This window comes from Galendromus occidentalis, unplaced genomic scaffold, assembly GCF_000255335.2.
Source record: "Galendromus occidentalis unplaced genomic scaffold, Mocc_1.1 scf7180000077083, whole genome shotgun sequence".
NCBI classification, from domain to species: domain Eukaryota; kingdom Metazoa; phylum Arthropoda; class Arachnida; order Mesostigmata; family Phytoseiidae; genus Galendromus; species Galendromus occidentalis.
In genome coordinates this window covers 119,061-223,541 of record NW_003805071.1, presented here as the reverse complement: position 1 = coordinate 223,541, position 104,481 = coordinate 119,061, and the positions used below count along the sequence as shown (strand labels likewise).

Sequence of the window (104,481 nt, the reverse complement as noted above, 5' to 3'; positions counted from 1 at the left end):
AGACAGACGCCCGAAATCTACCGCGATGATTCGAGGGAGTCAAAGTCCAACGCGACGACGGAGGGGTTATTATTCTCGATTGTCGCTCGATGTTTTTTCGCGCTCGTCATCGAGACGATAATAATTTTCTCTGTTGCTCGAAGTTCCTGAGCATAGATGACTGTATTTGTTTGGAGAGTCTGATGCTTTCGCTCTATACGTACCGGTTGCCACCTCGGTTTCGTTCAAGCTGTTTACGACAAGGACCTTGAGGGTCTATTTGTATCTGACATACATTACGTCGAGCTTCTCAAAAATACCTCCGCTCGTGACTTTCAGAACATCGACAAAAACAAGACCGCAACTCACTGATTTTACCCAGGAGTCGGAGAGAGTGTGACATGGCTTCGATTGAGTTTTATGCACGGACAGCGTCCTCACTGTCGGTCCTCCTAGTGGAAGTGGTGGTCCTTCGGAGAAATCAGGTGGTAGGTCTATGCGCGACCGAGAGCGGGAATCGCCGTTGTCTCGAAATCAGTCCCGATGTCCGAGCTTTTCGTCCCGCTGGGATTTCCCGCTTCCACTCACAGGGACAACGCTCCACTCAGTGGAACACAGCTACAGAATTTCACGCAGAGATATCGAAGAGCTCTTTTCGTATTTTTGTGACGACTGACAGCGATGATCTTTGCCAACAGCAAAGACAAACATCGGCCGTCAGACGAGAGCTCTGACCCACATGAGGGATATCTCGGAAGGGATTGCTCTGGCCCCAATTGAGTTGGAGAGGCTCTACGTCTCGTTGGAGCTCATGAGCGGTCCGGCTGGGTCATTTCGAGCTGGGAAAATCGTCAAAGCTGGCCGGGCTGGGAATGCGGTGTAGCGCGCTAATTCAAAACGAGCGGTATCCGCAAGAAATACAGGATTCCTAGGATTGACTCAAGATTCGAGAATATACCTACGATTCTGGATCTGCTTTGGAACAAGAGATCGGGAGGGGGTCTATATGCTCTCGCTCTCCGGAGCAAACTCAGAACTAGAACAGCAGGCGGAGCCCGATAAGGAGAATGTCTCGCGAGGGCCGAGCTGACGCGAGGAATGAGCGCGTGTTTCGGAGATTACTCTGACCCCTCACGGACCTCGGCTCAGGCACCATTGACCCCTTCCCACCGCTATCGGTGATTACGATCTGAGGATCGACATTAGCATCAATTATGGGGGGCTTCACGGGGGAGACGATTCCTCGGATCCTGTAACAAACGAAATCGAGCGACGAGGCTCAGGTTCTTGCCCCTCGATTCAGGCTTGCACAAGAGTGTTGGAAGTTTGGCGTTGAAATTTTCGACTCTGACTTCAGCGATTGCGGGAGATTTCGGAGCCGACCCTCTTGTACCGATTGGCCCGCCACTTGCTGGTGCAGTTTCTTTGATTCCTAATCACGAGGACGATTTATCCTTGCACGGATGCCAACTCGGCGCGCTGGTATACTTACTCTATCCTCGCTCCGCTGCATCGCTTCCGGGCATTCTGTGCTCTTTTTTTGGCAGACTTCATTCCCGGGATCATTGAAAATTGTGTCGTGTTCCGCCAAAAGGGTCCACGATACGGAAACAGACCGGGGAGGGATTGGAGCCCCATTCCGCCCGGTAACTCTTCGAAAATCACTCTCCAGAGTACAAGCTCGGACCATCGCCACACTTTCTCCTCATATTTTTATTAAGAGCCTGATACGTCTCTTCCCGAGAATGTGAGGATCAAGTCCAGGCTTGAAAGTGGAAAGCGTCTCGAGCCCTGACTGGACCGATCCGACCAAAATCGCGCGAGCTTTTCAAAGCAGATGACGCCGTGCGAAGGAACGACAACATTTCGTCGTGTGTCGTGTGTCGAACTGGCTCGTTTTTCGGTCACTCTAAGTGCCCTCTCCACTCTCCACTACTGCGGCCGAACGGCAACACTTGCTGCTCTTCTCTCTGTGTGACTGGTTCTCCTCATATCCTGTCGTGGGGACCTGTCAAATGGTGACGGCGTCGAGAACACTGGAACTCTCCTGTCTTCCAAGACGTGAATGTTGTCCGTGTCACGTGTCCGATCACTTGAGGAGCTAGGAGCCTGGGGGCTAGTTCTCGGTGACAGCTGCAGTGAGTTGCTAGGTCAACCGTATGCTCGTCGGGGAAGCTCCAAAGGAATAATTAACAAACGATAACCGGAGTTTCATGCCCTGACCACATAAGGAGCACTCTGAAACGGATAACTAGCAGTAGATCATCGGGAGGGAGATGAAACGTTACCACGATAAGACACCGGATGACAATCTTCGAAAAACATCGAAGACAGGAATCAAAGGCGACCCAGAGGCTCTCAGGACCGACAGAGAGATCACGGTGATGGTCTTGATTCAGCAGCATGTCTCTGGAGCTAATCTCATAGTGTAGTTTGACCCGGGTGGGAATTTGGAATCCTGACCGCTCTTGCGAGCTGCTGCCTGTCACCGCCGGCGACGGTGTACTTACCTCTCTGAATTGGGTTGCGGTGAGCAAGAACTGGCATTTGTGCAGAGGCCAGCGGTTCTTCCCGCGCGGATCCGACCGGCTCCTTATATGATTCATCGGTGAAGTGGTCGGAGATCAAGTTCATTGCTCTCGGGATTATTGAGTTATCCAATATCGGGGCAGTCAGTTTCGGATCCACCGAACTCCCGCAGGTGAAGGGTCGGGTAATTGTCTTGGCTCGGAACGCTGCGCTTAACAAGCGAGAACTTTCCCTTGCGGAATAAATGTTTGGTCTTGATCTAAGTAGGGTACCGCCTGCGCGCTCCAGAGAGGGCGATGAAAGCACTTTCTCCAGGATCGATTGCTAATCCTAATCCTTGCATCATTACAGGCTCTTGAGAAAGCTGCAGCCCACGCTAGACTCTTCCAGAGAGTCTATGGGGGAACCTCTCGAGTCGAGTTTAGCATCGGCAAATCTACCAAAGACAGTTGACGGAGGCAGAGGCTACGAAAGAGTTGCACTTCTCAGCGTGAGTACGAGTTAGAGCGGTTCGCATCGAAGTTTTCACTCTAATCCTCAGTTGGGGTTCCCCTCATCTCATCTGACGTCGATGCTTCCGATTGAAGGAGTCCGAGACACCGTCAGAAGACTATCAAGACATAGTTCGTAAAGAGCGACGTAGAAGAGAATTGGAGAAACTGCGGAAAAAAGTTCACGCGACGCGGGGGAGGTGGGAAATACAGGCAAACCCATTGGATATAGATTCAGATCAGGAGATCGACATGCTCGACATAGCACAGCACAGAACCCTTAATGGCGGTAAGTTCAGAAATCCCGTCCTTAACCCTACGACATCTCTACCACGAGCCAGTCCTGTGGTTATGACCTGGGTGATCTCGATTCATTCGCGGTACTCTTGTATCACCAGCAGCCGACCTCTCGAAGAGGCGGATCTTGTTGGGGTGTTTGGATCCTCGGTCTAGTCTATCACGACAGGATCTGCATTCGAAAGATCACAAAACTATTCCGATTCTCTTGGAATCGTGCAAATCTTTTTATTTCCCCTCCTGAGAACTCCTTCAATGCTTCAAAGTGGAAGATGGCAACTCTGAATTCTGAGCAGTGGTATTATTCATTAATGAGTGTTCCGAAATGCACGCTACCAGCTGGATCTTCGAATGCTGGAGGACTTTCCGAGGTGAACGGTCCCGAGGAGTCCTATCGCGGTAGGTCTACCTGACTAATTAGCTGGGGTGATACTGTAGACAGGTCTTCCGGAGCATCGGCAAGGTGGAACGTCGCTAAGACCCAGACCATTTAATTTGGAGATGGAGCGAACTGTCCTCTGGAGGGAGCTCGCTCGCTAGGAACATTCGGAGAGAGCCGTGTAGCCGAGTCCGCAGAACGTAATTACCTCGGCGGGACTGCGGAGCGTTCGTTTACCCTCGCCGGTCAGATCGAGACCTCTCTCTTTTGTAGCTCTTCGGGATCTCCATCGGAGATGTTCAGCTAGAAACGCCTCCTCGGTGACTCAGAGTTTTTTTCTATAGTAGGAATTCCGCAGATCTCGACCGAGGCATTCTTAACTGTTGTACCGCCGATAGAATTCATGCTTGACCATCGCGAAATAGAGTCACCGGCATGTTTCGGATCCTGGTGACGTCTCTGGGTAAACATGACGGGCGAATGGTCAAGACAGTGCTCCACCTGAGATATGGTCCTCTTGCGGGAATTCGAGCAGCTTGCTTTCGCAAGTCCCACAGATGTTTTTCCGGATTCATGAGTTGCTTCATATACCCGCAGCGTTCAATGGGGAAGACGAGCTTCCGCTCCAAGGCACTGGTCAGTATGATGATTTTCACACGATAGATTGGCAGCGCGATATAGCGAGGGACCGGAATCGTCATAGGTGAGTTTCTCCCCGGAGTCTTCCCGATCGAGAGCTCCCATAGGGGTTCTGTGTTCCCAACACATGAGCTTCTTGGAGATGGTCGTGAGCTCGAGGAATTTCGTTCAATAATTGATCGTTGTACTACAGAAATCTAACGAAGAAGAAAAGTGACTCAATATGGGCTTTCGTGTCGGGCATCCACGACGCATGGTCTGGATGGTTGTGTGTTCTCTGCGTCGGTGTCGCCGCCGGAACGATAGCCGCTGTCATCGATATAGGTTTGTTGACGACTCATTCACTTGATCACTTGATTACGTTAGACTGGAAAACTACGGAAAAATAGATCAACGATCGCAGGCGATCCGCGCGAGGCCTGCAGCTTGCGCTCGAGAGGAGTCGCTTGACAATGTCGCCCCAGCTTACGACTTGACAATGAACTTTAGAAGGCTAGTCGCGCTGAGCCTTCCTCTAGAGTCAGAGGACGTCACCGTTTAGGTCACTTGTCCTCTCAGCTGCGGCCGTCGTGTGAGTGGTCGGGAACGTCGAAACTCGCGGTGCGAGTTCGAGAGCCTCCTAGATTCCTTTTCGTCGAACTTTAACTTCAAGACCTCAAGCTATACATCATTTGTATCTCACATCAGTTTTGCTAACGGATATTTGCTGCCCGGCGGAATTACTACTTGCAAGCGACCTCGTAGAGCTCCATGCCTATGTGAAAGAGTCACCCGATACCTTGAAAGTATTTTCTTTCCCGTACGAGAGGTGCTTGTTTCGCCGTGAGATCTCTATGAAGTATCTAATCCAAGCCGGGGCAAGCCTGTGCCGAAATCCGAATCTGAATGGAATTTCGCTCCACAGGCGCGGCTTGGATGAAAGACCTCAGAGAAGGTATCTGTCCACAAGCTTTCTGGCTCAATCGAGAACATTGTTGTTGGGCCTCAAACGAAACGGCATTCGAAGGCGCGTCGTGTCGGCAGGTCAGTCTCATGTGGATATCTTGCTCTCCTGATCGAAGAAACATTCTGACCAACCCTTTAGATCAATAGTAGTCCGATGTAATCACGCTCTCATCTTTCATGCTGTCTTGCAGTGGTTCGAATGGCCGGAGGTTTTCAGCCCGAGTCCGAACTCGGAAGGCTGGGGCTTCTATGTGATCTCATATTTCTTCTACGTACTGTGGAGCCTCTTGTTCGCCTCGATCGCTGCGATGCTGGTACATACTTTCGCGCCCTACGCCTGTGGGTCCGGTATTCCAGAAATCAAAACAATCCTATCGGGTTTCATAATCCGAGGCTACCTCGGAAAATGGACTCTCATAGTGAAATCGGTATGTCCTCGATGCGCTCCCTCCCGGGCTAGTGTCGATCCATAGACGGCCGCAATAGTTTCCGAGAAATCCCGCAATAATTTGGGAGAAATCGATAAGCGAGGTGACCTTCGCCACAGGTCGGCTTGGTGCTCGCCGTATCGGCCGGGTTGTCTCTCGGCAAGGAGGGACCATTGGTCCATGTCGCCTGCTGCATTGGAAATATTCTGGCGTACGTCTTCCCCAAATACGGACGAAATGAGGCAAAAAAGAGAGAAATACTATCCGCCGCTGCCGCTGCGGGGGTATCTGTGGCCTTCGGAGCTCCGATCGGGGGAGTGCTGTTCTCGTTAGAAGAGGTGCGTGTTTTACTTCGCTTCGCTGCATTTGTAACGTAGAATGCGATTGATCCCGGGGACCCCTTTATTGAAAATAACATACACTTCCTTATGAGCAAGGGAAGGCTAGAATTCTTCAGACAAGAACTCTCTCTTACCCGAGCAGGTATCCTACTACTTCCCCCTGAAAACTCTTTGGAGATCTTTCTTCTGCGCCCTCGTTGCCGCTTCAGTTCTGCGGAGCATCAATCCCTTCGGGAACGATCATCTTGTCATGTTCTACGTTAAGGTTAGCGTTCTCCAGGCTCTGTAGGTTTACGGATAGCGACGGGAATGTGCTTATGAACCGACCGCTCCATGGTCATGCTACAAGTCGAGATTTCCAGCTCAAGAATCGAATTACAGTATACAACGCCGTGGTCCTTCTTCGAGTTGGTGCCATTTTTGTTCCTGGGTGTCATGGGAGGGGTGTTGGCGACGATTTTCGTCAAGTGCAATCTTCGTTGGTGCCGCTTCCGTAAGACTTCCCAGCTAGGAAAGTATCCTATTGTCGAGGTGAGTTCAGGGAGAATAATCGATGGAAGATCCTAACGGGACAGAGAGCTCGAAACGCAACCTAACCAACGCTGAGGAAAAATTTTCTGGCAATTTCAGGTTGTATGCGTCTCCCTCATAACGGCCGTGCTGAGCTTTCCGAACGAGTTCACTCGCATGAATACATCGGATCTGATTAAGATCCTCTTCTCTCAGTGCGGTATCGGAGACGTTACGAATCTATGGTAGATATTTCTGATAATCGCTTGCAAGCGGTCTACATATGGAATTTATTAGTTCGAATCAGGGTTGTCCGCGCTCACCGAGTGACGAGCTCCTTCCGACAAGCGCTCTGAAGATATACTCTATTTTCAGCGATTACAAGCGAAACTTCACGAATGTTAATCTGCCGATCAAGAATGCAGAGGCTGGTCCTGGAGTGTTCAAGTCGATGTGGAATCTCGGATTCACGCTGATTTTCAAGATGTTGATCACAATTTTCACCTTCGGCATCAAAGTCCCTGCGGGTATTTTCATACCAAGTTTGGCCCTAGGCAAGTACAGTCTCGTGGTCAATGGGTCTTCATGAATCGGTTTTTTCGTCATGAACCGGGGGCGAGTTTCCTGGTCATTTTTCTGTGGAGCACGATGCACTTTTCGTCATCGGATCGTACCATTGTGATTTTTTCCAGGCGCAATTACTGGCCGAATCGTTGGCGTTGGGATGGAACAACTCGTCTACCACAATCCTCACTGGTGGATTTTCGAAGGAATGTGTTCTACCGGACAGCAGTGCATTACACCAGGACTCTACGCCATGGTTGGGGCTGCTGCCTGTCTCGGAGGAGTCACAAGAATGACAGGTTTGGTCATCTCAGTGAACCTGTAGCGTTTCGATAGCGGCTTGAGGTGCCATTTCCCGGGTCCTTCAGCCAATTCTCAAGTAACCGAGGCGAACTCTTGCAGTCTCCCTGGTTGTGATCATGTTTGAGCTGACCGGTTCAGTGAATTATATCGTTCCCTTGATGACGTCCATCATGGCAGCTAAGTGGGTAGCGGACGCAATCGGTAAAGAAGGCATTTACGACGCTCATATCAATTTGAACGGATATCCTTTCCTCGACGCCAAAGAGGAGTTCGAGCATACAACGATCGCCCATGACGTCATGCGGCCTCGAAGAGGCGAGGGAAGATTGATCTGTCTCACGCTGGAAGGGCAAACAGTGGGCGAAGTCGGTGAGAATAATTTCTTAGAAAGCTCCGATTCCCCTAAATACACAGGGGCGTAACAGTATACAGAAGCGCCTGTCGCCTTCGCGGCGAAAATTTGAATGAGATAGAATCCTAAGAAATTAATGTCTCTCGCAGAGGATATGCTCCGTACTACGAGCCATAACGGCTATCCGCTCATCGCATCCGACGATAACCCGTGTCTGGTCGGCTTTGTTCTGCGCCGTGATCTCAACATCGCGCTATGTGGGTATTTTTGACGTCAAGAGAAAACTTCCCGAGATATTTTGCGGGACGCATTCCCGCCGAGGAATGGCAGGCTAGCGGAGGAGGCGAAATACATTATTCCTCTTTCCAGCCTCGTTGGCGGGCCAGGAGGTGAGCTCATCCTCGAGAGTATTGTTCGCGAGTACTTCCACGGTGGCTTGGAACGAAGGCCCGCCGCTGAAACTCTCGAGAATCGTCGACTTGGCTCCTATTACTGTAACCGACCACACTCCGATGGAAACAGTTATAGACATGTTCCGAAAACTGGGTCTCCGACAGACGCTGGTCACCAAAAACGGGTAAATCTCCCCATGCTGCTTTTCTCGACCAGATTCGGGAAGCGGCTCGAGGCTGCTCGTCCTGGAAATTCGGTGCGAAATATCCCTGAGAGATGCCTGTCGGTTTTCAGGAAAATTTTGGGCATTATCACCAAGAAAGATGTTCTTCGTCACATCAAACTCTTGGCCAACCAAGATCCGGAATCGGTTCTCTTCAATTAAGGGCCCGAGGAACTTGCGAAGCGAGATCGAGCAAGCGACAGCGTTGGCTACGCGCAAAGTGCGTCTGTGATAACCGAAAACACGGAGAACTTCCTCTGATCCTTGGCGCTCTACTTCCCCTTCCATGACGAGGCCTTGATCGGAGCGTGTTTCTGTCCGATCAGGAGTCGTTGTCTAGATCTTGAGCTATCTTGAGCTCCTGTTAATCTCCGCCTCGGAGGATCTTCGATCATTGTCACGCGATCAAGTTCTGGCTGAGCACCGGAATTCTGCCCGAAGTTCCGACCTCATACTAAACTGTTGACTCCGGAAATCATCTTCAGTTCATCGAGTTTCGATGGAAGGGATATATACGAGAGGAGACTTTCGAATCCCTCCTGAATCAAGAGCTCGTTGCCTGTAGAGGGTGTTACCCTGAAAATCAAAATGTCACTGGAAAACTCCGGTAGGATAATTGTAGGTGGCGTTGTTGATCGTTGAATTCTGCTTTTCTTGATCGAGTTTCCCTGTACATGTGTGTATAACAAATAGACGAAGTTATTAGCAACACGAGTTTTAAAGAAGGTTACTTAATAAACATGATCGAATTTATGCGTACGCTCCCTGTGAAGCGGTAAGGCAATGTGTAGTCTAGGTCTCAAATACACGAATTGTCTCCCTCGAAAGCTCGAATCTTCCCGCTTCCTGCGTGTAAGCCTGATCAAGGATTATGGTGGCATTCCAATGTCTCAGAGAATTGAAATTCAGGTCGAAAATCTCCATCAGCAAGTGGCGCTTATGAGATGAGTTCCTGGAAAGTTCTGACCAGAAATTCAGATGTCTTCCGGACAACTCGAGGCACCCATTCGAAACATTTGTTTTGTCTGTCTTCTGTCCCCAGAAGCCTGGTGACAATAACTCACCGGGGTCCTTCAGACCCACCGACCCGGGGAACGTTCATGAAACTCGCTACTAGCTCGAGCGATGCAGGAGTTATTCCAGATGGATCTGAAGGATCTGTGAGTAAAAAACGGAGCGATATTCGTTCGGGATCAGCGATATTCGTGGATTGTAGCGCAGTTCTCCGAGAGCGAACCATGTGCCGGGCAAGGGACGAAATGAAAACTCGAGTTCTATGCCATACCGATACCTATCGCGTGAGATTACGGGTGAATAATCCCCGCGGACTCAAAGCTACATTCACGCCCGCGTGTCGAAACCGAGATCGCTAGGAGATTTCCTGGGAGCTCACAAGCATTGGGCACGTAGTTACAGCGCCGATTTCGAGAAAAACTGCGGCATCACAGCTTGAACAACAGAACGAAGGTGATGTTATCGAAGATAACTCCCTTCACACGTACGAGTTTTGCCGCGCTGTTTTGCGGGTGAAGGCCCGCGTCTACCGCTGTTATTGGTCAGTGTCTTCTGCGTGAGACACACGTTACGTGTTCCTGGTCACGTAGGCAAGCTCCGTCTCTAAAGGGGTTGAAGATGTCCCGGAGGCGTTTCCTAGATTAAAGAGCGCTCCGTCGATTAGCATGAATGGGGAATTCGATCAGAGGGGAGAAAAGCGAGAATATCTCAACTAACATTAGAACTTTCTTTGTGCTGTCTGACTCCTTTATGCATGACCAATGTTGATCGCCGCCGCTCTGCTGCGGATATCACGCTCTATGGCCGTCTCACAAAGCTTCTCTATAAGAGAGAACCCAACTACAATATTTGTTGTACGGTGATTGCCCAGCGAGAGTTGCAGCGCCGCGGCTACACTTCTTGACCACTAAAATTGTGCGATCGCAACGCCTGGCACTGTTTGCGAAGGTTTCAACCGTACAGGACGGGCTACAGAGAACCAGTCCCTCGGGAAAAACGCGAAATTCCTCCCCACCAGCAATTCCTCGCCTTGCTCTACTCGCTGTTTGCCCGTCATTCGTGGATCTGTCAGAGATGTCATATGATGGCCATGATTGGGAAAATAGCGGAATCGGCATCACAGCTCGCAGAGAATGACTTGGACATTCTCTGCGGCGGCCACCATCCGCCTCAGATGGTGGCGGATGTGAGAGGCCGACAAGGGGTTTCAGTTATAGATTGAATTCGATCTTCGAAATTAATCGCCAAAAAACCCGTAGGAAAGCAATGGTGTGCGTCTCTCTGATCCTGACCCAATACCTCTCTCGGTGCGCCTCTCGAGTGATAGGAAGCACGCGATATGAAGGAAACGACCGACTCTAGATCAGCGGCTGCATAAGAGCCTAAGGGTCCCTCCAATTCTTCCATTTCTCCGACTCATAGGAGCAAGGCCTTTAGGAGCTCCAGCATCTGAGTCGGAAAAAGTTCATCCGAGGAAAATCTATGGAGTTCCGAGCGGCCCGGGTAATATGTACCGTGGGAAAATTCTAGTTCCATGCGACCTCAGCCGGACGATGGTGGTCAGTTCTCGGGTGAAGACCGGTCTGTAACTTGCCCAATTCCTATAGGCACGCACTTACGCACACAAAGCACAAATAGCGCGCTTGATCAACGACTAGAGAAGAAACGGTTGAAGCGTCATTCCTTTTTGTGACGAGTCCCGTGTTTGAGTAGCTGTCACTTTTAAGCGCTGCAACAAACAGTCGTAACCCGTCAATTCGACGTTCCATACAAAACATATCCGATCGGTTCGGGAAAGTTTTCAAGATTTCGGTGAGCCTGTGATCTTTTCCATTGGGGCATAGGGAGTTGGGCAAAATGCGGCCGGACTCAGAAATCCACCTACCGGTTCTGATTTCCGCACTAAGAATATTCAGACTTTTTCTCTGTATTATTCCTCTGCATTCGAATTTAACAGAAACGAGCCGTCTCTTTTCTTGTATCCATTACGATTTTCGACGTGGCTAGATTCGAACCGAAAACTGCGACCCTCAAGCCACCAGAATTGATCGGTCTCATCTGCCCTAATGAAAACGGCGGCGTGAGAACTGACGTGGGTTTTTCGACGATCGCTCCCAGATCTTATAATCGGTGTTTGCGGATGAGCATCGCCGACTGACAGAAGCGTGCATCGACGAGTTCGCGTCGTGTTGATGTCGAACGCGTTGAGCATCGCTTGAAATCAATTTTTTGGGAAGGGACCTTGAACTGGTTGGCGGTGACCTTCGCCTCGCGACGCGAGCTTAATTACCGATGTTCACTGCGATGACTCAACGAAACGACCTTCAGATCTTCCGCATTTCACTTTTTATTGAGCCTCATCCAGCGGCGCGTGTCTTAAGTCAAAAAAGAAAGTTCCACAACGGAGCGGAAAGAATGAATCCCATCAGCTGGGGTCTTCCTGCAGGGGGCGAAAGTTCTCCCAACCGCTGAGGGAAGCTCTGGGTTCAGAAACGAGAACGACAGCGGGAGAATTCCGGTTCGCATCGGACTTGAAGTCTAAGAATTCCGGTGGGGTTCGGAACCGGCACTGGAGGGGGATTCCGAACGATTCCCTCAGCTTCGTGTCTGGGAACTTCGCTGAAATCTATCTCTGGAAGAGATAATAGATTCGGGTTCCCTATCGTTGAGATCAACTCCACGAGCATTCCCACGAGCGAGCGATTCCATTTCGACCGAAACTAACGGTAAAGACCCAAGAGCTGCGAACGCGCTCAAGGCACCGCACTGCGCCGCCCGCAGGTCGGATTCTGATGTTGTGAAGATGAAAAATGATGAAGCATAAGCTTCAAAAAATGTGGAGGCGCGCCCGATGCTAATGGAAGGGGCTTCGAGCGTCATTGGGTCGGCGCCGACCGAATTCCGGAATAGTTTTGACGACAGCCCGACACTAGTTCGGGACAGAGTCATGTAATGCTAAACGGGGCCAAATTCTGTGCGAGGCCACATCGAGCTACGACGATGGCAACGGCGGCGGCAGCGGCTATAGCAGCACACATTACCAGCGATAATTCGACCGCGGTTTCTTGGGAGCCGGCCTTCCTTCATTTGCTACCTTTCAAGAACACCAAGGTCATAAGCACGACAACTGCGACTCACGTAGTCGCCAACTCTGGTTGACGTATTTCGATGCTTGACATGCAGTTGGAATTATTGGTTCGCAGCCGCGCCTTCTCAATGTACCCCGATAGTCACACATCGCATATCATCATCATAGGAGGGAAGAAAAAAAGAAGAGAAAAATCAACAGCTGACTGAGAACTCTTCGGAATAGACTGTAGCGGCGGCGGCAGCAGCGTGTCGACACATCACACGTTAACCCTCAGCGGCGGCGGCAGCCGCACGCTGTCATCCCTGCGAGAGGTAGAGACATCACCTGTTGAAATGGAACTTCCACAAGAATGTTCGCAGCGACTTCTGACGGAACAGGGCTTCTTTTGAAAATTTGACCTTGTGCGGTGCGATAAGCTACTTTTCTGATCGAAAACTCTCCCGAACATCGTGTCCTTTTTCTGAAAATATTGATCACCTTCCAATATTAGACTTTGAGTCCACACACAAGGATGCTGTCCGGAATTCTGTCCTCTCCCCCTCCTGCAGTGTCATGAAATCGTTGAGTGGAATTCATCCCTCGCGGACCCCGGAGGAACAGCGGGGAAATATTCGGATCGCAGTCGATCATCACGCGAAAGGAAACCCCATGCAATTCTCGATTATTCATACCGCGCGTAATGATACCGTCCAATGTTCCAGCTCATTCAAATCATAAATATGCTGAGAACTATACTTGACCCGATTGTGAGCTGAGTGATAAGCAACCAGAATTTCACAACAGACACACTTGGAATGTTACACAAGTCTCGGAAAACACTTCAAAGACGAACCGATACCGATCTCAAAAAAAATAGATACCACCACATGTGACAATGGCCTATCTCCATCGATACTGATGCGTATCGAGAATGCCGCTTATTCTGTCGAAGCGGACAAGAGGTCCGGACACATTGTAGAGAGCCGACGCGAGGGTGCATTCTCAGACTGGGACATTAAATTCGTTCTGTCAGAATGGAATTCAGCCGAAGTTTCCAGCGGTTGCGTCCTTGAGGGAATTTTTCTTCAATTTACTGAAGAAAATCCGTCGTCCATTCAAACAGAATTCTCAATACTCAATTCGATCTGTCAGGTTCTGCGAACGGCCTTCCGATTCACCGGTCCTGATCATCGGATGTCGCTGAGCGTTCTGTCCGGGAGATTCAGCGATCGACATACGCAACGCTCTTCAGCACTCCCCAGAGCGAGCGGTCGCGCCTGCAACGAGCGTGGTTCAGCAAGCCCAAGTTCCAAGTGCAGAACCAATCGAGACGCGTACATATCATAGCTCGTGACCCGACCTAGGGTCAATGCGATCAACGGTCAAACCGCGTCGTTCTGAGTGATCGTTCCAAGGCGTTTTTAAAATGTAGCCACAGATTATCTCAACGCCATCAGATGTGGACAGGAGATTCTGGTGGGAAGTCGGCTTTTGAGTCTCGGACGAGAAAGTCCGCGTGATCTGCCGAGGAGTCGACTTGAATTGAAATTCTGGCTTTTAGTCCGAGAGCGAGTGGACTGCCATCACTATGTCTGCCGTCCCCTGAAATATCGCGCCAGAATTTCACGGTTTGAAGAAGTTGCGGAGGGCGCCGGAAAGAAGTTCCACTCGAGTCGCCTTCAAGGTCACCGTCGAGCTCTTCCGTGCACAAAGGATTGCGGGTTCATTCTCGCTCACGCAGTCAGTCAGTCAGACGCTCGAAGACATGATCCAGCGATCGACTTTGCGAGTGTCCGCTCGGGAACTTGGTCGGCGGCTCGATCAAGAACAAAAGTGATTGGATTTGAGTTTCAAAATTCGTTTCGAGTGGGCTCGCTGCTGCTGCCTCACGACGACCTTGTTTGTTTAACCCTTGACAGTGTTGGGTTCGGCTGCTGTGTTTGTGCGCGGCTTGCGCGGTGTCAAAGCTCTCGTGTGCAGCGTCTTCGCCTTGGGCTCCTCTGCTCTGCTGCTCGCTCGCTCCGTTAACCGTTACGCAATCGATGGCGCTGCAGGGCTTGAATACAAGGTCTGGCTAGAGCCACAAGTCTTCATTCTTTCTTTCTCTCGGTGAGGCAAATCGTGGATAGCCCTCACTCCCGCACTTCCGCCACGGGGCTGCGATCAGTTCTTCTCGGGCGCCTTGTCCAGGCAACGATGGTCTCCCTACTGGGGACCAGTGGACCGTTTTGTTGGTGTTTGGTGCTGGTGCTGTGTCTAAACCAACAACAAGAAGCAGCGGCTGCCGCCAAGTCGGACCTTAATTTAAAAGTTGTTGATGGTGAAAACGACCGGTGGCTCACAAGTACGCGAACGTTCTGGTGGATTTTGACTGTGTTCTCGCTATTGTATCTTGTTTATTATGTAACAAAAGCCATATGGGCGTTTGTTTGCTGGAAACGGAAAGCCAACTTGATAGGGAAAATCCCGGGCCCGGCATCGTTCCTGGTCCTCGGAAATCTCAACGTACTGTTCGAGCTTCGTAAATATGAGAAGATCATATCAACGCACACATGTGAGTAGTAGTAGCAGCAGCAGCATCACAAGTAGAACTCGGCATCGTCGTCATCCATCTATCTATCTATCCATTATCCTCAATCCAATCTACCGAACAAGCGACCGAGCAAGCGACCCAGCGATCGGAAACCAAACGAGCTGAATGCGTGACTTCGGCGCTTTCGTATTTAGCTACTATTTGGAGCTGAGCCTTCTAGAACCTTGAGGAGTTCCCACAAGTGAATTTCGACAACCTTCAGACATCCCTTGGATCTCATCCAAAAGTCGTCGCTCGAAGCGTTGTCGCTCAGAAAATCGACGCCAGAGTTTCTCGCCCCTCGCTCTGATCGTAACGATCGCTCGGTATCGCCCCTCTTCACTTGTCTGCTGTTGTTGAAATGCCAGAAATCGGACCGTGCTTCTGTGTGCGAGCGAAGCCTCCACCGGTCGAGTGTTGATGGGGAGCCCGTCGAGCGGATTCCAACTTTCGATCTGAGAGTTCCGACGACCCATGGAGCGAATCTGGAAAAGGATATCGTTGCAACCCATTCGCTCGCTGCTAAGTTTGAAGCATTCGGAGCCCCCGGTCGCTGCGCGCATGCCGCTTGCTTCGTTCGAACGGAGCAACGACGACGCCGACGGTAGCCCTGCCGTTAACCACCACGGCCGGCGTTCGTTGCTAGAGCTACAAACCATAATAGATTTGGCTGGAAAAAAAGGCGCCGTCAGATGCTTTTGCGCAACTGAACCAGGATCCGAACTTTACGTATAAACCTTGACCCTATCGTCGATTTCCCTTCAAAAGCATAGAGAAAGAACACGCTGTCACTCCGTTGGAGTGACGCGCGATCCGTGAGTGGCTAGCTGCTCAGTGTCTGTCGCTGGAAGTACGGATTCGCGACGAAGGCATACTGTGCCTCTCTCGTCCCCTCTGTTGATCAGACCTTCGGTCGATGGATCGCTCAAAATGAATTTTCGGTGGTCCATGTACGCAACTTCGGTTTATGGTTGTTTCATAATCGCCCCCAGACTTCTGCTCGGGCTCATACAGAAGTCTGATAATTACCCAGCTTCTGTACGGCGAACCGCTATGATCGTCGTCCCTCACTCGTGATATAAGTCCGCCGAAGTCGAAACGAGGCTGATTCGGCCCTCGTTGCATTCCTTGCTGTTTCCATTGCATCGAATCGTTCGATTCGCGAGCGGGGACCACGCGGCTTGAATGCAACCGTTTCATGACTCACTTCATTCACTTTTCCAAGACGCTCGCTGATATTATGCATTCGATTCATGTACAACCAATGTGCTTGTGTTGATGTTCTGATAACAGTGTCTTACTCGGTGGCGAATCTCGAGACAGCCGGGCGTAGTATACAAAGTTCCATTCGCTCTCGATTATCAAGACACAAGGAAAGCGCCCGAGTCAAGTTCGACCGGTTCCGAAAAGCTTCACCGCCGCTCCGCCCCGCAACGCTGAAGTGACTCAGGATACTCAATTGGATAATTGGATAACTCCTTCGGATAATCGCCTCCTTCTCTGGACCGTCGTGACGGCTGAAGCTAATAGGAGCCGTTCGAACCTGTCGAGGGGCCCGCAACAGAAATCCTTCCATGTCTAGTTAAGCGGGGCTGTACGCAAAAACACAAGGTCGTACTTACATAAGTCGAGGTCCCGACACGAGTGATAGCCCAAACGGTCAGAAGTTGGGGCCAAACAGCTGATAATCGATTCCATGAAAGTCTTGGATGACTCTGATTCCTCAGGCGACAAAATAGATCGCAGCTCGGGACGGAGATATGTAGACGATGCGCTCGATGGATTGTTCTAAAAAGTTTGGATCAGGTCCAACATTCCGGAGGGGGGGTCGTTTCGGGCTTGCGGTGCGAACCTACCATCTTCAAAACGCCCAGGTACTCGCTACTGATCTTTACGAAGGCGTGGAAGGGTGCGTATCAGGCACGACGAGCAGCCTACGATCAAATAATGATAGTAATGTCAGCGAGCGCTCCCGATGGCGTAGGAAGGCGAATTCGAAAAAAAAAAACGATGACAGGACTTGACTCGGCAAGTTGTCTAATATCAACAACAACAACAGTAATAATAACAATAAACAGAAGTCTGACGATCGTTCTCCCTGGCGGAATTCTTGGCAAAGCTGCAAGTGGGTCATGGCGTACCAAGATAAGAAATCGAAACTTCCAACGGGATTACGATTGTCTACGTCTGGGCTAACTCAGCCAGAATTCCCCGGGATAGGGAGTCCCGATCGGGCTTGAATGATGAACCCTCAGGATACTTGATTCTGAACGAGCATCCGATGCAATGAGTGAGTCACTCAACACAAATAAATGATTGCTCGTTTCAAGGTCACTGAACGATAACATGCGAAATAAGATCTATGAACAATTTCCCCGAACGGTCCGCTCTATCGGCACGAATGTTCAAGGGGAAACCACCGCTGGCACCAATCGGCTCAAGTGTTTTCCTCCCAACTCGAGACATTCCGGATCCCGTATCTGAACGTCAAAGAATTTTTCAAAAAAAAAACAGCTGACGAACAACTCCACCAGAACAACGGCGGAAAAGCGCGCGCGGACCACGAAGACGGCGCCGGAGTCGATGATGCATTGGGCTTCATTAAAGCGTGTTCGCGGCGATTAGTGCTCCGGATCTCATTTCCTCAGACACCACCAAAGCAGTGATCGGTCTTCGACGCTCGAAGTCATGAGAGAGAAGACCGCGAAAACGGATCGACGAACGCCAGAATTCCGAAGCGCATTCCCAGGATCGCTTAAGTGATTCTGATGCGCGGAATTCTGAATCGATAGCGGCTCGAAGTCAAATTCACAGGTCCGTGAGAATCGCAAGGGCGGCCTCACGATGCGGTTTCGAATAAAATCCGCGTTGAATAACATTCTCGCTGGAAATTGCCAGCCAATCTGTTTAACGGTGTATCATTATGTAAGCGATCCGGTGTGCGGCGGCGGCTGCGATCAGAAATCTGTCCTTGATTTGTCGCTTATCATCGTTATCTGCGGATTTGACGCGCGTCTGACCTCATTGGAATAATCAGTATCTGTATCCAGTGTTGCTTAAGAATTCGAACGACTAAGGGCACGGCGTTTTCTCACCTCGTGACTTGAAAATCTGTGAATCCGCAAGCAGCTCCGATGAATAATCAGCTCACGGTCTGATTATCGGATCGATCGATCTCTCGTCGGGAAGATTCAACGCTCGGATCGCGGTCGAAACCGCCTCGCTTGCCTCGGTCGTTTCAAGTGCGCGACGTGATCCGAGGAAATCCAGCTCGGCGAGGAATTCTCGAGAGGAGCTCGACCTAGAAGAGTTTCCTCACGAGCCTGTGTAATGTTCTCGTTCACAGGGAGCGTCTCGAGGGAAAAATCGAAGACGAAAACGCCCTCCAAGCTCGTGAGGGCTCCGACTCTAATCGGTGTGGATCCTTGGCTAGTGTGCTCGTAATTTCGCTTTCCGGAAATTTTCTCCCGTGACCTTCGCGTTCGCTGCCGTCGCGATCAGACTCGAAGCGATTCATGGTCTTGTCGGCCTTCGCTGGCCTATCTCGTCTCGGGGCCATCACTTCGACGTCCCCCCGTCTTCTGGCGCGCACGTGCGCGTCAACCTGCAGAGCACGAGACCTGCCACGAGGGCCTGAGCCCTATCCTACATGATTGGCGCTGTCGAACGACGTTGTCCGACGACGACGACGACGATATAGACCGGGTTACTGATTACAATGCGTTCAGATTCAGTAAGATATTTGGCCGGCTGAGTTGGATGACTGCGTCTATAGCGTTTCTTTCGCTCACCCCCGTAATGGCTGCGGCTTCAGTTGCGGCTGTCGATGCCGCCGCTACCGCGGGAGCTAGAACAGCAGAAGCGGTGGCCGTCGTTGCCGCAGTAGTAGATGCAACGTTGGCTTTCCGAAGGCCATGGACTTTCCCTTTCAGCACTCCGTACCGGTCGGCCGCTCCGCGTCTGACGTAACGGCAAATTCCGGCTGACGCAGGGGCTTGATGTTAACAACTGGCGTTTGAGGCCCTGATGTTCGTTCGGTCGGCGGCTGGCCGGCCGGCCGGCCGGCCGGCAAGTTACTTGCCCAGCGGACGGGGTTCCGACCAACGGGGCTCTAGTCGGCGATTCCAGCCTCGTGGCGGTCGTGCCGGTGGTCGTCTTCTCCTTCGATTTGGCTTTGATGTTTAAAACGCGTTCTTTTTCTTCTACTTTCCATTGTCGGCGGGTGGTTTGACGCAGCACTTTCCGGGGACGGCGCGGTCGATTTTGTTCTGTCCGGTCGGCCCCCGCGAAAGAGGCTCCGTCGCCGCTCCGGTCAAAGGGTTGTTGGGACCCGCACCGAACGTGGAATTCAGAAACAATACGGAGACGTTCAGGTCGATGAAGAAACAATTCCGGAGGAAGAAGCTACCAATTTCGATTTTTCGCAAAGATGTTTTCACGGGCGAGGATTTGTGACGCTTCCTCCCAGTCGCAAGAGGTTCACTCCCAACGCTTGTCTGACAACAACGACGACGACCACCACTACTACTAGGAGCGAAAAGAAACATATTTCATATCTTTTTTTCCGCTCGGCTAATTCAAGGTTCCCGGTGCCATCCAGATCGGTTTGAGACCGACGAGAGGAAAATGGGTAATCCTCTTTTGCTGTCTAGTACGATCGGAACATTTCAATTGTTGTCAAAAGTGAATGAACATGGCTTGCGTCGCGTCACGACTGAATGTTTGTTGTTGACACGACCGTATCTGTTGCAAGGGCTACGTTTCAATCGCAAGGGCGCGCTTAATTGACTTTTGATGTTTTTGCACGGAGAAAAAACATCGCGTTTCTCCTCCACTTCGTCCTAGAGCTGGTTCGGTATTTTTGTGCGACCTCCTATGCGGTACCGATCACCTCATGCCCTTCGAGCTGATTCAGACTCGAAAATTCCAGCTGAAGATAATCCGGGGTCATCCGAAAAATTAAATTGACAGGAATCCATCCCTCATCGCAACGCGCTCGATGGATGGTTTGAACCTCCCGGCGAGGTTCACGCTAAAAAGTGTCTGCTCCTCGTGGAAGAGACTACTCGGTCGGAGTACAACGCACAGGCTTTCGAAGGCTGCCTCTCTCCGTTCGGCCTCATTCACACACACACTTTCGTAATCGAGTTTCCAACGCAAAACCTTCGTCTGACAGCGACGACACCGGAGGAATTGAACGTTTTAAAATTCTGAGTGCCTCGCGTTGACCAATGGCGCTTTCGAGTATTTTTTATTGCTTGTTTCTAGTTGGGCTCTCATGCAGGACGACAGTATTGTCGCTACTAGGTTCTCCAGAGAATTACGCAAGGCGAAATAGACGCGGAGAAGCGCTGGCATTATCAGCAGATGAAAATATCGCCGTTGCGATTCCACGGCGTCAGAAACATCATTTGTCCTTCCGTTCTTCCATTCATTCATGCGGCGGATGGCATCGAATTCATTGAGAAACATCGACTGAAAAAACGCTTGAGCTCCGCGCAACCATCCACGATTCGAGTTGGGCTGAGTGCGGAGCCGGAGCGGGTCAGCCAGGGGACCGAGAGGCTGGATAGACCGCCTCGTTCCCATGAGTCATTAAAAAAACTGCCACCCACTCACTTCTCCGCATCATTGAACACTTCCCGGGGTTCGTTTGCCCGTTGGGTCAGTGTCTTCGCATAACAGGGATGGCCACATAACAAGTTGGACAAGCGAAAAACGACGGCGGCCGTCGGCAGCAGTATATTCAGTGCGGGGAGTCTCCCATTGTTCGTCGGGTGCCCTTGATCTTGGTGTGTGGTTTTTCTGGAGCGAGCGCACCAAACTGGATGAACACCACACCCCTACATCCGTTCAAAAGACCTCCCGTCGTCGCCTTGCCTCTTCCGGCGGCACCACCGAAACTTCTGCTCGGTCCCTCTCTGTTGCTCTCCGCTTGCTAACGATGAAATTTCCAGCGATCTTCGGTCCTCGCGACGAGACGGCGGGCATTATTTCGACATAATTCGGCGAAAAACCACGGACGGGACCTGTTCTGAGCGAGTCTGTCCGACGAAGAACAGCTGTGGACGATCCCTGTAAATTCTGGTCGTTACGCTTACGTTCGGCGTAGCTTTGAATGACCGCCGCGTACATGATTGCGTGAGAGTTCTGCTCTTGACAGACACTATTTCGATTGATTCGTACAACTTTTTAAATGGCTCCGCTGCCGCATCCATCCGCCGCCGCGCGCGCCGTTCTCACGAGCGAAAGGATTCATTCGCTCGCGGGAAACGCTGCTCAAGATCGACGACGGACGGACGGATACATTTGGTTTGAAAAATGATTCATTCCGTTAAACGGAAGGCTGAGGCTGGAGTCGCCACGCGGTTTGTTTGATGAATAAATTCAAAATTGCCAGCTCCAGCAGAACCTTGACCAAATTCCAAACGTAAGCGCTTTGCCACGGCGGCAACCCTCGCCAAAGACGAATAGTCGACGACGAGCGTTTAGTGAACGCGAAGCCTTCTTCCGTAACGTGACGACCAGGGATAATGAACTTGAATGTTTTGCAAATGGCCGACAGAGAACTTCACTTTACTGCACTCGCTTTCCGTTGCTCTTCTGTAATGACAGCTCGGGGCGCCTCATCGTATCTATCGATCGAGTCCCCCTGCCGACGGGAATCCCTCGTCGAAGATGATGACGTCGACGACTTGACGTGTCTACGCAATGCCGTTCGACAACCAATCACGGGCGACAGATCATTATTGAGCTCTGGAGTGTGATCGATGTTGATTTGAATCGTCCAGAAGCATTGGTGTCATCAGTCAATTTGTCGAGGGAGAAATCCAATCTAACGTGTGGATTTGACTTTCGGTGGATTGTGACAGACGGTCGGGCGACGGGTCCGCTCGTTCGATTGACTGACTGACCGGCCGGCCGACTGACCGACCGAGCGACGGAGCGACCGAGCCATCAATCGTTAGACGGTCCGTCTGTCTGTGTCTGTCCACCGACCCATCCTTTCATCCAACTATTTGTCTATCTATTTATTTGTCTGACGGCCGACTGTGTGTGTCTAGCCGTTCGCCTGTGATGCTTCCTTTCTCGGCTGCTTGCTTGCCTGCCGGTCGCTGTGATGTTATTGAGCAGGCGTTTTGCCGTTGGACGCGCGACTCAACCCGCTGAAGCCTGAATGAGTGAGGTAACAAGGGGTTTCCGGCTCCTTCGTTCGTCTGCCCGAAAGACAGACAGACGGACTACAACTACTCACTATCCAGTCTGCGTTCCTCTCTTGTGTCATCTGCACAGACCGAGCTAGCGGGCGGGCAGGCGGGCGGACGATCGGTCCGTCGGTCGAATAGGTAAGCAAGAGCGAATAGGAGGAGAAGGAGTCTTTGAGATGAAAACTGGGTCTTCCTCAACGAATATCGATCGGTCGATCGATTGAATGGATGGTCCACACTCGAACGGGGGAAAGCATCAGTGCGGGCAGGTAGCGTCCGCGACACTACCGTTGCGTGAAGACGTCAGACAAGTCGCGTCACACGTTGAATATTAATTCTTTCCATCCTGGAGGTGAATGCCGAGTCGACACTTTTCCCCTCAAATCGCCCTCCGTCGATGAAATCCATCACGGAACAGACGTCGATAAGGCTAGCTCGAGTCTTCTGGGAACACCATCTGAGATTCTGAAGGTCATCTCATTGCGGAGCGAATCACTATTGGGCTTCGAGGCTTGAGGTCTTCCCCCGGAGCTTGCGAACACCTCTCTCGCTTCATGACCATGGCTTCGCATGGGAATGGAGTCGCATGGCTTGCGGAGAGAAGTGCTCATACCTGTAAAAACCTTGAGTCCCTCATTGCTCCTGCGAAACAACTATTCGCTAAGGGCTTCCCATCGAGGACATCGTCGCTCGAAGTCGACGAATGCCCGGGGAGCGCTGCTGAACAGTCGGAGGGGCTGTGTCTCCGCGCATAATCGTCTCGCTATTCCCCCAGATTCCGATTTACACTGCTCCCCGAAGAAGTACGCTTCTTAACTCCATCCTGTGAGTCGTTGGAAATTCGGATTCGGGATCAGCCTCTCTCTCCTCGACCTCTACGTACGCCGCGCATCGCGACCCGATCTCCACTGGATTTTCGGAACTGCTCCCTTGATCGACACGAGCAGTTCAGTGAATGTATTCCGCTCAGCAAGGTCGAGAACGTCTCCGTTAGCACATCGGATATTTCGCAGAACTTCGATGTCTTTCGAGAATGTCCTCTACTTATGCGCTATCCGAGATGGTTTCACTGAAGTGTAGCCAGGAATCACTCCCGGACACCTTTAGAGTCCTCAGGGATCTTCGCGAAGATTTGATAGCAGATACCTTCGTGGATTCCCATCCCAACGCCTGTTTATCCGGTCTGAAACTTACGAGCTAGTGAGTCGTGAAAAGCCTCGAATTTCCTGGCACGGAGGACGAAGTGCATCGGATGTGTCCCATAGTGAAATCGGAGACGTATCCACGACGAAAACCTCAAATCGTGGGGATTTCTCCCTTGCCTCTTCGGGGTTTATCTCCTGCGCATCACTCAAGCGTCAAGCGGCAAAATCTCGGGATATCGGAGGCGACCGTCTCACGGAGAGATCGTGATTCGGTCGATTATACGGACTTTGAGTTCCGGCAATTCGGATGCCGGCCGCTCGCCCTGTCCAGAGATCCTCTGCCCACTACACCGAATACATATGTATATCTTCGCTTGATTCGACGCTCATACGATGCTCTGAATCGAATCGGACAAAACTGTGAAGTGCCTTCTCAGCGACGCAACCCCAGAGCCCCATGGAACCGTTAAGCATTGCGCTCACTGCACTTCAAAAATCGCCATAGGCATCAAACCTGAACGCGATTCCACGGGAGCTCTAGCGACCGCCCAATCCTTTATGGTCGTATATGAAACTTGAATTCAGCACCGGTCACGAATTCCGAATTCGATGTTACAAGTGGAGCCAAGCATCATCGTGTTTATTTCTTCATTGCCAGAACCCTCGGCACTTGACATGGCCCCGATTCTGACCCGTCACGACGAAGCACTACGATTACCGCTCGATATCGTTCCCCTATTACTCGGTTCGGAAAATTAGAGAATTGAGAATTTTTCAAAAATAATAGAATCGGCGGGAATGAAACTAAGACTTGGCGGACAAACAGTGTTTGACGGCGGCCAATGTTATCACAACGATAGTCGATTTTAATTGGCAGAACAGATAGGTTGCTGTAACGTAACATTGTGCAACACTGGGCTGGTGAACAAGGCTTCAATGTCGGAGAGCTGGCTGGCTTCTGCTACAGACCGGGTAACGTTCGGCGCAGTCACAAACAAAGCGCCGGCGCGCTGCGGCCGGCTCACGCGCCGCCGATACATGATACCACAGCAAAACTTCGTCAAGGTCACCTATCTTCTTCTTCGCTCGAAAGATCACCGACGAAGAGAATGACCGACCGACAAACCTACAGAAAGACAGAATGACCGATCGACGAGAGAAGGTGAAAGCAAGAGAGTCGCGCTCGCGATAGCATCGATTCCCTCATTATTGTTTATTAGTTGGTTTTTGTGAGTCAACGACGAGAATGCCTCGCCAATACCGGCTCAGACGGTCAGCGCGGCGGAAGCTCAAGGACGTCTTTTCGTGGGAATTTACGTTACCCGTCCATAACTTCTTTGCTGAGTTCCGCCCACCGGAGACGGATTTTTCCTATCGAAATCATGGGAAATATTATTCCGATCAGAGGAGGGCCGGCCATCTCTCTGAGGCACGGAGTTCGTTCGCTATAGTTCGGGCTGGGAGTTCGCCCGTCAATCTGAGCAACTTCTATCACAGGGAATCATCCTACAGCGTTTATCGCCTTCTAATTTTTAATTCTATCGCCGAATTCAAGTCTATCATGGGTCTTGATCAAAACGGGTTTTCGGAAGCATCGCGCGAGACCACCTTCAGTCTTCGAAAAAAGTCTCCTGGACGAGCCTGTCAAGAGAGGAGCAGGAGCTGAACTCCCAGCTCTCCGGACGGGAGGTCTGTGAGGGCTTCCTCCCCGGCCGCTGACAGAAAAACTTGTATCGCCGACATTTAGAGCCGGGATTTCGCACCACTTCTTGAGGACTGAGGGGAGTCATCGGGGCATTTCGTTACATCGAATGATGAAAATTGGACGTCATTTTTCAGTTGATGTTTTTGTGTGATTTTGAGGAAAAGTCGCAGATGGTCGGAGCGAGCCGCCAAATCATGAGCATAATAATAACCATAACGCAATGCCCAACGCGACAACAACTGCATCACACCAATGGGAGAGCGATCGGACCACGGAGAAATAAAATCTTTATGCCGGCATAGTTCCACACCGAACCCCGTTTCGGAGCTCGGCTCACAAAAGGATCGTTGTGCTCCTAGTCTGGGTCCTGACGTTAAAAGCCGGCTGCAGCATGTCAGCTTGCTAGCAGGCAGCGATCCAGGCATCGGAGTGGGGAGGCTATGATTTTCCAGGACCGCCCAGCGCTTCCAGAACCTCGCAGCTGGGACGACTGATCATACACCCATCGATATCCGAGAGTCTTCAAGGGAAACGCCAGCCCGAAGATCGAGGAAGACTTCAATTTTTGCGAATTTACGTCCCGATGGAATCTACGGGGACCGGAGACGTCTGAACGGAAGACGACCTCAACCCGCCACCGAAATCGAGCTCTGGCTCCGTGAAGCTGTTTGTCATGACAGAGCTCATTGGAAGAAACTAGTCGAGTTTCTTACAGATTTGACGGACACATCCCGTCCGTGGATGGTCTGATCTATCGTCTTAGCATGCGGGCCGCCGGCAGGCGTTTTGGGCGGACATTCGATTTGTCTGCCGATCGGTCTATCCATCAATCAATTCATACGAAGCAATGCCAACGCGGTCACATTGATTCTCCACTCCGTTTTCTCGGATTATCGGTTCATTGTTTGATTGATTGATTGTTCGGCGGGTCCGTCGATAGCTTGACGAGTCGATGGTCGATTGATATTTGAATTCGATTGTATCAGCGCAGCGATGATCATGATTGAGGAGGCTATGGAAAGACCGGCGGAGCCCCTCCCGTTCGAAACTCCGGCGCGACGTTCCGGTCGGAAGGGAATATCGAACAGTGACAAGATCACGAATACTGTCGAAATGTTTGCGCGGTCCAGGCTCTCCGAGCGGAAGATTTTCCCTCGCTCTTGCCGCATATTTGTCTCGATAATGATTTTCGCTGTCGTGTTCCCGTGCCGAGCCTGTCGTAGCCTCGCCGCAATAAGGGCTAATACCATCGCGGAGTGGAACGAAATTCTTCAGAAGTCCACCTTCGCGTGATGTTCCGAGCTAGTGCTAACTTACCGGGATGCTTATCATCGCGGACGGATAAGCATTGACCGGTACCCGCCGAGCAAGGTCAAAGCCAAAACAAAGAGCGTGTAACGGCGTCTTCAATTCCTGTTCCCTCTTCTTCTTCTCCCGTCCGCTTGCTTTCCTCACGGTACGACGGAAGGCAGCCGACAATCGTCAAGACTACGTGTGCCACGGAATATTTCGGGGGAAGCGGATCGTAAATCAAAGCCTTTCATTCACATTCTCGTTCGCTAGAATAAGCTGTTCGTTTGATGTGGATTTCGGCTCTTTCATAATGGAGGCGATTTTAGAAAGGCGCTCGAAGAAAACAGATGTTTCGGATTCCTCACCGGCGGGAAACTGCAGTAGATCGTTGTCGCCCGTGAAGGGATTGGATCCTTCCTCGCGGCGGATCATTGATCAAATGAAAGCGATGTTCTCATCCTCCTAGGTCTGTATGGAATCGAATTCGAAACTTTCGCACTGAAGGATGGGAACGTTTCGAGCTCATTTCGAAAGAGAGTTCACAGTTCAAGTGGGTCGGTCGGTCGGTCGACCGACCCATGAACGTTTAGGATGGCGCTGGAAACGCAATTATGAGTCGATTATTGTTTTCTCCTAATGGAGTTAGTTGGCGAAAGTTAGGAGCTGACGCTCAGATGGGTCGAGGGGAAGCGAATGAAGTGGAGCTTTTCTTCACGCGGAGCTTTCTCCGCTGCTATTCGATGGAACTCTTTTGCGGTTTCCACGGCTATTGGGCGGAAGAGGAATATTCGTGGAACGTCGGGCTCACTCAGGTATCGCCTGCATTAAAACACTATTACTCGCGGTTTTTCGTTTCCTCCCTCCGCTAACTCACCGGCTCATCCTACCGCTCGTCCGCCCGCCCGCCTGTCTTGCCGGCCAGCCTGGCGAGATAGCTGGTTGGCTCGGCATTCGTTCAAACATTGAGTCAGTCAGTCAGTCAGTTCGTTCGTCAGACAGTCAGTCAAGAAGAGTTGCGCAAGGCTGCCACCGCGGTCGGAGCGGTGCAAGAAATCTGATCACATAGCACACAACTGCCCTCAGCTCTCTTATTCGCCTGGCGGTACTGCGCGAGGTCACCCCAACTATCCGAATGCAAGTTGTCGATATACCTGCCGTTGACTAACAGGCGCGAGACCGATGCACTGTCGCAGGGGGATATCAAGCCCGAGATAAAGACTCATTTTACTCGAGGTAGACCTCCTCGAGCTCCCCAAACTGCGCTCGGTGCCGCTGGGCGTTCTGGGAGCCGCCGCATTCTCCCCACAGCGTCAGCTCGATATGTAATCTCTGTAGAGCGATGGGCCCGATCGCATCAGAGGGCGATTTTCTGGGAGTTCTCTCTATTGTGAAGCCCCCTTTTCACCCTGTCCTATACCCAAACACCCACCCAGTTAAATTCTCAACTATCCTAGATCGCCTGATAGGTGCTGTAAGCACGAATGCATCCAAGGCGGGATAGCGTTCGTTGATATATCGTATATCGAGTACTGCGAGGTTTCGCCTTTGATCGGATCGCGTCTTCGGGAGCTCGTGTCGGTCTTACGAAACTGGATGGGAGGCGGTCGATGAGTTTCTTGAGCTTTATCTGTGCAGATCATCGATTCGCTATGCTGATCATCTTGATAAGGCTAACGATAGTAGTTCGATGATTGCAACCTTGGTGCCGATCAATCGGAGGCGATCGGATCGGAATGGGTCTTGTATGTGATTGAAAACGCTCAGCTTGTGATCAGCCGGAACCAAGTAGGTTAATCGTGGGAATTGCTCTTCATTAGGAGGAACAGAAGCGAGGGGCGGTCACTGGTCGTTAAGAAGCTGGCGAGTATTCTGAGCGTTGTGTAACCGATGCAGCCTGTTGGAAGATCAGCATAAAACTTTTTATGCTCAGCCTCGAGCTCTGGGCGCCCGTATACGCTTTCGTGGCATCCGCGCAAGTCCTGCCAATGCTTCGAGAACAAATGACTTTGTCATGTCAACAATTCGAGCAATTTCAGATTGGAACTCGAGCCAGGAACTTGGTGCGATCGCTCGAACTCTGGTGCGCCGTCAGCCCAGCTCGTTTTGAGCTTGCGATGTGTCGCCAGCCCTGACGCGTTGGAGCGAATGGAGACAGCAAATCGATCGCTGGCCGACGATTTTTTCTCTCGTCGAACTCTAGTCAGTTGCCTCGAAATGACATACGCGCAACCTGACCACTATCGTCGGTATTACAGTCATTTGCATATGAGGGTCTGCGTATCAGTGGCGCTCTTGTCGTGAAAGTGGGAAAACTCTTCCGGAAATTCTCCTTTTCTTCACCGAAAGACGTTTGAAGCGTTTTGGAAACGTTGGTGAACGATTTCGTGGCTCTGGAGTATTTCCAAATGATGACCTTTCCGAGAAAAGTAGAAGACCGCAAGTCCACCCCCTAACAAGTGATCCTGATCCCGAAGGAAAATGTAATTCACGGTTGGTGGTCTTGTCGGGGCAACAAGAGGCGCGAGATTCTTAGACTCGCGGCTGATCAGAAATCTCGATAGGCAGTTTGTTTAACAGAAACGAGTATCCGATCGAATTCGAAGAAGCACACTGAGATGTGAATGACGGTTATTTCAAAACCGACTGCGCACCTCATACTTACCCAACGGGCGTGTTATTATCTAGCAATAATGGTAAACGAGGGAATGCCGATAAGAAGATGCCCCTCGTTCCCTCGATTTGTGCCATCCACATGTGTGGCGTTAGAATTTTCGGTATGTTATCCATACTTGACTGAGACACCGGACGAATGTGTCTTTCTTCTGACATGTCATGAATTCATCCGCTGATCTCAAGTCGCTCCCTTGGTGCTCGAATGCCGCTCGTGCAATCGACGAAGAAATATGGAACTCATGATTACACCAGGTGTATGCCAGGACAAATCGTCTGTGATGCCCTCGAGCTCTTCATCCGCCGAGTATGAGATGAGTCGCCCCAACCACTTGGCTAGATTCAGGACATGTTTCATTGGGTGCTCATGACTGAGGGGTCCGATTTCGAGATTCGAGCTACGGCTCCGTTTTCCTCTTCGTGTCTCGTTTCGGTTTTTAATCGTAAGGAGCAATCGAGGCGAATCGGAACCTTACAATCTTCGTCAGGATAATTAAGTCTTGATTAAGATCTCGCGCCATCTTGAGCGGTAGGCCTTAAGGAGGAACAACAGCGAATCTCTCAAGAGTATGCCGAGTCTGCTGGATTCAGAGTCGACGTTGCCTCAATAGCGAGCCTTGCAATCAAGGCCGAGGCCGTGTTTCCGTCGCTCAGAAAGCAGAGATCCTGAAGCGCGGTGAGATACTGAGCAAGATGAGCTTAAATCGCGACCTTCAACTCAGCGCTAGAGTCGATGAAGTTCCCGGTGAAGGATGGGGATTCGTGGCAAATACTTTCAATCCTCTTGCGAGAAAATCCTGGAAAGTCAGATCTTGCTAATTTCTGTGTTCGCGGTCGAAGCGAAGACCACTGCGACTGCGATTCCATGTAGTCGTCATCGCAGACGAAAAAAATCGACATTTGATCTCGCCCGCTCAGGTGACAGCGGTGATCCCGCTCGGGTAATGGTAGTCTGGAGTCTGTCCAAGAGGCAAAAGGCTGACGAGCAGAGAATCGAGCGAGCTACTCTGAGGCTTTCGAATATATATTCGAGTAGATTGTGGGAAACGATGGAACTTGTGAACCCGTCTACCGCACGAAGTCATTTGTACACATCAAATGAAAAATTCTCCCCCGTATAGACCCTTGTGGCGATGAAGCGATGTCCGACAGTTGAGGCATCCGCGAAGGGACCTCTCGCGACAAAATATATAGTCTTCTCATGTGAATTGCGTCAGGCCATCTCGTCACAGACGTTTGGGTTCGGTAGCGATGGGGCTGTAGCCTCCTCACTCTTTCACCCTTACTATTCGTCTCGTTTTCAATTATGCGGCAGAGGATGGGAAACGAAGGAAGGATGGCGCTCGGATCTCGGATTGTCCCCGAGAGTGTTCTCTTATCCTCTCTCAGGCTGAGCAGGAGACCTGGCGAGGACTGAGGACGCACCAGCCTTAGCGTTGCCGATCTTGGTATGGAGTTTAGCTCCTCCGTTGACGAGCGAGAACACTGCATCCAGATCTCGGCGGAAACGAGAAGATTCGCCACCGAAAATACTCCGCACACCCTGATCCTGCGTCTCATCCAAGGCTTCAGAGGCCAGTACTGAGCGGAGATCTGTCGATCAGCTACGGCTGTCGATAAATACTGCAAATCAGGAAAGAAGTCGTCGAAGCTGAAGCCATAGCTGACGTTCGCAGTCGTCGCACAGTACGCTTAATAGGTGGCTGACACGGGCAGATAGAGCGCGACCCTGCGTAGCGAAGTTTGAACAAATCTTCCGACTCTTGCGCGATTCCTTGACTGGCGCTTGGATGCGCTGCGTGGACAAGGAACGATCGGCTGGAGCCATCTTCGACGACGTCATAAGCGACAGCGCGACTTCAAGGGCTTAAACACAAAGCCGAGACACGGCAGACAGCCGTCTCTCACCTGTGAACAATAATGTCAAAACAGCGTTGGTCCCGAGCGGGGGTTACGCGGTTTCCTCCCCTTGAATTGGCGACGACAAGCGCATCGGAAGCGTCGGAGTGACAGCGGCTCCGAAAATCCCTATAGATATTGCAAAAGAAAAGTCGGCAGCTGCCCGCTCCCTTTACATATGGACAGATTCATGGACAATGGGAGGTCTCTACACAGCGGGGACGAGAGTCCATCTCGCCTGCTGCTTTTCCTCCGATTCCCCACGGACATCGGAGATCTGAGAACCGATGAGCGATCATGTATCAGGATATTATTTGGTTAAGGGAGTGAGTCGAGACTGAATATATGCTGTGTGCCTGTCGGATGTCGCACTAGCATAAACAATGCGATTCCGATTCCCACCGAGAACTCAAGGTGGACCAGACATGATTGCAGAAAAGAATTGACGGCATGAAAAACGTGGACTTAAATGAATAATTCTGTTGCAGTGCTCCTTCAGACAATGTGTGGCTTGGCGGAGATCTACGACTCAGCGAGAATTTTTCGGTTCTGGCTAGGAGCCCGACCGGTGGTCGCGTTCTTCAAACCAGAAACGGTCGAAGTTCTACTGAACAGTAATAAACACATCGACAAATCGTTCGACTACACACTGCTGCATCCTTGGTTGGGGACGGGGCTCCTCACAAGCTGCGGCAGAAAATGGCGCCCCCGCCGGAAGATGCTCACACCAGCATTCCACTTCAGGATATTAGAGGATTTCGTTCCGATTTTCAATGAGCAAGCGCAGATTTTCGCGTCGCTGCTGGAAAAACATGTTAATAGAAATCCAGTCGACATAGTACCATTCATCACGAACTGCACTCTTGATATCATTTGCGGTAAGTCTGTCGCTCGGCATCAATTTATGGCCCACTCCTGATACCTGCCGGCGAGTCGCTTCTGAGAGCCGTCGATGATAAGCGCCAGGTGACGCCTCCTCGAATTACACTCTACGCCTACCTCCCTTTCAGAAACGGCAATGGGTGTCAAGATTGGAGCTCAAAGCAACTCAGAATCTCACTACGTACGCGCGTTGTACGAAGTGGGGAAAACATTCATCTATAGAGTTGTACGACCGTGGCTTTGGATCCCGCTCGTATTTCTGATGACAACTAAAGGGCGACGTTTCGAAGACAATCTCAGAGATTTGCATAATTTCACACGAAAGGTTCGAACCACCGGAAGCTTTTCTCTTTTGCGGATGTCGATGTATTCGAAACGTGCTGACCCCGATCATTCATGACTATCCATCGGACAACTTCGCCAGATTTTAGATGGCATCAGATACTACAGAGCGGATCATTCTCTACTGATATTCGTGGTAATTCGACGCGTCATAGCCGAACATGACATCCGATTATTCTCCATTAGGTGATACAAGAACGTAAAGAAGAAATCCAGAGCGAAACATGGCTGGAAGGCAAAGAAGGGTTGAAGGAAACAGCAGACATTCCCGACGCTAGTCACATCGGAGCTAAAAAGCGAAAGGCGTTCCTGGATCTCTTGCTCACCGAACATTTGCAGAAAAATTCATTGTCTTTGGAGGATATCCGTGAAGAAGTCGATACCTTCATGTTCGAAGGCCACGACACAACTGCCATGGGTGAGCTAGGAAAACCTAGGCGTGCTCGGGACGACCCGGACGAACGATTTTTATTTTCGGATAGTCGAGATCGGCGCTCTCTTCTCACAGCACTGCCGGATTCCAGGCATTGCATGGTCCCTCTATTTGATTGCCTTGCACCAGGATGTCCAAGATAAAATCCATGATGAATTGGACTTCATTTTTGGCGAAGATCGAGAGCGCGACCTCACGACAGATGATCTGAAAAACATGAAATATTTGGAGTGCGCCATCAAAGTAAGATTACGACCAATCCACCACGTCTCATATTTGATTTATTTGCGTTTGCTCTGTTCATTATCGGAGGGCATGCCTCTTCGATCGTGATCCTCGTCCGAGGTGTGAGCGTCGATGACATCGAATAACGTGTTTTTGGTGCACCGCAGGAAGCTCAGCGACTTTTCCCTTCTGTGCCCTTCATCGGAAGGGAACTTAAAGAAGACGTAGTAGTCAGTGAGTACATTTGTTTCAGACTTGATGACCTTCGACTTCATGTACCATGTAAAATCCGACCAAGTATAATAATTTCCGACGCGGAAGCCATAGATCCGTGTGATTGTTTTTCGAATGGGAATAGCGAATCGCTCGCAGTATTTGGATGACGATGAGCTTCATTTTTCCTCCTAATAATAATCATCAGGCCGCCTAACTTCTCTCCAGCTGTAGCATCGCCAGTTCTACTCTTGCATGTCCAGCGAATCTTTTCTAGGAAAATTACTTCAGCCTCTTCTCAGTCACCACTTTCCTTCCTCCACCTAGAGCACTACTACGGCTCTACGACTTCTTCACCTTAATGACTCAACTAACTTTTTCCGGGACTTGCCATCCCGCGCGAGAGCTGCTCCGACGGCGGTCTCTTGATGTGTGCAAGTTCCGAAGAGTCTCCTGCCCGTTAGGTCCAGCTCCTCGTGAGGATCGCGATCCTGGGATAGGTATCCGGGAGCTCCAGTTCCGAGCACGGTTTTGTGTTCTCTAGTCTTGCTACATAGGAGAGCTATTTGCTCACATGAAAAGCTCTCCCTGTCTTACAATCTGTTCGATATCGGAGACTCTTGTATGAATATTGGCGAGGATACTTTCTTAATCTAACTCTTGAAGAGGTCTATTAGTGACTGTTTTTGTGTTTGGGTTATTGCGTTCGCGAGTTCGAACGCTCATCAACGGCGGTGAGTTCCATCGTTCCTGTGGGCGGCGTTGCACCGCGTTCCGGAGAATACCATGTCTGTGATTATAATTGTCCAAGCTCCGTCATGTTGGTGGACTGTGTGTTCATAATTCGTGTGTGCTTTCAAGTCTGAAATGTCCTCCATGTCGACGCAGAAAACTTTGTCACTTGTTGTAGCGTTCATAGCACTCGTAGGTAGAGGGAGCGGTCGCATGTTCTGTCTGAAAACTGTTTGTTCGGGAGCATTGGGCTCACTAACGGAATGGGCGCGGGACGAGCAAAAGACTGAATTTACTACTGAAAGAACTCACCAAATTGTATCGAAACCCGTATTTGATGTGAATTGTACTCCGTACCGTATAATAAGTGCCGTCCGCCGTACCTCGTATCCCGTAACTTATGATCGTTATTTGTCAGCAGGATCGAGCGCGTTCGAAGCGAACATTCCTCTGCTCTGAATCTCCCGATTCTCCAGACAGATCGAGCTTTTCGATCGAGCCGATCCCGATTCCTCAAAGAGTTCGAAATTCTTGCTGATTGTTGGATTCGGCTCTCAAAATCCACGATCACCTCGGAGCGAGGGTTCTCTTCGAAGCGCAATCGTTCTCGGTGGTGGTGTAGATGCGAGTTTTCTTGCCACGACCCCTAATCGCTAACCCAGCTCGAATTATTCGCAGATGGATTCACTGTGCCTAGAGGTACCACCTGTTTTGTCTTCACGTATATGTTGCACAGAGATAAGCGGACGTTTCCGAACCCCGAAGCGTTTATTCCTGAGAGATTTCTACCAGAAAACTCTATTGGACGTCATCCTTTTTCGTACGTCCCCTTCTCAGCGGGGCCTCGAAATTGTATAGGTGAGTAGAAAAGCGAGCGAAACGTAGTGGAAAGTGTTCTCTTCAATCCGCGGGAGACTCCGACCCGACGGGAGTTCGTCTTCGTCCCTCTAACAATCCTCGATTGCAGGGCAAAAATTCGCCCTGATGGAGGAGAAACTCGTTTGTGCCACGATTCTCCGGCGCTATCAGTTACAAGCAACTCATCATAGAGATCACATACGTTTGAAGCCTGAACTTGTCATTCGGCCGGAAGAGGGTCTGCGTGTCCGGGTCCGGTTAAGACCTCCATTCACCGGACGATCAATTTGCTCAAGTCAACTTCATCGACCCTACAGGGAGCCCTTCTACTGTGACGATGCGTACTATGGAGGAGCCCAGCATTCGATCTAACTCGATTTATTATTTTGTCGCACAAGAAATAAATGAAAGCAGTTAGTTGTTAATGAGAGCCAATGGCCGGCTGGCTCGCTCGCTCGATCGCTCGACCCAGGTCAGCGGATGAATGGTTACTATGGACATTATTAGACAACTTATATTGAGCGAGATGAGAGAACGTCTAGATGAGTGAGTGTGAACTGTTAGATAGAGAGTGGCGCGAGTTCCCTGCTGAAAATGAGCACTGTATCTGTTCAATACTTTTGACTGGCATTCAGTGCTATCGCCGTTGTTAGTATTGAGTCGATATTGGCGAAGCTGTCGATATTGTCGTTGTTATTATTTTATTAATAATTTTAATAATTATTATATAATATACTCTTTTTGCTGGTTCTAGTCCGAGATTAGAGCCTCGAAACGAATGATGATGAAGGTGATTATGGCGATGATGTTGAGAGTGCTGAAAATGAATAATGAGTGTAACTGTGTATAAAGTATAAACGTAACATGGGATGTTGCAGAGCCATTCTTGGTTCAGAAGCCGGTGGGGGCTTCCATAGTGTTAACAAATCGGGTGCGAAAGGGTAAACACCGGATGCGAAATGTAAAATAAATGAGTGACTGATTCAAAGCTGGTGTCTTGAGCATATGAATGGCCTTCTTACATTTGCGAAGCCTATGCAAATAAGGAATCACAGCTCGAGACCTTACCTCCCAGAATGCGAGAAAACGGGCTCGTTCGTGTATATGACATCTTGCGGAGCACACAATGGATGACGAACTCAGTTGAGGAGGAAAACACCGAGCGCGTTCAAGGAGAGTCTTGTCGAGAATGCGCCGTCTCTCCGACGTGGAGCTGAGGGCTCTTGCTCGACAGTGGCAAGGCACCAGAGAAATTTCTTGCTCGCGTTCTGTCTACGACTGCAGCATCGGGATCCCTCTTCTGACTGTTCGCCCACTTCGGTTATGACGTTCCTTTGCATTCATTGTCGAAGTGGATTTAGGAGATCTAATCCACGATACGAGCATCGAGACGTAGTAGCTCGATCCTAACTTGTCAAACTGACCCGTTACGAAGAAGAGTTTCGACAAGCGATTTTCTGCCACGCCGATGAAGCCTGTAGATTCAAAGTAAATGACTGATTCATTCCAGACCTGGTACGCTATTTCTGAGTTTGTGGCGACGAGGGAGTAGACCAGGTCTAAGGACGGTTTCGAAAGAGATCACTGATAGGAGGGCCGTCCTCATGAAAGATGAGGGTAGAAACCACAGCCACGACTAAAACACACGCCGCCATGATGGAGGGACTGCTGATTCATACACCAATTGACGACCCACCTCAGAGGAGAATAATATAATTATTTGGATGAATCGGGAAAGGAAACTCTGCATCGGAATATACGCGCCGACGTGCTTAGAGAAATGGGCGCCGTCTCGCACCTCGCTGATCCATTTGTTCTTATCAGGCGCACGGAATTCCGTCATGAGATGTGGTTTCATATGCTCACAGACCCACGCTGCTTCCGCTGAACATGCGAAGAGATCAATAGAGCGTGGTACCGTGAGCTCGTACGTCGACGTCCTCGGGGCTGAATCCGGGGGAATCTGCCTGGTGAAAGCTCGCCGGGAAGACAATACCCCCATGCTCAACGAACCCATTAACCTGAACAGCAACCAAGATCGCTGATGAGTGGCAGGTCGATCGACTGATGGAGAATTCTTATTGAGAATGGTGAAATCATTGCGCATCCTGAAACATCGACTGGTACACCGACCAGTTGACTTGCTCCGCTGCGGAAGGATTGTGGATTAGTTCCTCGCCGCCCTCCACGAATCGTAGTTTTCTTCTTATTTGTTCTCAAACCGCACTTTGGTCGGCGCAGTCTTGTAATTCCAAGACATGAGCATCGGCAGCTCGTAGTCGCGTGGGCTGGCAGACATTCCTGCGGCGCCGGCGTTCCGACGCTGCGGGTCTGGGAGAATGTCCAGAAGATTACTGAAGATCAAACACTACAAACGTACATATCCTGAATCAATATTCAACGCTGGCTGTGGGACTCATCGGAACAAGATCGATCGAGCCAAGGGGATAGCATTCCGAACGAGAGCTATTTTCATCCTATCCTTACTATTACTCCTTGGAATAAAAAATCTATTCTCTCCCACCGGAATGAAGATCTCCCGGCGTGGAGACTGCGATACTTCGGAGAGCTTCTTGCAGAAAGTTCGCTCGCGCGATTGAGAATCCTCTGGTACGGGAGGAGCATCGCGCCTCTCAATTCGAAGCACTTCCCCCCAGAATGCGAGAAAACGGGCTCGTGCATATGACATCCCGCGGAGAACACAATGGATGACGAAATCAGTTGAGACGTAAAACCCCTCGCGCGTTCAAGAAGAGTCATGTCGAGAATGCCCCTTCTCTCCCACGTGGAGCTGAGGGCTTTTGCTCGAGAGTGGCAAGGCACCAGTGATATTTCTTGCTCGCGTTCTGTCTACGACTGCAGCATCGGGATCCCTCTCCTGACAGTTCGCTTACTTTGGATATGACGTTCCTCTGCATCCATTGTCGAAGTGGATTTAGGAGATCTGATCCACCATAGGATCATCGAGACTTAGCAGCTCGATTCTATCTTGTCGAACTGACCCCTTACGTAGAAGAGTTTCGACACGCGATTTTCTGCCGCGCCGATGAAGTTTGTAGATTCAAAGTGAATTCATTCCAGTCTCAGACGCCTGTTCCTGGCATCTTCTGCAATCTCCCAGAAACCGAACGGCCTCTTGAAACACTCTATTTCCCGATCGATTTCTAAGATTTCTTTTGAAGACGTCTGGGAAAAGGCGCAGCGTCCAGCTGAGACGATGAGTGGCGATCCCGAGTGATGAGAATCAGATGTATCTTTGTGACGCATAAGTTCTGACTTTGAACTCACCCTTCCCTCCATCGGAATTGAGTAAGGGACGGCTTGAAATGATCCGGTGCTCGGGATCTGTTCCTTGTCTCTGCTCACCATCGCGATCCAAATCCTATTGGTTCCTGGTCAAAACGAGATACTCAACAACCATTCAGTGCTGGAGACTCCATTGGAGGAGAATTGAGCAATAAATCTATAGCTTTGTCTCCTTCGGAAACGAGACATCAAGCTTGACGATGGTGTATATTTATCGAATGATGATCATCAAAGCCGAGCTTGCGCCTGAATATACCCAAAATGAGTGATTCGTCTGCTGCACATTGCTTTTCAGGCTGCAGATCGGTGCCGGGGAGGCGCCTGAGTCGGGAGCTCAATGATCTCTTCAGTACGAATCTTTATATTCCGCAGTCAGCGCTTCGACTCGGAGTCCGTGATACCATTGTATAGCTAGAATCCGCTGCCTGACAAGTGAACGTTCAGTTCTGTATATCTGGGTTCACGGAGTTGGATACATTTTCTGAGAGGCCTTGGCCCGAGCGGGGGGAGTCAGGAATATTAGTGTTAGTCAGCTGGTACTTGGCGGATAATCGCAAGCCGAATTTCCCGCATAAGACGCTCATAACCGATCGACCTGAATCGCTCCGCAGCCTCAATATCCTCGGTTCGTTCCGCCGACAAGCAGATTCGGTGGACGAGTAGCGCGTCACATTTTTTTGGAGGAGGGAATAAGGGGTCCCACATCGCGCGAATAGAGGGCGCGATGGGTCGCCTGTTCTCGATCATACGAAGACCAGCCGTGCGGGCGCTCCGCGCCAATCCTTATACTGCCTATCTACAGGCATTCATAGGTTTCTCCATGTGAGAGACTTTGGAGTAATATGCTTCTGCGATCTGTGTTGCCGTTGGATTAGCTCAAGTTCGTCGCTGTTGAAAAACATTAACTTCTCGTGCGGCTTGTGTTTCTTCGGCTGAGCGATTTTCTCTATATCTTCGAATTCTGTTGCTTCCTAGCTGTCGCCGTCGCTGATTACCACGAGAAATCTCTCTCTCGACTTCGGCACGACGTATGCGAAAACTCATTTCACGAGCAGCTCATCAGTATTCCTACTCAGACAGCGAGATGATATGTGAAAGTGTTGACATCGTTCGACGGGAAAATAAACCACCCCTGCTAAATGTAAATCTGTAGGGGGGCATAGCACATCGTTCTCGCTTCTGATCATGAGTCAGAAGCCAATCTCGTTCGCAGCCAATGGGAGGACGATGTATCGGTTTTTCGAAGTTTACCGAAGAACGGCGCTTCGAAACGGGAGCAAACTGTCGGCGATTACGGTCGATGAGTGTCCTCATCGGTCGGAATGGTCGAATTCTCGACATCGAATCGAGGTCGCTAGCAGTAGAGCGTACTGACGGACGGAGATAGCTTCTTTATTATAGTAGGGGGGGGGGAGTGGGGGATGGGGGAAAGGATAACCAGTGGCGTGGCGAGGGGGGCCGTGGGGCGGTCCACCCCGAGCATCACTGCTCCGGGGCATCACAATGCTCGATGGAAGTCCCAGAAACCCGAATTTTCCTCGAGGATCGGTCGTGATGAATAATGAATGGAGACTTATATTGACTTCCATCGTCAACCAGATCGAAGAATGACAGATTTGGGAAAATCTCGAGAAAGATCTGAGGGGGCGGGGCATCATATCGAGGTCCCGGTACGGGATTTCAGGGATCCGCGCCGGGCATCAACGCGGCACGCTACGCCGCCGGTAATGAGTGAGTACGTCTGATGCAGGAAATCCGATGTGCGATCACTCGCTAACCGAGACCGGAAAGGGCTTCAATGGAACCGGCGAACCGTTTGCGGAAGGGTGCACACCGGATGCGAACCGTAAACTAAATCAGTGACTGATTCGAAACTTCTGACTCCAATGAAAGGAAAGGGCCTGCACCGGTTCCAGGGCCTCCTCAATGTCCGGACATGGGTCTCACTTCCAGACAAGACTTGGTACGCTACCGTTCGAATGCCGGCTTCAAAAAAGTAAAATCCTGCGGTCTCCATGACGGAAGAGCGGTTGATTCCGAATATTTTCACCGAGCGAGAGCGGTGTCTCTCAAACGGGACGAAATGTTCGAATCAGTCAAACTGCGCCAAGCATAGAGCTCAATAAGAGAATATCCAGCTTCGACTCCTTGGCCTAGTTACAGCAACAGAAAGCGGGGTCGCCGAGAATGATCTTGACAGAAAACTTAGCTGCTCAGAGCCCTTGCTTCTTCCTCATCAGAAATACTGAGAATATTGTTTACTCCATTCTAGAAGGCTTTCCTGCTGCTGTTGATCTGCGGGGACTGATGTCTCGACTGATTGCCAAACCGATTAATTCTTCTACAGGGGGACGAAGCCGCGGCTTCCTCCTATCAAATTCTGTCGGAATATTTCTTCGACATACGGCTGGAGGGGGAGCGGAAACTTCAATCAAACTTTCGATAGAGGCGGTGTTGAGCTTGCAAGGTAGACCCACCAAGCGACAGACGCCAGCAAGAGTGAAACCACGATCAAGTCTAGAGCTTCTTTGCCGGAAGCAAGAGCTCCGGGTTCCGCAATATTTAGTCTGATCTGTGAGGAGAGAGCCCTCTTGAGATCGTTTTCTCCTCTTCCTCAGAGCGATACATATAAGGCGGGAGACTTCGGCACCTCCCACGAGTGAGAGTATCGTACATTCTGTTCGTACGAGAAACCCGATCGCCTCACCTTATTCAGAGTTGCGTAAGATGGGGGCTTCCGCTCGAATATCGGGGGTCCGAAATACGGAAATTCGACGTGTTCTTGGAAAATTTCGTCACCGCAATTTCTTCTTAGCAGAAGCTTCTGCAGGAATTCTTCGTCTGCGGAGGATAGTCTCGAAGGCTCCGGAGGTGTCGAATAGAGGTGAGCTATGGCTTCGGGTGCTTCAGCCGGCTTGGATTCCGCGGTTCCCTTTGCCGGAGAATCGTGCGACTCCATGATTGCGGAACTCGGGTTATGAGTTTTGAGCTTCACAACATCGTTGTTCGGAGCCACCAAACGCAGTATCCAGATCGTCAAGGTTGATGGCTGGCGGAGGATTACCAAAAATATTTCAATCCTCAGCGTAGGACCGACTCGATCGCGGTAAGGTCTTCACGATAGTCAGGAAGGTGTTTCATGTTGAGCACCGTGAGCGGAAGACCTTCGGTCGGCGAAGCCGAGCCCATTGAAGCTCCTAACCCGTAATACCCAGCGATCGCTAGGAGGCGACTTGACAAACCAACACTGCGATCGGGTCGCGGCTGACCGGTAGCATTTTTCGAACGCTGCGGGAATCCAAGATAAGAATTCCGAACAGAGAATCCGATTGAACCGCGGACACGCTTCGTCGGTTGCTGGACGAGTCTTGGGAGCTCAAACGCCGAGGGCACCAAGTCTCAGCAATGCATGAGCAAGATGGGGACGTCTCGGCCTGATCGAAGACTTGATCTCGCAGGATTCGGCGATGAATGGAGAGAAACTTCTGTAAGATTGTTCTTTGCTTCTTGTGCTGACCTTGTCCGACCATGGGCGTCAGCGCTCTGGTTTCACCGGATCAACAACAGGACGGGGGATTTAGTATGTCAAGGCTTCCCAAGTTCATCGACCGTTCTACGTCAAAATGAAATCAATGATACTGTGCAAGGTCCTAGAGCTGTGAGAACTTGGAAGTTCTACCCCTATAGTTTTTCGAGTCTCGACCCGCGAGATGAGACTGCATGACGATGCTGAGGGCCGAAATCCGACTGCTTAGCGGAGATGGACCGGCTCAGTCGAGTGCAAATCATACATCAGAGCCCCGAGGTGATCGAGAGCTAACTGGCGTGCGGTCTCCGACTCAATGGTCGCCCTCTCTGGATATATCAAGGATTGCGCTAATTGGGTTCTTATCCACTCAGCGGCCAGGAACAGCTAAAGCTTCCGATGAAAAGAGTCGAGCCGCCTTTTTTCGACCAAAATCGCGACACCGTCTCCGACAACTCATCGTTTCGCGCGATCGGGTATTGAGGTTCATGTTCAGGTCCCGGGTTTCTCAGCCTGGAGGAGCCTCAGCTGTCTAGGGAACATGCACTAATCTCTTCTTCCTCGAAGATCCTCAGGGCAGCCGGTGATGTTCGAAGAAGTTGAGAGAATCAGAAGTCTTCGGAAGGAACTTCGCGCGACCCCTCACATAGGTAATCGACCACATCAATCTTTTCAAATCAGGATCGAAGGTCTTCGCAGCATCCCCGAGAGAACGTCCTAAGACATGTGAGAATTCTCCACCGCAAAGCGTGACGAGACCAGACCGAGAAAGATTTCGACACGGACTTGAAACACGGCTCACTTCAATCATATTAAGGTCGTTGCTCACCGACGCGATCAGGAAATGAACAAGCATTCTCGGTAAGCCAGTTTTGCGAGACGAACTCGCCTGAGGGACTCGATTCGACAGCTTTTCCACAGAGCTAATTAAGCACACGGATTTTTCTCGATGCTTAAGAAGGAAACTTGCCGTACACTCCATTTATTCTAGGACTTTCGTGGACATTCCGAAAGAAATCCGCAATCATCAATCACATACATTAGAAATCATGGTAGCGAAGCTGTGCTCTATCTAAAGCCATGAACGAGATGAGAGGTAACCTCGGAGACGTGGTTCCGCACTTGATTTCTAAAATCACACAATATCACAATCGGTCAATGATGAGCATGCCGTCATTCCTGACGCAGAAATCTCGACGCTCCCGCATCTTCGATGTCTTTGTTACGTTTATCGAGGGGGAGGAGATCCCTTGATACAAGATACATATCCGGACCAAATCGAGAAGCGTTTCCATTGAAGAGGTCGGCAGATCTCACGATCAGACGCGGAGGCTCTTCAATCGTAGTAGTACCTAGTATCCCAGTCGTATGCGGTCTCGTATCGATCGTATTGTTTGTCGTAGCAGTTGTTGACCATTCGGACCCAGGCGACGGTAATGCAGATGGCCATAACGATCTCGTAGAGCACTCGGAGGGCGACCAGGATTATTATGCACCAGAACGTCCACATGAGCACGCTGTACGCGAAAGCAGAAACCGCTTCCACCACCACGTCAATCATTTCGACGACTACCCCTTATTCGAAGATTCGAAGACGATATCGATCACAGAACTGCCGCGGAAGTCACGACGCGCAGACTCGCCGCACCGGAGGGGCAAACGCTGTGTAGGAGAGTCCGGAGCGGACTGCGCGCCTTGCCGGGCTGGAAAGACGCGGCAGCAGAAAGAACTTTCCATTTCTTACCCAACGTTGGCTAACGGCGGCCATCGGGGGACCACAGCGAACCATTGACCCAATTGTGTTCGTGTGTTGGGTGTCGCACCTTTTCTGATACTTGAAGTAGGAAATAACTTCCAGAAGGTCGATAACTGGCGATAAGCGTGAGCGATACGAAAAAGTAATTTACACCGCTCTGTGAGGATTATACTCTCTTGGCATCTGTCTTCCGGCAGCAGCCCTCTCAATTATCATTAGGTTTGAGCGCTTCCTACGGGGGCCGTAGGTTGGGTGATTTTTTAGGGAAGAACTTCTGCGGTCTCCCTTGGCGCCGCGCCGCCGCCGTCGTTGACTTCCCCGGGGGCTCTTGCTAGCAGCAGGACACCTCGTCATCTTTGTACATACATCTATTCATTTCATGCGACGGGCCACACCTTCACCAATCTTGAGTCGTACGCGAAAGAGTCGAGTTCTGGCGATTTCCCCTGTAGTATTCCGAATCTACAGAACTAGTTTCCGTGACTGGAGAGGTCGTATAAATCGGTACCTGGAACAGAAACGGGATCGCCTCCGGCATTCATATAACTCTGCGAGCCCTTGAACACTGGGAGGCACAATTTCTGTTTTTGACATGTAGTTTATTTTCGGATACTCCCTTGAATGAACGATTTCTACAATATACCGAAAATGGGAGGATCACTTCCTTCTTGCGGCTCTCTCGGGGAATAAACTCGATGGGAGATGTTTATATCCCACACCATGAAAAAGCAAAGAGCTCTCGAGAGGGAGATTGATCGATCCCGACAAAGAAAACCACAGACAATGGAACAATAAAGCACGCAAGAGGCTGTTCGACTGGGATTACGAAGCCGCGCTGGGAGAAAAAACAGCTGAAAAGAGCCGTCGCTGTTCTCCGAGCTGTTGGATGATAACACGTTTCAATACAAATCCCCCGTGAGATAGCTTTGTGCCATCATCGAATGATCTTGGATTAGTACTGAGGTATTTCTGGTGGGTTAGGGGCGAATATTTTCGTTCTAGACCGAGGATCTCATGGGAAGGATGGGGGCAAAGCTATCACCCCTGGACTGTAAATCATCGAGGGATCCTCCTTCACATCGACTGCCAGGAGGAGCTTCCCATCGCCAAGTGACCTTGAAACTAGACGACAGACGAGTCGAGTGGTGCTCACGGAAGGCGAGCTTGGAAGAATCACTGGCTGCATTTCGACAGGTGTACTCCTGGAGCTGATGATGCGTGACGCATCAGGGAATGATTTCCGTGGAGATACTCTCCGAGGAAGATCCATCATCCATGAGTGGGCTTCCATCAAGAATGATTCCGAGACACGTACTAATTCGGGGCTTCCGAGAGACGGAACGCTTCCATGGAGGCTTATTCATAGCTATTTCGAGCGATGACACCTTCCATGCAAACCTATGACACAATTATTCTTCGATGCGCGCCACAAGTCTTATCTAGCCAGCTTGAGAACGAGAGTTGCTTTGTTGTGACTCTTATCGTTTCGACGTAACATATCTTATCTCCGTCTGTTTCGCTTCATGGTGCAGCGAGATGATCCTCCCAGAGTTTTCCACATGAGGATCTTCGAGCCTCCCGGGCGGAGACCAGATCCACCCAGGTGCAACTCTCGGGCTCGGGTTACAATCTGTCCGGCTACGGATTGCTCACTCTGACGTTCGATTCCTGCTGAAATCTGCTCGGCCGTCAGTGACTCGCTCTTTTGTCTCGCTCCAGAGATCGCACCATCCTCGACAGGACACTCTCTAACTCCAAACTCTCTCCCCCGAGAGCCGCTACAAAAAAGCAGTCTCGATTCCTCGAACGTCTCAAAGAAAGTTTCTTCCGAAGATCTGCGGTGAATATAAGTGAGAGTTCGTGTGGTGATAGGTGATAAGGATTCCGGAGGAAACAGTCCCACTCCAGGATGTCGGAAAACATTGTGGAGGAGTTGTGCAGGGGTCTGCCATCGGATCGTCTTCCAGAACCTAGGAAACGCTCTCCCGATGTGCCTCATGCACCGGTCAGAAACGTGCCGCTATCCGCGGCTCAGACCAAGGTCAGCGTAAGTGACTAACAATACTAACAGTCAACGATAATTAGCCGGACTAACTCCATAACACTTCAGCTTTGGAGCTTGCGCATGAACCCATGAACTTTAGCTGCATTCCGCGACATTGGCCCAAATATGGAGTTCGGGCTTCAAACACGCTCTTGTTTACACTCGATTCCGGCGTCCTCGGTGCCGTTCAGAATCGTTGGCTACTCCCTCCTTTTCGCTCATGGGAAGGACAGAAATCGACCTTCCATGAAGGCCGTGAAGCTCTAAAAAAGAACATATTCAAAAAACCCAGAAACGAAACACTGTGTCCACGCAAGGTCGGGGTGCTCAAGATGATCCATTACGAGAAATAGACCCCATTTTCTGCAACTGTCAGCTGGAATGCTAGAAAACGCTCCAGATCCACATTGGGAATATGGCAAGCTCGCGGATACTAAAGGTGATGGTAGCGCATACTGAGGCGATTTTCTCTGCTCTTCTAATTTATTCGCTGGAATCCCTCAGACCGCCTTGGCGAATGCACTGAGGTACTTTCCTCAACGGGTTCATCACATACTGGCCACAGAATTCGCCGAGGAACTCAGAGACTACGGCCATATCTACATGTATCGCTTCATGCCGTCTCAGCATCTCAAGTGAGTCGACGATAAATTCTCCGTGCCGTTTAAAAAAAAGGGTCGAAAGAGCTCGGAGGCCCACAAGGGGGACACAAATGGATTAGAGCCCAAATTTAGGTAGATTGGAGTGCACCAGAACATGTGCAGGATGAGGTTGCATGGAATCCCTCGTTGCAGAGCGCTTCCTATCGATGAGTACAAGGCAAAAAGCCTTCAGGCCGCCGCGATCATGCTCATGATCTGCAACAACCTCGATCCTCAAGTGGCACAATTTCCCGAGGAACTTGTCACGTACGGTGGCAACGGACAGGTTTTCTCCAATTGGGCGCAGGTAATATCAGAAAAAATGTGTTCAAATAACTGAGTCGTGGACAAAAATCCCCTTGAGTTTCATTCCAGCGATTTCCTGTTCCGTTCGTTATTTTTCCCTTGTGTTTCCGCATCTTTGCTTCGTCGCCAGCTCGACGACGAAATGTTTTTTGGCCCGAGTCCAGTGTGTTTACAGCGCCGGCGAAGAAGTATCAAGACCATTCCTAGACTCTACTTGCCTCAAGTGATATCGGTCTCTCTCGCTGACATCAGGTGCCGGCTGTGGCTAAAGTCTGTTCGCTCGCCCGTGAGCAGTCGGATGGTTTTCTCGGTAGCAACTATCTTCAAGTGACGAAATAGGGCACGGCTCGAACGTTTGAGGGGCCGAAAGCGTCGCGTTTAAATCGTAAAGCACTCTGAGAGAGTATTTCGGGACGATTTTGGAATTGGCGCTCCGCCAACTGTCTCTCATGGAGAGGTCGTTAACACATTGAGTGCCAATGGCCGTGGGCATCGATCTCGAATTGAGGATATCCGATCATTCAGAAAAACATTCGGATAATTCTCACTCCAGCGGATGTGTCGATACAGGGCTGACTCGTCACACCTGTTATCTTGTCAGGATGGCTCGGTGCGGATGGAGCAGACTGGCGAATTAGATTACAGGAACTTATCCGGCGAAAACAACTGTTTCTCAAGCCTCCCGGTGTACCGTTTCAGTTTCGGCTAGTCATGCACTACCTCTCAAAGATGACCGATAGTCAAACCTTGGTAATGTACTCTGGGCATCCTCTGGGATTGTTCCCCTCAACGATAGGGGTTTCACCCCGGGTCGTGATCACAAACGGCATGGTGATTCCGGGATATTCCACACCCGAGGTTAGCGCTTTCCGCAATAATCACTGTTTATCGTCACAGAGTCACAACCCCATCGCAACGATTGACAAATCTGAATTCTCAATCCAGGACTACGACCGGATGTTTGCCATGGGAGTCACAATGTACGGCCAGATGACGGCGGGGAGCTATTGCTATATCGGACCGCAGGGCATCGTACACGGCACAACAGTGAGTAAGACTTTCCTCAGTCCCACTTCGGCGGTTAGCCGCCGAATCAGCCAGAGATAGTGCTTGCGTACTCGAGAGACTCACCTAGATGCTTCGGTTTGGGAGACGGGATTACGTTCGACCTTAAGTTCGGAAGCGAGGGCGGCCTGACATCTCTCAAGATACTCGGTCGCTTGACTACGAAATTATTGGAGATTCTCGATTCTCTATACATGTCCCGATATCATCGGACCCCTCCACTACTGGATCGGGCCTCTCGCATTATTCAGCTCAGGAATGCACGGAGACCGGCTCCTCCTTGAGAGGGCTCGTCATCGGAGAATCAATTTTGAAGACCTACATAAAGAATAGTCTGGCATGCTCAGGAGTGGAGCCTGTGGTGTAGCTTCGCTTTATGAATCAGAGGAAGATGCGGTAGGTCAGAACATGCGGGTGTGATCTCGAAAAGTGGATTTCCAAGCAGACTTATCGCGAGGGTGGCCTCGTGAAGACCCCAGTATGATATCCCTCGGTGATCCGGAGGAGCGAGCGGGAACCGTAACGGGTGCGCGTGATACATCCGGCTGCGTTTCGGTGCGGTCCGCAGCTGTTCCCCGAGCAAAGTCTGGCGCAATGAGCCAATGAGACGGACGGTCATTCAGCGATCACTCGTGACTGATCCGGAGCCGTACCCACAAACCTGTATCGCTGATATTTCACTTTAGCTCGATTCGCTCTGCCGTACGGGGTACAGAAGTTGACGCAATAAATTGGGATGAGCATGATGATGAGAACAGCAAGCAAAGCCACAAATGCGAGAATGTGGTTGTAGGGCTTCGGAACTTTCCAAATCAAGATGTAGTGCAGCTTGCAGACTCCGACCGGTACGCAGCCATATTTGTCGATAGGACAGTCGATACCCCCGAGATTAGCCATGTCATGACCATCGAAAGGCGGATCAGCGTAACATTCTAGGGGCAAGCTCAATTTGCAAGTGACGACCGCCCGGGGGCTCAGACACACGCCCGAGTAGTCTCCACATTTGAGGAAGGCTGCGCTGAGATTCCGTCCGGATCCTATCAGAGCATCGTGATGATTGAAGGCAACCTCGCCGTTCAAGCAGGGCATTTCCGAAAGATCTCCCTGTGAAACGTCAAGACTTGAGAGGAAGATGGCGCTTGAAAGCATGCTCCACGAAAACGCTTTCGATCCTGACGACGCCATCAGAACGACGATCGCTTCTGGGTCTCCGAAACTTCGTTGCCATCATGGTTTTCCATGATTTTGGCGGCAGTTGGCAAACGGGCGTCGGCATCCCTCCTAGGTTCTGGGTTGTCTGAATCACATTTCAGAATTCGGAAGAGTATTAGAGCGAGTTCGTCGTTTCTGCGCGCGCTAGGCTCTGCTTGAGGGTACCGCGACATGATGACGAAGATCCGAAGAGGCTCGATGAAGACTCAGGATTTATTGCCCCTCAACAGATAACCATTATGAACGCTGGAAGAAAATATCTGCATCTGGAATCCTTGAAAGGTATCGTTTTCGTCACGTCCGGCTTGGGTGGCATGTCCGGTGCTCAGGCGAAGGCCTCAGTGATAGCGGGCGCCGTGGGAGTCATCGCAGAAGTCAACAAAGATGCTCTCTTGAAACGGTAATCCCCCCTATGGTATCACAATGTGCGGTGCGAGAGGGTTCAGACTTAAGAGGGGAGATCCCGCTGCTTTCTCTTCCTGGGGCGACAGCGAGGGTGGCAATGAATGTCTTCAAGAGGGATTCCAGCGTGCTGAGTCAATGATGCCTTTTCCGCAGATATCAGCAAGGTTGGTTGCACGAAATTTGCTTTGAGCTGCCAGACTTGGTACAACGGATCAAACGTGCGAAAAGAGATGAGCAAGCCACATCAATCGGTTTCCACGGGAACATCGTCGATCTCTGGTGGGTGCGCTGACAAGGTCGTGCGAGACGTCTCGCGAAACGACGAGCTCTGGCTGATAATTGTTCTTTTCAGGGAGTACCTGGCTCAGGAAGCCGAGGAGAGTGGCGAACTTCTGGTGGAGCTAGGATCCGATCAAACCTCCTGCCACAATCCTTTCAATGGTGGCTACTACCCCGCTGAACTCACCTTCGAGGAGTCTAATGAAATGATGACGAAGGACCCCAGCGGATTCAGGAAATTAGTTCAAAAGAGGTCGGTGATGACATCGAACCTCAGCTCACCGACTCCGGGCTTCCTCGTCTAAGCGGTTCTCCTAATTCTGTGAGGATATTGTCTTCCAGTTTACGTCGGCATGTAGCAGCTATCGACGCCCTGGCGGCGAAAGGGATGTGCTTCTGGGATTACGGGAACGGATTCCTCCTAGAAGCTTCGAGAGCTGGTGCTGATGTCGGCCAGGATGGAATCCGCTTCAAATATCCGTCATACGTACAAGATATTATGGGGTGAGTGCTTGACAACTCCAGCTGGTTCGGGCGTCCCTTGAGACAAGCTCGAAGTTGATCGAGAATTTCGAATTCATATTCGATCTGGGTCATCAGTTATCCGATATATTCACAGAGACATTTTCTCGATGGGTTTCGGACCCTTCCGATGGGTATGCACTTCGGGCGACTCGGATGATTTACAGTTGACAGACAAGATCGCCTGTCAAGTACTCAGAGAGCTCCTGAACTCCGACGGTAAGGATTTTTCGGAAGTCGCACTCTACCTTCCCATCGCTGTCTATCGATTCTCGTATCCGTTCTCGTCATCCCACGATTTCCTCCTCTCCCGAAGAAGTCTGATTTGCATATTTCTCGGTTCCTGCAGTCAGTGACAACATCAAATGTCAGTATTCGGATAATATTCGCTGGATTGAAAAAGCTTCGCTGAACAGCCTCGTCGTCGGATCTCAAGCCAGAATTCTTTACTCGGACCGGAGGGGGCGAATGAAAGTGAGGACTCTATCCGGAGCTCGGGGAGTCACGAGTTTTACGGATCGATCTCCAATACATATGATTCATCGATCGGATCAGTTTCGAGCATAATTCCACAAATCTTTCGAAATATCATAGCTGTTCGAGTCAGGAGCGAATGTCTCACTTCTACTCCTTGTGTCGTCACAGATCGCTCAAGCTCTTAATGCCGCTGTCAAAACACAGAGACTCAAGGGTCCCGTCGTTCTGAGTCGCGACCATCACGATGTCTCAGGAGTCGACAGTCCATTCCGCGAGACTTCAAACATATACGATGGATCCGCCTTCACAGCGGGTAGGTCGAACGGGAGGTTGAACTTTGCTGAATCGATGGTGCAATGCTTGAGAATCTGTTCTAGAATTTCATTGATTTCTGTACGTGGACCGGCTGGTTTCTTCCTCAGATATGGCAGTTCAGAATTTCGTGGGAGACGCTCTTCGTGGAGCTACCTGGGTAGCTTTACACAACGGTGGAGGCGTTGGATGGGGACAGGTGAGGAGAAACTCCCTGTGCTTATAAAGGCATCCCATTCGAATCCCAACCGGAATAGTTGAATTCATCATTCCATTCGATAGGTCATTAACGGTGGTTTCGGAATGTTGCTGGACGGATCTGTCGAAGCGCACGACAGGGCAACGTGTCTACTGTCGTGGGACGTGAACAACGGAATCGCTCGACGAGGATGGTCGGGTAAGCAGCCGATTTCGGATTATGTTTGAGTACTCTTGCACGGTCAATTCGGAATGAATTCATGTATTCCGCTTGATCTAGGCAACAGCTATGCTCTCGAGACGATTCGCGACGCGATGGAGGAGGATCCTTCTCTCGAAGTCACTTTGCCGCACGCAGCCTGCGAGAACGAAGTGGAGATCGCCGTCAAAAAATGCTTCAAGACCGCTCAATGATAGATAGAGCCAGGATCGAGAGGCTAACAGGGTTGATCGAAGTTACATAGTTCATATCTAGGTAAATTGACGTGAATCAATAAATGTTTTGTCTGTGCACAACTTCTTCGAAAGACAATCGACGGTGGTCTCTCTGATGGCTTAGAAACACTTCGGCTAGGATTGCCTCGTTTTTTGAAACGGTTCCGGGATCATCTTGGATGGAGAATGAACGGAAAATCGAATTCTTTGCATCCGGGTTGGGCGGCCGCATCCCTCTTGTCCGGGAGATGCTTTTCGTGAATTATTGCGCTACGCATGAATCTCGCCCGCGCAGCGACCTTGCTGCTCTGTAATGCGAGTACGAGATCGCGAGGTGACTGTGTCAGAGAGTATTTTCAAATAACCTCTACGAGATGATGATTGGGCCGCTCACGAGAACCGAAGCAGCAGTGCTCTCGAGGCGGGGTCTACCTTAGCCGCGATTGACCCACGCGGTTTCGCTCTCTCTGTCAACTGACGTTACATCCTAAGAGTAGGAATGCGCTACCAAGGAAATGCTCTAAAAATTCCAATCGAAAAACGATAAGGATCATAAAAGGAAAACTCCTCGGCGGGGGTAACCTGGGTCTCTCCTCGAAGGAGTCCCCAACGAACGTTCATTCTCCTATTCACAATACAGTCCCAAGAGCTGATGAGAGCTCTATATCTTTTGCTCTTCTGAATCTCGTCTCTCAGAGCGATTCTGTTCGAGGCGCGGCTTTCAAGCCACTTTCCCGAGCTCCTCAATCAATCGGCCCGGGGAATTTGAGGCTGGCATGGAATCCGGAGAGAAATCCTCAGGTGGCGACCTTCGCTCGGAGCTGACATTCGACGTCTCGATAGTAACTGTTATCCCAGATGACTTTCGGCATTCCGGCCCCATAGAGCCAATCGTTCCAGTCGACATCGGACAGCGAATCCTCGAAGAGAACTGTCAGGAACTCTCGGAATCTCTCTGAATCGATAGCGGTCTCTTTGTAGATCAAATGTAGATAACGCAGCGCACACAGAAGCTTCTCGACACCGAGAAGCGTCTCCAGATATATCAGAAACAGGTATCCTTTCTCATACGGGACCATCGAGTGCAGCTGACTGGCTTCGATCTCGTCGTTGACCAATTTCAATCGCGCGTTCTTGGCGCCGAGAAGGTAAACCTCGGTTTCGAGTCGCACGACAGCGTCCTGATGCACGAGACGCCAGAAACTTTCACCTCGTAATTCCAGCAGGATTCTACGCTCCACGTACGAGCAGATCCCCTCTGTTATCCAGAGATGATGGAACGTTTGTATGCCGAGGGAGTTTCCGAACCAGCTGTGAGCAACCTCATGGGCGAGGACTGTTGCGAGCTCTGAGGTGCCCACGAGTCTAGCGTTGAGAAACGTCAGACCGGGAATCTCCATTGCTTTGAATGGGAAGTCGTTCAGGATGAGGACATCGAACTTGCTGAAAACACACGGTCCGAGCAGATCGAAGGCTATCGGCAGTATTCTCTTCACGGTCGCCGCCACGTACCGTGCATCCGCGGGCTCGTTCTCGGTGTAGGCCCCCACGCAGCTTGAAACGGGAACGTACGTGAAATCGCCGACGGCGAAGGCTATGAGGAAGAAGGGTATCGGAACACGCTGCTCGAATAGGAACACGTTCTTCCCGTCGGATCGTTTCGTTGAGTCTCGAAGGGTGGCCCCCATCACGGCCGTAGTCCCCCGTGGCGTCACCAAAGTAGCTCGGAAAGGTATCTGCAAAAAGTAAGGAGCCGTCGGTTCGATTTTTCTCAAATCGAAATATTCAAAACTAGTTAAGGAATGTTCTGAGAGTGAGCCTCTGGCTCCAGAATTTCTGACTCTCCTCATAACCCTCGGCCTCATTGTTAGCGGCGGGGCATAGATAGGGTAGGGTAGCAGAGCTCAGCTGTCATGGCCCGAGCAACAAACTCGGTATCTGCCCAATTGTTCCTTCATTTTAGCAACTGCCCCCGGTCCTGAATGGCTCAGTTTCTTTCGGCGAGTGGACGAATAACGGAGGAGCGAACGCCGCTTGTCGAGGAGTTATATAACAGGATCCGGTTTTGATCACACCGAGGGTGCTCGATGATGAGAAAAAATATGAGAAAAGAAATAATGGAAAAAGTATGAGTTGGTGTCGACTACGAGCAACAGGTGTTGTCTCCGGAGCGTCACGATGGACCGAACATAACTGATGGGGGGCGTCTATAAATTAGAGCGCGAAACCTCGTCACCCGCCCCTACAGCCCACGAATTTCATCGGAGCGCTTCTGCCCTCGTGATTCTCGCCTGATCGAGCCGCTCGAATATTCACCCGGAGCCTCACCTTGACTTGGGGCACGTCTTGACACGGAATCAGAGATCGCGCTGCGGTCGGGAAAGAAAACGTGAACAAACTCCGATCGTCCCGATGGCTCCATCTTAGCGCTGCAGAGCTCCTCGTCCTGGGAGATCGAACGATATTCATCCAGCTCGATAGTCCTCAAAATTAGCATAATAGACATCGATGCTCTCCGTATTCATTCGTTTGTCTTGTTGCGATATCTGCTCCAATAGACGTGGTCCAGATCCAGAAAATCTGCCACATAATATTGGGCGCAAAGAGTGGTGAGGATCGCCAGCAGTGTCTCACCTGTAGGCAATGCTGATTTCGAAATTGCTCTCCTCCTTCGGAATTTGAATTCTCAGTGCTTCGCCGTACGTCTTGTGCTTGGGGCTCTTGTAATAGTAGATCCGTTGGCAGCGATTCAAACGAACTTTCTCGACGTAGAGATCCGAACTGAAGTATGTCAAAGCTCGCTCAGTACCAAGAAAATCGCGCAAGTTTCCTGAACGTCGGTGTCGCCTGCCTTGATGATCTGGCGAGTGGTCATCGAAGGCTGAGAAGCTTTTGAGGAGTCTCATGGCCCTCTAATTCACGTTCACCCGCCTCTCTGCCCATTTTCCACGATCTGTCGTCTCAGCTGTTTCTCGAGAAGTACACATACCTGTCAAGAACGAGTTCATGGGCCGAGTTCATCAGTCTTCTTACGCGATACCGAACGTCGCACTTTAGACAGCGCGCCTTTGGGTCGACCTGGAAAAGCGACGCTGAACTCAGCCCGGAAGGCAATCCGATGAATAAAGTCACTCATTCATCAAAACCCAGCTTGCGAAATCCGTATAGAAGGGAGAGTTGGACATCCGATTCTCAGAGCAATCACTCTTAGCGGAATCTTAAATATCTTTCGTGTCTACGTCAGAACGTATGTATCTCTTCTGATTCCAAATAGAGAACGATTAGAAACCTCGACATCCCAGTGCAGGTGGACAAGTTGAAATTTCTCGGGAGCGGCGAACGAGAATGACGCATTCGGGGTGAGTTTTACGGAGTGTCGAAGAGCTTTATACGTCTCTAGGAGCGCCACCACATGGTCCATGGGAGCGCTCCCAGGCTTCGCCTCCGGCACCTTGCCTTTGTCGGAGATCCAACAAGCTACGGCGTCTCAGGAAGTCACCATTTCAACGAGCGGCAATAATAGATCGATGCGCAGGAGTCTGTCGCTGCACAGGATAAAGCCGCCTCCGTGGACGTGTCCGTGGGTTCGAAGCTCATGGCATCCGGGAATTCGTTCTAGTTCACGTCGAAGAAGCAGAAGCACTTCCCCGCAGCTCGCTCTCGTCAAACCAGAAACCGACTTCAAGCACTCGTACTCGATTGTTAGCACGCGGTCGCGAAACTCCGCGGTGCGACAGTCCGTAGCTTCGAGGCGTCTCCGAGCGCTGGCTTCGCGATTCAGACAACTGCGTCGAGGCTCGTACTCTTGTAGAGTCTAAGGGCTTCGAGAGTGCCGTCGCGAAGGATGGCGAGAATGAAGGAAACGAGATTCAATTTTCGAAATGTCACTGACCCATCGGGCGCTGCCAGGATTTTTACGCAGTTTCGAAGGCGCGGAAGTTGCCGCGATCTACCGATTGCTGCATCCATGGTTTCATTGAAGCGTACACAGAGGACCCTCTGATCCTCAGGACGAGAAAACGATACGAATCGAAGAAAAAATAAATACACCTCTCAGAGAGCATTTTTATTTTTCGCTTCTGCTCATTCAGACTGTGGGGTACGAGGCCATAGTCGCGATGCCGCATTGGTTTTCCTTGTTTCGGCTCATCTGAATGTATCCCGATTGGCCCCAAGACGATCCCCAGGAATTTTTAACGAGCCAATAATCCTGCAATAGTTCAATATAACTTCCCATGTCATTATTCGAGCATTTACGCATTGCCCCCGTCCCTGCTCGCACTGCGGAGCAAGAACTGAATGTCATGAACGATGATCAATCGAATAATGTTCATAAGGGGACCTATACCTTTCCGTCCCTCGTTGTTCCATAACCCACAACCAGAACTCCGTGGTCCAATGATGTTGAGGAGCATGTGATTTCATCGTAAACTCCATCCTTGTAAAACTGGAAATTCTGCCCGCTGGCGTCGATGGCTACGGAAACGGGCCCGACCTGGATGAAACGAACCCGAAAGTCTCACAATGGGATCGGCCTGATGATATTGAACTACGAAAAGGATTCTTATCGACCAGCTGATGGCGACTGATGACTCACAACTCCAGCAGCTTCTTTCAGAGCTTCCTCGTCTCTGGACGGTACGTCCACAAATCCCGTGAGCTTCGCACCGATTCCTCTGGCGTCGAAATGGCACGTACCATCCTTGCCTGTGTACGGATACGATTTTTCGGTCTCCAAACCGCCGGCGTCTTTGATGAACCTGAATGCGTTGTCCATTAAGCCTCCGTTGCATCCAGCGTTTCCGTAAACAGCAGAACAGTCGACGAGCATTTGCTCGGAGAGTGACACGAGATCACCGGATCTCCTAAAATGCTGGCCTTCGAGGGCTCCGGTCGTTGAGAACGCCCAACAAGAGCCGCAAACTCCTTGATTTTTGACCGGTGTTACGTAACCCTCAGTTCGCCAGTCCACGGTATCAGGAACGTGCATTGAGCGATTATCTCGATGCTGGAGTTTCGAAACACGAGCCTCGTTCGCCTCGAAACGAGTGCCCCGATACTTTTCAAATTCATCCGGGGTCTGGAACGCAAATGTTGAAAATATTGAAACATCACCGCAACAGCGCCAGACATCGATGCATAATCGTTGCATGGTGAGATTGGCTTTTGGATTAGCATCGATAGGAAACGAGTTTCGTGTTTGCCATGAGAGCGGGAACCACCGGGAATACGGACTTCTGGGATGAGGAATCGATTGCAAACTCACCATGTCGGCGAATCCATTCAAACCGAGACGGTAGGATGAGCGTCCGAGGTCGTACAGCAAGTTATGCGCGTTAATTTTCTTGATGTTTGCCTCAAAGATCGCTCGTCGACCTACATCTTGTTTCTGGAGGTAAGTCTTGTTGTGTTGGCGCTTGAACAGCTCCCAGTGCTCATCATGGGCATCGACTGCAGCTGGAGAAACTCCCACGAAAATGCAGGCTACGGTCAAAGACAGAATCATTACTGAAATGAGCCGAGAGGAAATTTCGGATACACACGTTATATCCGGCTGACACTCGAGGCAGACGATTAATTCATATTCGACATTGTTTCACGGTCAGCCAATCAGTCATGAGCGAAAGATCAAGGGAGAAAACTCTCTTGAACGCAGCGGAACCCTCCATATGACCCTTCCCAAACCGGCTCTTTACGCCGCGCCGCTCGATTTAGTGTTATCTCAAGCAATCATACCCTCGGAAACCTTTAATCCCTTGTTTTCCCCCCTTGCTCGGAAACGCCGACCCTTGTTCTCGAATTCCTCGAAACCGTACGAATCCCGTTCAACGATTATCGCGCACTGGATAAGGATCTCGGATGTCGTCAGAAGAGAAACTGGACGTTGCCGCGTCCCCAGGTCGACTAAATTGCATTCCCCCAGCGCGAATCTTCCTTCTCCGTAATTAAATGCTTCCGAATTCCGCATCTTCGCTTTACCCCTATCAAAATTATTCCGCAATGCGATCCTCTGGAAAATCTTGGAGCATTTCCGGTAGGTGGGAGTTTCCGATGGGGAAATGAATACCACTCACCGAATGGACGAGCTTATAGAATTAAAAAGCTAATCAAGCAGAATAATCATGAGTTGCGAGAGATTTTCTGTGGCTATTCGTGTGATTCGCGACTGTTCCGGAGAAGAACTCGGCGTCACCGATTCTGTTGCTGAAGAGAATCAGGAGGGTCAGGGTTATCCCTTGGTGAAGTCAGAAATCGTCGTATCTTACCCGATAGGGCGTAAGGAAAACTACAGATCCCCATTCAGCTTCCTACCAGGCGCGAACAAATGACTCAGGATCGCGCTGCGTGTTTCTCGCGTGCTGTACAGTCGGTGCCTCTCGATCGGAACTTTCGAGAGAGCTCCTCCGCCTGGCAAATATCGAATCCGAACTTCATTCGAACGGTGGGGAGATGCTGCAAGTCATCTTCGCTTCATGAAAGTGACAACTGATAGACTCCGGATCCCTTTGGATGAAATTCAGAATCCCAACGAGGACCCACACAAGAGAATACACGAACTGGAAGCGATTGTTCGACTTGTATCCGGATAAATCGACGGCTATTCAAAGTCAGAGTCATGATCGATGGCAAGAGACCTTTTTCGTTGTTTCACAATGCTTTCAGGACCTCTACACGATCGATACTGTACAGCCCAGAAAGATTCTCACGTGAAAAAATCTTCCGACCTTGCTCCCCTTGAGCCGATAAAACAATTCTGACTGAGATTCGGAAACAGACGTATAACGGGAAGGCAACCCATTGTTCCTAATTACAAAAATGCTCCATAGAGCTCCTTCGCTTTCCGAAGCTTCCCTCGCCTATTCAATCGAACAAAATGAAAACTTGCTGTTTTAGCCGAGAAAACCGCACCTTCTTTCGTGGCAGCGGATCTTTGAGCAACGCCGTCAATCCATCCCACTGCAAATTGTCGCCAGACCGCAACGATTGCCAGATATGAAATTTCGGGGGTCTGTTCGATGTTCACTTCATCAAAGAAAGAAAGAATTCGAGCTCATCCTGCACTCATCTTGAAATTATCGCGATTCGCGGAATTCGTGATAGGCGGCGTCCGGGGTCAATGTTGTATGAAAAAGTGTTCCTAGTTACCTTCAACTTGCCAGATTTTTGCCTCGAAGCTTTTCTCTGTCCGGAGGATTTCTATTCTGAGATTTCGAATCCAACTTGGAAAATATTCGCACAATGGTGCACCCTGAAGATTCCCTTCACAACTTCTGGTATCAACCCTGTACAAATAAGCTCCAGTGTTTTGTCAATTTCGACAAGCGAAATGTATGGGATTTCGTGTAGAAAGAGTCATTTCTTTTGCGACTTTTTTTCAGAGTTTGTTTCATGGCGACGCTCGTTGACGCATTTCGATGCCGAAACCTTCCCAAATGGTCATGACGGTTTCATGCTAGGATTCCTCGTTGACCCTTGGACCCGACAAGGTTCGGCTCAAGATGTCGATGATGTCAATAATACGAAGAAAGAACCATAACAAGTTTTCACCCGGACTTGGGATCGAGCGGCTTAAAAAACGGTTCAATGGGCGACCATGATTCTGGCGATATCCCGGGAGCCAGGCGAACGAGATGCATCGATTAGTCACACCCGCAGTGACATCGTCGGTTTTCTATCGAACAAGCGGAAAATCATGCGGATCGAATCCATTCAGGACAGAGCGCTCATGTCTGTGATCGAAGCTCGGGCTCTCGTTCATGCTCAAGGAGAAATGCCTCCCTCCACCACCATTACCGATAAACTGAGAAAATCTCGATTTTTCAAAATCCGATTTCATCTTGCCTCGTCTACCGAGAGGCTTGTGAAATGAGGATCGAGCTCGTTGTAATGAGTTCCCCTGAGCACCTAATCGATTCCGATCCGTCGGGGAAACAGACGTCTGACTACTGACCTAACGGGATACTATTCATTCGCAATGCGAGAAGAATCCAGGAGCAGCCTTCTCGCTTGGTGACATGAAGCTTGACGTGAGATTTACCTGCGGCTGGCTCGGCCAACGCTTTCGGTTCTTGTCATTTTTTGCGAGATGTTGCGTGAAAATCGCTCGTTCAGTTCGATAGATACATCCACACCGGCGGCTACTGCTTTGACCTGTTGGGGTAAATTGTTCTCTGGGTGTCTTCCGACTGTCGCGAGCAAGAGAATTGCACAAGCGATGGAAAAGGAAAAGACGATTTCTCGAGCTTTCAGTCCTATCGGAGCTTTGGGATATCCCTCATGGAGGGGCCAAGGAAGAACTGGAGCCATCCACCGAGCGTCAGTGCTCTGTTGCCGGTTCTGGGCCAAGTCCATATCGTTCTCCTCGGAGGCAGCTCCGGTTCCACAAGAAAAAATTATGAGACTGCCAACCGGGCCCCGACCTCCTCAATTTGGAGTGAGTCGTCCGGAAGGTGTACGGTCGAGATTCACCATTAGCCCGACGCAGCTTTCAGTCTACGATTGACAAGTCAAGGAATGAGCGAGCTCTTCAGGAATAGAGCTGTCGGAAACTAGTTCTCACAATTGTTCGCTGAAATGGGCGCTAGACTACTTTTCCGAATTATAATTGATGCCTCTGAAGCCCGTAGGACGTAAGCTCTACCGCGGATAGCCCCCGTTGATCATTGTTCACGTCTGGGTCCCTCTCGGTAAATTCTACATGCTCTCCCCCATGCAAGGTTTCGCTATTATTTCGCTCGAATTTCTGCAGACACGCCAGACGATAGAAGAGGAGTTGACGTCGGGGAATGACTCGTGAAGCCTCTTCGTCAATTCCCCCCGTGGACATCGGAAAACGAGCGGTGGCTTCAGCGAAGTTCTGCAAACAAAAAAAACATCATCACAGAACCCTCGAAGTTCGAGCCGAACGTCTAGACGCAGGGTTTCTATTCCGTCAGTTCATTCACCTGCTGGAGGGATAATTGTTGGACGAGGTTGTTCTTACTCAGATTCACTTTGGGTTTCTCCAGATGAAGTTGTATTTTGAAGAATAGTTCAGAGCTACTGCGACTTTCCCTTCACATGATGCTGCCACTCAAAATGATTCGTATGTATCTACCTATGTACATTCAATATTCAAAGATGACCACGACGCAAGTTGCCTTGCGCTTCCTCCTCGAAGAGCGAAGAAGGCTTCCATTCAAATCGGTTGACGTCCTTGAATTTTAAATCGAAATCCGATATCTGATCTGTTGCCCTATGGTCCATCCCAGGCTCGAAGCGTGAGGTCCCTTTGTCGGGATCCCTCAGACTTCCCCGGTGAACACTTTAGCGGCTCGTTGATCAGTGTTGTCTTCGCCGACGGTTCTCACAGATGGAAAGAAGGGTACGGCTTGACTCCAGCTATAAAGTCGCGGCAGAGCGTCATAACGGACTAAGCTCACGAATCGAACATGAGACTATTCGTAAGTGAATGTATCTGAGATGTCTCTCCGGCATTCAAGTGTTTCAATCGGACTCCTGAGCGTGTGAATTACACGGTGGAATTCTGGTTTTTAGGTGATCGTGACCTTGTTAGCGAGCTCCTGCTGCGCGGGATTCCTCGGTGGCTCGTCGGATAACGGTTTCGGAGGGCAATCTGGAGGTCATGGTTCGGGCAACTTCCATGGAGGCGGCGGTGGTGGTTTCGGTGGTCACGGTGACAGCTCCGGTGGATTCGGCGGCTCGAGCGGAGGATACCACAGCTCCAGCTCGGGAGCTTCTTCGGACGGTTTCAAGAAAGGATCCGTACTCATTCTGAAGACCGGTCAAGAAAATGGTCAAGGCCATTCTGGAGGACATGGTTCAGCAGTCGGCGGACACGCGAACATCGGCCAAACCCATCAAGTAAGAATCGTCGTCGTGGGTGGCAGCACGTTCACGTTATGAATCGGCACTTCGGTCAGTGGGCTCGGTAGTGTCCACAAACGTTCCGTTCCGATTTCATTCATTCATCAGTCGTCGGACAAGCTTCATCAGCCTTGGGGCAAAGTCAGAACTGTCGCAAGAAAATCATCATTATCGGAGCCGCAGTGGGAGGCTTCGCTCATAATTACACCTGCTTGCTGGGAAGCGTCTCGTGTTATTTTCTCAGAGACTCATATAATACCATAGAATGTCTCAAGGAGCGAACTTTGCAGCACGGATCAGCGAATGCTGCTCCCTCGGGAGGCTGGTCTCAGCCTCAGCAAGATTCCAACTTCGGATGGCCGAGCGGAGGCCAGTCGTCGGGCAGCTCTTTCGGTGGAGGTTGGAGTCAAGGACCGAGTCAGAGCCAGGGCTGGAGCGACCAGGGACCGAAACAGAACTCCAATGGTTGGGCGCAACAGAACTCCGGCGGATCACAAAACTTTGGTCACAGCTCGAAGAGTCAAGGTTCCATCGGCGGGCAAGGAAAAGTGAGTTGTATCAGAATGTCACACATCATCGCAACACGGAATGAACCATGTCAGATGGCAAGCCTTGATATGGTTTCGACACAACTCTTCTTGCAGGTATACGTAGTACAGGACGTGAAGCATGGAATTATTCAATACGGCTCTCCCCAATCAGCTGCTGGTTCCCAGAATCACGGAGGTGGTTGGCAACAATCGAATTCCGCTCCGCAGAACAGTAATAACGGATGGCAGACCGGTGGGAACGCGGCAGGACATGGCGGTGCCCGTCCCAGCCAAGGGATCTCCGGCCAAGCGAAAGTGGGTTCCGTGAGGGTTTTCGCTACGAGAAGCGTGTCGATCGATTCCCACCTCGGCGTGCTCGCTCCCATGATTAATCAATTCGAGTGATTCTCCAGGTGTTCGTCGTGCAGAGTGTGCGCGACGCGACGATTGAACATGCTCCCGCAGGTCAACAAGGAGGGTCGCATGGAGGGTCCTACGGAAGCGGCCACGGCAGCTCTCATGGGGGCGGCCACGGAGGTTCCTACGGAGGCGGCCACGGAGGTTCCTACGGAGGCGGCCACGGAGGTTCCTACGGAGGTGGTCACAGCGGTTCAAGCGGAAATAGTCACGGCAGCTCCCACGGGGGTGGTCACGGCGGTTCCTATGGGGGTGGTCACGGCGGCTCCTATGGGGGTGGTCACGGCGGTTCCTATGGGGGTGGTCACGGCGGGTCCTTCGGAGGTGGTCATGGCGGCTCATCCGGAGGTGGTCACGGCGGCTCATACGGAGGTGGTCACGGCGGCTCATACGGAGGCGGTCACGGGAGCTCGACTCAAGGAAAGGTAATATGAGGGCGAATCATCGCCGAAATTCTTATACAGTAGATCCTGGTCATAAGGGTTCCGATGGAACCAGCCGAAACGGCTCCTTACATCCGGACTCCGTTTTATCCGAAGAGGGCTTCTGAATCGGAATGGAGCGTGAAAATTATCGGGAATGACATCGCAGCCTCGCTCACTACGCGCATTAGGGCGAAAAAGCTTGCGAATCTTCCAATAGGCTATCGCTTCCGATTTTCCAACCCGCTGAGCAAGTTCGTTGGAACAGATTTGATTAGCATGGGAAGGAATGGGAACGGGGCCTGGGAATGACTCTTTGATATCCGAAAGTCCATCATTGGGTCCGCCACAGCCGGGTCGCGTGGCATCCAAGACCTTAGGCTTATCTGGGACCGAGCCCTCGATCCGCTGTGTCAAGTATATCCGAGTTCGTGATAACGAGGTTCTCCTAAAAATGGAATCAGCTCGAGTCCGACCTCTGGAGCCATCGCGTTCTTCACACAAGGCGTCGGTTCGGCAGATTCTCTTTGTCAAAAACATCAAGGAAGCCATTATAGAGCACGTTCCGGCGCAGAAATCCGTCCCTATGCGGACGCCTCAGAAAAAATATGTGCCCACCGGGGGGAGTCAGCGAGCAGAGGTCGGTTTCAACGAGCTCCTTTTAGCGTTGGGATGAGGGATAGCAGTATTCCCGGGGCAGAGGACGATGAGCGAAATCAGAGACACCAGAAATTGAGTCTTGCGGATGGGAAACCGGATATCATGCGGTCCTCATACCCTTTGGGGCGACTATGCGGTGTGAAGCGGACTTCCGCTTGTGTAAACGTCTCATCTGACGACGATACGATCTATCCAGGTGCTGGTGATTGAGGATATCAAGCACGCTACCGTGGAATTCAAATCTGGAAACTCCTTCAACTCAGCCAGCGGAGGATCCCATGGTGGATCTCACGGAGGATCTCACGGGGGATCTCACGGAGGATCTCACGGGGGATCTCACGGGGGATCTCACGGGGGATCTCACGGGGGATCTCACGGGGGATCTCACGGAGGGTCTCACGGTCCAAGCGCAGGCTCCCACCACGGTTCCAATCTTGGGTCTTCAGGTGGAAAGCAAGCTAAGGTAAATCGGAGCATTTACCGGCCTCCGAGTATGCGGTCTTAGTCGAGCTTATCGATACTATTCCTGTGATGTCGGGTACAAGTATGGTTCTTCTGCCTCGCTAGGTGTTCGTGGTTCAAGACGTCAAAGAAGCCACTGTACAAATACAGCACGGATCCGGTGGTTATGGCTCCGGTGGATCAGACAAATCGTCACATCACTCGAGCGGTTCCTCTTCTGACTCAGGTTTCGGTTGGTAAATTCATTCTGCGCGCCGATGGGTTGTTCGAAGCGCGGAGTTACATAGTCATGTACAAACACCATTCAATAAAAGGAAAATGTTCGAAAGGATACTCGCTGAGGGTCATCATCTGAAATATTCTTCGTGGAAGCTTCGTCTCTTTGGGACGAAGAATTTAGGGACCAGCAATGGTCACCCGGCAGTCAGATAGTTTTCGTCCTACCTCAATGACTCAAACGTTGTTTCGTAGGATAGATGTACTTCAAACAAAGCCCATTCGCTAACTTCTTGACGATTACGATAAGCGATCCCAGCGTTGACCAAGTCAACCCCGAATTGCGGGACGATCTTTTATTATGTGTTGAGAAGTCTCTATTGTCAGTGGGAGTTCTGACCCCAAGTGTCGTTTCGAGGCATACTTTCGAGGGTGAGTTTCGTCGATAATTCCGCCTCCGGAATTCGAAGGCCACATTCTCAAACCCCTGTCCCGAATGAATCCAGGAGGGAAAGTTTCTTGAAACACTCTTCCGGCTTCCATGCTGGTGCTGTGAAAATCGGAGCGGCATATCAGCCAGAGCTCGATGGGCTAGTCGCAGGTTGGCGCAAGGGATGGAGGGAGTCGCGGGCGCTCTCGAACCACGGGTCCAACGAGGCCAACTCGCATCCAACTACCCCTGGAGCAACACGGAGAGCTCGAACCGCACTCGAGTCCAACTCTATCCGAGTACACTCCGCTTTCTATAGCATGCGCTGCTGTGTGTTCGATGTTGTGACGCTCAATCGGTGAATTTCATTCGGACATGACTGGATGCCATCCAATGAATCGCCCGAAAATAGTGCGAGCCGAGAACTCCTGCTTCATTGCCATCAATTGCGCGCGGTTATTGCGACGTCCTGAGCTCAAGTTTATTGAGATGATCACGAGAGGTTGTTTACGAACGCTTCGGACGTCTCTGTTAGTCAGTGAGTTCCGGCTGTGATCACGGCTCGACAATGATTCGCTCGCGACATCGCTCCTCGCTTATAGCCGAGATTGAATTATTTGATCGGAATCCAAGAATCATTTACCATTAGATGACAGCTGACTTATACTCAGTTATTGCGCTGACAAATATCTCCGCAGTTGGAACAGCTCCTTGCTTGTTTCGAATCAGCGTTGATCCCTTGAGTGCATTGAACGAATTCCCCTCAGCGAAAGCCGCGATCCGGCGTCCGCCTCTCAGGTGATCTCGCGTATTCAGAAGAAGAACGTGATCGATCTGTGCCCTAGAGCTGGCGGGGGATCATGTGAGTCCACCGTATGACTTCACATTAAGAGGAAGAGAGGCCCTCCAGGAGTCTCGACGAACGCGATTATATTTCGCATGGTAGAAGTGCGGTCATCTGATTCAAAACTAGGAACATCCGTCCTCCTTCGATTCCTAACGCTATACGTTGGAGAGTCATATGACGGCTCAGCGCAGCCTAGAGTCATCGAGCGATGTCCGCGTCCATGTGCCTAAGAATTATGATACATATGATTCGAGGGCGGCCGAGACGGACAAGTCTCCGGCGCATTCGGCCTGGGTATCCGTGGAACTTCGCCCGACAGGAATGAAAGAAGCAACGAGGGATGCGAATCTCAAGGTCGAGCATACGGGGACAGCGCTTTCGATTCCGGGTGCTCATTCGAAAGTCAGAAAGCCACTACTATCAAAAGACGGCTTTTGAAGAGTGTCAGATGCTGATAATTCGTGGCTCTTGACCTCAGGCAAGCCGTCGCTGTAGCCTGCCTTGCTGAGGTACCTGAAGTCATTAGGATGTTTCTTGGAAACGCCGCAAAATTTCGCCCTTGCGGTTCTTGTTAGCGCTTTTAGTGACAAGCTCGCTCTTTCATTCGCTCGCGCAGTGTGAGCAACTTTGAACTCTCTCAGCTATTCGGGATGTGCAGATTATTCACCCGAATGCAACAGCTGAAATCAGCGACTTAAGCACCTTGGATATTTTTTTGATATTTTCTGGAAGTCGCTCGCTCCGCCAAAGTTTCCGCTTCTCCTCCAATCACCAAAGGGAGAATTCGTGGGTGAATAGCTCTCAGTTTTCTGGAACCTGGGTTCTTCAGGACTGTCTTGGATACGTGCGGTTTTCGATAGATTCTAGCGTGGCGATGTTTCTCTCGACCAGCTTCTGGAGCTATCTATTCTTTGGCCAACCAAAATACCTCTCTGCGTTTATTCTGCGCTCCCTGTCAGCGCTCTGTGAAGAATAAGCCTTACCATCGAGCGATGCTCGGGGTCATGGAGACTCAAAAATCGCGAAATGATTCAGACCGGTCACCGGTCCGACAGCACGATGAGCGAATCTCCTCCGGACTCATGAGACCACTTCCCTTATTCAATTTTCCGACAGGCTCATATCCATGCACATAGTTGACGAATAATTCCATGGCCATGAAGCCAGTAAAACGCGGGAATCATCGAAAAGAGGATATCTCGCAGGGGTCACACCTGCCAAATTTTACTCTCACTTGACAAACTCGTTCTACGCTTCTTCTCGAGAGCCAATGACCGCGAAAGCAATGCGAGTTTCCGATCCCCAGCAATCAGCCGCAAGTCAGGTGGCTCTCTTACCTGAATAGAATGCTCCCGATTCTCGATTTTCCTCCGGACTGATTCATGGCTGTCTCTCCCGGCGGGATTTCCAAGAGAAAGAATGGATTCCGTAAGCGCACATTCGCATTTGTCGCCCGAGAGAGATAAACAAGCGGCTGAATGACTGCCGAAGTGAGTGAGTTTCCAGTAGAATTAGTGACGGGCGAGAGATTTATCCGCATAGACCTCACACGTTGAGAACAATCAGCATCCGACCGGTAACATTCCAAGGAGGAGGGGCCAATCAAGCCTACCATGGATTTTTCTAGCTTCTATCATTATTATTATTTTTTTCAGATACCGTCGATGTTACTGGTCGGCGAGGATGTTTCGCCAGTCTACGGAGCGATCGGAGAAATCACACCAAAGCTTTGCCTCTCTGGACACGGGGCCAGACAATTCGAGTTGAATCTACCAAGGTGTTTCGACCATCAAAGTTAACACGAGTTTCCTTCCAGATTCCATATGGAGCCGTCAGAGTTCCGGGGAATTCCCCTTCGTGACGCTTGCTGAAGCTATAAGGCATGACCTTCGCGACTTCAGACGACTCTCGGCGCTAATATGCGAGGAAGCTACATGCTTCCGGCGAATAAAAAGATGTCTCTCGAACGAAGCACCCCTTCCTTAAATCGGGTACGAGCGAGAAATCACCCTCCGAGGATCTTAATCATGAAAATGGTTTGCCCCGCAGATGCCCGGATGAATGTGTACCTCAATCGGCAGTATGCTTCCTATCAAGATCGTCTTGAAAATCATGTCAAAGCCCCACGCGAGGACATCATGCATCAAAGCAACGTGAGTACGACCGAGACACCGAATTTCGAGCTAGTGCGGCCCATATACGATTACCAAGTTTCGTTCATTCCTCTACAGGCTCTATATCCGTCGCCAATCGATGTCGCATACAGTAAACGCTGCGACTCGAGCAGGAATCATCAATGTGACATATGCACTAAGAGCTTCAGTCTGAAGCATCATCTAACCGAGCACATGCGAATCCATACAGGTACGAGAGGCAATTTCTTTTTGGTTCCCTTTAGCCTGAAGAATCCCAGTATCGGCAGGCTAAATCCTACTCTCAAACCTCGAATCGGTGAGGTTCTCGGGGTCCTGTCATGCAACATGAATGCCTCAGGGATGTCGGCATCCAGCCATTCATTCCACTCGGGCCGCCGGAGCGATCCGACGCGACGAACTTTGCCTGAAACTCGGATTGGCAATGCCGATCGCTCATCTCTGCGACCGCGCTGGATCATTTTTCAGCGAGTTTTAGACGGCTCATTCGCGATTTTTTCAAGAGCGTCGCGGACAGAACTAGCGCCCATCTGGCAGACAATCTTGCATTCCCTCGCCAGTAAAGGCTCTTCTACATGTGAAACAGCTTGTATCCTTGAAGTCTCGCCAAATTTTCGCACAGTGTTAATTACAGCAGAAATTCGGGCCAAAAACTGCCTGGATTCCTTCTAGGATTATTTCGATGACGCTGCGATCTACTTAATTTCCCGAATCGTGGTCGTCCCGACGTAGACACAGAAATATCTGATCTTACTTAGGAGTGAGCTTTCCCGAAAAGTTGAATTGTTCTTTTCATTCCAATAGGAGAAAAACCCTTCAAATGCGAGATCTGCCATAAGAGATTCGCGCAGGCAGGAACAAGGAACTTCCACAAACGGAAGACTCATGGCGTCGAGAAGAATGGAGTTCCGATCGGCTTCCACACATTGGTGTCGTCGCCGGTTATCGAGCTCTTACGCAACGAGCTTACGATGTAATAAAGCGGTCATAGTAGTCGTCGACACGGATTTCTCCGATTCTGCAATTGTCGTGCAGCGTCTTGTGTGGAGAGCGATGTGGATTTCTACACGAGGAAAAACTGTGAATAGTTTACTCATCCTATTTCGTCTCACATGCCAAAAAATGTCGAAGATTTTATCGAATAATCGTCCGTAATGAGTGATGAGTATATCTATGGGTCCGCCTGCGCCCCATTCTCGCACGGTCCACCTGGCCTTCTCCCGACAGAGTCTAGAAAGCGCCATTTCAGAGTTTCTCAATAGACTATTCTGCCTGGAAAAAATGAATCTAGCTTTCTGACAGACTTCCGATTGCGTATGATAGCGCGAATCAGATGGAGGTCAAAGAGCTCGATGTCTGCGCCTCTGGAATTGGCTCTGAGATCTCGCTAGCTCACTGAGAATGAGTGGTCAGCTTGCTGTCCTCCAGATAGGATTACTTTCGAATCGCCAGAGCAGAGCACGTCCAACTGATAGATTTTCCTGCCGAAGAAAAAATGATATCTGATCCGTGAGTGTCGGGGGATACCGAAGCTCTTCATACAGTAGGTATTCAAAGGCACAGGGAAACGTCCAATAAAAACAAGTCTTATTTTTCGATGAAACTGTTTCTCCGGTCAATATCTCACTGCTGCGCTTCTGACATGGCCTTGGTGGGAGAGACTCTCCTTATTATCTTCGGCCAGAAGTGTATGAGGTCAGATATTCCTTAGCGGACACACCCCGCCGCTTCATAACGATAGGATCGTCGCCGGGAAAACCGACGCGGACGCATTATCTGTCATTCAAAAAAAATACTGGATACCGTCTGCCCGTTTTCACCGAATCGGGGCTGCATGTGGGAATTCCTCCTCGCCGGTTATGTGGAGCAGATCATCCTGAGGGTAGCTTGAGCGGCCAAGCTCGCCGCTGCGCATCGCTTCTTCGTTAGAAGTTGAAGATCACCTTGAAAACCATCGTAAACAATAGAAGTACAGAAAAGTTCTCTTCCGGCCAGTCTGCATTTGTTAGGAGTGGGGTCCACAGCGGCTATCGGGAAGCTCGTTTCTGATGCAAATGTGTTCGTCCCACACAAATGAGTCTCTTGCCGTCGGCGAATAGCTGAGGTATGCGAAGCTAACTAGAAGCCAGTAGGTGTTCATCCTTTTGCCAGTTCGGTGCGCGCGTGCTCCGGTTAAAAATGGTTGTGCGAGTTGCTCACGGGTAGGCAACCGGTTCAGGAAGATTCGGGATCCGCACTCCGCCTGGATAGCTCTTTTCTCCGCGAAGCGGCGACAGGGTGCAAGACTCGAAGACGGTCCGCAGCGTTCATCGAGCTACCTTTAGAGATCCTGTCTGTTCCGGAATGTGAAGAAGGATTGGGTCATCAGATCATTGGCTCTCTCTTGCCTTCCGGAAAACGCTTTACCAGCTTGTCCCCACGATGCTCGCCGCAGGGCAAATATTCACGTTTTCATGCGCTATCGTGAGCTTTGTTAGGGCCTCCGAGAACCCTTGGTGGTCGAATGCATTGGACGCGCCAGATGAATTCATCTATGCTAAGCCTCAATCGGTAAGTTTCTGTCATAGTCAGGACTCCTTTGTACGGGAAAGCGCTCCTTTCGCAAGAACCAGAGGGTATTCGGATCGCTCGTCAGACCCTAGCGGAACCGGGTAGGAATTGTAGTCTCGGATAGTCAATGAAACCTTCATCCTTTCGGGAAAAATTCTTCCCTTTTCGATTCCTAGGTGTATGGCTTAGAGTGGACGCCTCCGGAATCGGGATGGACCCTGATACCGCTCCCCACTCATTCTGAGACTTTTTTCGACGGTCATCCGAGCAGCGTGGATGATAACGTGCGGAAGACTGGATTGAAATCGAACGTGAAAACCACAGACAAATCGTTCAGAACGACGCAAGCATCGGACATCGAACGCGAGCATTGGAAGCATTCGGTCCACTTTGGGTAATTTCGAATATTTTCTAGTTATATCATTCCGCTGAGCTAAATCCAGGTCTACCTACGCCAGGGTGCCCCACCCGTGGTGCGTGAGGCGATTCTCGCCCCTATAGAAGCCTGTGGGGGGTGGAGCACGGTGGGGCGTAGTGAGGTTGGGCATGGGGGAAATAGTTTCGGGAACACTGATCTTTTCGTGGAGAGACAGATTCATTGCTTTTCTGTTCGAGCAGGGAACCATCTCCGAATAGAGGGAGATCATCGCAAGACCGAGTACGATACCCGATCAACTTGAAGTCAACATCCGCGAGTCGGCCAGAGCGGATAACAGGATACGTGCCTGCCGTCAGAGGACCCATCGAGGGATGGGCTGATGAGCAGACCCCCAGCGGATCGAAAGTGCTGTACAAGCTCCAGCCCTTGTGGCTGAAATCGGTCTGAAGGACCTGACGCCGCCGAAGAGAATCCCTCTTGATCGCATCGAATGCACGAGGAATAAACTTCATATACCGAATGACAATCGATGCGAATCCTTCAGAAGCGATGCACCCAATCACGTTAGAACGACACGAGTCTGACATTCGTTGGTCGTGTCAAATCACTCCTCTCTCGCCTGGACTAGCTTTGCTCACCCGTTATTTAGACTAGCTCTGTGGTCTACGTATCTGACACGGAAATTCAGCCTAAGCGGAAAGCTGCGGGCAAGGAAGGGAAGCCCATCTCGGGGTAGAGAAGCCCATGAGATCCGCAGGCAGAATCATGGACTCAACTCTTACCAGAACAAGAGCTCTCTTTTTGGGCACCATGATTATGTCAGTGGGCGCTTTCCTGGATGAAGACGATCCTCCTGATTTGTTCGATCTGCCAAGGTTCGTAGTGATCCCGAACTCTCGCCTCATGCCCGCGATTCCGCCCTGTACGATACTCATGTCTGAGAGCCGTTCAAAATTCGACTCGGTGGATCGAAGACTTCTGCAACTAGGTTCCCCGGTCCCGGAAACGACGGCGGCTACCGAGTCCAACTGAAGTGCATTTGCCTCTCGGACATCTGCTATTATCCTTCATCGGCTGGATGTGGGTGAGATCAGGAATCGAAGGCTTACTGAAGGCCTCGGATCTTGTCGTCGTATGTGCTTGACTCAAGAGCGTGCTCAGGATCCTCTGACACGGAGGACGGGGGAGGACAGCTCAGATTCTAGGGGGAGAATGCGGCGGAAAATTATGACGCGCCGTCTCGGCTTAAATGCCTGAGAATTACGACAGGAAGCATTCGGAGCCCCGTTGCCATCCTCCCCCTCCTGAGCACGCCCTCGGTATGAATAGTAAGTGTTGGTGGAGCGATTGTGAATAGCTCATGAGTTTTGTATCGCAGGGGAAGACATCTATGCTACAAGAAATCAGACTTCGAGAGTTTATGAAGTCGGATGTGACTGCGAGCTAGGTGGCATCTGTGACATTTCTTACTTCTTCATACCATGTGTGTACCAGTCTCTAGTCTGCACTGGGTAACATCGCGGAATTTCCAACGACCATCTCCTACAACGACCGTCTGCTGAACATGGATTTTTGAACAACTCCTTCGTGGGCGGGTAGCTCCGATACAGAGCCATTCGAGAGTACGACTAAGCCCACTTTACAGTCGACGTTTCGCAGCTGTATCACCCAGTAATGGACACCGAGTCTCAGGAGGAGCCTATCGACACGGAGGGATGGCGCGAAGAGCTCCGCAACATTTCAAACGCTCGAAGTTTCCGAGTGCATCAGGAGCTCTACAAACCAGTTTTTTCTGACAACGAAGTCAGTCCAGCCAAAGTCACAATATGTGAGACCTAAAACAATATTTCACGTCAAGGCGGGAGTTATGCTCGATAGTATTCTACTCCATGATATGAAGCCCGGTCTCTCCCTGCTTGACATGCGGATCAGGGAGGCTACCGCCCGCAGTGAATCGATGGGACTTTGCAGGTGTCATGCTCAGGACATCGGAGAACGTCGACGAAGACGATCCCGATTGTACGTATCTGTGAATGTCGGGGAGGAAACTGCCCCGAACGCGCGGGGAGCGAGCGTCTCCCCTCATCAAACGTTTCCGTCGGCACAATACCAAAACCGGCCGTGCTAAATTTTTCACTCTGCGCTTTCTGATAAATCCGACTTCAGCGAATGGCTTACGTACTATGTATGCCGCATGAGATATGGATCGAAATGATTCTGGTCACGAGCGCTCTTCAGGAACCCCCCTCTTAGACACGAAAGATGGCCTTACGGTCACGGTTATTATATTTAAGTTTTTGTATAAATAAATACAAGGAGGTTGAAATGAACCGCATGGCCGTGAACATGGAACCGCATTCAGAAACAAGGCGGATAATTAAGTCTGCTCTTAGAAGTTTCAGACCGATTACGATATTAGAACAGAGCCGCCGAGACGAATCTGTCTCGGTGCTCAAACCCCGGGCATTCGATCCACTTCGAAGTAACTTTTTTTCTTTCGCTTTGGCGGGCCAGAGGTCCAGAAAGCACTCATCAGGGAGTAATTTACAGTTCTGAGTGATTCCTGCATTATTTTTGGTATCTGTTGTCTTACCATTTCTCTGAGAAAGAGCGAAAATCACTTATTACATATAAGCTGAGGTACAGAAGTAACATAACTTACGTTTTTCATTGCACCCTACGTTTTTCATTGCGCCGTCGGAGTTTCGACGTCTGAGTGTGAGCAGGATGGCGGTTCCTCGGGTAAGATTTCGTACGACCCTCCCGGGATTTATATTCTGGGGAATCGGTGCGATCCGTCTCCGATGACTCCCTCCCTTGCAGGTCAAGATGCTGGTCTTGTTTGTGGCTCTCGCTCTGTCCATCGGGCTTGCCAATGCGAGAGGGAAATTACTCCACCTGGGAGTCGTGGGTGCGGCAGCCGCAGCGTCAGTTTCCCCGCTCCTGCTCATAGCCGTCCCGAAGAGATATGGAACCTATCACAACTACGGTTTCGGGAATTACCACACATCTCATTACAATCATCATCACGATTACGGACATTATGGAGGATATCATTGACATGTGACCGTAATCACAAAGCAAGTTCCGAGCTCATAGGAATAGGCTGTGAAGTCAATCCAGAACTGTAAATAAAACCCTCACTGGACAGGCCACCATAATCGAGAGCTCGTCACAGTCTGTGCTTGACAGTCTTTTGCTGTGCGAAGTAGCTTACGGCCTCATTGAATCGGACTCATTGTTGTATGGATACGATCTCTGGAGGACGCCCATCAGCTGCTCGGAAATTCTCTGGCATCATCTCGAAAGCAAGCCGGTTCCTCGCATGGGCTTCCAGAGTACGGAGGCGGAGCTCTTGCACGATTCAACCCAAGACTGCTCGTTTCTTCAAATATTCTTGTCCATCCAGGATCTAGGGCGCCTTGTCTCTCCCGCCAGGGAAACCCATGGTCGTAATCCGTCGCGGTCTTGTTCTAGATAGACACACGCCTCTGCGACAGACCTCCTGCCAGTCTATTCGAAGGAGAGCTGCGACAGGAATGTAACCCAGGGATTTTCCTCCACACTCGAATGCCGGTACGGTCCCACTCGAGCTTGTGAAACCCGGCTTCAGCCTGACGGTCTTGCATTCCGACGTCTGTGAGATGTTTTCAGCGAAATCCTTCATCTGCGCCTGCGGTCACGACTTCTGCTCGAGTTGCGCTATCCTGATCGACTCCAATGGGCCCTGGATCCGCTGTGGCTTATATAAGGAGAATACTCCCACGACTTCGATGGAACTCCAGGAGGACTTCATGAGGGCTCTCATCTTCGCTTGGGGCTGTGGCCTCCGAGGATCACTTGAAGAAATCCGGCATCATGAGATTGAAGACGAAGACCACGGAGACCCATCTCAAGACGGAAGTCTCTCGGCTCCGACCACGATGTTTTCCAACGACACTGATCGTGCCGATTGATTGCATTGTGGCGTGAGTAGCGGGAACTATAGATTGCGGGATTGTAGGGTCCGATGGGAGGCTAAGCGGAGTGAGTAATTCGGGTTTCTAACTCTCAATCGTCCGCGTCACGTCCGCTCTTGCTCCGGGAATCGGAAACTCGCTCTCGGAAATCTGGTCTCCGAATGTCTCGAGAAGAGTCAGCGATACGACGGAATCTCTGAGAGGCGAAAGACTCATTCCGGGGAAGCCTATTTCCGTCCTTGGAATATCCGAGATCCGGAATCTGAAGGATTCCGAGACTATCGGAGCATTCGGTAGAAGTGGAAGTCGACGGTTCTTGAGAGAAATCGAATTGGCAGATATTTCTGTCGATTGGCCGGAAAACTCTCCAGGAGATACGAGAAAAATGTTCCAGGCGTATGATGTTCATCTTGTTGACCAGCATATTTCATCTGATCACATCCCAGATCTACTACATATACCCCCAAGGAGCTTCGGAGACATTCGGGAGCTCGAAGTTTGGGCAAACGGCCACCGCCGCCGAAGCCATCATCCGTGGAATATTGGACTTGAAACAGATCAAGACTTGAAAGTAGATTCCGATGAGCTCGACACTGAAGCTCGTTGATCGACATGATTTCTTCAGATCTCCGACAGTTCAGGTAAAATGCAGCCCGGGTAGTACTATCACTGGAGGCTCCCCGTTGGATACCGAGGAACTCCGAGGTTGGAAGTGGGCGCGAGAGAAGCGTGAACCTCAAGCGGACGAGCCTTTTCTACGCCGTGGCCGTATCTGAGCGAGGAATCCCCGTTCGCCATTGAAGATGAGGAGGAAAATGTGATCTCAAAGATATACAGAGCAGTCGAGTACGATCGTGATGGTACTCCGTGATCGAGTCAAAGGACAGAAGATCGGAGACACCGGAAATTTGGCGAATGCGGAGGGACCTCTCCAGGCACACGATTAACGGCTTATACATCAGAATCTACATCACATCCGGAAAGCCTTGAGAGGTCGCGGTTCTCCGTGAACGAGGCGGTCTTCGTAGAGGAGGCTGCTCGCCTATTCTCCACCCAGGCAGTCATGAATGAGGACCGCAACATATTCGGGCTTAACCACAGGAAATGGATAAGTAAAGTGCTTCAAATACCCAATAGTGGTGAATGGAAGAAAAACGTTTCAGTTGAATGAAATTCGAAGGAATTGATTGTAATAGCGATTGAACGAATTGGCCAGTGTCCCCGCTTTGGAATCTGCGCTAGACTTAGAGCTTTTTGGATCCCCCGATGGCCTTCGCAGGGGGTGGGGAACTCAAAACCTGAACCCAGGTAGCGATTCGAGCACGCTTATCGGAGCTCTCATTCCTCTCAGGGAGGTGTGCCTTGCATGTCCTCGAATCTGAATCGGGCTCCGGTGAACCCCTTCTGTGCGCGGCCGTTCAGGCGACGGTCTATCGGGGCCCCAGCTTTTCTCGGTGCGAGCCGATTGGGCACCGCGCTCCGACATTCCGGCGCGAGCCTAGGAATTACTTGCTATCTCCATAAAACTCGCTAAAGCTCTTCTCCTCTGGAAGCAACTTTCGCAGATCTGCGCACTAGTCGGTCTTGGAAAAATCTACGTGAAACGTTCGTTTTCCCTCAAGCAAATACGGAGGAACGGTGTTCGATTCGGAGCTGAAGGAAGGACACTCCAGACATGGCGTCGGTTTCAACTTTCGTCGAACCAAGCCGTGGTAGGAACAGCGCTTGATAGCCACGTGTGTGTCTTCGCCAAAGTCAGCTCGGATCGTATGGAGGATTTTCAGCGCTGCATTTTCAAGGGAACATGCAGGATCCGTTCGCACCGAATCATCGCCACCGATGGGGTCAATTCTGTCGCCTACGATTGGTCCCCGGCGGGGCAATCCCTCGCAGGCCTCCTCAACTTCCGATCGCTGTGTGGTCACTGTATCAACGTATTCTGGACGTTGAAGCTCACACGACTTATTCGGGGGGAGCTGCTCATCGTCGCAACAAGACATGCGCTCGATGCGTCGCGGGGAACGAGCCTGGACCGAGACGCAGGAAATTCGTGGCTGCCGATAATCGTATTCTCAGAAATTAAGGGAACTCGGTGAGAGGGGACGAACAGGGAACGCTTGAATGGCGATGCTTGAGGAACTTCTCGGGGTCCTGTTTCCCGCGCGTCTCGCTGATTCACTCTGATCATCTGAGATCCTTCGACGCTCTCCGTGATCATCGGAAACCGGAAGGTTCTCGAATAGCTGAACATTCTGCTGGGAAACGGTGCGAGACTGCCATGGTTCCGCGCTGCAATTGCTCGTTCTGAATCGGACTGGGGCGGTATCCTGGAATACAGATGAATGACTGTGATAAAAGAGTCAGGGCTCTCTCCAATATTGTCTCGATTTCCGCCATGGATTTACTCCATTTCTGCTCATTTTCTGCGATATGAGAGAGCGAAAAGAGCGTCTCGAAGAAACATTCCGGAGCGAAGTCCCGGCCGAGTCGCTTGAACAATCTCCCTCGGGAGAATCCTGTATTGATCGACCAATGTGTCGCGATGGAGATAATCATTATTGTATCTTTAGCCTACTAAGGAAGGAGCTCTCTGTGCCATCTCTGATCTGCTCGAGATTGGAGGTTCCACCTTAGTCTCGGCGATCCACGATGCCTCTCGGACGTCAGAGATCTCGATCGAGTCTTCGATTGAATACTATCCATACGCTTTGATTGATAAGGAACTATCGTCGCCACCAGGAGCTCTCTCTACCCCCCGATTCCGTCCTTCTGATCATGGGTGATCTGGTAGGTTTTACCTCGACTCGCACCGCACCATCCTTATGCCATCGATTCAGGTGAGGTCCAGGATAAAACTTGAGGATCCACGAAATCTCTCGGCAGCACTCCGACGCACCCAATCTGGATGAAGCGCTTTCAAATCCCGCCTCGATAAATCCCACACAGCGACGCATCCCGGTCCGTGTCTGTTTTCGTAGAGTCACAGGTCCGACTTCCCTATTCCTTCCCGTCTCTTCCTCATGATAGCCAACAGCGGTAAAAGAACGGTGCGGTGAGAAACCTTTCACGAAGTGGGCAGGCGGACGAGTGTTTGGAAAAGCGACCAGCTGACTGGTTTAGTGCTTTAGAATTTAGATTTTCCGGATTTACCTCAGCAAGTAAGTTTTCCCGAAACGCTCGAAAACACGTTTCGAACACCATGTCGCCTGTGAACTCCATACTCTATAGATTACTATTGTGAATTTTCGTTGGACCGCGGCACACGTGCAGGGGTCCCAAGGGGATGATTCTCTGTCACGTCATTTCTTTTCTTCGATCATGGTAGAACCTCCGCGAGGTTTTCTCGAAGATATTGCGAAATCGCGGCAAGTGATTCACTGTGACGCTCTGAGGCTTTGCTCGCGAGCCAGACTCTTAATCGACTTCAGGAGCTCTCACTCATTTTTTTGGAATAAGTCTCGGAGGAGTTTTCGGCACCGGTCTCGCTCGAACTACCAGCTATATGCAAGTTCTGAGAGAAAGAAATACTCCTTGGATGTGTGGCAAGCCAGCTCCCTTGTCGAAGAGCCACCTGATACCGGATTAATTAAAACTCGAAACGCCCCGTTGCAGCACGAGAAGGGAGCAAGTCTAGTCGACTGAATGTCGTTTCAAAGTTTTGTCATATAATCGATGATTGGAGGGTAAGGGACCTCTGGAATTACCGTAGACAACCATTCACCGAGTGTCCCGAACGGGATCCGTCCGGGAGTCTTCCCTCTCCTAGGAATGAATTTTTCTTCCTTTCCATCGGATACTCCGTCTACATCGGATATATCCACGAGCGCGTCTGGAGAGACGTTCGAGGATGGGCTGTTCCGAGGGATTATCCTGCGTTCGGAGATGACGCCCTAGACGAGACATTCTATTGGTTATCCTTTCATTATTCGTTCTAATTTCCGACCGCGCCAACGTTTCAGGAACAAACATCATGCAGAGCATAGTCAACACGATTAAAGGGAGAGCCATTGACTTGGCGGCTCAAATGACTCCAGTGTTGAAGGTGAGCGAAGCTCGCATCGAGCTGAGACTATTTGTACTTGGTTAAGACTACCTTCTCCCTTTATCAACGTTACGGGGATACAGCACAGTCTTGAGACAGAGGATGAGGACTCTTGTCTTCCGTGGGACAACCGTACAGGGAATAACAATGCTAGAATTTCTCCTGAAGGAATCAAGGTTCCGGGAGAGCGGAATGCTGACGCCTGAGGAATTCGTCGCTGCCGGGGATCATCTCGTAGCAACCTGCCCCACGTGGAACTGGGCGAAGGGAGACGCAAGCTATGTCAAGACCTACTTACCTGAAGTACTGAGCCTCTCTGAATCCCTGACGCTTGCGTTTGGAGAGATATCCCGTGAGAGGTCGGCGGTTTTCTATTAATAGAGCCCCGTGATTACAGGACAAACAATTCTTGGTGACGAGGAATGTACCGTGCTCTAAGCGATGTCGAGATATGGAATATAACAGCGAGAGTGAGAAGGTACTCGGAGAAATCATACTGGCTCCCGGTCCAGAGTCGAGACTCAAACTCGGCAGTTACATCCGTCTCTCTTCATCAATTCATGTAATGCCACTAGACGTATCCACTGAGTGTCCTCTCTTTCAAGGTCATCGAAGACGAAGGAGCCGGTGAGGGCTGGGTCGACCCGTACTTCTACGCCCCGCCTACCACCTTCAAGGATATTAATAAAGTAAGACCTTTGACGGGCTCGGCTTTGATTGGGAATTCACCGCACAAGACAACAAATACTGATTTCTGTATCGTCCATAAGACAGGAACGAGTCAGAGTCAAGCCGGCGGAGAGAAGGACGATGAAGATAACGAAGACGACGACGATGGCGAAGCTGTAGATATGGACGCGTTCCTAGAGAATTTGGACGAGGATCCGGGGGCGGCTTCTGAAACGGTCGTTAAACAGCCCGAAGAGGAATGCGGCGTTCTATCGACGCGAACCTACGATCTGAACATCACCTACGATAACTACTACAGGACTCCCCGCCTATGGCTCACCGGATACGACGAGGTGAGTTGCTGAGATCAGAAGGATAGGAACGTGTGTGGATGATATTACCTTGCAACATCAGGGTCTATGTGTGTCAATTATGTCATGGTTTTCCATCCACAGTATCACCAGCCTTTGAGAACCAAGGAGCTCTACGAGGACATCAGCCAAGACTTCGCCAAGAAAACCGTCACAGTCGAGCCGCACCCTCATCTCGATGGCCCTCCCCAGGTTAGCGTCAATGCAACGTTGTTGATGAGTAGGAACTTCCTTCGGTTGAGTTCACGAGCTCGAAGGAGTGTCTCCGTACTTCGCCGTGAACTCGGATATCGATGACAGTGTCGACCCGGAGCGAGGAGCTCATATCAGCAATTAATTTCACAGGCGTCTGTTCATCCCTGCAAGCACGCGCAGGCAATGAAGAATCTCATACAAACCGTTGAAGACGGCGGAGGCTGCCTCGAGGTTCACATGTACTTGATTGTATTCTTGAAATTCGTACAAGCTGTAATTCCTACAATCGACTACGATTACACGACTAATTTCAATATGAGCTGATTCTAATGAGATGTTAGAGGACTTGTCGACACTCATCGCAAACCTGTACAGAACAATGCAGCTCGCTAGGGAATTATGAAGGAAGTTTCGACGCATCGATGGCCGGAGAAATGTGATCGAATCTGCGGAGCCGACCTGGGTGTTCGCTCGCAGCATTCGAGCTCCCCTTAAAGACGCTCTTCACGAGAGCATCGACATTATTGGCGCGGCGGCGATACTTATCTCTCCGAGTCAGCGAACACCAGAGTATCGATACTCCCGGCTCCCGGTGGTTGGAGGATGTCAATTGAATAAAAGAATATTTACCCGAGTTGAACAATTATATGGATGGCCTCATTCGTGATATACGCCCAGTTTGATTGTTCTGATCAGAGGAACTAGAGGATTTACACCGAATTGTCGTCGATAATTAGCAAATAGTTTATTCACATAAGACAGAGGGAAACATCTCCCTTTCCCTGGTTTCATGCTTCCCGTTGGATATATGTACATCCTATATAAAACACTGGCGCAGGTCTCGTTACTGACTAGTGCGGCTCAAGCGTGGAAAAATAACGATAGCTCATAAAATCTACCACATGCGTAAATTCGGCAACTTAACAAACCGTCGATGCTATGCGGCCCCCAGAACTTAAAACTCGACGATCCTTCACGGCTGAGGGAATCCTCGCAGCTAGAGAGTACCCGCCCTCCCGACGTACGGAACCTCACGGGGTTCTGGGTACCGCGAAAATATTTAACAAGAACATGTTCCTTCGCGGGAGCTCCTAAATCAAGCATTGGCTTTGCGAAGCCGTGTGGTGAGGTCTTGAATCTGCACACGATAAGCGTTTCGAGCCTCTTCTAGATCAAGTTTCAATTCATCGGATTTTTCTACCAGCTCTCCATACATCTGCAGCAGGGCTTCGTATTTCTCTGTGACATCTGCTAGTTCGTCTGTGGGGAAAAGACCCTTTCAATCCTGAGTTCTGAGGTGGACAAAAGCGGAAAAATATAGAATATCTCGGCAGATATGCTCCCGGAGATCATCGAAATGAACGCACCTTCTTGCTCTTTGTAGCGCTCCAGCTCCAACGACATTTCCGCCATTTGATCGGACAGCGTGTCTCGCGACTTTTTCAGTTGGGAGAGTTCGACCCGAAGTTGCAGCATCTGCGGGGTCGAGAATGCGATTGAGGACGAGGAAACTAGAAGAAGGGGAGCAAATCTCGAAGGAGAACGCACGTCCTACCTGGCCATCTTTCAACTTCAATTGAGACGACATATTGTCCAGGACGCTCGGCGAATTGACGTTCCCGGCAAACGCAGAATAATTCTCATTCTTCTCGAAGTCCGACGAACCCAGCGAGGACCTTCAGATGGATAGAGGAGAAACCGCTATACATTAGCTCACTTGAGGGGATGCCGCAGGTCCCTCACTCAAACTCCCCGCGCCCTCTTGGAAAATCGTTCATCGAATTTTGTAACAGCCTGTCGCGACAGCTCACCTCGTCGAGATTGTCGGCGATGCTGGCCGTGGCTCAAGAGCCTCCAAACGACTCTTCTGTTTTTCAAATTCAACACTCCTTTCGAGAGTCAGAACTTTCTGTTGTAGCGAAGTTTCTCTGTAAGAGGGCATTGCCTTATTCCCTCTTCGGAATACTCACTGTCAAGGCGCGCTCTGTGTTGGCATAATCGCTTCATCCCTATTCATCGGGTCATGATGGACTCACTTGGATTTTAAGAGCTCTATTGCCTGGTTCATTTTCGTGATGGCGTCTTCTCTCTCTACGAGTTGGCTCTTCAGAACTTCGATGTATTCTAAAGTAGCCGGGTCGATGATCTTGACCGGAGCCTGACTTCGCTTGGCTTCTTGGACTAGATTTTCCAAGGATGAGACTTCCTCCGTCAATTTTCTACATTTCGCCTCGATTTCATCTGCGCGGAGAATGTGCTCATGAATCATGAATCTCTCCGATTATATTCAAGGGAGCCGTCTACCGAAAAATTCTCTGGATGACGATGGATGTCCAGGCTCATTCAAAGTATGGATCGACCAGATTCTAGGGAATACGATATCATTCCAACTGTACCTTTCGCCGATACCGCTGCGTTCCTCTTCTCCTCTAGGTCCGATAGCTTCTGCCTGAGGGTCTCTACGACCCGCTGAAGATTGACGATCTCGTTCTCGAAAGATTTCCTGCGGGAATATTTCGCATTAGAAATCCAAGCAGGAGTTGACGACTTCCTCGGAAATTCCAGGAGAATAGAGCCACACGCACCTCTCACTATCACACAAAGCTTTCATTTTATCCAGTTCCCGGACGTATGGGGCGGTAGCCAACGAGAGACTCTCTGTCAATTCCTGATTTCTCTCTTGGAGTGACAGCACCTCCTGCCGGAGTCCATTGCCATGTTGTTCATTCTGGGATATTATGAGCTCGGCTTTCTTCAAGGAAGACTCCAACTGAAGAACCTTTTGTTTCAAGTGGTCGACTTCTTCAGCATGCTGGGCTTTTAGTTCCGCTATACCGGAGCGGAATTGATCTTGGGCGCTCAGTTCCACTGAAGCGGTCATCACTTTCGACTCCATCAGAATCTTCGCATTACGGCTCTCGAGCTCGGAACATCTGCTCTTCGCCTGGTCGAGTTGACATTTGAGATCTGCTGCGGTGATTTTAGCGGCTTTGAGCTCGCGTATCTGACCGATATGCAGCTTCTCTTGCGCATCTTTCTGGGTCATCGATTTCCTCAGGCGATCGAGCTGAATATTGAGCTCGTCGATTGTTTTCGTGTGTTTCTTCAGCAACTCGTTTTGCTCTTTTTCTTTGGCGCGTAGCTTCTTAAGCATGTTCGACTTCTCCAGTACCTCCTTCGCCAGCTTATCTCCTTCAGTCAACAATTGCTGCACCTGTTCCGATGAGTTCCGACATGATTCGAGATTACGAGCTTCGAGCTGAGCCACCCTCTGGCGCAGTTTCTCGTTTTCTTCCACCAGACGAGCATTGTCCGAGGAGAGGGTCATGATCTGAAATCCATTTTTCAGTACGTGGAACGTTTAGCGGAACCTCGTGAGGTGAAGTTCGAATGCGTCTCTTGCACTGACACCGATCTCGCGTATCAATAATTCAGGCATTGAGTCTCACCTTTTGCTCCCTGGCGTGCAGGAGAGTTTCCATTGCCGTGGGTCCAGGCATTTCCCCCGATAGTTCACGCAGCGCGTTCGAGAGAACATCTGATTCCCAGAGATTACTCTGATCTTGGTTCAATGCTTCACTGGGCGTCGAGTTGATCGCTGAGATGATCTCAATGTCAGACGATGCCGCCGTCTCGATATCCATACACGGAGCTCCTCCCGAGGAATCGGATCGACACACAGGAGACGACGACTTCGAGCTCGGGTTCCGGACTGGGATCGCGGACACGTTTCGGTTATTGCGAATATGACCTGTTCATCTCGTCCCAATGCAAGGAAACTTTTGTCATATTCGTCACAAGCGAGGGACTCACAAAAATCATCCTTGGTCTCTTCCAGCATGCTGAAATCTAGATCGGACTGAACCGTCGTCTCTACCGAATCGCTACTGATTTTCATCAACGGCGTGGCTTCAGTGGGAGGGATTCCATTCTCCTCCATAGGTCCTTCATCTTTTTCATCTCCTTCCGTTTTTTGGGACCGGATCTGAGTTGCGAGAGGACGGAAGAATAAATGAGCCGTTCAAATCTATGTATTTCCCCCTGTCGTATCATCGCGATGGAGCAACGCATTGACACCAGCTCTAGGACTTAAGTCAACCCAGAAAATGAGCGGAGCATCACCTGCACAGTAATAGGTCCCACAATTGCGTCTGGCGATGCCTTGACTTGGGAAGTGACTGCCGCAGCTGGAGACGCCTGGAAATCAGTTCGAATTGAGGGGCTCCGATGATTGAATTCGATGAGGGACGCATGCTCGAGACCGGGAGATGCTCGTTCGGGACTCACGTCGATGGTTGTGGCCTTCGATTCTCCAGCCGGTGGCGGATCCACTTTTTTCGCTTCAGGGAGAGTCTCTCCATACTTTTCATCGACAGCTTTCAGCTCTTCTTTCGACGTTCGACTTTGCTTATTTTTTTTCAGTTTCGGTTTCCTCGTCGCCCAACCCGACGAGTCAAACGGATCGATATCTGTGGAGATCGTTGTCTTATGTTCCGCCAGAATGAGACTTGCCAGGAAAGAATGATCCACACAAGGCGTCCAATCCATCGACATATTCCGGAAACTCAACCTGCTCCAATGAGCAAGATTGTCTCTCCGGAATGGGTAATTTAATTTAATAATCCCCAGGGAGCATCTGCTCCTGAGGAGAATATCGAACAAATCCTTACCAGAGCTATCTGATGCACTCTCTTCATCATTGACGGCTTCTAGTGCCTTATCCAATTGCTTCTGGGCTTGAGAGAGAGCGGATTTAGCGAGAGACGTGAACGACTTCGTGTCGAACCAACCTGACATAGTCGGTCGTTACTTCCTGACTGTAAGATTTGATTTATCATTAGAGTGGTCTCTCAGAGCGGGTAACCCGACCGCAATTTCCTATCTGAATCGCTCCTTTTCCCGAGCGAAAACCGCGGACTAAGGGATACAGATCAAGGAGCCGGGGAAGTTGACCGCTGAACATCGGCTAGGGATGGGAAGCCAAGTCTTCGCTGGACACAAATGTGAAGTAGAATTTAGCTCCGAAGCGTCATCTGTTTTTTCCATCGCTCTCTGCGAGCTCAGCTGTACGGCCCAGGCCGATCATCCAGATCTGGGAAAAATTGCTTGAACACGCGAATACGTATGGTACGAATGAGCAGCAGCTCATGCGTCACGTTATCGGAGAAGCTTGGCTTCAGGCAGAGAAGGAGCCTCGATAGAGAATGGGGAGACCCGTGAATCACGCGGTTCCCTCCAAACGATAATCGTAGCCTCATGCGAAAATTAGATCCTCGGAAAGCCTCGGTCAATAAAACCGATTCCCCTCTTACGGGCGGACATAAGAAAATTTGATGAACCTCCTGATAAACGCGGCACATCTCAAGAATTCATGGCTCCACCAGCCATCGAGAGCTCGGAAGGATTGACACGGAGCAACCTGATTGTCCAAGTCAACTCCAAAGGAATGAGATAGGAGGGGAAGCCGCATCCGATATTCAGCAATGACATACGGAATATCCCGGAGCCTCGATTCGACGAGCTCCGAAAGTTTTCCTAGCTCTCCACTGCGGTCAAGGAGAGAAAATAATCTAAACCAGAATCCCGACGGGCCCGTCGTAGGTCTAGAAATGATTTTCAGATCCAGGGCCGTCCCAGCAGAGGCAGTCAGGGATGAAGTCAAGGCCGATCCCTCCTCAAGTATCTCCAGGATTCGACACGATGATGTCGACATGGAGGGACATCACAGGCTCGCGCGAGACATCGGGGCTACCAATACGCTACGGGAAAACGAGCGAAAACTCCAAGAACTCGGGAGGGAAGGATTGCATTCCCCAGGAACGGGAGAATTCCAGAATACGTGTCTCCCAGAAAACGCGTCAAGCGACTTTGCACTCACCGAAAAGACGTTTCCCCGTATGCTCTAGGAACTGTGTCAAGGTTGACATGCACAAGTGAGGGCCAGGATGTCGATTTCCTTATTGATATGATTCGTCGACAGAATAATCACTGAGCTGTCCAGTCAGTCAAAAATTTCCGTCGCAACTCTCTCTTATCACGGAGCGCAGTAGACTAGACATTGATTTCTCCGGAGACTGACGCACGCTACTATTCGAGCTCGCCGCCTTCGGCAGCGACAGAAGACGCACGGAACTTCAAGCTGAAGTTGTGTCCCGAGCCCGAGCTTAACTTCAGTCACCAGCGGTCGCAGACGAATATTTACTAATCGATGATGATGTTGATCTCTGCTCCCGGTCAAAGTACTTGCCTCAGAAGTCTCACACGGCTCTCACTCGGTCGGAGCGAAGAATACGCATGAGATGGCATGATGTCCACACCGATTTTGATTGACCGAGGAGTATGACTCCAGCTCCCCTCAACGTATCTCCTGCCATGGTGATGAGGCTTCCCCGGGACGCCACCAAGCTCTTCACCGTGTCTCGGCAACCTGGCATCCCTCAATCCTGGCAAGCGGGCGATAAACTCTTACCATAGCCTCGTGAGGCCACGATGCGGCGGCATTCCCCCGTCGGGCTCCGTATCAGTCGTGCGAAAAGATTTCGTGCATCTGAGGCGCGGGATTCCACGGTGCACCGCTATCCTCTTTTCCTCGGATCCCGTCGGTGAAGCTCCTCAGAATTCGCTTTGCCTTCACATTCAACATCTCTAGAGTGCAATCTGATCATCCTTACCCCGCTTCGGAGCCGTCTCGGAGATCGGTCGGCTCTCACTCATCCCTTCGGAGAACTACCCTACAATTTTGGACCAAAGAATTCTCGAAATTCGCCCTACGTCACCAGCATCCTCTGACTCTGCAGGGAGACCTTGATATCATATGAGGAGCCGGGATTCCGTGATCTTTCGGAGTTCTCCGAGTGACTGAGTGGCTCACAGAAACGGCTCGGCTACAGGTCGATATCATACGTCTTGCATTTACGCTTCCAGAGGCTCCTAACATGAGTTCCGTTAGAACTTTCGGTCAAGAGAATCCCGGACATGCTGACCGGTACTGACTGAGAGGATGCGAGAACGCAGTAGGTCGTACTCGAAGGCGGTCGGCGTCGGATGGGAAAAGACCCTTGCGGAGAGTCGAAAATCCGAACGGCGGAGCGTGAGAAGGGCGAATCAATCAATCTCCCTTATGAGACAGAACGCCGCTGATAATGAGCCCAATCAGATTATTTATTATGTCTTCATCGTGCCTCGGCTCGCAAGAACCCTCCTTACTACGGCCGTGAGTGGATAGGGGTCCCAGAACCCGGAACCCTGCGGAACTTGCCGCGGAAATACCGGGGATTGCCTGGGCCTTCGATTTCTTGGGAGATCGTCGAAACATCGAAGCGTTTCTGGAAGAAGAATCCTCCAGCTTCTCGTCCGCATGCCGACATGACTCGGACTGAGTTCTCCAGTACCTGGGTGAGACTGACGGAAACATTCCGTTGGAGAACCCTTCCGAGCTCCTTCTCGACCATCGCTCCCATCGATATTGGTCCACTTGACCCCCGAAGCCCCACGCCCTCGGCAGCACTTTCCAATCGAGCCACCTATATATCGCCCATCCCCGTTGATGATTGTAATATTCTCGCTTCATTATGAGGGGTAATGGGATGCCGCGGAAACGGTGGGTTCAATGGCACCGGATCGCGGTCTCATGAAGCTGGAGCTGATCGAGGGAGGGCGCGTGTACCCACTGTTCAGGGACACCGCTCAAGATATCCGTTTTCTAGTCCCCCAATGGAGGGAAGGATAAATATTGAGTGCCTGGGGGTAGAATCATCCTGAGAATCTGACCTTCGACCCATAAGTTTTCCGCTGGCCCGACTCGAATGCCGGGCTCAGCAGTAGCAGACCACCCTCGACCAGTCTGGATATACCGGCGAGGACCGGGAAGAACTCCGAAAACCAGCTGATTCTCTCCTCGCTATCCCGGACAGACTGGATTCCAACGCCGAATATCTGAGCATGGAAATCTGAGCGCCCCGGAGTGACTGGTTCCTCTGAGAAGCCTCCTCCATACGAGCGTACCTGAGTGTGACAGAGAAGCGCTTTTGGCTCTCCCCAGTGCCCCGAGTCGATACGCGCAGCAGGCGATATTCGAAAGAGTTCGCTTACTTTCTCCTTGAGGGTATCCGACGGAAGAAGATTCTGCAGCGGTGGAAGTCGCCCCCGCAGATCGTTGATTCGTACCGACGTTCGAGGGAAGGCGCCACTCCGGGAGTAAGTTGTAGATCCGGCTAACCTGCCCTGCCTGCACCGATTGCGCCAAAGAATCTGTCGATTTCCAGAGCTGACATCCGGCTCTTGACGATATAGCGCCTTTTTTTCTTTAGCGAAAGCTAGGCAATCATCAATGCAGTGAGTGCTTGCTGTGCAGTCTTTCCTTAGAGGACATCGCCCTCCGAAACTTGCAAGGTCAGCCTTTGACCCGACTAGCTTTTTTGGTGTAAGTTCGTGACTCAAAGTCGCGCTTCTTTTGATGAGGAACTCTTAAGCGCTTCTCATCGATATGCTCCGAGCTGACGAGAATCGTCTTTCCATAGCTCTTGACTCTTGACATATTGTTCGCATGCGGAATCCATGATTAGTCACAGGCACTTCCGTGCGGAGCAGGTCTGTCCCGATGGGGACGACGCACGAGGCGCAGTCCCGACCTGCCCTGAACCTCTCTTCGAGGTTGTACCCTAGTCGCGATCTTCCTCCTGGCTGTGCGAGTTCCTCCCTCGATCTATGGAACACAGGCCCGATCGGGAGTCGCGTATAGCGCGCGCAAACTACCGCGAGTTCCTTTGTCGACGAGAGTATCGTCCATGAGGCATTGGTCGATGCCATCTTGATTTTGCACATGGGTTCGTTGAAGATGATTTCATAGGCGCGCGGGTCCTTCTGAGGATTCCTTAGCTATTCCCTCGACGACCTGACCGTTCTCGTAAAGCCACAACGTCAAGGGAATAGATGATCCCCTTCGATGCTCAGGCAAAATACTGAGAACAATCGGGTCGAGTTTTCGATGATCTCCTATGTTTCGTGTTTGTCTTGGTGTGTAGACTGGTTTGGCGAGTTCCCGGTCAGCTTGGAAGTCCGGTGGTGCACGTCTCCGAAATGTCAAATCAGAGCGTCAGCCTCCTCGTAATGTGTTGATGCTAATGGCGCCTCTCTCCATCCGATTCCAGATGGCAGCATCTGGCGATATGAGTCACTTGGAGCTAAAAGTTGCGTTCGGGCATCATCGCAAAATTTCGGACAGTGCGGAATTCAAGGCCATGACGAAGATGGACGCGTGCTCAGCCATGTCAACCGAATTGGACAAGCTCTTGAGAACGGCACCCGAAGCTCAGCTTGTAACTACAAAAGCCGAATTTGCTGGCTTCGAACGACTTTACGGGCGTTTCATGTCCGATTCGACGTCAACCATCGCCTGGGACCGTATAGAGCCGCTGCCAGCGACAGCGATCAAGGAGTACAAGACATTACCCGAACCAGCTGACGCTAAGCTCAAAGAAATGCTCTCAAAATTAGTCGTCGTGAAACTCAATGGCGGTCTCGGAACGTCGATGGGATGCCAGGGACCGAAAAGTGCGATCCCTGTGCGCAACGACCTCACGTTCCTTGATCTCACCGTGCAGCAGATCGAGTATCTCAACAAAACCTACGATTGCGAAGTTCCGCTGGTGCTGATGAATTCGTTCAACACCGACGAGGACACGAACAAGATCCTCCGCAAATACAAAGGCTTCAAAGTGCAAATTTTCACCTTCCTTCAGTCGAGGTACCCGCGCATCAACAAAGAAACTTTGATGCCCATCACGACCTCGCTTATGAATCCGGGCGTGGAAGACTTCTACCCTCCAGGTCACGGTGACTTCTACGAGTCGTTCGTGAACTCTGGTCTGGCCGAGCATTTTCTCAAAGAGAAGCGGGAGTATGTGTTCATCTCTAATATTGACAATCTCGGCGCCACCGTGGATCTTAACATTCTCAATTGTCTCCTGCACCCAACGGAGGGAGAGAAGCCCGAATTCGTCATGGAAGTGACAGAGAAAACTCGTGCTGACGTCAAGGGAGGAACTCTGATAGGCTACGAGAAGCGGCTACGACTACTCGAGATCGCTCAGGTGCCTCTGGACCACGTCGATGAGTTCAAATCGGTGAAGAAATTCAAAATTTTCAACACGAACAACTTGTGGATCCGCCTGGATCGCATCAAGCAAGCCGTGGAAACACACGCGCTTTCCATGGAAATTATCATCAACCATAAGCATCTGGATGATGGTACAAATATAGTCCAGCTCGAGACCGCCGCGGGTTCTGCCATAAAAGACTTCTCAAACTCTTTCGGCATTAATGTACCAAGGTCGCGTTTCCTCCCCGTGAAGAAAACCTCCGACTTGATGTTGGCCATGAGTAATCTGTATGCGATGAGGAACGGCTCTTTGCAGATGAGCCCCTTGCGTGCATTCCCGACGGTACCTCTGATCAAACTCGGCGATGGACATTTCGCCAAAGTCAGGGAGTTCCTTAAGAGGTTTGCGTCGATCCCCGATATCCTAGAACTCGATCACTTGACGGTTTCCGGCGACGTGACGTTCGGGAAGGGCGTCGTTCTTCGCGGCACGGTGATTGTCATCGCGAATCACGGCGACCGCATCGATATACCACCAGGCGCCATCCTCGAGAATAAGATCATGTCCGGCAACCTGCGGATTCTCGATCATTAGAACTAGAAAGTTATCGAACTGCGGGAGAGGAGTATCCCCAGCTTCATACTCGAGAAATCACTGAGCGGTTGGACGAACACATCGGTATAGGAAGAAACCAAATGTTCCATGAGAATCGAATCTCCCATGAGACCCCACCCGCGACGGTGGTCAACTCTCGAAAGCTGGACTTTCGATTGTCCTAGTCATATATGGATTTTTATTCATTCGGTTGGAAGAGAGTTCTATGACCTGCGAAATCTTCCGCGTCAAAGTGAAGGATCAGCGTTCTTCGACGAGGCTCACTGGTCGCGGCGGCAGTCATCTGAGAAAAACAGTGATGTTTGCCTATCTTACACGAATTGACTTGTTGGATTTTAAAATAAATGTTATCTCCATGTTCGAAGAGGACTTTGCCTTTCTATTCTCATTCGTCAGCAATCGCATCCCTCAGATCAGTTCCTGTCTCGTGTCAGTCCATAGCTTAACATCATCGTCAATTGAAGTTGCAGTGAGGGAATGTGAGAATCTGCGCCGGAGCGTTTCTGGAACAGCATGACCACCGCCGTCTTCAATCAATTGGAGGATGAGCTGGACGGACTCTTATCGCAGCTCCAGCGGGCTCCGATCTACCTGGTCTCTTCCATCACACAGAAGTAGGTATCAGTCCGGGCCCAGGATCCGCTTGATACCTGGAAGTAATCGTCAAATGACTTCGTTCAGAGCAATCGAACTCCGAGCCGTTTCTTTGTAACCTCCCTGAAATGATCCCTTCAGGGCGAAAACGGCTCTGCGAGCGATGGAAGCGGAACTCGAAGACGCCCCGCCAGAAAGCAAAGGTGAACATGCTCGGGAGACAATATTTCCAGATCGCAAGAGAGATCTCTCTCTATCTTGATCTCGCTTGATTTTCGGAGTACGCCTCACGTCATCGAAGCGAATTCAGACCTCATTCATCGGCTCGCACGCAAGTCCCCTTCCGTCCACAGGTGTCGGAAGGGATTCGGAATCCGTAAAGGGGTGTCTCGCGGATCAGGGGAATGTTGATCGAATCTAGTCGACTTCTGAGCAATTGTGACGCTTATATTGGCGCATCGTTCGATTTCAGCCGTGATGCAGGGGAAAATACGTCAGTACCGTCATGAGATCGAGTTTGCCCGACCAGCTCCAGAGGCAGGCGGCCTCGGTAGAGCTATTCGGGTCGCAACGGACACTGAGCAAATCGGCGAAGAGGTCAGTCTCATAGCTCCACTTCCGGAAACATTTCTGTATCCGGTGAAATGATTTCTCGCGAGCTCCCAAATAACTCGTGATGCTTACCGTTGTATCACCGCGCCATGCACCGTCGAGCGAAGTGCATAGAGTGCAGGAGATGGTCCCTCGGAGATCATCGCGCGCACTGATCGTCAGAGCCGCTAAGGAGCTACGACGGGAGCTCAGGGAGCTCGACATGACAGTGCCCTCATTCCAGGTTGGGACGAGTCTCCGCGGCCAACGGGATCAGCTCATCAGAACGAGAGATCGACTACAAGACGCTGACGTCGAGCTAACGAGAGCCGGTCGTTTGATAAGCGCCATACGCTACAATGTGATCTCAAATAAGATGTTTCTCATCTTCATCATTATCATTGAATGCGCAATTCTGATAGCGCTGTGCTATTTAAAATTCATCAGATGAGGCTGAGGTCGACGAAGGTGGGCTATCCTCGAGAAAACTCGATCGTCCCCGACGCATGAAATGAGTTTCCCCGGAGTGAAAGATATAAGTACGGACGAAACGACGAGCAGGACCGGTGTTGTCGCGCGACTTTTCAAACGGGAGAATCGTTACGGACGGGGAGGTCGAGGTCCTTACTTTCTCGAGCTCCTCTATTTTTATACCACGAATACGAGTCCCAACGAGCGGATGGTCAGAAAAACCTGCCAGTCGTTCTTGAATCACAGGCCGAATTCTCGCTGTTCATGGAGGGAAGGATGTGTATTATAATAAAAAATGTCTCGCGGATGTACCAAGGATACTTCTGTAGTTTCTCCACCTCTCAGCTTCTCAGGCATCGCGTGTTCAATCTTCGACGGCCACCTCCGACTCGAGGAGCAACAAACCCTCAGATTCCTCGGAGCCCTCTTCCTCGCGCGGATAGAGCATCGCTCTCGACGGCGGCCCCTCTGCGCAGCTTGCCATCTGCGAACGGACCGCGAGCACGGATGATTAGAAAATGGGTCCCGGAACGTGGTTGAGCTATGCATTCACACTGGACCTCACTCGGTCAACACGAAACTGAGGTTTTCATTGAAGCTGGGATCCCGATCTGAGAATCAGCTCACGGAAGGGCTTCGAAGCGTATTCTTGCCGGTTCCGGGACTCAATCAACCCCTTAGGAGGTCCTCTACGAGCTCGATGAAGACACTGGGCGCCAGTCTCTAAAGCCTCCCAATTAGAAATGGTTCCACTGGAACTATCATTCGCTTGATACCTCTCGTTGCGGTGGTTCTCAACCTGGCCTCCACAAAGGCGTAGAACCTCGCGAGCGTCTGCTTCGGCTGTGTAGAGCCAATTCGTCACCGGACGAAAGTACATATTTTCGCTCTGAAGTCTAGTGAATTATGCGATGGCAGCCGAGGGTCTCACATCAGCAAAGAAACGGAATATAGATATTGTTGAATATTCGACATCGCACGGAGCCCCACACGAACTTCTGCAAGGCGGAACGGGTCCAGAATCTCTGCCTCTCTACTATCTGTATATGTATTGAATGTACGTACGTTCGTTCCGAGCTAACTCCCATCGATATTCACTCACGGCGCAGTCCCTATCCGACGCTGCAGGAAACCGTAAAAAAATCTTCAGCTTCGTCAGCGCTCATAGCTCGAGCACTCGCTGCTCGGACACCGTTGGGACCCCTCTGGAAGGTACGCCCTACTCCATCTCGCGTCCCGCGGAGGAGAACGCATCGAGAAGTTTCGAAGACGGAGGGCCTCCTTCAGCAGAAACACGGCGCACCCGAGTGACGCTCTTTCGGCGGACTTGTCTCTCATCCACAGGATCCCTCGTTAGGCTGTGCTCTCATCAGCTCAGGTCTCAGTGAGAGAGCGCCCTCAGAGATCAGCTCCGCGACTATACTTCAAGGAGGGGTACATAAATCAAGATGGAGCTCTCCTGGTACTAATTGAGGAAGTTGTCGAATGCTTCCAACAATTCGGGAATCCCGGAGAATCATAATCTTGGAGCCAGGACGGGAATAATTGAAGCGCTTGAGCACTCTCTCTGAAGTCGTCATGAAAACGGCAAGAGACGGCCGGAATGGTGAAATTCCCCTGCTCTGAATGACTTCGAGCCGGGGCGCAGTCGCAGTATGAGCCGGTTGTAAGCTCGGCGGTAATCCGAGATGTCGCCGTCTTCTGTACGAAGACCCGTTGTCTTAGTCGCTATCTACAGAGTGACTCCGTTTCAAGAGTCGAACTGTTCGGAGACGTAGAAAACAACAGAGACTCTCAGTGTTGTCGTCCACGAATATGCATCTCCACCTGTGTTTACGCGGCAGTTGTACACGACTCCGCAGCTTAGCCTGGATGTTCAGGACCGAGAGTCACTCTCCGCTTTCAATGAATCTAGAGAAGAAATTGGTGCCAGGCATGAAAGCGAACGAGCAGGTAGGGAAGGAGACGGGCAGGTAGACAGTGAGGCAAGCAAAACTACGAATTCGACTTTTAATCCTCGGCATGTTGGCAGGGCGCGTTCTACGACGCTTCAAGATTCTCTTAAGCCGAACAAATCGTTCCAGCTCTTGCTGTCCAGAAGTGAAAAATGTCACCCGAAACGAAACAGCCGTCGACGTACACACACGCTACAAGAAAGCCACGCAAACACATTTATCGAGAGAGGAAATTGAGAATCGGCCGGCCTGGTCGGACGGAGGTGGAAGAAAATGCCTCATCCAGCAACGAGCTGCAAAGATCTCCAAGACTTAAAATTTCTGAACTTGGCGGCCGTTGCACGAATACGATGATTGCTTCTCCTCACCCATTCCGCGGCGGAAACGAAGAGCGTCATAGGATCTCCGATATAACTCCTCGTGGGCAAAGATCCCGATGGGAGTGATAGAGAGGAGAGATGGAACGCGAGACATTTTGGTTTCACCAACGAAGTTCAACGCAATGTATCATTTCCTCGGACCTCTTTGAGTTCTTCGATTTGAAGGGCGCCGAAGCTTGTCTGCGCGATTTTGAATGCCCGCGTCGAGTGTATTCCATGAGTTGCTCTGACCCTCGAGGGTCCCGACCAGCTCCCCGCCGACATTCGCTTCGCACTGATTCTTGCCGCGGCCACTGATCCTGTTTTACCGCTCGATTGGAAGTCCTCGATCTGGAAATTTTGCGCAGGAAGCTCCCTCATGCGGGGAAGTCTGGGATTCCGATGGCGGTATCTCTTCGTTTGTACACTTTATGTTTTCTCGACACCCAAATGAAGGGCTTCAGTCAAGATGAGGATGGACGCGGCTTTCGGTTTCCTTGAGAGAGACCGTCATGGGGGAGAATCGGCCGCTCACGCAAGCCGTTTTGTCAGCGGGACTGCGGAGGGAATCAGCGTCATCATTGGCATCGCGTTCGATCGCACTCTTTGACATATCGCGCCCTTGCTCGAATGTCCGGATGCTATGACGGACAATGAGTGTCTCCGACGAGACTTGCAGAAGCCCCAGATGCAAGCGTACAGGGAGCAATGAATTCCATCTTCTCAATTCGTTGGGTTTCTCTCGGATGTGTTAGCATGCATGTGTGAAAGAACGTTTCTTGTCCCAGCGAAGATCCCTTTCTGCAGAAAGGGTCGACGGATTTAGAGAATTCTGATAGCTGTTCTGTCTGTCCATTGAATGGAGGCGAATTTTCCAAAACGAATTTCGTGCGAGAGGAAAGATAACGCTGTAGTGTTGCTCCGCGCCGTCTGTGTCGACGATGCCGTACAGCATGTAGACCGAGATGTTGTCGGTGATGAACTAGAAATTCTAGTTCAGATACTTGCATTCGGTTCCGACCGAAAAACGAAAACGACAGACGACATCATAAGCTGTGACAGTTCTCAAGGAGGAGAGCTCAAGCACGCTCGTGACGTGAATCCCTCTCAGAATCTCTGTTTGTGCCCTCCAATCGACGACGACGACACAAGTGCAGCGATGAACTTCTTCAGGATAGGAGACGTGGAGGTAAGTTCAAGGGACGGGAACTTTATCTCACGTACTGACGGCGCGAGAAGTGAGTAGAGCTTATCGGCCAAAGTGGTCCCCGGAGACGGTAAACAAAATCTCAATGCTGGCTCTCTACGTTTGCTTGAACAAACGCTTAATCGTTCAGATGGACCCTTGAACGCCAGTCTGAGCGCAGCCAACATAAGTCAGAGCTCTCCAGTTATCGTGTTCTAAGAGAGAGACCAGAAATGAGATTCATACCCTCGTTTCACAAATTGTGTCACTGACTGTACTCTGGTCTCTTTGCGCCACCACCCGCACACCGCATGCATCATCGTTCGCCTCTCCCATGCGTTCAATGATCGGCAAGAAGCGATGCGATGAGATCAGCAGACTCGAAATATCCGCGATTTCCCTAGGACAAATCGTGGATTTAGTTTTTGAGATCGCTGAATCGATTCCCGTTCAAAGCAGATTTCGCAATGAACACTCTCCATTCACGCATCGGTGGTGGACAACAGACGAGCTCTAGTCCCGAAGTAGTAGGCTATAAAATCGAGACCCCCAAATCGTCGGTACCGAGCATTTTCCTCGACAGCGGCGGTGCAGAGATGGCTTAACGTGCCGAGAGACCGCGACTCGGGGGGATCGACCGTGGATGCGAGGTTGAATCTTCCCGGCGACTCCTGAATTTCAACTAGATTCTGAATAGCTCATTTCAGTGACCGGTGGGAGATTCCCGCTGCCGGGAGAGTTTGCGTGATGAGTCGCTCGGGACTCCTCTTCTATGTGAACTGAGCACGAGCTTCGAGAGCTGCGGAAAAACTCCGGGCATCATTCATTTCTTACACGCGAATGATTCAGAATCTTCATCGAGAGCTAAACGTCTCAAATGCTCCATCAGGTGGTGGCTCAAGAACTGAGGAACTTGAATTCGATAAACGGTGACTTTCCTGATTCGTAGAAGTTCGACTTGTCGCTGACTGATTACGGATCTCACTGAGTTTGCTTTTCGGTGAGACAAGGTGGCGGAGTCGGCGAGCTCCCAGAGAGTCATATGAAAACAACAATTAATCCAGTCGGTCCGGGTTTTCCAGAACCGAATTCCGGAGCGACGACGATCCTCGGGAAGATATGACCGAACGAGCGACGCCCGGGTGAGCAGACATGTGGTCGTCGGCGGCGGCGATGGCGGCAGCGCTCGCACTTCTGTTTGCCGGGAGCCCATTCTAAATCAATAAGGCGAACTCGTCTTTATTGATCCAGTAACAACTCTCAAACACGCGATATCTCCTCCGACGCTCCTCCCTTCATTTGGCTCGATTATCAGATTCGCGACCCGAGATTCAATCGGAGATAGAGCTGGAATTCGAAACCTTATAGCGCATCCCAGAAAGCTTTCGGTAGCTCGTCGTAAAGTAACAACGAGGGCTCACCCTTCTGCGGATTTCGTCATCGGCTAACCCGACCCAGTCAGGCAGGCAGGCGGTTTGCTCTCATTTGGGCCGCGCATCTTCGGCTTGGAACCAGTTCCAAGCTAATTTCTGTATAGCGGTTGCGAACTGCCTGGGATCTATCGGAGAATCGACGTCGCTATACTCGATCCGCAGAATGTTCCATAGTCGGTCATGAACGTAAGGTTATAGAAGGCAATGCAAAATATTGGAGACCACGGTCCCTTCAAGGTTTGCTATCGGCGTCGGGAGGTGATGACTCAATTTGGTCATTCCGCTAATGATGTGTTGACAGGGATTTCACGGAATCCATCTCTGCGACGTTTTATTATGGGCATTAATTTGAAATCTGAGATCGAGCGAAAACAGCTCGAAGTCCTAGTGCTCAACCCAATCCATGTAAATATCGATTCGGCTCCGACCTGCGCGAAACCTGAATCATTATCACATTACACATTACCTCGAGCTCTGGACATGAAATGTCGGCGCGGCGGGCTCTCTGCGAATAGAAATTCCCCGCGACAGAACTCAAGGTGATTCTCGAGAAGCCCGATCGGAAAGTCGGACAAGTTCACCAAGCGACCCGATTGCCACGAATCATGACAGAAATCTTCCAGAATTTAGGATCAGTGATCCTCCTCCTCGAACTGTGAGAATTAGATCCGAATGAAGTATAGCGAGGATCTTCCTTCCCGGAGAGGGGCTGCATACACACGGGCAAAAAGAAAAGGAGACATCGCAGTTGTGAGAGTTCTCTCGTCGAATCCCAAATGTTTGAGACTTTGGGCGAGGCTCAGGCACATTGGCAGCTTCTTCCATGCTCAGCAAACCAGACGCTCGCCAGGCTCCAGTTCCGACCGAAGGCAATAGTTCCGGACGAGAAATTCGCCTCGGAAACTTTGACGATATCGATGAGCGGTGGGCACACGCTTGGAGGCGGCCAGAAATGATTCGATCTTCGATCGACTTTGAAAGAAAGTAGTCCTTCCTGTGTTTGTGCAGTCCATAAAGATTATCTGAAGCACAGGAAGAGCTTAGGAGCTCCCAGTCATAGCTGCTGGAGAGGGACCGCTTCTTTGGGGGAGAGGGGTGACAGAAGCGATATCGTGTCGCGTTATTGATCGATCATGGGATCGATACCCCTTGCTATCACCGAAAGGCAGCGACTTTACCCGGATTTATTCGTTCAGCTACGTAATGAGCCGTCTTCCTTCACGTGTGAATGTCTGCATCTCCCCACATCGTATATGCCGCTTCATCGGCAGCTCAGAAGCGCAGTAGCTCATCGCAACAGGAGTGAAGCGCTTTATCGGCTTACTCCATCTAACGAGGACCGCGAAGGTCAGCAGAAATTATTTCCCGAGCTTCATCATCGATTGAGTCATTTGATCGGGGACCTGAACGTGCAATAAGAGGTAGACTGAAGCCGCAGCACCGTCCAGAGCGGTACGGTTCGCAGTCGCGAACATGGGCGGAGGGGCGGCAGAGGGCCACGCCCCGCAGTGAGCTGTGGATGCGTTCATCGTAATCGATGATTCAAGCCTGAAGTCCGCTGCTCCGCAGTGTATGCGCATCTTCGGCCATGGTGCACAACCGCGACGTTTAGAAGCATAAATAATCACTACCCACGAAATGTACATTTTGAAGATCTCTCATTGGTCTCCGATTAGGGCCGAAGTATTCCGTCCCGGGGTCGGGAAGCGGATTGGAGCCGTGGCTAGTGAATTCTCGATGGGATACTCCCATATGGGATGATTGTGTCCGATCAGTGATCAACCATTGTGATTGGGGGCTTAGCTGTAGCGGGGTTCGCAAGGACCGAGATCCTCCATGAATGGAGCGCACATCCCTTTCTTGCGGGAGGTATGCCCCTGAGAATCGAGGGTCAGCTGTCCGCATGCTCGAGACAATAATTCCTTCCCGGATCGCGTAGATGTTTCCCAAAGTCCTACCGATCATGCTTCCACAAGCGAATCGCAACTCCGATTTCCACTCCGCTTATGGGAGTCACGACTGAGGCTCGCCCGAACGGGCAACTGAACTTCCAGCCATGTACCGTCGTGCTCCAGCGATCCGATAATATAGACCTGAATCCATCTCAGCGCGCGACGTTTAGAGTCCCAGAATGCCATCCCAGCGCGCGACGTTTAGAGTCCCAGAATGCCAGAAAGCGTCGGGGGATAGACGAGCGAAGAAGCGAGCAAGCGAGTCCCGACATCATTCATTAACTCCTTACCTATGAAACGGTCCGAGACACAATCCGGTCCTGACTCCTCAGCAGTTCGGGCAATTATTATGTCTATGAGCGCGAGGATTTAAGGAGGATGAGAACCATGGAATATCGACCGCAGATTCAATACAGTGAGGTCTCGATGATTCACGAATCAGCTGCCCTTCCTAATTTTTCACCCGGTGCTAGGGTGGACTCCAGGCATTGCGTCCATTGCGTAATTATCCGCTGCTGCCAGAGAGCCGTGTTCCAACCCTGACTCAGATCAGATAAGGTTTGAGTCATCTCGCACCCCGAGATCGCTTGGTCTCCGACCTCACACCTCGTCATGTAATCCCAGGACTCGGGAGAACGGCTCTCGAAAATTGAGTGTGAGGACCTTTCCTCATGAATCATATCAACCTTCTCTCAATCATCATCAAAGAAAAAGGTCGATCATGAATCATAATGTTCATTATGATAGGTAGTCGCCGAAGACCCATGAGCCAGACGAGCCCCTCCCCTTCGCTGAAAGTCCTCACCCCGCCCTCAAGATGATTTTAGGATCCGCATCACTGCCGATGACTCATGTTCTCGACGAAGATTCTTTCACTCCCCCAATGTGGTGCTGGAATATTTTCCGAAGAACAATGCCACTTCTATGATGCATGCGGCCGGTAGAGATTCACAGGCTTGAGTTCTGTGGATTAGTAATTGCCAAACTTTCCTTCCCGCAGACTCCCCGAGGGGGTCCGCACGGGTTCCGCGTAGCCTCTCGGCAGTCTAGGCTGTCCGCAAAGGCATATTCCCCTAACCCCGCGAGACCATACGATATGTATTCCCATCGATAAAGGTACAAAGGATGGACCAGGACGGGACACAAGACCAAAGTTTAATTCGGGAGGAATAAGAAAATTTTGGCAGACTGACAGGAGGCTCGCGGAACCCCAAGGGCTCCGCGGAATCCAGTTGGGGAAACACTGTCTGTAGACGAGGCCATAGCGACTCGACCCCTGAGGAACACGAAAGGAACTCGCGGAATCCGTTTTTTGATGAATGGGAAACGCTGAACCCATGCCCTCGAAGGTGAATGAGTCGGCATATCTCCAAGTCGAGCAGAGAAGAGAAAGATAAATGCACCGAGCGAAAAAACAGTCTCTACATGAAGGCAAGAAGACCCGGCTTTACTCGTCTCGTACACAAAATTCTGCGACAGGTTGTTTAGCCGCGGTCTCGAATACGACATTTCACCGAATCGTTCCGTGATCCCGACCTGAACGGGGCGGTGAGTGAGCGGTCGCGAAAGAAGAGCCGAGACGAGAACTAACTATCAACGAATGAGTGAGAATCGAATAAAAATTTTACACTCGAACTGTCACTCGACCGAGAGATCCATGAAGATGCCGACACCGGCACCACCATGCTTGTCGTAGTCGTCGTCGTCTGTTGTATATCATTCGGCTCCGTTCTCCTCTGGAAGACTAAGACCTGGACCCGCTGACTGACTGATGGTGACACGGACCGACGGACCGACCATCGTCAGCGGCGACACCAACAACACAACTTACGTCTCTCTTTAAGAAAACGAGGAAAAAGAAGAGCACTCAATGTACGGGGGAAAAGAATAAAAACAGACAAGGAAACCTTCGCTCCACTCTCATTACCACCGGTGTCTGCAGATACCGCTGGGATCGCTCGTTGCCGTCGTGCTTGTCCTCCGTGGCAGAGGGTTCGCCTTACAAAAGGTGGCACCGCTGGTTTCATTTGCTCTTCGGGAGAAAACAGACCGACAAGCTCCCTCCGCCGCTTATCTACTCGCGTAGCGTCTACCGAATGAGTCCGGTGACGAACTCACGAGACAGTCCGATATGAAATTCCGAGTCGGGTCCACCCCGACCAATCGGATCGCGTCGAGTCTGATCTTTTTCCCCATCGAACTTCACGCTTTTAATAATAGGATTGATCTCGCGGAAGATCCGGAACGAACTGACAGCGGGCGCCTGCCTTCGAAGAACGGATATTGAGAAGGTGGTGTGTCTGTTGCATCGATGTAGAAACGGTAGTGTCGTCACTTTCCTTGTTGTTTATCATCCATGTATCTAATCTCGGAGCTTTCCGAAAGCACCACTCCGGCTTTCTTCATGTAATTTCTTTCGTCTCTGTTTCTTTTTTTACCCTCGCTCCTCTCCTCCTCGTTAGAGTCGTTTTCTTTCTGGCCACCGATACGTATGCCTCTAGATAATTCTGCTTCTTGTCGTATCATATCACCCGAGGCGACATTATCAATGAACATGTCAACGGTACTGTATTGCTTCAAAGCATCATAACCTGACTTGATTTTTTATGCTCCGCGCGCTCGGTCTTTGTCCCTCATGATTGTTGGCTTGCTCTCCCCCTCGGAAGAACGAAGTAGGAGGTCTTAATCAAGATACCACATAGCGAGCACCTATCTAGGAGAGTTTCGTTTGACTGGAACCGAAAGAAGCAACACAAGATTCCGGAGGCAGTCGCAGTTTCTCGCGGCGTTTAGTACGAGGGGAAAAGCCGAAACTTATTAGCGGAGCGATATTGTCTCTCAGTGATCAACAAGCTCGAGACGAAGGCGAAAAGGACGCAAATGAAGGTCACTCCGAGTTTCGGTCGGATTATCCGGAATGAGTTCTTCCCCCTGGGAGAGTTCTTCGGTTTCGGCAGGGGGTCCGGAGATCTTTCCGTTCCAACTAGGGTCTAGGGTGGAGCTCATTAGATTGAAAAAACTCGGCATCCGTTAAATCGCCGCCCGATAGCAAGGTAATGCCTAAAGCACGCTGGTGATAATAATTTGCAATTGACTCGCGAAAAGTCCGCGAGGTTGACTTGCAACACGCTCCTCAACCGATTTCATCGGAAGATCATGATACTATCGGCAAGTCGTTCCAGAGAAATATCGCTTCACGGCGGCGTCAGAATAGCACCGTAATCTTCGATTATGAAGAGTCGAACTTTCTTGCTAAACGGAACGTCTCCGGTCGAGTCGGGCGCGTATCGTCTTGTATAACTATCCGACTCGACAGAATGAGGGAGTCCAAGCGTTCTGCGGCTTCCTTCCATCTGGGAAACAGCCGCGATTCTGACCCGTCGCGAGGATTAGAATGTTCAAACTTGAGCCATTCGTCTCTGGATAATATCGTTCATTCGCAGAAATGATCCAAACTCATCTGGGGGTTGGAAAGTATGCGCCTCAACCTGTGACCATTCTCCTCAAGCTCATTAGGGGACGTTTAGGAGGATCTGATAGCAGCGATTCCTCAATCAACACGTTCTCCTCGACGAGGAAACGGCGTCCTTTTTTGAAAGGCTATTCGCTGTGCAAAATGGCCGAATCAAGGAAATAAGATCAGCGCAGGGCAGGGCGACGCGATTCTCCGATCGGATCGGTTTAATTCATTGCGATCCTAAAGCGGCCGATATCGAAGGGAGATCTTCCACTCTCGATGAGACCCAAGATTCCGACGGAGGGGCTGGATTCTCGGTTCGGATCCGTTAGGGGCTTGAAATCCAAAATGGAAACCCGCTCTCATGCTTCAGCAAGAAGAAACAATGCCCGGGGAGAAGGGCTAGAGCCTCAAACAGCCCCGAGGTGGATTCGCTACTGCTTGGAGTGGTCAGGCAGCGAGATCCTTCCGATACTCAAGGTCCTCGGAGCCTCTCTCTATTGATGAGTCATATGATGGCGGAGGGGGTCCCCGGGATCCGCGTCTCATTCCTGACAGAGTCGAGCGACGGAGATAAGGATCAGATTTTTCGGGAATGGACTCCAATTCGAAAATATAATATAAGGAACAAACAGGAGCTCGGAAAGTCGGGGTAACCTGCTCGACTTCGCGCAAGGTGCTGAGGCTATGAGTCATCGAATCGCTTCGAGTTCAGAACGAGGTCCAGCTCGAGAAAGTCTTTGCTGTTCAGCCTCAACAGGCGATCCGATAAGGGTACGGGGAATACTCGACAGTGAAATTGCTTCCGATTTCACGCGTAGATTACACTGAACTCTCCTATAAGTGGAATTCGGCTCATCAGTTGCTAAACGGGGTGATATCGCTGAGGATCGCTACGTGGCCAGCGAAGCAGCGTCGGTTTCGAAATAATGGAAGCCAGCAGGAAGTTCCATCGGTGTGGAATTGGAAAAATGGAATTGATTTTCCGGATAGCGGGCCAGGGAAAATTCGGCGGTCCACCCCGGGCACCAAGCTCCTTGGGGCACCAGACTGGCCCGAAGAAGGGCTGCAGCGACGGATTTGTCGAGAAGTTTCAACTCTTTCAATCAAGACTGATCTTAAGATTCCTTGGCGTCGTAGATAAGGAATGAGTCCGAAAAAAATGGAAAATCGGGAAGTGCGCTCCGGGCATCAAAGAGGCACGGTACGTCACTGGATCGACAACTCTCTCGAATGAGAAAGAGAATCTGACCGTTTCCGGCTCAAGTATATAGAACTGGAAGCTCGAGGATAGGACGGGATCGGAAAGAGTTACTCCAACGGGACCCGCTCCGAAACTTTGCAACAGGTCCGGATCGGGCAGCGTGTGGATGCGCTCTCTCTGATCACGAGACACGTGACAGGACCATCGCGGAAGAGATTTCCGGCGATACGGGACCTTTAAACGTTTGCATGCGGTCCAGGAGAGACGCTCATGCGGGATCGGGTCCCACACCCAAGGAAACAAGTTCCGCTCCCCGCACCGAGACTTTCTCGCGAAAATAGGCGATTTGCCCTCGATTCGCTACGGAAAGCCGATTGCAGAATAAATCGTCGATCACAGCCGCATTGACATCGGGGCGACGGTGTCAACGACGCCGACGTCGTCTAGTCCCTGGTCTCACCATGGCACCCAACTGTCGGTGAGCGGTGTTCCATAGGAGCACTTCTCGTCGTTCCCTAGCGATTTCACGAAGACTTTCGGTTCAGTTCATCCTCAGAAACGAAACTGGTTCCATGCCTACACCACGGGGTAGGATGTCGTCTACTAGATGGGATGTCGTCCTCTCGGAGACTGTCAAGAAAGGTCCTCAAGCCACACCGTTACTGCTGAGGCACGATCTCCCAGAGCACGATGCGAGTTTCGACCGGCGACGTCCGCTGCGGAGGGCGGTTTGAGTCGAATTGAAGTAAGGCAAAGCGCCAACGTGATAGTCGTCCTTGTCACCGGGTATTCTATCACATGAAATGTCACCATTGTATCATAATCATCACCACCACCTATCATTCAGATTTGCCGGTCGGAAGAATATCTTCTGATAAAACCAGAGCCTATCATTTGTAGTTGTATCGTTCTAGCAGCATCATTGACCGATTAGCTGCAAATATTTCCCGAGCTCGACCTAGCCTGCCAGACAGCGTGACGCTCCAGAACGGTTTCCCGACCCGGAAATCGCGAATATCTTCCGAATCCGCCGCGGGTCAGTTCTTCCCATCTCCGACATCCTCCGGGACACATGACTTCGATCCGAAAGCCGATTGATTTATTTTGGGATTTCATTCGATTGATTCATTTTGAGGATTCCCAAGGAATCATCTTCTTGGGCGATCGATCTGAGTCAGAAACTTCTGTTCCGGCTTCCACATGCTGAGCAGTGCCGGCGGTGCCATGCGTGTGCCGAGCGGCAGTGCCATGCAAACTCCACTCAGCAGACTTCGCTC

The 104,481-nt window shown here is 50.7% G+C and overlaps 10 protein-coding genes across 11 annotated transcripts; 7 read left to right on the top strand and 3 right to left on the bottom strand.

The window, feature by feature from the left end:
- The first annotated feature begins 4,298 nt into the window (after nucleotides 1–4,298).
- On the top strand, nucleotides 4,299–8,983 carry ClC-c (chloride channel protein 3). Its single transcript, XM_029110704.1, is given in 14 exon segments — nucleotides 4,299–4,378; nucleotides 4,508–4,638; nucleotides 5,219–5,337; nucleotides 5,451–5,687; nucleotides 5,807–6,025; nucleotides 6,171–6,293; nucleotides 6,410–6,559; nucleotides 6,659–6,783; nucleotides 6,914–7,092; nucleotides 7,231–7,401; nucleotides 7,505–7,774; nucleotides 7,907–8,057; nucleotides 8,152–8,334; nucleotides 8,445–8,983. Coding segments are annotated over 12 exon segments (2,007 nt in total). The 5' UTR covers nucleotides 4,299–4,378; nucleotides 4,508–4,638; nucleotides 5,219–5,229; the 3' UTR covers nucleotides 8,536–8,983.
- Nucleotides 8,984–14,627: 5,644 nt separating this feature from the next.
- Nucleotides 14,628–41,567, top strand: LOC100897877 (cytochrome P450 4C1). Its single transcript, XM_003740687.2, has 9 exons — nucleotides 14,628–15,011; nucleotides 31,438–31,827; nucleotides 31,960–32,156; nucleotides 32,360–32,591; nucleotides 32,698–32,849; nucleotides 32,999–33,065; nucleotides 34,455–34,634; nucleotides 34,744–34,886; nucleotides 41,541–41,567. The coding sequence occupies exons 1-9, from the start codon at nucleotides 14,654–14,656 to the stop codon at nucleotides 41,565–41,567; spliced, it is 1,746 nt and encodes a 581-aa protein (XP_003740735.2). The 5' UTR covers nucleotides 14,628–14,653.
- Nucleotides 41,568–45,030: 3,463 nt separating this feature from the next.
- On the top strand, nucleotides 45,031–51,205 carry LOC100907980 (urocanate hydratase). Its single transcript, XM_003740672.2, has 15 exons — nucleotides 45,031–45,263; nucleotides 45,771–45,901; nucleotides 46,061–46,214; nucleotides 46,913–47,071; nucleotides 47,159–47,260; nucleotides 48,721–48,890; nucleotides 49,049–49,174; nucleotides 49,248–49,427; nucleotides 49,517–49,678; nucleotides 49,794–49,915; nucleotides 50,046–50,170; nucleotides 50,342–50,486; nucleotides 50,596–50,684; nucleotides 50,768–50,882; nucleotides 50,964–51,205. The coding sequence occupies exons 1-15, from the start codon at nucleotides 45,132–45,134 to the stop codon at nucleotides 51,095–51,097; spliced, it is 2,046 nt and encodes a 681-aa protein (XP_003740720.1). The 5' UTR covers nucleotides 45,031–45,131; the 3' UTR covers nucleotides 51,098–51,205.
- Nucleotides 51,206–51,915: 710 nt separating this feature from the next.
- LOC100897733 (leukotriene A-4 hydrolase) lies at nucleotides 51,916–54,542 on the bottom strand. The gene is made up of 5 exons (XM_003740686.1): nucleotides 54,408–54,542; nucleotides 54,108–54,196; nucleotides 53,753–53,899; nucleotides 53,447–53,564; nucleotides 51,916–52,854 (listed from the first exon to the last, which is right to left on the bottom strand). Exons 1-5 carry the CDS (start codon nucleotides 54,537–54,539, stop codon nucleotides 51,916–51,918), a joined length of 1,425 nt encoding a protein of 474 aa, XP_003740734.1. The 5' UTR covers nucleotides 54,540–54,542.
- Nucleotides 54,543–55,169: 627 nt separating this feature from the next.
- On the bottom strand, nucleotides 55,170–56,783 carry LOC100907841 (cathepsin L1). The gene is made up of 4 exons (XM_003740671.2): nucleotides 56,385–56,783; nucleotides 55,716–56,198; nucleotides 55,467–55,613; nucleotides 55,170–55,328 (listed from the first exon to the last, which is right to left on the bottom strand). Exons 1-4 carry the CDS (start codon nucleotides 56,622–56,624, stop codon nucleotides 55,206–55,208), a joined length of 993 nt encoding a protein of 330 aa, XP_003740719.1. The 5' UTR covers nucleotides 56,625–56,783; the 3' UTR covers nucleotides 55,170–55,205.
- A 14,078-nt stretch (nucleotides 56,784–70,861) lies between these two features.
- On the top strand, nucleotides 70,862–72,284 carry LOC100897587 (uncharacterized). Its single transcript, XM_003740685.1, has 5 exons — nucleotides 70,862–70,926; nucleotides 71,040–71,131; nucleotides 71,430–71,534; nucleotides 71,697–71,879; nucleotides 72,023–72,284. The coding sequence occupies exons 1-5, from the start codon at nucleotides 70,862–70,864 to the stop codon at nucleotides 72,082–72,084; spliced, it is 507 nt and encodes a 168-aa protein (XP_003740733.1). The 3' UTR covers nucleotides 72,085–72,284.
- Nucleotides 72,285–76,978: 4,694 nt separating this feature from the next.
- On the top strand, nucleotides 76,979–79,927 carry Atg3 (Autophagy-related protein 3). Its single transcript, XM_029110705.1, has 7 exons — nucleotides 76,979–77,168; nucleotides 77,970–78,052; nucleotides 78,221–78,355; nucleotides 78,450–78,530; nucleotides 78,658–79,074; nucleotides 79,177–79,284; nucleotides 79,438–79,927. Exons 2-7 carry the CDS (start codon nucleotides 77,981–77,983, stop codon nucleotides 79,609–79,611), a joined length of 987 nt encoding a protein of 328 aa, XP_028966538.1. The 5' UTR covers nucleotides 76,979–77,168; nucleotides 77,970–77,980; the 3' UTR covers nucleotides 79,612–79,927.
- Nucleotides 79,928–80,016: 89 nt separating this feature from the next.
- LOC100897437 (TATA element modulatory factor) lies at nucleotides 80,017–84,084 on the bottom strand. The gene is made up of 12 exons (XM_003740684.2): nucleotides 83,958–84,084; nucleotides 83,575–83,756; nucleotides 83,410–83,484; nucleotides 83,101–83,272; nucleotides 82,737–82,999; nucleotides 81,873–82,618; nucleotides 81,684–81,790; nucleotides 81,324–81,528; nucleotides 81,099–81,215; nucleotides 80,843–80,963; nucleotides 80,655–80,763; nucleotides 80,017–80,547 (listed from the first exon to the last, which is right to left on the bottom strand). The coding sequence occupies exons 1-12, from the start codon at nucleotides 84,082–84,084 to the stop codon at nucleotides 80,384–80,386; spliced, it is 2,388 nt and encodes a 795-aa protein (XP_003740732.1). The 3' UTR covers nucleotides 80,017–80,383.
- A 3,357-nt stretch (nucleotides 84,085–87,441) lies between these two features.
- LOC100907163 (UTP--glucose-1-phosphate uridylyltransferase) lies at nucleotides 87,442–90,370 on the top strand. 2 transcript variants are annotated; one of them, XM_003740667.2, is made up of 2 exons: nucleotides 87,442–87,483; nucleotides 88,437–90,370. In XM_003740667.2, exon 2 carries the CDS (start codon nucleotides 88,437–88,439, stop codon nucleotides 89,979–89,981), a length of 1,545 nt encoding a protein of 514 aa, XP_003740715.1. In that variant the 5' UTR covers nucleotides 87,442–87,483; the 3' UTR covers nucleotides 89,982–90,370. The 2 variants fall into 2 exon arrangements, with proteins under 2 accessions (XP_003740715.1, XP_003740716.1); XM_003740668.2 differs by having other exon boundaries at nucleotides 87,442–87,678.
- Nucleotides 90,175–91,638, top strand: Vti1b (Vesicle transport through interaction with t-SNAREs 1b). Its single transcript, XM_029110702.1, has 3 exons — nucleotides 90,175–90,268; nucleotides 91,153–91,193; nucleotides 91,432–91,638. The coding sequence occupies exons 1-3, from the start codon at nucleotides 90,208–90,210 to the stop codon at nucleotides 91,636–91,638; spliced, it is 309 nt and encodes a 102-aa protein (XP_028966535.1). The 5' UTR covers nucleotides 90,175–90,207.
- The last annotated feature ends 12,843 nt before the right edge of the window (nucleotides 91,639–104,481 follow it).

What these genes read in the sequence shown, in the direction of transcription:
- LOC100897437 (XM_003740684.2), bottom strand. Translation starts at nt 84,084, where the DNA reads ATGTCAGGTTGGTTCGACACGAAGTCGTTCACGTCTCTCGCTAAATCC. An exon ending in CGAAGGCCACAACCATCGAC is followed by an intron (nt 83,485 to 83,574) that starts GTGAGTCCCGAA and finishes ACTGATTTCCAG; the next exon opens with GCGTCTCCAGCTGCGGCAGT. An exon ending in TGCACGCCAGGGAGCAAAAG is followed by an intron (nt 82,619 to 82,736) that starts GTGAGACTCAAT and finishes AATGGATTTCAG; the next exon opens with ATCATGACCCTCTCCTCGGA.
- LOC100897587 (XM_003740685.1), top strand. Translation starts at nt 70,862, where the DNA reads ATGATTATGTCAGTGGGCGCTTTCCTGGATGAAGACGATCCTCCTGAT. An exon ending in TTATCCTTCATCGGCTGGAT is followed by an intron (nt 71,132 to 71,429) that starts GTGGGTGAGATC and finishes TTTGTATCGCAG; the next exon opens with GGGAAGACATCTATGCTACA. An exon ending in TTCTTACTTCTTCATACCAT is followed by an intron (nt 71,535 to 71,696) that starts GTGTGTACCAGT and finishes CCCACTTTACAG; the next exon opens with TCGACGTTTCGCAGCTGTAT.
- LOC100907163 (XM_003740667.2), top strand. Translation starts at nt 88,437, where the DNA reads ATGGCAGCATCTGGCGATATGAGTCACTTGGAGCTAAAAGTTGCGTTC.
- LOC100897877 (XM_003740687.2), top strand. Translation starts at nt 14,654, where the DNA reads ATGGTCTCCCTACTGGGGACCAGTGGACCGTTTTGTTGGTGTTTGGTG. An exon ending in CCACGACACAACTGCCATGG is followed by an intron (nt 32,592 to 32,697) that starts GTGAGCTAGGAA and finishes GCCGGATTCCAG; the next exon opens with GCATTGCATGGTCCCTCTAT. An exon ending in AAGAGGGTCTGCGTGTCCGG is followed by an intron (nt 34,887 to 41,540) that starts GTCCGGTTAAGA and finishes AGGCTTCCCAAG; the next exon opens with TTCATCGACCGTTCTACGTC.
- LOC100907841 (XM_003740671.2), bottom strand. Translation starts at nt 56,624, where the DNA reads ATGATTCTGTCTTTGACCGTAGCCTGCATTTTCGTGGGAGTTTCTCCA. An exon ending in TGAATGGATTCGCCGACATG is followed by an intron (nt 56,199 to 56,384) that starts GTGAGTTTGCAA and finishes TTTGCGTTCCAG; the next exon opens with ACCCCGGATGAATTTGAAAA. An exon ending in TGAAAGAAGCTGCTGGAGTT is followed by an intron (nt 55,614 to 55,715) that starts GTGAGTCATCAG and finishes CGTTTCATCCAG; the next exon opens with GTCGGGCCCGTTTCCGTAGC.
- Vti1b (XM_029110702.1), top strand. Translation starts at nt 90,208, where the DNA reads ATGACCTGCGAAATCTTCCGCGTCAAAGTGAAGGATCAGCGTTCTTCG. An exon ending in TTCTTCGACGAGGCTCACTG is followed by an intron (nt 90,269 to 91,152) that starts GTCGCGGCGGCA and finishes GCCTCGGTAGAG; the next exon opens with CTATTCGGGTCGCAACGGAC. An exon ending in CTGAGCAAATCGGCGAAGAG is followed by an intron (nt 91,194 to 91,431) that starts GTCAGTCTCATA and finishes CCCTCATTCCAG; the next exon opens with GTTGGGACGAGTCTCCGCGG.
- Atg3 (XM_029110705.1), top strand. Translation starts at nt 77,981, where the DNA reads ATGCAGAGCATAGTCAACACGATTAAAGGGAGAGCCATTGACTTGGCG. An exon ending in TCAAGACCTACTTACCTGAA is followed by an intron (nt 78,356 to 78,449) that starts GTACTGAGCCTC and finishes CCGTGATTACAG; the next exon opens with GACAAACAATTCTTGGTGAC. An exon ending in GGCTCACCGGATACGACGAG is followed by an intron (nt 79,075 to 79,176) that starts GTGAGTTGCTGA and finishes TTCCATCCACAG; the next exon opens with TATCACCAGCCTTTGAGAAC.
- LOC100897733 (XM_003740686.1), bottom strand. Translation starts at nt 54,539, where the DNA reads ATGGACCATGTGGTGGCGCTCCTAGAGACGTATAAAGCTCTTCGACAC. An exon ending in ACCTGCACTGGGATGTCGAG is followed by an intron (nt 54,197 to 54,407) that starts GTTTCTAATCGT and finishes TCGCTTTTCCAG; the next exon opens with GTCGACCCAAAGGCGCGCTG. An exon ending in GAAATCAGCATTGCCTACAG is followed by an intron (nt 53,565 to 53,752) that starts GTGAGACACTGC and finishes TCGATCTCCCAG; the next exon opens with GACGAGGAGCTCTGCAGCGC.
- LOC100907980 (XM_003740672.2), top strand. Translation starts at nt 45,132, where the DNA reads ATGTCGGAAAACATTGTGGAGGAGTTGTGCAGGGGTCTGCCATCGGAT. An exon ending in TTTTCTCCAATTGGGCGCAG is followed by an intron (nt 46,215 to 46,912) that starts GTAATATCAGAA and finishes GTACCGTTTCAG; the next exon opens with TTTCGGCTAGTCATGCACTA. An exon ending in AGGAAATTAGTTCAAAAGAG is followed by an intron (nt 49,428 to 49,516) that starts GTCGGTGATGAC and finishes ATTGTCTTCCAG; the next exon opens with TTTACGTCGGCATGTAGCAG.